Source organism: Adelges cooleyi, unplaced genomic scaffold (genome assembly GCF_023614345.1).
Source record: "Adelges cooleyi isolate 19-005CV unplaced genomic scaffold, UGA_ACOO_1.1 ACOO_flye_CR_arks_rails_tigmint_CR_PRNA_30, whole genome shotgun sequence".
Classification (NCBI taxonomy): Eukaryota; Metazoa; Arthropoda; class Insecta; order Hemiptera; family Adelgidae; genus Adelges; species Adelges cooleyi.
In genome coordinates this window covers 18,252,784-18,396,962 of record NW_026095971.1, presented here as the reverse complement: position 1 = coordinate 18,396,962, position 144,179 = coordinate 18,252,784, and the positions used below count along the sequence as shown (strand labels likewise).

General features: G+C 30.5%; 11 protein-coding genes and 1 long non-coding RNA gene across 19 annotated transcripts in view; 5 read left to right on the top strand and 7 right to left on the bottom strand.

The window, feature by feature from the left end:
• Nucleotides 1–2,334, bottom strand: part of LOC126838437 (uncharacterized) — a 3,131-nt gene extending 797 nt beyond the window's left edge. Inside the window, exon 1 of the long non-coding RNA XR_007685697.1 lies at nt 2,116–2,334. This is a non-coding gene — a long non-coding RNA (uncharacterized LOC126838437). The remainder of the gene's footprint in view (nt 1–2,115) is intronic.
• A 10,049-nt stretch (nt 2,335–12,383) lies between these two features.
• LOC126838667 (dynein light chain roadblock-type 2-like) lies at nt 12,384–13,701 on the bottom strand. The gene is made up of 3 exons (XM_050573272.1): nt 13,342–13,701; nt 13,050–13,217; nt 12,384–12,506 (listed from the first exon to the last, which is right to left on the bottom strand). The coding sequence occupies exons 1-3, from the start codon at nt 13,421–13,423 to the stop codon at nt 12,454–12,456; spliced, it is 303 nt and encodes a 100-aa protein (XP_050429229.1). The 5' UTR covers nt 13,424–13,701; the 3' UTR covers nt 12,384–12,453.
• A 15,227-nt stretch (nt 13,702–28,928) lies between these two features.
• LOC126838593 (cell cycle checkpoint control protein RAD9A) lies at nt 28,929–32,124 on the bottom strand. The gene is made up of 6 exons (XM_050573127.1): nt 31,841–32,124; nt 31,497–31,708; nt 30,962–31,123; nt 30,069–30,222; nt 29,824–29,995; nt 28,929–29,750 (listed from the first exon to the last, which is right to left on the bottom strand). Exons 1-6 carry the CDS (start codon nt 31,872–31,874, stop codon nt 29,186–29,188), a joined length of 1,299 nt encoding a protein of 432 aa, XP_050429084.1. The 5' UTR covers nt 31,875–32,124; the 3' UTR covers nt 28,929–29,185.
• Nucleotides 32,125–32,445: 321 nt separating this feature from the next.
• Nucleotides 32,446–34,624, top strand: LOC126838596 (ER membrane protein complex subunit 2-like). Its single transcript, XM_050573131.1, has 8 exons — nt 32,446–32,614; nt 32,679–32,792; nt 32,975–33,125; nt 33,196–33,339; nt 33,408–33,564; nt 33,856–33,951; nt 34,138–34,241; nt 34,300–34,624. The coding sequence occupies exons 1-8, from the start codon at nt 32,599–32,601 to the stop codon at nt 34,379–34,381; spliced, it is 864 nt and encodes a 287-aa protein (XP_050429088.1). The 5' UTR covers nt 32,446–32,598; the 3' UTR covers nt 34,382–34,624.
• On the bottom strand, nt 34,345–41,888 carry LOC126838599 (protein N-lysine methyltransferase METTL21D-like). Of its 4 annotated transcripts, none has more exons than XM_050573133.1 (4): nt 41,172–41,876; nt 39,944–41,074; nt 38,359–38,539; nt 34,345–34,656 (listed from the first exon to the last, which is right to left on the bottom strand). In XM_050573133.1, exons 2-4 carry the CDS (start codon nt 40,234–40,236, stop codon nt 34,429–34,431), a joined length of 702 nt encoding a protein of 233 aa, XP_050429090.1. In that variant the 5' UTR covers nt 40,237–41,074; nt 41,172–41,876; the 3' UTR covers nt 34,345–34,428. The 4 variants fall into 4 exon arrangements, with proteins under 4 accessions (XP_050429090.1, XP_050429091.1, XP_050429093.1 ...); XM_050573135.1 differs by lacking the exon at nt 34,345–34,656 and adding an exon at nt 37,978–38,282 and having other exon boundaries at nt 41,172–41,888; XM_050573134.1 differs by lacking the exons at nt 38,359–38,539; nt 41,172–41,876 and adding an exon at nt 34,725–34,902 and having other exon boundaries at nt 34,354–34,656; nt 39,944–40,991.
• A 2,654-nt stretch (nt 41,889–44,542) lies between these two features.
• LOC126838591 (fragile X messenger ribonucleoprotein 1 homolog) lies at nt 44,543–54,342 on the top strand. Of its 3 annotated transcripts, none has more exons than XM_050573122.1 (11): nt 44,543–45,268; nt 47,596–47,648; nt 48,603–48,923; nt 48,983–49,370; nt 49,448–49,585; nt 49,661–49,804; nt 49,879–50,003; nt 50,723–50,850; nt 50,923–51,183; nt 53,061–53,144; nt 53,784–54,342. In XM_050573122.1, exons 1-11 carry the CDS (start codon nt 45,218–45,220, stop codon nt 54,032–54,034), a joined length of 1,944 nt encoding a protein of 647 aa, XP_050429079.1. In that variant the 5' UTR covers nt 44,543–45,217; the 3' UTR covers nt 54,035–54,342. The 3 variants fall into 3 exon arrangements, with proteins under 3 accessions (XP_050429079.1, XP_050429080.1, XP_050429082.1); XM_050573125.1 differs by having other exon boundaries at nt 45,215–45,268; nt 53,061–53,201; XM_050573123.1 differs by lacking the exon at nt 53,061–53,144 and having other exon boundaries at nt 53,784–54,341.
• A 13,296-nt stretch (nt 54,343–67,638) lies between these two features.
• On the top strand, nt 67,639–71,890 carry LOC126838595 (uncharacterized). The gene is made up of 9 exons (XM_050573130.1): nt 67,639–68,081; nt 68,159–68,191; nt 69,395–69,578; nt 69,645–69,712; nt 70,288–70,441; nt 70,504–70,568; nt 70,991–71,144; nt 71,208–71,384; nt 71,734–71,890. The coding sequence occupies exons 1-9, from the start codon at nt 67,863–67,865 to the stop codon at nt 71,757–71,759; spliced, it is 1,080 nt and encodes a 359-aa protein (XP_050429087.1). The 5' UTR covers nt 67,639–67,862; the 3' UTR covers nt 71,760–71,890.
• A 5,807-nt stretch (nt 71,891–77,697) lies between these two features.
• On the top strand, nt 77,698–84,127 carry LOC126838594 (uncharacterized). 2 transcript variants are annotated; one of them, XM_050573129.1, is made up of 9 exons: nt 77,698–78,011; nt 78,076–78,108; nt 78,800–78,986; nt 79,056–79,120; nt 82,370–82,523; nt 82,585–82,649; nt 83,073–83,223; nt 83,287–83,463; nt 83,877–84,127. In XM_050573129.1, exons 1-9 carry the CDS (start codon nt 77,796–77,798, stop codon nt 83,933–83,935), a joined length of 1,107 nt encoding a protein of 368 aa, XP_050429086.1. In that variant the 5' UTR covers nt 77,698–77,795; the 3' UTR covers nt 83,936–84,127. The 2 variants fall into 2 exon arrangements, with proteins under 2 accessions (XP_050429086.1, XP_050429085.1); XM_050573128.1 differs by having other exon boundaries at nt 77,699–78,011; nt 79,053–79,120.
• Nucleotides 84,128–89,026: 4,899 nt separating this feature from the next.
• Nucleotides 89,027–97,701, bottom strand: LOC126838592 (uncharacterized). The gene is made up of 4 exons (XM_050573126.1): nt 97,415–97,701; nt 92,577–92,643; nt 90,678–91,601; nt 89,027–90,461 (listed from the first exon to the last, which is right to left on the bottom strand). Exons 2-4 carry the CDS (start codon nt 92,622–92,624, stop codon nt 89,610–89,612), a joined length of 1,824 nt encoding a protein of 607 aa, XP_050429083.1. The 5' UTR covers nt 92,625–92,643; nt 97,415–97,701; the 3' UTR covers nt 89,027–89,609.
• Nucleotides 97,702–103,767: 6,066 nt separating this feature from the next.
• Nucleotides 103,768–112,561, bottom strand: LOC126838597 (uncharacterized). The gene is made up of 3 exons (XM_050573132.1): nt 112,291–112,561; nt 106,604–106,832; nt 103,768–105,341 (listed from the first exon to the last, which is right to left on the bottom strand). The coding sequence occupies exons 1-3, from the start codon at nt 112,429–112,431 to the stop codon at nt 105,004–105,006; spliced, it is 708 nt and encodes a 235-aa protein (XP_050429089.1). The 5' UTR covers nt 112,432–112,561; the 3' UTR covers nt 103,768–105,003.
• A 6,288-nt stretch (nt 112,562–118,849) lies between these two features.
• LOC126838968 (anosmin-1) lies at nt 118,850–131,783 on the bottom strand. Of its 2 annotated transcripts, none has more exons than XM_050573797.1 (7): nt 131,564–131,783; nt 128,556–128,751; nt 127,694–128,008; nt 125,852–126,042; nt 121,308–121,437; nt 120,145–120,350; nt 118,850–119,186 (listed from the first exon to the last, which is right to left on the bottom strand). In XM_050573797.1, the coding sequence occupies exons 1-7, from the start codon at nt 131,726–131,728 to the stop codon at nt 119,070–119,072; spliced, it is 1,320 nt and encodes a 439-aa protein (XP_050429754.1). In that variant the 5' UTR covers nt 131,729–131,783; the 3' UTR covers nt 118,850–119,069. The 2 variants fall into 2 exon arrangements, with proteins under 2 accessions (XP_050429754.1, XP_050429755.1); XM_050573798.1 differs by having other exon boundaries at nt 127,700–128,008.
• LOC126838970 (prothoracicotropic hormone-like) lies at nt 122,142–125,379 on the top strand. The gene is made up of 2 exons (XM_050573799.1): nt 122,142–122,190; nt 124,791–125,379. The coding sequence occupies exons 1-2, from the start codon at nt 122,146–122,148 to the stop codon at nt 125,202–125,204; spliced, it is 459 nt and encodes a 152-aa protein (XP_050429756.1). The 5' UTR covers nt 122,142–122,145; the 3' UTR covers nt 125,205–125,379.
• Nucleotides 131,784–144,179: the final 12,396 nt, after the last annotated feature.

Sequence of the window (144,179 nt, the reverse complement as noted above, 5' to 3'; positions counted from 1 at the left end):
TTTTTTGAAAAGTTACAGTCATTTAAAAATGTTAAAATAGTCGTTATTTCTAAACTACGTATTGAGCGTTATACTTAGAATAATGAAAACAACGCAACATCTTGCCTTCCGGAACATTGTTTTCCTTTAATTTTATAATGGGTGCTTTTACTCTAAAACCAAAATTAAGCGAGTTATTTTCAGTCTGCTTAAACATGTAGAGATGAAAAAACATTTTTAAATCGCTTTCAAGTATGCTGTGGTAGTCCAAAAAATAAATTAACTACCAAAATAGAGTCCTAGTTATTGAACTAATAATCACACATTACAGTTTAACCTTTAAATTAAGATTTTGTAAAATATTGCCTATACTTTACTCCTTAAAAATGGGCGGTGTGACGCCTTCTTAAGAAAAAAGAGGTTTTAATGAATTTTAATCGTGTCAACCGTTTTTACCGGTTAATTTGTATAAGCTTCCAGGTATTATTTTTAATATAAATAATTGTTTCTACGAGTAAAAGCCATTTTGGTTTATTTTACACCTAAAAGTCAGACAAAATTTCGACTGTATATGATGGTCCAATTTCAATTTTGTAAAAAGATTCGAATTCTTCGGCTAATTTACTGTGTTATGTAGGGAGATTTTTTCAATTTTAAAACCTAATTTTTTTACATAAAAAAAGCAAAAAATCAAAAATCTGTTTCTTTCCTAACCTAGTCAATTTTTCAAAGAACTCGTATATCTTTAGAGAACTGAAATCGGACCATCCTAAGTAGTCGACATTTTGTCCGGATTTTTTATAAATCTTAAATAATTTATTATTTGATATTTTATATTGATAAATAACTTTATACTTGAATATTTCATAGTTTTAAAAGCCACATTGTCTGTGACTTTATGGCTGGCTACGTTAGGTTTTTACGGGTAACAGCAAAACTTACTTTTGTAAGTTAAATATTTTATATGAGAGTCCTAACTAGTAAAAATATCGGCAATATAAGGGTCACATAGGTACCAAAAAAATGATCATACCTTAAAAAAAACAGATTTTTCACAAATTTACCCACAAAAATGTTAATAAAAAAAACGGTTTTTTGTGCTATTTTATAATAATTAAAAAATGCTTGTTTTTTAGTCATTTAATTTCCAAGCAGGCACTTGTCTTGGAAAATAATTTTTATTTATTCCACGTAGTAAATTATTTTCATAAGTATCTTTTGGTTTTTACTTGCACAATTAGATTCAATGAAGTATTCATTTCGACGTTTATATTCTACAATAGTTTTTACGGGATATAAAGATTACTAATATTTTTTCTATCAAGCCGTGTTAACATATTATTTTATTTTTATAACTAATGTATGAATCAAGTGTCTAAATTAAATAATTAGAATGTTGTTAACCACGTTTTAATACTATTAATGACAAAAAAATTAAATCAAAGAGACATTAAACATTAATTTTCTCTCAGTTACTTTTAACTTACACTTGATCACTTTTTACATGACAGTGGTGACGTTTATTTATTTATGTAATTGATAATTGTATATCTACAATGTACTCTACAAAATGGTACTTCATTTATTTTATTATTTAAAAAAATAATAACCAACATTTCCACATTAATTCAAAAACTCGTTTTTCATATAATGTAAAACTTCTAGAATATCGATAAAAAATGTTTTCAAATAAATCTTCTAAACTTTATCTGTTGTCACCGAATTTAAAATTGAATTAGTAAATATGATAAATTAAGTAACAGCTGTACCTATATTTAATAATTTTTGATTAAATTATAAGTAACCCTAAAAAATTATAGTATTCTGTGAAACGATTCATTACATTTTGAACACCAAATCACACAAGAACTACACATGTATGTATATAATTTACTATAATATTGCTGTAAGCTATTTCATAAGGTAAAATAAATATAGCAAGCATATGAAATCTATCACACTTGGAAAACTAAATAAATTATAAAACCGTTTATTAATTAAACAATTTAATATTATCTGTTGTTAGGAGGTAACAAAAACATAATAATTCAGCAAATATTCGATACTTATCTTCAAAACCACTCAAGCATATTATCTCTGAAAATATGCTATTTATTTTAACAATGAAATACTCACAGCGCAACGGTGCATTCATTTTGATAAGTACGTGGTCGTCGGTAATTGACAAAAGTATTAAACAACTAACAATTAAAAAAAAAAAATCAAAACTAAGAGGCTTAAACGATATTCAGGACTTGGCAGCTACTGCGTTGTGTAACATCATTGTACGCGTACCAAACAGCTGTATACCTCATAACACCATTGCACTGCTGCGTTGTATACATACATGTACAAGTATACTGTGTATATTATAATATAATAATGCGTCTAACGTGTAAAAACAGCTGGTGGTCGCTGGTCGGTTGCAACAATGTCAAGGCCGGCTTTGTCGTGGATGTCTTGGCATGAACGTTCGTTGTCAGCTGCTACTGATAATTGTACAATATTATTGTATCCTAAATCCTAATGCATTCGACTACCCGTTAAACCGCTCTTATTCCCGTAGAGATCAAGTAAAAAAAATGTTAAGCCTATTGTGCTCATTTAGACTACCTACACATCCTTTAGCTACCCGTCAATAGCTACATTGATTCAGTTTTGCCTTTTGCTCTTTGCTTCTATACTTTCTACCACTTGTTTACAGACTTCAGCCTAAACCAATTTATAACCACATATTTTGTTATTAACGTTTTATTTACCAAAACTAATATATTTTAACCAACCGCATGTCGAGTTATTACAACTATAAATAATAACAAATGTTTAACGGACTATCAATTGGTATATATTGATATTAATTGGTATAATTGGTATCTGTTTAACGCTATAACCGAAGAAATTATTCATAATATTACATTGTACTGTATTGTGGACACTAAAATTAAATTACTCAAAATACCTACTTTATTACATTGTTTTATAAATTGTACCTCCAAAACCGAATATCGAACTCAACTATGTGCCTGGGACTGGTTGTTATGTTATCATAATATTGAAACTAAAAAAAAAAAACTAGTATTTGTCCGCCCGTGTATTTTTTTAGTATTTAAATTTAATTACAGAAATTTAAATGTCTAAAAATACATTATTTCTCGTCCGATCACTAAAGTCAAACCACATTTGGTATAGTTGGACCTGAATAGGTTACTCTTGTGACCGCTTAGGAAAACTATGTGCCGTTGGCATTTTTTTTTTACTTACTTTTAATTGTTGCACATAGTAATGTACACATCTAACTAGATTATAAAGCATTATTTTTGAATTGTTAGCTGACTTTTTGATTTTTATCTTTCTTCGGTATTATCAATTTTAAGTATTATTGGTAAATAATTATCAGTAACAATATCCAATCCTGACATCCGTGTTGCAAAAAAAAAAAATAATAATAACATTTATTTTTTGTTACAAATATTAAAACTGATAATAGTTTATCAAATTGTTTTTTTAAACATTTTTATACGGTATAATTCTATTGTATACCTGCGTAAAAATATTGAACAATGAACATACGTCCAGAATATAAATGCAATTATTTTCTTACACTTTAATCTAGTTTCTTATACTCTCTAGAATTTTTTTTTTTTATGTATATGGCTTTAATGCATTTCTTTTTAGACGAATCGTTATAATATTAATATGTTTATCTATAGTAGCAAAAGATGCGAACGATCAATTTCAAAAACACAGTGGTAGGTATGAGAGCCGGCCGGTTGTGTGAAAACGGTTTAATATGATATTCTCGCCGTCTGCCAAAACGTACACCGAAAAGGGACAAAATAAAAAAAAAAAGGAAAAAATAATCCTGGTGTTTTATTTTCTTTCTTACACACCCGCCCCTTCGGAGGGGAAACAAAATAATACCTCAAGTTATATAAGCAATGTGTTGTGCAAACGTGACGTCCGTGAAAAAAACCGGTGCCAACTTTTTATCAAGATCCGAGCACGTTTTTTTTTTCTTTCACCTCACTTTCTTGTTCTTATATTTTTTATCCCCCCCCTCCACATACACCCCTCCCTAATGTAGACGCCTGATAGCAACATTCAAATATTGTCAACCATTCCCCCCCATCCTTTTTTGGCGCCTTTCACTCACCTTCCCCTTCCCCCCCGGACGGTAACTCCCGGGATAAACCCCGAAATTCCGTGTACTGATTCACAATGGGCCGTAGACACACCAGACAAAATTTCACCGGTTGATTATCATTATGTATATATTTTCTTAACGCACACCTTGTCACATAACGACTTGCAGATTTGCATTTAAACGCCAGCAGTTTGAAGAAGAGACTTTATTTTCCGCTTGTTTGTCAAAATGCGTTTTCTTCCTGGAATTTTCTTTTTTCGGAAGCTACATCACCGTCGCGGCGTATGCTAAAATATAAATACAACTTGCCACGCACATTTTTTGTACATATACTATCGTAAGTGCGTCTACAAGATGATCCATCGGATCTAAGACATTCGTTTTCTCGAAAAGTATGAACGTTTGACACAAAGTATGACACATTTTACCATATTTTTCAATACTGAGAAAATGTTTACTTTCATCCCTATATTTGTGGAATTACAAACATATGTTTCCATTTGAAAAAAAACATGTCCACACTTGTTTAAGGGGTATAAGGGGCGAAGATAAACATTTTCTAAGTATTGAAAAATAAAGTAAAATAACATGTATAAGAAAAAAATTATTTTCAAAATACTCATATTTTCCAAGAAAATGAGTGTCTTACATCAGACGATAGTATAATGCTTTGCGGCACAATATGAAAATATTCTTAAATAATAATCCTTGTATCGGCAGAAAGACCATACAAATGTATTATAGTTACTGGTTATACAGTTCGCTTTATACTTAAGAAGTTAATGGTGAGCTAATGTGGCATATTAGAAGCATATTAGGGCGAGGTGGACCACAGGTCTATATGAATGAATACAACTAAAAGTGATAGAATCACTTTCAGTTTTCAAACAAACGCTCGTGCGAGTCTGAAATCTGTAAAAATACAAAGAACGATCAAATTGCTTAAAAATGTATTTTTAGTATTGGGGTGAATACGATTAAGGGTTAATCGTCTGTCTAAAATAATTTATTGCCATGGTTACCCATTTATCGTAATAACAATATAATGCAAATATATTCAAATACCTGTTGATTCACTCACACATAGCTACCTAGAAATTGACTAAGGTCAAAGTGTAATTATTTTCTTTGTTTTTTTTTTGGGGGGGGGAGTCCTTAATAAAAAAAAAGTTTGAATATAGATTTTTGAGAAAATTGTATGTGTTATAAAAAAAAGTGGCAAAATATTAATAACTTAAACCTTTAATTCTATTATATTTTTTGTTCGAAATATTTATATGATGATAGTGTAAAAACTGATAAAGTATACACTTGGTAAAAATGTATGCTACAAGAAATGTGAAAAAACAGATCAAGTACACACTTGGTAGTGTCGGCAGTCCCAGTTCAAGCAGCCTTAGGCAGCTAATTCAAATTAAAATAAGGCACTTAGCGAGGAATCCTTCTCCCTAATCACCGTCAATCCGGCTTTATAATAGTTTATATATTTTTTTACCGTACACCGTTTGTGTGTGTGTGTTTTACGTGTAGCACAATCTAAATCATACGTCCACTTCGGTAAGATTTATTTTTTTATTTTTAAACAGCCGGCGATAATATATTATAGTTTCGAACTGCAAGTGTGTCCTTTGGCGCAGCGTTGCTCTCAATGTCCAAAAATGTATATAATATGAATTATAATAACGTAGAACTCAAAAGCAAGCGATAGAGAGTGTATAATATATATGTTTTACCTTTTGACCCTTCTGTGGGTTTTATGGGGGGGGGGGGGTGGAAACCGTAAACCGTATAGTTGCCGCTCTACACGGCGAACATTCCATTAATCCGTCAAAAAGCTGCAAAATGTGCGCGCTCACGGTTTAAAGTACCCACAGCTGCCACCCTCTTCCGGCCATGCAATATGGCCACACGTATATAGAACACCAAAACGCATCAAGTACGAGTATGTGCGTGTAATAATAATTATTATTATTATTATCGGTCATACAAACGGACGGTTATATGATAACACACTGGCCGGCTGACATCTGCATTGCAATCATCATGTCAAAGGACGAGCTTTGACTTTACACCATGTTTATATACGAATGCACTATCCGTGCAGTAATGTACACAATACACATGTTTGAATAATAGAATAGGTATACTATTATGTGTATTAAAAGTTACAACACATAAATTACAATTTGTTTTTTACATAATATTTAAACACTGTTGACAATATGTCATTGACCGTCGCGTCATGTTTACCGCGATTGAATTCAAAGTTGTAATTTTATTTTTTAAATGTTAAAATACTTTTTCTTTTTTTTTATTATTATAAATTATTTCTAAAAAGACGTGGGCCTCTTGACATTAATCCAATACACAACAGTTGTACTGTTTATACTGTCTACCGTCGTTGCCCGTATAAATATTATCTAAAATATGTTCTTATAACAGTTTATTAAAAGTAAACCTATTGTAAGCTTAGAGAGTCGTAGACCGTATCTCGATCACGATGATAACTGAATACTTACTTTAATACTACTGTAACTGACTAAAATAACTCATTATCATTTTTAAGTCTAATTTACAATCATGTTAAATTTACTATGAGAAACCCGTTCTAATGCGTAATGTAAGTAATTTAATTCCAAAACCTATGACAACATCGATTGTAAAATTACACTGATATTGATGCCTAAATAACTATGTTGTACATAGTCAGCAAAATAATAATCCTACTAAAGGATAATCATAACCAGCAAAATTTTATTATAGAAGATTTACGGTTATATCTAACAGCGTATAAAATGCATGCACGAATAAACGAGGGATAATTATTTTTTCGCTATGACTTTATCCGATACGCTTTGGAAAAATATAATATTGATAATACATATACGTACTCACTGTGGGAGATTAACAATGTATGCAATTATTATAGATGCAATTTGATTAAAAAAAAAAATTAATTAATTTGGCTTAACGGTTTTTTTTTTCGTTTGAATAATCGTACATATTATAGTAACACATTTTCAAAACAATAGTTGTAAATAAATATGTATAGTTGAAGACAAAATTGTATTGTATCCTGCTTATGAACTCATACTTTTTAGATAATTTCAGAGGTAAACTGGTCAATACTACAGTGAGAGAGCTTTGATATGGATCCATTGTTACAGTAATTATCAGTCCATAGATTAATTTGCAGCTCGTTTCTCCACTCGTCTCGGTCGACAGCTTTCCTTATTATTTACACATATAAATTACATTCTTGGTCATTTTTATTTTGTTGAATGTATTCCAAAGAAGATTTTTCTCCTTAGTACTACCCTTCCTCCAGTAATCAGTTTTAATATGTCCTTGTATCTAATTACATGGCCTATCCACTCATTAAGTGTTTTTAGCAAACTCTTCCATACTAGTCTTCCTTTTTAAACAATATTCTCTTTGGTACTGCCATTATTTGTTACTCCCTCCATTTAGCTTATCTTTAGCATCATAGACGTACCTAGGGGGATGCTACGGGGACTTAAGCATCCCCAAAAATTCAAACCCTAATTGTTGATATGTGCGCATACAAATTTAATAATGTACATACTCTGTTCAAAATGTATATTTTAGAATATTTTTGTTTTCAAATATATTATTTTATATCTAATGGTTTGAAGATAATAATTAGGTTTGGCACCCCCTAAATAGTAGGTCTAGTTGTGCGCCTATGTGTATTATCATTATTCTATAACACCATACTTCAAACGCTTCTCATATTTGTTTTTCATTCCTCTGTTGTCACCTCTTCGGTCTCATATAACACTTTACCACAGACCATATGTCTGTTTTCATTAAGTTTTTTCTGATTTTTAGACGGTAAAAGCTATCTTTGCTTGACACATACGTTTCATTGCTTTTCTCTTACTTATTATATCTTATTATTATCTTTTCTAATAACAATACCTAAATATGTGCTCGTTTTATTATTAGATTTCCTTACTCATATTTTGGTATTGTTTTCTTTTCTACGTACAAATGTTTCCGTTTTTTTTTGTACGTTCATTCTTATTGTCTGTAATTCCTGCTATTTCGCAGGCAAAATGAAGCTTATCTATTTTTTGTATGTTCTCTTATTGTATTTATAGCTTTTTGAATATATACGTTGATTATGACTGAGGAAAGCGTTTTCACGATGTTGTTAACTATTTTTTTAAATTTGAGTTGAGTGGCATAAGGTATAAAACAAAAGGCTTGTCGTCAGTAATTACTCAAGTTAGCTGTTAAAAATAATTAATTGATAATCTGGTAAATGCGTTGTTGTAAATTACGATGAATAATAACTTAATAGCTAATTGTTCATTAATATACACTTTAAGTGGTAACATTTTCTCGTTAAAAACATTAGAAAAAATATAAATGTTCCCTTTCGAGAATATTGTGTACAAGTAGGACTTTACTTAATAGATTAACACGTGTTTACATTTTTAATTCAAGTATGGATACTGATAAATTTACTACTCAAAACTAAACCTACTTTTAGATATGCTATTAGAAGCTATCAAAACACACACAACTCTGTATACATAATATATTATAATTACCTAGATTACATTAGATGATTGGTTTAATAATAATAGTACATAACTCAGTTGTGTTCGCATGCGGAAATGTATATAAAACAAAGAAAAAACAATATATTATACTTTGTTACTTTGAACCTTTAAGGGGTTTGTAAGAAAGTTTTTGACTACAGGCTTATGCCTAGTTTACTAAGGGTAAATCAAAAACCCTGCTTAACTCGTGGCAGAAATCGGTCGGAATTCAATTAAAAAGTACTAAAGATTAACGTCAAAGTTGGGAATTTCATTTGAACAGTGAGCATCCAATAAAAACGGAATTTAACATCGAAAAAAATAGTGTCTCGACTGTACTCAAATCAATATGATGAATATGAAACTTGTATCCTATACGGGGGGGGGGGGTTGAATTTGTACATAGGTTATACTGTATTTGTTATTTATTAGAAAGGGTGTTCTTTTATTATCAAAATAATATTTGCTTTTTTCTCTCTGTTTTTGCTGTTATATTTGTTTATTATTGTATATTATATGTAAATAATATTAGTAAAATGTAATTAAATCTCCATAATATCTCTCTGCCTCTCACTCAAGCTTTGCTTACAGGAGGTAGATAAACCATAATAATATGTATGATTGTATGATTGTAAATAGTAAAAAATGGTTATTTAAATAAATAAAATAATGAACAATTTGAATCTTAACCAAAAGCATTTTAGCTTCCACCCGAAAGTCTCTCACATTATTTCTAATATTTGTGATATTCAAATGTAAATCAAGGTTCAATACCGTGCAATATCATGTTACCTAAAACTTGACTTCTCTCTCCTAACTAAAAATATAAACAATAATATTTGTTCAGTGTGTATACATACTTTTTATATCTCATGTCTTCGATAAAAAAACATGAAACTTTACTTTAATGCGCCTATCCGAGACGTTTTGTGTATGTATTTATTACTACAAATTCCTACATGACCTTAGAACAGCAGAAAGAATGAAAAACCTAGCAACCCAGGTTTTTATTAACGAAAATGGGTGTATTATTTCAAACATGTATGTTTACATATATTTATTTTTTTATGAAAAATAAAAATTGAAATCCGTCCAATAGAAACGCCAGAAAACGACTTCTACCAAAGTAGTTTTTTATCAAACTTTTGACATAACTCGGTGAAAAATAACTTTAAAAGTATTATAACTAGAAAAACTTAATATTTTTTCACCTTAAAATTATTCGGCATATTAAAAATGGCTACTGGGTCAATTTTTGTCATATATTGCCTATCCTTTGTCCCTTAATAAATAGCGCTTTCTGTTATCCCGTAACGTAACAAAATGTACAAAATATAATAATAATCTTTTAAAATGAACTATTTTTTTATATTCGACTGATATGTTATTGTTTTTAAGCAAGCATCATAATCGTCATTATTATGTCAATAGTAAACTCAAAGCTGGTAAATAACAATTTTTTCCCTAATTTTTGATAGGTACATATTATGCTATTGAAAAATTATACTTAACTATCGACAACATAAAACAATGTTTAAATTGCGTATTATACCGTGCAATCGACACGGGAAAAGATTTGTATTCATTTTATAGAAATTCTCGAATAGATCGTTAATTTTGATCATACTTATACTTATACTTAACCGTCCCGGGATACGGTTTTAGTAGTTATTAGGCATTCGTCCAATATTTAAATGAAATCCAACATTGTATACTCTATGTGTGTGTGTGTGTGTGTATGTGCTTGGAAACCTTTTAGCGAAACCCTTAATTTTGTTTAAAAACGACCCATAGTCGCTGCAGTGATAAGGTGAAATAGAGGGCTTATGTAGAGGGAGAGAAGGCGAGCGAAGACAGAGAGAAAAGATAACGACTCGACACTTGTCAACAATAATTCACCTCCACCGACTCGCCGCGGATATTGTTTCTTTCTGCGTTTCCAACGGCCGTTATACCCGATAAATTATCGACAAAGTCCCGGGGTGCTCGATCGTCTTGGAATTTTTTTTCCCGCCCTTACCCGGCTGCTTTCTTTCCTTTTTTTTTTTCCTTTTCTTTTCGCCTTCAAAATAACAGCGAGGGGGGGAGTGAGAACTTTTTTGGGCGAGAGGGAAAAAATATATAAATAAAAGTTAAGCCGCTTCGATCGGTACCTTAAACTTCCACACGCGGAATTTGACGAAATTATTTCTCACTCAGCGCACTACTGTGTACTCGGTATACTTACGCCGTTGAAATAATGAAAGTCCCATTTTGTCGTCACCTCGCCCAAAACCTATTTCCCTATTCTTTCGACCCACCCGGTCCCCGTCGTGTACACACTACATGGGTACATATATACACACACTTAAGACCCTTATCTCGGTACATTAGGTTTTCTTTTCTCTTTCTCACTCTTTCACTCTCCAAAGCGGACGGACCCTTCGTCGAGCCAGCCTTTAGTAGCCCCCGGAAACTTTGGCATTAGTTACTTCGATTTAGCGCACAAACACCACACCTCCATTGTCCAACGTCAGTACAGCCCGGCAACACAATGACATGATGTTTATGTATATATATATTGTAGTTTATTATATTAAGAATATATTATATTACACGGGTTTACCGACTTGAGCTAATTTACAGCGATACGCGGTCAGGGGACGGTTTAAATTCACTGAAAAACTAATATACTTACATGTATGTGTCGTTAAAGATATCGAAAATATGAGAAGTTAACCTCTCGATTGAATTAACTCAATAAGTCATCTATTCTGAATAATAGATTCCTCCCATTATTGTTTAAACTAACGGCGTTAACTAAACGATAAAGCACGATAAATTGATTAGAGACAATTACATTATGCACATTGTATTATGAACAACAAAGATTTTCATTAATTAAATTGCTTTTTTTTTTTTGGCGTACTCTTTGTTCTCCTTCTTCTATCCTTCTTTTTACTGGCTCGCCATCCGACGATTATATTTTTCTTCAAGTAATTATGGCGTCGATGCAAAGGAGCTAAGAAGGTATTTAAGTACATTAAATATCCGTGATTCAATACAACTTTAAATTCAAATGTAATCATTATTTGCTTATCTCTCATTTCGCTCAAATTATACTCTACCTTCGCGTTAATTTTAATAACATTAAAAAAAAAAATAATCCACATTATACAAGATTGTTTTTTATTGGTGGCGCTAAAAGCATGGCATCCTCGTCCTATCCAATAAAATCGCCTTTAATTGTCTTTATAGGATGTAATAACATGTTGTATGAACTATATAGTCGTTTATTTACATACATAATTAAACCAATATATTAGGCCAACAAGCTGACATGATTATTTCCATAATAAAAATGTAACTGTTTCATGAGTAAATATGTATATTGTTTTGAGAGTAAACACTAATATATTTAACTTAAAAAAAAACTATAGAAGAATTTATAAAATGCTAAATAAATAATAAAACAAATTATTTTCCCAGTATCATTGTACTAGATATCGAATGTATGCTTAATTATAGAAAAGTTTTTTTTTTTATAAGTATAATTTTGAAAAATGTATGTAAGTATTATTTATTGTTTTACATATTTTTTTAATTAAAGAAATACGATATAACATAATACACATGTATTGTAATTTATGTTAACAGATATTATACATTCAGCTAATAATGTTAAAAAGAAAATTCTAATTAAAGTTAATGTGTATTTAATATTTTTTAAATTAAAATATTCCTTATTATTTCTTTAATATATTACATTAATATAATTATTTATTGTTGAGCTTCAGTTGGATTTTGTATCACAATCATTATAAAATCTTTGTCTGAAACAACATGGATAAGACATACGCTTATTATTTATTTATGCATTTTTATGTTACTATCCAAGAACTTACAAGAAGTTTTATTATTTATAAACATGAACTTCCAGGTTTTTTTTAACCATACAACTCTTGTATAATATTTGGTAGTTGGTTGTATTTTTATATAAATGTGAAAACTGGAAATCACACGCAGTGTATTACCTTAACTAGACTCCTTAGGTATACCTACCATCATAAATCGGAAAATATTTTTATTGGAACGTAGCTAATTTTCTTTGCATTTGAATGGGAATTGTATTTAAAGTCAACTCTGTCGTAACAAAAATTCGATAATTATGTTATCGCGAGGTACTATTACTATTCAATTGTCACTGCGTTGCGAAACAGATACATCCACTAGCCCATATCTTACTTGGAGTTAGAAAAAAAGGAAAAAATAAGTACGTATAATAATATGTAATATAAGAATAAATGCTTATGTGAACGCTTAACAGACCTGTGTTGATAGAAATTTGAAAAATTACAGTTAAATAAAATACTTACCTGGTGCTACCATGATTTCGTGTTTTTTCGTACGCATGCGCAGGAACATCAAATCGTTGGACGGATCTAAATCTCTTACAACGCTTCTCGCTTTGTCGGCCAACTGCTGAATTAAACCTGCGTATTGGACCGACGTCGTATTGTCCAATGTCGATTTTATAGGAATACCTAAAACAACAAAAATACAAATACATCACTTATTCAAAAAAAAAATATCAATTATAAAATTATTTGTTTTATTTTGAAGTATCCAATTCCATATTATTGTAGGTCGCGTTTGAAAGATACAAACCGTCGCCGTTCACAACTATTGTGCCGATTACTCCACGGTGAGATTGAATGCGTTTCAGGGTGTCTTCTACTTCGCTGGTCATTATTAAAATTATCGCGTTGTACGATACGGTTTAACGGAATATTATCACTTATCAGTAATCATATACTATAAAGTTACTACACTATAGTGTCTGCACCGAATAAAAACGTCAGATGTCGAACGGCTTATTCAAAGCGATAGCTCGTCTAATATTGGAATGATTAATGACCAACTCAACCCTTTATTGTTGAGTTCACTCAGCCCTGTTGTTTTATTATTATTATTTTTTTTTTAAGCTATCATTTACATAAAATTTAAACTCCTGGTAACGCCTAACCCGTCCCGGTAATCTAGCAAACGTTCGACTGATTAATTTCTACGGTTCTGCCGTTGCGTTAGTTGCAACGGAGGCCAATGCACTTATTTTCATTACACTTACCATATTGATCAAACCTTTGTATACAAAATACGGTAAAACTATTAAACAATAACGGCCGAGCAATAATCGAGTAACCATAGTGACCGAATGAAATTAAGTTAGTACACTATTAAGAATAATACCAAAAAACATTAGTCGATAATCAACTCTAAGTAGGTATTCGACTATATTTTTGTCCTAGTGTATGGGCGCTATTTGAATGTAACAGCAAATTATGATATCCTCAGTGGTCATATTTTAAACCAAAACATAGTTTTCTACATCAATAAAATCCCAAAGTTGAATACCAAAATTGTGTTTTATTTCAAAATATTACATCATTAAATAGAAGTAACAATTAAGTAACATCAATTAAATAGAAAATAGACAAATTTAACAGTTGATCATTAACTATTGGGCTGCTTTTTAGCGCAAGCAAACCGTAAACGTTCGACATGAAGTATTAAAAAAAAATTTTGTTTTTTTCATTTCACGAATTGGTCCGTTTTTAAGTCTGGGAAATGAGCACGAGCAAAGAATTTCGGTCACAATTATCATTAACCCCGTGTAGCAAGAAGAAACTATAAAACAAATTCCATTTCTGACGTCGACCAAATCCCGTTAGATCTGACCGCACGGCCGGCAGGCAATGTCCTATTAATCATCGTGACGTTCAAAATGAAACAATAGCCACCCCCAAGTATCCGGGTTGAATTTATCAAGTTTTATTTCGTTTAAGGGATATATAATATAGCACACAACAATACTGCCTGTCCTGCGTGAATCGCCTTGAATTGCGATTGCACTGTCCGTTATAAGCATATCAGATTACACCTTTCCCACCTTCTCCCCTCTTTCCTTTATCACTCACCTATATATATATATATATATATTATATACTAATAATTTATGATTATTTTTTATACCCGTCATAGTATTTACATCAAGACCTATAGGGTCACACGACGACTGGACTAATTGGTTGGGCTGTGACTAATCGTTCGCCGCCGGATCATTGATAGTGGATGAAAAATAATATTATGCAAGACCGTTTTCGATAATAATAATTAACCGATGACGGATTACATATTATAATATACAACCGATAGAGTACATAATGCAGAAGAACCGAACGAGTCCGGTATTATGCACTTAAACCCACGACGGGGCAAGTATATAAAAAAAAAAACATTTTTTTAATTTTTTTTGTACCGATCCCGACCTTTGCGCGCATTGAAAAGCGTTTTCATTAATTTCTCTCGCCAAAGGATTAAAGGAAAATTGGAGAAGGTCGTTGCCGGCGATATTCTTTTAGGATATACAAATACAGTATGCGTGCGGTGGGGGGAGGAAAGGGCGAAAAAATATAATGCTTTAACCCCGGTCGGCAAGGGCGGAAGCGAGGGACAAAAAAATATGAAAAGGAAACCGATGACGGGATTATGACACCATGATTAATTAAGCGCGATGCTTACCGTCTAAAAAATAAAAAATAAACCTGACGAAGTCGGTGTGTACAATATAATAATAATAATATATAATCACTTTTTTCCGAAGAACTTCATTTGGTTCCCCCCCCCCACACATACATATTATATACATTCCACAACCCTATATATTACCACAGCTCTACCGCCGGGGGTTTAAGAGAGAACGGTAATTAAGGCTTTTCATGATAATGGACTCTGAGGTCACGGTTTGGGATGCAAAAGAAAAATTATCATCTTGGCGCAGATAGCCCTATGTGAAGCAATTTTGATTATATACACGAGTGTACGACATTCGAAGATCAAAGAGAAATGAGAACCTTGAAAATAAAGACATACAGTGTTATAGTATTATGGTTTGTTTTAAACATCATACATTATTGTGTACATGCAGATAACGTTTTCATTTGAAAGGTACAGGGAAAAAACCAGAAAAGTCACTTTTTTCTAATCTAAGAAAAATATGTTTAAAAAATTCTAAAATATGTTTGAAAATAATGTTTGTTTATAATCGTGCTTAAAAGTAAAGAACAGATTCGTTTTGTATCAAAACGAATTTTATAACAAAAAATTGCCATTTTTAAAAAGTGACTTTGCTGGTTTTTTCCTTGTACCCTTCATTTGCTCCTAAGCCACATAATTAATTTATTCTGTGTCTAAACTTTCGGTGTACAAATCGGTTGGTTGATTTCAAAAGATTTTTGGGATTCAGGTGACAATTTTAGAAAGCAAGTAAATGTTTGTTTGTGTATAAAAATCAAATAATCCGCTATTATAAAAGTTTTGATTATATTGTGTGGCACGACCTTAACATAAATCAGAAGAAAAACTAAAAAGTTTAAGGGAAGTTTCATCGTGTAAGTTTTTGATAGCTGTAGCTATTGTTGTCCGTTAGCAGATGCTCCATCGACAGTGTATTAATCAATGATGAATAAAAATGAAAAAAAACTTTTTTTTTTGTTAAAATATCAAATCATACATAATATTTTTTCTCATTAAGCTCATTGTTTTTGTATACAAAACAGTTTCGAAATTTATAATTGTACTATTCTAAGATTATTACGGTAAACAAGTCAAAATTAAGACAAACAAGGGGATAGGTATCCGAACTTAAGTAAACGACTTGTTTTTCACTGATAATTTTATCGGATTCTCTCCTTACACTATATTATATTTGTGTAATCGACAAAATATAAAACTCTCGAACCAATTAGGCCGCCATTGTCTAACGTATACCATAGTACCTTATCTGCCAAAAGTTAAAACCTTGTAAATATCAAAAACGTGTATTCATTGCTCTTAAGGTACAAGTCACACTAGACAGTAGTCAGTAGGTGCTGTCAGTAATAAAATATGTGATTCGAATTTGTGTGTTCAGAATTAAATTTAATATACACAATTCCACTCCCAACGCCACTGAAAATATCATTAAAATAAGTGGTTGCAGCTTTGTTAATAATAAATTGTATGCTAAGTTTTTTAACAGACAGTTTGGTTATATTATGTATTGTGACTTGTGTACCTAATTCGTAACGGTGTCATGTTATTTATTATTTATTGTACAAGTTCAATGTAGAACGATAATAAATAAATAACTCCAAAAGAATATTTTCTGTGTTCAAAAAAATAGTACCTATAAACGCAATCCTTATTGCTACAGAGAAACTACAAGATGGAACGACGAGCCAACATTACATCACATTTAGTGCGGCAATGTTTTTTTTATATAAATCCCTTAATAAATAAATCTTAAGGACACTCACCTGCTATATTGTGTTTGTCACGAAACTAATCTAATTAATAGCTCCAATATAGAATACTGTATGTTATCGATAAACCGATAAATTGACAATATTTTCAAAGTTTAGTCCTAAAAAGCTATTTCAGTACAATTTATGTGCGATTTTATCCCACCGCAGCAGCGTTATAGCAGACTTCTTTACACAGTGCCATAAAATAAAGTAATATTTAAAATAAAGTTTTATGTCCAATTTGCTATCGAACGACTTAAAATTTCCTCCATCGTTGATTTATACCGGAATAATTAAAAGAAAAAAAAACAGATAATGTAAACTCTATGAAAACTAATTATGTAGATAAAATAATTCCAAAGAAAACAAGTTAACAATTTTTTTTTGTACTCTGAAAATAATAAAACAATTTTTATGAATTTTAGCATATATGTACATATTACTATATACTGTGATTAATGAAAAGTTTACTCGAGAATTTAATAAGAAAAGTGGTGGGAACCAAATTCGAGGCCTTTTTATTTACCACAGTAAGCATAATTATATATATATATATTTTGAGATGGTTATGAAGAAATGCCTAAACTATTTCAACCAACGCTAGCTCACTATTTTTACTATTAGTTTATCTCTTAGCTATGTCTGATAAATATTATGTTGTGGTTTTAGATTTGTACATTTTTTTAATTATAATATAACAGTTGTTCGGTCTTCTTATTATGATGTTAAATTTCCTTATAAGGGCCGAAAAAATGTGTTAATTGTTGACATTTTTTACAATTTGTTTTTTCATCTTTTTAGTCACAATACATGGTACATGGTATATGTACATGGTACTCATCTTCGTGTTGCTAATGACTTAATTTCATCTCTTGCTGTACAATATATTAATATCATTCGTGCTAAAATGTTTAACTCTTAACGTTTTTGTTTTTTTTAAATCTAACAGAAAATTACATACCCAGGACAAATACAAGGATTAATACTGACTTAACAAAAGAACGTTATGAAACGATTACTTTAGGAACTGCTTCAAAAAAGCCAATCTGATAATTCGAATTGGATAATAAAATATATTATGTTTCAATCAACTGAGTCCAGTAAACGTAATTTTAGTGTAAATATTCCAATAAAAATAATACTAAATTATAGTAATGCGCGTTCGTCATCATCCACAATGGTAGTGTTAAATTCAAAAGTGTTTTTTTTAATCAAAACTAGTTTGTATTATTTCTTATTTTTATTTGTATGTGTACTACATAATTGTCTTGAAAATAATAATCTCCTAAAATAATTGCAATTTTATAGTTTTTCTTTTGTTATTGTTACATTTTGTTTTTTGTTATTTTACAATATTATACAATTACTAAATATTTATCTTTTTTTGTTAATTGTATTTTTCATAAACATAAGCTAAAGTATTTCCATAAAGAAACTACATAATTGCAATTGTTTTAATACAAAATGATTGTCTTGTCCTTAATGAATCACTCTGTACTCTCTGCCCTCGTGAGCGTTTGAAATGTGAATAATTAAATATGATTTTTTTTGTCATCCAATTTTATGCAAAAAACAATATACCTTCCAAAACGATCAGAATTAGTTACACAGCACCGAATTAAAGACAATTCTCCTCCCATCACTTGGTCGTTTTGTCGATGAAAAGAAAAATGGTTCCTTCGCATCTTTCATACGGATCTTTTTCCTGAATTCCGTTCACGTGTACGCGCCTTTGAAATACGACCACGTGTGTGTAATCTGACCGCAGTTTCTTAAGACCGATCGCCACTCATGGGAATATCACGTTGTAGACATAAACGGACTCGGAAACAATAACGGCAAAAATATATAGAATGAAGCCCGTGTCGGGAAATTAGAACACTACTACAGGGATTACAGAGTATCACTATTATAGCTAAAAACGATTTTTTTCTCCTTTTTCTCTAGCCATTTCGTCTCTGTTTCAATTAATGCTTTTATCATCTAACCTAGTCCGCAAGGCAGTGCTAAACGCTATGAAATAATCAATACAGATTTCTGGTTGGCCGATATCGAATATTGACACAGTGATGTGCTTTTAATTATTTATTTATTTATTTTGTATAATAACGCGAAAACTCAAGAACCTAATACACAATACAATATAACTTAAAGATTCAAATAAGAATTAACATTCTCGCGAGACACGATCCTTCTTAAAGGGTCATCCTAATTAAGATAAATATCCGTATAATTTGTTTACCAGCTTCCGATGGTTATATAATATATATATATATATATTTTATATTTAAAATATTCAGAAAATCTATGGTAGTGACCATGACCCAGTTGAGTGCATACCAATTCTGAGCTTTAGTATATACAGGTAAACCCCAATTATTGTAATAACACTTTATCAGAAGTTTTCATCTACTTAACACAAAATGCATTTCTAACATTTGCTTTTATTAATTATACATTAGGGAAATATTTGTTCTAATTGTGTTAACTTTGTTTTACCATATTCGACTTAAAAGTAATATGACGAAAACAAGTTATAAAAAAAAAAATTGTTTAATCACATAGAGCCAGTAAAAGATAAACCTGAATATATAGTAATTTTTAATAATTAATTTTACACAAAAGCTGTCCAAATATTTTTTGAATACTTTTAAACGTAGTGATAAAACTTTTAAAAAATAAAACATAATTGTAATTTTTTAATCACAAATTACAAGAAAAAAAGTTCTGCCATTTAATACACAAAATTACATTTTTTGTTGGTTTTGGTTGTTGTTTTGTTGGTTGAGGCTCTTCTGGCGCCTCAATTATGCTCAATGAAAAACATGTTAAAACTAGAAAAGAAAACAATACAAATAATGCAAAGTTGATAAGTTACAAAACCAATTATTTAAAAAAAAATAACAATCACCACACAGGCAATGATCAATTTGTACCTACTTAACCACTGGCCGTAGTCTATTAAATGTTATAAAACAAGATGATGTAATATATATTATATTATAATATGGAAATGTAAAACCGAATTAAAGTCTACCATAAAATCCAACATAAATATCGACTGAGTATCCGTTTCACGTGCATGTTATTTTATGACAACACACATACGTTTATTAATTAGAGATGACTGTATAGGGCTGTATAATCATAATATATTTACAAGCAAATATTTTATAATATATGTAAGGGGTCTGTAGTGAACATAGGCCAATAAGTACTAAATATTTATTTATGACAATTAAAACAGTACTAAAAATATGATAAATTAATTAATTGCCTATTGCACTAGCTATACCCATGAGCCATGAGATCATTACATCCTATACGGTTACGGTCTACATAAACAATAAACATAAGTTTATCCTATAAACAAATTAAGTACCAACGAATTTCTGAATATTTCCAATAACAATGCTTAAGATTACACCGTTGATTGTCGGTTAAAGTACTTTTTTTGTTTGACAAACTCTTAAACCCAATTTTTGTTAAAATGTATTCAAACGAAAATTTACATTATTAGTTATAACTATAACAATATATTCTATAACAAGAGACTAAATTGTAAGATCTTGACCCTTTAAGTGGGACTTCCCAATCATCACATCTAGGAAGTATCCACACAGTTCACCAGTTCCCTTTATATAACTCGATTATTAACTAGTGTTTTGGTCCAGTGTGTTTTATTTTTCTGTTATTTGGCAAAATGTGCAAAACATCTAGTGTTTTTAAGAAAGAGACGCGATGTCAAGTGATCAATCAATCTTGGAAAGAAATTATTTTATCATATAATATCTGTTGAAGCCGTTTTTAATCATTTTATTCTTGGTAAAAAATACTTTAGTTAACGAATATGAGACGACGCGTTTATTGAATAGAATATTTCACTAGAAAATACTTTGACTTAACGACGACCATATTATTATCTAATCTTGACATCCATTGATTTTTTTATCTGTTCGCTCCTTTTTGTACTTGTGTCTTTGGTAACTGCAAACCACTGAATACAATTTGTACTATTCATTATATTTTGCTGTTGACCAGATAAAACAAAATATACATTAACTTAATTAAATTCCGTTTCATCTCTATCTGAATAAAGATTATTTGTAATCAGAAATTGTTACCTACTATATTACTACCAATGTGTTGAATATAATACATCTATAATAATAACATACTTATGTTTGAGGAATGTGTTCAATACTGTTCTTTCTATTGCAGCTAAATTTAATATATTATTACCTATTTTCATAAAAAAAGTTGTTATTATCTGTTGTATCGTATATCCAGTAAAAATACTAAAATTCTTTAATTGGTTAATATAGTACCTAATATTATATCTAACATAATAATACTCATAAAACATAAGTAGTACTTTTTTTTCGTTTTTTTTTTAAATACTACACAGTGAATCTTCCATTTCTGTTAATTAAATGTATGCCTTTTTTATGGTACACATGATTTCTGAACCACTTGTATAACGAATTGCGTATATCCTGATAATAATTCCAATAATTCAAACATGCATAAATCTCCTACGATATGAATCTAAAAGATCCCAAGGCCAGTTATGAACCCACCAGTCGTTATATTATTATTGTATATACCGTACAAGCTACAATCTAAAAGGTTAGCTGATACAATCAAAAAGGGTTTCTCAGTTATTTATAACCCAAGTATATGTATTATTAAGTATATTTTTTTGGGGGAAACGACAAATAAATATTGTTATTACGTGACAGCGTTTTATTTTGGGAAGTATAAATATTATTTTGTCAGTTTTCGGTTAGCAAAAAGAAGTACATTTATAAGCCGGAGGATATTTTCAATATTTTGTACTTTAATATTAGACAGGCCAAGTTGAGTATTTTTTAAATGATTTTTTTTTTTGTGTATTTCTTATTAATTAGTTTAAATTTTTACTCGATCGATAATAACTTTAAGAAATCACTGTTTTGTTTTTTTGCAAAATACTCATTTTTATAGCACACATTCTGTTTTTTACAAGACAAGTTTGATATCTTTACCGTATTCTGTTAGCCAATGGGGGGTTAAGTTACAGTTACATTATTATTTGACTAATTGTTTACAGGAAACATAACGTGGTTTGGCGATTGATTGTGGCGTTTGTTTTTGTGCCATGGTCGAATCTCATAAATTGTAGACCGGCCAATCCAAAAGATGAACCAATTGACAGAGAGTATATAAATGCAATGCATACAAAAGTTTTCATTCCTATCAATATGGTACAGTTACATAATTAATAAATAGCAGTACATTTACAATTAAATAGTAACAGTTATAATATTGCAAATTATCACTTCCTAAGTCCTAACCCAATATAATACAGATCTGGTTAAGTGCCTGGCAATCATGTTTACCTTGTAATTTCATCTCCGTAAAAAAAAAATCACTTGCACAACTTTCTTTTGATGGATGAATAATGATCACATTACGATCCCATCAATTTAATAAATTACATTCCCGAAGTTATGAGTTCTTATAACTATTGACTATTAAAATATAACACTTGGGCCTTGGCACTTCAGTGAGAGTCAATGAGAATGCCTATGCCTCCTTTCCAACACCCTCTCTTGATTTGCCTATTTTTATTTGATAAATTATAATGAGAAGAACTTACTTTAAATTGTATTCATTCAATTCGTTTTTCTTAATTTTAATAGTCAAGTAAATCCTTTTATTTTTAAAAAACAAAGTTGATACTGTATTTCATAAAAATATCTCGACTATGTTCAAACATAAATAAACTCGCTTCGATGCGGAGCTGTGAAGAAGTATTGGTTTTATAATGATGTATTTTTTCTTTTTGTTTCTGAAGACACAGTAACTTTTTTTCCTGTGGAATTATTCACTCAAGTGGGGTGTCTATCGATCCAAAATCGTATGCAATTTGCACTAGATAGGTCAAAAGTTTAAAAAGTCAACTTCTCACCACCAAGACCAAAAAAAACGATCCAAACGACATGTAAATTTTTGGAAACATAAATAAACACAATAATCAAAATAGTTGAAATAATTTTCTGTAAAAAAAGATAATTTTCTGCTTTTTCGACTGTTCTATAAATTTTCACTCTTTTTTTTTTTTTAATAAGCATTTTTTATGGGAAACCAAGTTTGAAATTTACACATTTTGTGCAAAATTTTCTCAGCTTTCTGAAAAAAATATTAGAAAAATTCTCAACACGAAAAAATCAACTTTTTAGATTATAAATACAACTTTTAATGACTTTTTGTTGCTCAAAAAAAAAATCAATATTATATTCAGAATGCTGAAATTTTTTTTACCGATTAGTAACCGAATTTTAATACATTTTTTTGATGAAACTAAACATACTTTATACGACCACGGCTAAAATAATCGAAACAAATTTGAGGACATTCTATTTATCGAAACAGACGCGTAGGGTAAGTTCCACGGAGAGGGGAGGGGGTGCTCCAAAAGTTAGTCGGTATTTGGAGTTTTGACCCATATTTATACAACATAACAACGCCCCTAACCGCCGAAAAACTAATGTCTGCCGGCAGGATAAATTGATTTTAATTAAAAAAATTATTGCAATATTGATGTAACGGACGGCAAATGATGTTGGCGTCAAGACGGCCGTCTTTAGAGTAATTATTATTTTTATCATCGCCGACAAATCTCACCTGTCACGGCCAGCAATGAAAAACCTCGCCACCGTCAATCCGGTCGGGAGACATTATATTTTATTAAAAACTTTCTTTCGAAACGGGACAGTAATAATTTTTCGCTCAAGTCTCAACCCTGGCTTATACGTAGGTATTATACACTGTATATATATATATAAATTGAGAACGTATAATACATATATACACGTCTACTACTCTGTCTTGTCTTTGGTATACGAAAAATTAATTTCTTCTGTTCGTTTTTATTCCAGAGCGTTTGGTTGGCCGCCCTCGTCTGTGCCCTACGGGAAATGACGAGCCCGTTAATCCGAGAGAGAGAAAAAAGTTCGGCCATAAATAATCATTAAAAGAGGGTTTATAAAAGGTAAAAGGGATTAAACATTTTTCACTTAATACGCGCGGCATTAGGGCGATTCATTCGCAGACGGCGGTGGGTCTTCGAGAAGGCGCACCACCCGTTTATTGGTTTCGATTATCTTTAATTTTATATAAATATATATATATGTGTGTGTGTGTGTGTCTAAAGCCACAACTAAGTCGGTCATATCGGCTTAGCGCGAGCTTTAATAACAAGTGAAAACTTTTCTTGCTGTCGAACAACTTAAGAGAAAAACGAGCGATCAATCGGTAGCCGAGGGTAATGCTGCCGGTTAAAGTTTTCCAAAAGCAACCGCCGGGCAAAATGCCAAACGACAATCGATCAAACACCGTTCCCATTGATCGTTCTATACAGATCATCCAAAATAACTTACTATTGTCGGTAGATACATTATTTGCGGCCTATTACAACCATAGGTAATAGTTTTTAACTTAACTCGTCAAACTCGAATACTTACAAACGATAAGAAATAATATAATAACATTACTCGATTCAGTCGTCCACTATTCTCGACAAAGAACATAATATTATGTTATATTTAATGAAGGATGCGCTTAACTGGAAACCAGGAGGTAAGAGACCATTGGGCAGCCCGAAGAAAAGGTGGATAGACGAGCCCAACCAGAATTTCAGGATATTTAGGGTTGATAACCCGAAAGAATTAGCAAATGATAGAGAGGAATGGAGGCGGCTGTGTGGAGCAGTGATGGGCCTTAATGATCTATAAAAGCTGAAGAAGAAGAAGATTATGTTATATTTATGTGATATTATAAAGATTTAAAATTCTAAACTAATACACAGAAGTAGTAAAATTGCCTACTCAAAGTGCCGTTCGAACACGTTATTGTTGCCTACATAAGAATTCATCGTAAACCTCTTATTAGTATTACTCTAATAATTTTGATAGATATCAGGTCAGATGTAATACACTATTGACATCAGGCCAGGTGTTTAGTTGCTAGCCTTTAGTTGTTATAAATACATGTTTAACAACTTAGGTAGTCTGCTTGTTCTTTAACTTTAACATGTTCGATTACACTTTTGTGTAAGTAGCTTAAGTTCAAGTAGCTTAACTTATTTTGATTTTAAATAGTTCTTTCGGGGGTTTTTTTTTTTAGTTGTTGTCGCTTAAAATAAAAGTGGAAACTGCAATTTAACTTAGATACCTATTAAACACTTTCTTCGAGAGGAGATAACATAGAAGTCATGTTGATACTGAAGCATAGCTTTAGATATAAAGCTAAACACACTTAACAATGTTTATAATACCATTTAAAATCCATTGATAATTTCTTTAGGCAACACATCTCGTATTTTAATGGCTTGTAAACTATTTTAACAAGTGGTAATGACTCTCAATATTTTAAGGACCAAACGTATGTACAACCTGCTATAAGATGTAGTATAAGTACAATATTAATTACAAACTAAATGATGGACTTACTGTATTACCTGGACTATATTTATACGCACTAACAGCGGGAACGTCATTTATTGGTTATAACTGGTAATTTTTTGTCGATTTATTGGGTTAACTTAAGTAATTACTAGTCAGACTCGAGGGACCCGGGGAGTGCCTAGTATACAGAATTTACTACCAGAAACGGCGACGGCAGCCTTACTACTAGAAAACAATCTCTTGGGAAACGAAGCTTTACAAACACTCCGCATTTACTTCAGAAACAACAGAGGCACGAATTTAAGTTAGAAATCATTTCTATATTTTTTAAATCCCACAGGACACGAATATTTTTTAAGAGTAGTTCGTATCAAATGTTAATTAGTAAAATAGGCTCTGTATAATATATTTTATTCGACACTTGTACTGAGGCGTACACAAACGCTTTAACTATGACAGTGCCAAACTAATACATTTGATTTTTTGTTCATTAAGATGTTCTTCTTTGACAAACAACAAAATTTAATAACAAACTAACTTTATAGGCTTATTATTATTATTACCGAATAATAAAATAAATATACATACCTACATTCAACGTGTTAATGTATAATTATTACACAATTATACATTATTTATATTTCTCGTAATTATCTTGATCTTTGCTGAGTGGAACGAAACGCATGTTTAAGCACGAGGCCGCCTATTTGAATAGCATAGGCCAAAATGTCAAAAATATGTCAATGAACTATAGCCGGGTAGTAGGTAGGTTTTAATGTCGGTGTTAATTAATGTAAAACGTTAAATTTAACACGTATAAGTAATGACGAAAGGTATTTAAATAATATTTTATGGTTATTGAATAATTACTATACAAGGCGTACAAAATGCCAACGTTAAAGGAATTTCAAATCATTTTCTTTGTTATATCTTTAACCTATTAGAATATTTTCCGTTGCCATTACTAGCAATAATGGATAATAATAGTTAATAGAAAGGTTAGAAATGGACGAAATGGCAATGACATAATGAAAAACATATTTTGAGATAGATGAAAATTCTTTTTGAGTTTTATTTTTTACCAAACTGGTGTACTGGTGGGCTTTGTTATACCATTGACCATTTTAGAACATTCTTAAATCAATGATTATATTATGTTTATCGTTGGGTCACATCGGTATTCTTTTGCTGTGTGTCGTGAACGGTCTACAAAGAATGCTTTGTACATTCATATGTATTATGTAATGTAATATTGTACAAGACTAACCAGAGACGAATATACAAATGCACGCTAATTCTTATGATATCTGGTCTGTGTCTTTGTGAGATTCGGAAAGTAATCGAATATCCAATAAACTTTGACTCGCACCCGGGAAGCACTGGGCTGTATAATTTGCAATATACCTTGAAAGAACATTCATGAAAACAAAATAAAGAACTCGGCGATATTAAAAAAGAGACGACAACGTCTTGCCTTGTATTCAATTATAATTCAAAAAAAAAAAAACGTTAGCTATAACTGATATTCTGTATTATGTTATCGATCACTTTAGGTTTCCACTTGTCATATTATTTTAATTTCTGTATATATCCATTATGCTATCAAACTATAATGTTCGGTTGAGTATCTATTATATTTACATATCGTACAATAGGGACTTGGTAAACCCTCGGTGGCCACCCTGTGGACGCATTTGTGCCCGCTAACCAACATGTGTGTTTAGGTTCGGCAATTTTTTCTTCTGATTACAAAACTGTCATTATTTATTCATATGATATATATTTACTGAAATACGAACTCCATTTTCAATAATTACCTCATATATGATATTGTAAAAATATTACATATAGGTGCTGTATCTGTGTAAAAAAATGTTTTTGTTATGCCTCCAATCAATAATAGCCTATTTAAATAAGAATTCTCTAAAATTTCAGATTACTTGATCTTGCTCAACTCTTAGTACTTCCTAAAGATTTTTTTTTTCATTTGAATAACATGATAAATTTTAATCTCACATTAAAATATTTTAACTTGAAAATTAATCAAAATTTTTTTCGTTCTGATAAAAATACTTTTTATGACACTTTTCTAATTTCTCACTTGACATTTCTTCTAAATCTTTCTTTTGATATTTCGCAATACAATTTTTTTTAGCAAGTTATTAAGTTAATCGGTTTTATTAGTTTCAACGGGCTGTAAGTTGTAACTTAATAAAACCAATTTTAATCGTGGAATCGGAATACCAAGAGATTGATTTTAAAAAGTTTAATACTTCAGTTTTAAAAATATTTTTGTAAATTGCAAGAATGTTAGTTTTCAAGTTAGAATTTTTAAATGAAAAACAAATATCTCATTTAATTCTCGAATTGAACAAATTTTAGAATTTATTATCAGGATCCAGGGGTTGTAAACGTTTTTTATTGATTTCCTCAAATTGTTGCGAAATAATATATGTACCTAATTAAAAACGTTTTAGCCGTATCAAACGGCTAGGAACGGAAACGATAAAATTTTAGTTGTTCCGTTTGTTCAGTTTGTACGTTTATTCATTAACGTTATTATTAATAATTGCGGAACAATATATAGGCAGTTAAAAACAATGAAAATAAATAAGAAATATATTCTATTTGTTCCTTGGAGAATAACTCGGTTATAATTTTATCTATTTATAAAAAACATAATTCGTTTTGAAAACAATTTTTTTTTTAGTTAGAGAGTGAAATTTGTTGTTTGCTCCGATCTTTTTTCGGACCTTTGATAGGACAATATAGCCTATAGGAAATGGTATTGATAATATTTTGCCGGAAAGTCACAATATTAATAACTGAAACCTACTGCTAAAAAAAATCGGAGCGTTTCAAAAAAAACATAAAAACAATAATGATAATTAATGTAACAATCAACTGATGTAAGGACGAATATTTTTTCTAAGATAACTTGCGCAATAGTAGCATAATATAATACAGGACCATTGATTATAAATACTATTAATATTTATGATCAATGATAGGACTTACATTCCTATTTAATAATTGTATCAATATAATAGTATTTAACATTTATACCCGTTGTAACATTGCACTTCTCAAATGGTTTTTTTTTTTACAATAAAATATTTGAATATAATTTCACATTTTTTGGTCTTAGCTGTTCAAGTTATGTTAGCTGAGTTAATCGTCAGATTTAAATAATATTCTCTATTTCTTTTAAACAAAATTATTAAACTACAAGAGAAATATTTGGGTGGATTGGAGTACAAAATAATGTTTTAAAACAATATAACAATGACATTTTCAATACCAATAACGTTATTGTTATTACGATAATTACAATATTTCTTGATATTGTCATTCTCATTCTTAAAACAAAAAATATATTAACCTTAAATCAATTTTTGAAATTTTCACAACTAATTAATTACATAAAAATTCATAATTTATTCTTTACAATACACAGTCTTTACAAGTTTCAACACAATAATTTCAAATAGTTTATAATTTAACATTGACTTTTTACTTATAAAAATAAAGTAATTTAAACATCAAACAATATACAATTTAAGCATAGCGTTATACTATTTTTTTTCTTTACAAAAATATCATTATTACATACAAGAGGAACAAAAAACTTTTTTGTATAAGTAACCAAAGAATAACAAAGAATTGTTTAACATACTAAATAAATTTTTATTTAAATTATAATACACTTAAAATACTTTACTCAGAATCACTTACAAGTCCATCCGAATCATAAACTATTACTTTTCCTTTTTTCGGCGATTTTTGCACTGGTAATGTTAAGCACCTTGCAAATACATGGCCTGTATCGGACAGACCAAGAGTCAGATTTTCTTCATTTATACCAGTCGTGCTAGGTACATCATTTGTCGGAAAATCAACGACTTGAGATAAAATATCATCGTCTTCCATGCAACAATCTTGTCTAAATTGTTCAATTACAGACGTTGAACTTTGGTTGAATTTTTTTGAAGGTTGTTCACTACTGGATTGAATTCGACGCTTCCTCGATATACTATCTGGGTACTCTACTTGGACTCGCATTGGTGTGCGTAAGCACGAGTTAGCCGACGCCGTTTGGGGATTGTTGTGCACATTGTTTCCGTGACGTCCATCGCTACTCTGAGTGTTTTCAATTGTGTTTATGTTCAATCGTAAAGGTAATGATTCGGCATTTCCGGAGAGCGCATTGTTATCAGTCATTGTTGATAAAATATATTGACCTTCAAATGTTAATCCATTTTTAAGTCCAAATACCATTGGCCTGAAATGAAATGTAGCAAAGTGATGCCAGTTAATTTTCAATCAAAATTTTAAAACAATCAAATACAACTCACATTCCTGGAGAACTGAAACGAATAGACATTGGCAAAGAAATGTGTTCAGCAAAAGCTAATAATGGTCGTACTTCTTTCAGGCAAAATGTCACACAGTTTCCATCGCCAACGTCGTAAATTTCAAATTCTGAAGATTGTAAGCTTAATTCAGTCCTCAACATTTTTCTAAGATCTGAAATTAAAAACAAAAGCATAGATAAATGTTTAATTTGAAATGCACTGTTAGCTTTAGATTCAATTATTACCTCTGCAAGATTCTGGGTGGCTTCTCAACAATACTTTTTCAGAAGTTACTTCCATTGTAATGTCAGTTTCATTATTTTGAAAATGTTTAACAGCAGCTGATAGCACTTTAGAATCTATGCATAACATGTAAGATGATTCAACATTTTGGTTAACCTGTAAAATACTCATTTTATAAGAAAAGTTACGGCTAATAACACGACACAGACTTATCATTAATAACATCTATACATCTATAAATATAAATATTAAATATTAGGATCAACGCCAACTTTTTTAACTATATTTTTAATTTAATAGTATGGTATTTTCTAATAAATCTAACGAATTTTCAGATAGCTAAATAAAAAATTAGCCTTTTAGCCCTTATAGAGAAAATAGTAAGCTTCACATAAAAATTTTTTTAAATTATTCCGTCCAATAGATACACCGGAAAATGATTTCAACGGAAGTTATTTTTTTATCAAACTTTCACCATAACTTGGAGAAAAATTAGTTTAAATTTTATAACTAGAACAACTTAATATTTATTTTCATCAAAAAAAAAAAAATTGTCTATTGAAGATACACATTTTATCATTGTAATACTTTCGATTAAATGTTTAAAATTTACCCCTTTAACAAAGAAATTCAACTGCCGTTCAAACAAATAGGAAAGTTTGAATTTCTGAATTTTTTAACCATTTAATTCATGTGATATTTCTAAAGACCTTCTCGAAATAAAATGTTGAATACAAGTTTTGAAGGAACCTGTCAAGAAGCCCTTTAATTTTTAAAACAAAACACACGCACACATTATTGTGAAACCAACCCTTTGATTATCCATCCAAAAAAAAAAATACATACAAGTATATTATTTAGTAATACATAATACAATTATTATAATATAACTTGCTTGTAATGCTGAGTATTCTAGTACTGGAATTAAATGTGTTTTGATACAAAAATTAGAATAACGTAGCTGTATGGTTATATTATCCGCATTGCTATTGATTTCCATATGGCATGATTCCAAGCAACGAGCAAGATGAGGAGATTTAAATATTGTAATACAGGACTAAAAATAAAAAGCTTATATAGTTATATTTTATGTAATTTTACATTTTACATTAGTTATTAATCCCCTATGAATTGACTAGTTCTAAAAATAGGTAGGTCCAATCTTAATTGAAACTAATTTTTTCATTAGGTAGCTTAACATATCTTAAAAGCCCAATGCTGCCATCATTAGATAGTTTCTTGAGGAATTTGGTTCAAAGACGAATGGCGGTTCTTTTCACTAGACGGTAGTAAACTGGACCTCCTGACCAAGTGTCAAACTGACGACAGTGAGAGCTGTCTAATGAACCTTTCTAATCTTATACCAATATTTTATTGTTACTCATCCAGACATACTGTATTATACAACTAATCGACTCATATGTTGTTACCTTGAGTGATATTTTGCATTTTAAAGAACTTTCACTGTTTTGCTCGTCCTCCTGAGTAAAATAGTAACTGGAGAAAAATGTTGAATCAAATGTGAACCATGCATAAACCGTATGCCAACTATTGGTCGTATGAAATATTAGTTGAGTTGAATTTGGCTCTATATATAAATCTTCACCAATACGGCACATTGTATTCAAGGCCCGTGATAAGACTGAAATAAAAACATTTTTAAATCATATGATGGCATAAATCACTGCTAAAATATTATAAATAAATTAGGTCTAAAATCAACAATACTTCTACAAATAAAAATGCTTAATGACATTTTTTAAATTGCTCATACTTTTTAAATTTTGTTTTGGTATAACACACTTCATTGCAACTGTTAATGCAACATCAGCAATACATTCTAGTTAAAAGTCGGAATAACGTTTGATTTGTCTTCTTGGCATTTTGTTACTAATTTGTACGTTAAATACACATCTGTGTAACAATAACAGACGAAAAAAGTACTTTTTTTTTAGTATATTTTATTAAAATATTAGTGATTTTTTGGTTATTACTTTCATATTAACAATCGACAGAAAAATTTAAAATATATGAAACATCTGCCGTTTATCTTGAAGTTTGAACCAATTCCCAAATACACTTTTAAAAAATGTACTATCACAGCTCTTATCACAAAAATAACGTGATAAGACTACAGTAACAAGTTTCATGATTGAAATTAAATTTATTACGTACTTATATTGGAGCCTATGTTCTAAATAGAAAATTATCAATATTGTACTAGATTAATTATACAATTTAAACTGTAAAATATATAATATGTAAAATAACCGGGAAAGTGCAACTTAAGGATAAAAGAAATTAAAATATATTGTCATATAGACACACTGTACTCTTATCAATTAATCACGTAACCAGCAAAACACAGAATTATCAATTATCATTCCCTATTTTCTGGTCGACTGTCGAAAAATTTTAATTTGTTAACTTTTTCCAATTATTACAACGATATTCTTAATTAATTGAGGTTTGTTTTTCTCTAGTCTTTTATATAATTTTATATTTTGTTACATTCCTCGTGTGTTAATCACCATGGTTAATCTTAGTGGTGAGTTATTACTAACACTACCTTAAATATTGAACTGTCAATTTAGGAAATATTTTATTTGTAGAAGCTCAAGAGAAACTTAAAAAATATCGCGAAGACAATGAACGTAAGAGTAAAGAAGTATTGGATATTTGGGACTCGTCACTAAAACACAAAATTAAACACCTAGGAAATGATCGTAAGTTATTTTTCAAGTATTGAGGCACACCCTAAGTCCTAACTATCGTGTAACCGGTTTACAGATAAAGTTGTGATAATAAAATAAAAAAGTGACTAGGAAGACATTTTATTTAGTTTATAAGAAATAAAGCAAACCTTTATAATCATAAACAAGTAAATTTTTTTTTTCTTCAATTGTAGGTTACCTAATTTTGGAACAAGTTTTAATTGCTGCATGTGACTGTAATCGTATCGATGTTGCCAAATCATGTTTGCAAATGCTATTAAAAAAGTTTCCTGACAGCCATAGAGTACGTAGATTGGCTGTAACCATTCTGCAAGCTGAGGAAAAGTAATCATATTGTGTTGATAAAATAGTATAACTGTATAGAGTAGGTATAATAAATATATTTACCATATAGGTACGATGAAGCATTAGAAGCCCTTGATAAATTAATTAAAGCTGATGAGACCAATGCTCAGACTAGGAAACATAAAGTTGCCGTATTAAAAGCAAAATGTCAAATTAGTGAAGCCATCAAAGAACTTGTCGATTATTTAAAAAAGTAAGAATTTATTCTAAAATAATTAAATTAACAAACTATTGTGTAGTAATTAACATAAAATATTATAGATTTATGGTTGATCAAGAAGGTTGGCAAGAATTAAGTAATTTGTATCTTTTAGAAGGGGAATATGCAAAATCAGCGTACTGTATGGAAGAAATGATTTTACACAATTCTCAGAATCATTTATATCATCAACGTCATGCTGATATTCGTTACACACATGTATGCATTACATAAATATATTTTTTTTTTTTATGCGACACATTATATTATATTCAGTGCTAAGAAAGAATACACGTACCAAACAAATTTTCTGTTAAAAAAGTTACATAAGAATATTTAGATATAACTGTTCTGTATTATGACAATAGAAGATTTAGAATGTATTATAATTTGCGTCCACAAATATTGGTTATATAAAATAGTTTATTGTTTATAATATCTCTGTTTGCATCCAATACTTTATGCACGTATTATCATCAAAATTTTCTATTCACATTATTCATGTTTCAGGGAGGCGTTGACAATTTAGAGCTAGCTCGTGCTCATTATTCATATGCAATTCTTCTCAATCCAAATAACATCAGAGCATTATATGGCTTATATTTAGTAAGTGTTAACTACAAATTATTTAAATTAAAAGCTTGTGTAGAAGACGTCAAAGTAAAATTATAATTTTGTTTTTTTTATCAAAACCGTCCTTGAATACTGATGATTTTCTTAGATACTTCTATTTTGTACTGATGCTAATAATATTATAAGTAGTAAGAGTATCACACATTTTTTTGTTTTTAGACTGCGCGTAGTTTAATTGGTTTTCAAAAGACCACTCAGTCAAAGAAAACTACATTAAAAAAAGTTGCAACACTATCGTTAAAACGAATAGAACATATGTACAGGTAATAATGAGTTACTGATTGCATTTTTTAATGACTAACAGTATTTTTTTTTTTTTAGTGAAAAAAAACAATTGAACAAAAAAAACCAATTGTATGTGCTAGAAACATTAATGGGATCATTGCATTTAAGTTTAAACTAAATATTATTTAATAGGTTATGGTTATTATCTTTATTTATATTTGTATTTCACAAACATTTTTTCTTTGCATTTATTAAAAGTATGTCGGAACTTCTATAAATGGGATGTTGTTCATCTTCTGGTATGTATGATATTGTAAAATATTTAATCAATGTGTTAGTAAACATTTCCCAACTTGTTTTTTGTTTGTCCGTATCTCTAATCTCTTGACTAATTAAAATTAAAGTTTCCGGTGTTGTCGAATCTACCATTGTTTTCACTAAATCTTCTATAACCTACATAAATATGCATTCAAAAAAACATTATAATTTTAATAAATTAATTTGTGTTATATACTATTTACTTCAATATAGTATATACAATCAGCCATTAACAAAATATCAAAAGGTTCTGCTTGTAACTTATTGCCCCATTTTAATGCATCTGCTTTTGCATTGCCTTTAATATGAAGTTTATTTTCATCAATATTACACTGTAGTTGTTGTAAGTTTTGTGATAAATCTGTTAAAATAACATCTCCCCTGTAAAAATTACATGTGGATTTATTTAGTGTCGGTTGTTATAAAATTAAATTTCCACAAATTATCAAACACCATAATTGTCTATTTTCATGTTGATATTTACCAAATTAAAGTAAATATATAAAAGACAACAATAGCGTATATTATCAAAATTATGTTATTAAAATAAGTAAATAATAAAAATAATTGAGAAATAAACAAAATGATTTATTGCAATTTGCAAATTATTTTCCTTTTACCGTTGCTTACATTTACCCTTCTAATATACACAATTGAGCAAACTTGAAAGTTGTATAAGGCATAAACTTTACTTTTTCAAGCTAGAAGAATCACTCAAAGGGCAAATTTTTAATCAATTCCAAATTTTGAATTTAATTTGCTAACATCTATTAATACTACTACTATAATTGTAGGATATGATAGCAATTTAATACTAATATTTATTGTTTATTAAGTATGCTACTTATGGCTAAGAAAGTTAATGTACAAGAAAATACTTGAAAAATGGATTTTATTTGTTTATGAATTAACAACTTTCAGGGGTTATAACCCATTTCAAAATTGGTTAACCTTTACAAAATCTAAATCCAAACTAATACCGAATCTAAAAAATATTATTATCCGTATTGAAAGTTGAAACACAATAATAAAGAATGTAAAAACAATATATTAAATAAAAACAAAGATGAATAACACTTTTTATAAAAAAAGAATTGATAATAGATTCAATCGAAATATATAGTCAATACTATCACACATTGAGTTATTTTAATAGGATGAAGAGTGTTATCTCTTATTGGTTTCTATTATTTTGTTATTGCATGTGAAAATATTATTTGAATACACGAGATGGATGATTTTTTATGTTAAACTACAACTTGGACTTCTTCCCAGTTCTTTTATTTTACCATTAATAGTCTGTAAAAAATTTTTATAAAATAATTTTTTACTCATAATAATTATGTTGATAACATTTTTTAATAATAAATACGGAAAATTTTGTTTTAAATTGTAAGTTGAAATAATATCATGCCTAAGGTTAATTTCAAGACTACCCTGTGTTCCACCAGGTATAATTTGCCTTTTTTAATACTAATTCCTAAATTCTTCTAATTTATATATGAAACTTACCATCTGCACCAATCTTTTGATGCAGGCGCTTAACCTATACGGATGTTTTATTTTTCTAAATGATATATTGCTAAGAGTTAACAATTGGGTTTATCATAAAATTATTTTAAATAAAAATAATGTTATTTTATAATAGCTCTTGATTAACACATAGGTACTTAAATTATATGAGTATAATAACTTGCGATTTCATTTACCCAAAACACGCAGCTGTAATCCCGACACATCCTAATCCTGCTCCTAGCTCTAAGACTCGCTTAGAGACAAAAAATGTATATTGTTTGACGTACAATGTTTCTAAATACTTGGCGAGCACTAAAGCCGCATCCCATACCACACAATTGACATCACCATATTCTTGCTGTCGAAACTTTAAAGTGATATCCATCGATTCCAAATCAAAATCCCTAAAATACTCTAATGAGCACATAATTAAAACTATTACATGTAGTTTGAACTATAAGAAAATTAATTGCAAAATGGATACGACTCGACCAAACACAAAAGTAATAATGATGAGTGATGAGTTATGACCCAGTAAAAATTTAAAACGACAGTAATAATAATGATAACACTATAACGGTATTCAATACGAGCTGTTATCAATTATTAATATGATAATGAACATACAAACATTGATTATAAATACAATAGATGGTCCACTGGGCTATTTTTCGATGGCCAATTAATTGTCGGGAATCGTTAGTTAGCGTCATTGTTGAAATATACAGGTTCTACTTTACTATTACTATATTTTGTACTGTTAACTTATATACTTGATTTTGATAGGGTAGACAACACTGACATATTTGTTTTTATCATCCAATATTTTATGAAGAAGGGGTGGTATATGTGCAATAACCTTGTATATTTCAATCAAGGGTAGCACTACGGTTATATTTTTAAGTACAGTAGAGAAATATTTTGCCTTTTTGATTCTATCTAATGCTTCATTTTTTACCCAAAAGTTTCCGTTGTGTTTTACTGGTATGGAGTAGTCATCAACAGCGATATTGCAATTATACGAGTCCGAATGGCTAGATATGGTAAATTGTTTACCACAAAATCAAGGCATTTTAATATTGTGCAATAGATTGAACCAAGACTCGTTGGAAATTATGTTCTCGTTATTGAGACAAAAAAAATGGTTACACGAGAAATCCCACAGCAGGGATGTTTCGCAGTAGTTTTACTGGGTGTATAGTATTAGTTAATTTTCTTTAATAAGAGCTTCAAAAGAATACTACTGTAAATCCGATAAATATAAATTCTTGAACATCGATGTATTAGAAGATAAGCTAAATGAAAAAAAAATACAACCGCGGTAACACTCGGTGCTGATATCTCTAAAAATATACAATTGTCAGATAACTTATTTCTTTTCAGACCATTACCAAGCTTATACAAATTCTGTATTGATAGAATCACCTGTTTGGGGAAAATCAGACATCGTCTTTGAAAAGGTGTTCCATCATTTACTTTTCAAGATACCTAGTGTGATAAATGCAGAAAAACATTATTAACAACGCCAAACGGACCAGTTAAATGAATCGAACACATAACTCTTAATTATTAAAACATTTGAACAGTGCCCAAACAGTGGTAGACTAAAATATATCGATCGTTCAATCGTTGCGTATGCGTCGCGTCTCCCAGACGAGATGTACACCATGCGTTGAAATTAAAGGGATTGCATGCGGTTTGTTTTTTTTTTTACGTTTTAGACCAAAAACCCAGACAAAATTTCGACTCATTACATAACTGAAATCGGACCAAGTACCAACATATTTCTATGACTTTTTCAACTTTTTCGTTATTACGAATTGAACATATGTACAGATAATAAAAACTTTCCAAATGCATTTTTAATAGATAACAATATTTTATTTTATTTTAACGAGAAAAAACAATTGAACAAAAAAAAAAACAATGTATTTGCTAGAAAAATTAATGGGATCATTGCATTTAAGTTTATACTAAGTATTATTTTATAGGTTATGGTTATTATCATTATGTATATTTGTATTTCACAAACTTATTTTCTTTGGATTTACTATAAGTATGTCGAAACTTCTATAAAGGGGATGTTGTTCATCTTCTGGTATGTATGATAGTGTAAAATATTTACTCAATTTGTTTATAAATATTACCCAACTATTTTTGTCCGTATCTCTAATCTCTTGACTAATTAAAATTAAAGTTTCTGGTGTTGTCGAATCCACTATTGTTTTCACTAAATCATCTAAACCCTACATAAATAGGCATTCAAACAAACATCATGTATAAATAGATTTAATAAATAAATGTACTTAATATATTATTTACGTCAGTATAATAAATACAATCGGCCATTAACAAAATATCAAAAGGTTCCGCTTGTAATTTAGTGCCCCATTCTAAAGCTTCTGCTTTTGCACTGCCTTTAATAATATGAAGTTCATTTTGTACAATACTATATTGTAATAGTGGTAAGTTTTGTGGTAAATCTGTTAAAATAACATCTCCCCTGTAAAAATTACATGTGGATTTATTCAGTGTCAGTTGTTATAAAATTTAATGTCCACAAAACATCAAACACAATAATAATCTATTTTCAAGTTCATATTTACCAAATTAAAGTAAACATAGAGAAAACACTTTTGTATATTTTTGTATATTATCAATATTGTGTTATTTAAAAAATGTAGATAATAAAAATCATTGATAAATAAATAAAAAACGATTTATTGCAATTTGCAACTTATTTTACCGTTTCTTACATTTACCCTTCTATTCAAGAGCCATCTTGAAGGTTATCCAAACTTCGCTTTTTCAGAGGCTATAGAGCTTTAAGTTAGAATATTCAATCAAAAGGCAAATTTATAATCAATTCTAAATTTTGAAATTCATTTGTAAATATCTATCAAAAAATATATCATAACCTACCAGAATTGTAGGATATGATAGTAATTATTAATATTTATTATTTATTAAGTATGCTACATATGCCTGAGAATGTTAATGTAGAACGTACATAAAATATGAACGTAATTTGTTTATATTACACAACTATCTAGGGCCTAAAACCGATTTCCCAATCGGATAACCATTACTAAATCAAAATCCAAACTACTACCGATCAAAAAAACATTATCAGTATTTTAAATTAACACAAAAAATAAAGAATGTAAGACAGTATTTAGCTCTGGCACATAACCGAAAAATGTCAAAAAGTGTTACCAAAAAAAGCGTTACGCTGTTATCTGATAAGAGATAACAGGTAACAAGATAGGGGTGAGTGATAGGGGATGGGAGCTAGTGGGTTGGGGATAGGGAAAGATATAAGAGATAAAAGAAATGTTGTACGTTCAACGTTTAAATTAGAACTAAATAAAAAATTCAAACAGTTTAAGGGCCCAAATTCTCTATGAATTGTTTTAAGCCAAATATTAAACACAACAATATTAGCCAGTAACTTGATGTTTTAATATACTAGCTTGTTACTGCTTCGTAATATACTATATCATAATTTATAATTCCACCACTACTCTAAATTTATCTCGGTACTTCAACGAGACATGTAAATGATCTTTCGTGGTTGCAGATTCGGCTGAAAAACTTTATTTTTTTATTGTATTTTTAGTTAAAGTAACATGAGGTTTTTTAAAGACTACTTTTTGTTCGGCTAGTTATTAATTTGCCTTTTTTAATCCTAATTCCAGAATTATTCTAATTTATACGTGAAACTTGCGAATCTTTTGATACAGGCACTTAACCAATAAGGATGTTTTATTTCTGAATGATTAAGTTATGTACCTTTTACTGCAAATTGGGTTTATCACATAAAAATAAAATATTATTTCATGATAGCTTTTGATTAACACATAGGTATTTAAATTATATTAGTATAATAACGTGCGATTTCATTTACCCAAAACACGCAGCTGTAATCCCGACACATCCTAATCCTGCTCCTAGCTCTAAGACTCGCTTAGAGGCAAAAATTGTATTTTGTTTTTCGTACAATATTTCTAAATACTTGGCGAGCACTAAAGCCGCATCCCATACCACACAATTGACTTCACACTCACCTACGTTCTGTTCAAACTTTAGAGTGACATTTATCGATTCCAAATCAAAACTCCTTAAAAAAGCTAAAGAGCACGTCATATTTAAAAATATTACATAATATAGTCTAAAGTTTTCAAATAGCTGATATGCCATAATTTAAATAACATTTACATAGGTTAAGGGGAACGGAAAGCGTAATTTTTCTTACATATTAAAACTAAAACGCGGAGTCACTTTCTGAAGTGTTATATCTTCTCTATGGAGGCTAAAATGCCGATTTTTAATTTTCATATCATAAACATTTATAAGCATTTTTATTTTTATTTTTTTAAAGTTTTTTCTATTACATCCAACTACTTTTTTAATCGCTAAATCAAAAATCGGCCTTTTAGCCACCATTGAAAAAATAGTAAGCTAAAAAAAAACTTGAAATCTATCCAATAGATACTCCAGAAAATGATTTCTATGAGTGGTTTTTTATCAAACTTTCGTCATAACTCGGAGAAAAATAACTTTAAAAGTATTATAATTAGAATATTGTAATATGTGTTCGCCTTGAAATTAGTAGACATATGAAACATGGCTATTAGATCAATTTTTGTCAAAAAGGATTGCCTATCCTTTGCCCCTTAATAAATAGTGCTTCCGTTCCCCTTAAATATTTGAAAAGGTATTATATACATCAGGATAACATTAAATTACAATTATTTTGGTGATGTTTTGAAATTTAAAAGAACAATGACAAATATTTTAGAAATTTTGATCTTAATATTGAGTTCAGTGCTCATATTCGTAAACACAATAAAGGTTAATAATAAAATGAAACGTTTGTATTAATATTTTACTTACAACATGCAATTAAATCTAGAAATAATAATTATAGGCAAATATATGCTCAAAAATATCAAATATGCAGATACATATATATTTTTTCTAATCAATAACTAAATTTTACGTAATTACTAATTCCCAAGATAAATGTTTACCAGACCTGAAAAATAAACGTTTATTTTCAATGTATAAATTACACACTAAAAACATTTTTTATGCATATATCAAACCAGAAGTAATAGAAAAATCATACTTACGAAGGATACGCTGCTAGACTAAGTAAAAGAACAATCTTGATATTCATCATATCTAATAGCATACAGGAATATTCAACTGTTATAATAATATTCTGTTTAACTCGACTGTTATTATTATGCTGTGGGTTACTACCGTATGTTTAAGTCAAAATGTACTTATTTTTCTACAATTTTTTGACACGAGTCATTTCAAATTTGTTTGCATAAACGACATATCGAAATAATTAATACTAATTTGTGGTGTACCTAGTCAAAATATGTTATTGTGAACAGTTTTTTTAAATTACTGGTTTTAAATCATTTTCAACTTGGTACAATATTTCACTAAAATTTGGTGTTTTTTTTGTGTTTGTGTAAGTGCTTCTTATAATAGCTTAGAAAATCGATGGTTATACTACGAAGGTTAACACACAAGTTGACGGTATTCTCGAATCAGATACACTTTTTTAGGATTTGTATACACAGATGTGTCAATATGTGATTGTATGATAAAAACCAAAAAAAGTTCACATAAGTCGTTTTTTCATGAACCTAATACCTAATACGGGAGATACCTAGCGATAGGTCACAAGAGTGAATATAAAAATATTCGAAACCATTATGCATTGGTTATGAAGTGTACAAATTATCGCCTTTTAATAAACAATACTGGCCGCACAACATACATGAATAATAACCGTACATTTTATATAAATATTGTACACGTTGGTACCCCTTCGAGTTGCTGTTTGTCGAGTGACTGTGAGGTGTAACCAGCTTAAGTCTGGCTCTCAGCCACGGTTGGAATATTATACAGGTTATTGCACATCGTCTCGAATTATTATCTTCAGAAACAAAATGGCAGCGTAAGGGGATATCAGTTTTACTATAATATACTTTACTATTACCATTGATAATAAATAAATAATATTCAATGATACAAAGTAACCAACAACTGTTTATAATAACATATAAGCAAACACAATCTTCAGTCCTCTAAAATTCTAAAATTACTCATAGCTTTAATAGAAATAATAATGAACGATTTTACACCATCATGTTTGTTAGGAAAACCTCTACAAATATCATTATAAAAACTCTTATAATATGGTAAAAACTGTCAGTACCTATTGGATTTTGTTCTCTTTATAGACTTGATATTATCTTATTTGGAATAAAGCACACAGCACTTGGTATTTTTAATTGTTTTTCTTAGCATCAATAAAAAGCCATTCAATTAATTTATTAAATAAGTAACATTAATTGTCTAGCTAGTACAATAGTTTTGTTTATTTCCTTGTTCACGCCGAGGACAGAAGTATTAAATTATTATTAATAGTCTAAATCATACATTTTATTATATTGGTAGAAAGATATGACATGTACTATTTCTAAATGAAATATATCTACTATCTGCGATTTACTGGCAACGCTTATGCCTGCCTTAGCAGTCGAAAGTCGAGGCAATTTTTAATTAGCAATAAATCTCAGTAATATGATATAGAAAAATTTAGTGCAACTTGCAAAAGCATCATTTCATTTTTTTTTTTTGGCGTTCAACAATTTAATAAGACCACATAACTTATTATACCACCCTTAATTATTTGTATTAATAGTTTTTTGAAATTATTTCTTTAATAGTTTTATATAATTTTTAATGTTGCTGTAATTTTCTAGCGAATATTTTGGGTAGGTCTTCAGCCTACCTAAAATTGTAAAATTATTATTAGTTTATTGTGCCACTAATACGTTACCTATATAAATTACTCCAGTCGTGTGTATTATGCGCAGTACACAATAATCTAGATCTACGTTCGGTTTAATTTTCAGACTTTGAGCTCTGAAAATTCAGCTTAATTTCAGTTGCAAGCAAAATACTATTAATTTTAACATGTCTAAAGAGTTCAAAAAATGTATTTAAATGAGAACATTGATTAAAATAATTAAGATTAAATGAAAGAAAAACGGAAGAAGTTAAGACAATAGCACATTATTATAGTCACTAAAGCGTTGACAAAACTCATTCAAAAATCTAAAACAAAAATTAAAAGGATTGATAAGAGTTAAGACACTAATGCGCTTAAAATTGCATTTTACTAAGATAGCCTATTGCTATTAAGTATTAGATACGATTAGCAGTATTAAGTTTTGTTTTATAATCGTTGCATACCTAGTACACATATTTTTAAGAAAATTTAACAAGTTGTTGTTATAACTTGATAACGGCCTTAAAACCGAAAATGTCAACAGCCCTGTGGACATTTACTCGCCCGCTCCAAGACCTACCCCTACCACAAGTCACGAGTAGGTATGTTAGAAGAAAGAAAAGTAGTGCTACTGGTTTAGACTTTAGGTGCATAGCCATAGGTATCTACTATGAATTATAATCAATAATAAGAATATTACAATAAAATCGCATAATATTTGCAAACGTAGGTCCAAAAGTTAAACAATTCAAGCCAATAACAAAAGAAAAACGGCAAAGAGTAAACACCGATAGACAACCAAACGGAGTAGCGTACCTATGCTGAAAAATTAAACCTTATGTGTGTAGCGCAGACTAACAGCTGTCTCTCTCGCACGTTAATGTTATGATTTATTGTTTGCACATATCTATAGCTAAAGTCGATGAACTTGACACATGCGTCAATTTTGATTCTCCGAGCGCAGTCGGCGGAGGGGATATACCCGCGAGCGACCAGATTAAAAAAAAATACATCAGTAACAATAATAATTATTATCGTTTGTCAGTTTTCACCGTTAATTCGATAAAATTTACAATATCGTTATAAGTTCAAAAATTATTTATGTTCGAGTGACAAACCGCAAACTCCGTTTTACGATTTTTTATAGAAATGTTTATTATTTTTTTTAAGCAGTTTCTCGGTATTTACCAAATTATATTTTTAATTATCGTCCACCAACATAATCATATTATATCAGCACGTTGTGTGTGCTAACAAAACCACTTTAATGACACTGCGATCGTTTATATATTATTATGGGAAAAGCACGTGTGATAGCATGTAGGACGGCCAGTGATAGGCGCCGGACGCGTTGTTTTCAAGTTTCGAATTTCGCTGGAATGGCGCCAAACTGGTCGCGTTCGCCGGCCGGCGTGGCCGTTGACGGGTCGGATACACGACATGGTTGTTGGTGCCGGATGCCGTACTTTGATTAGCGTGTGGAAGGGGCGGAGGGAAAAAAAACCAAACGAGAGGAGATTTTCGCGGAGAACGGGACAACATAAAAGAGAAAAGGACACGCGGTTAGAACCGGTGTGGTAGGACGGGCCGCGGGGGGAAACGCTGTGCCGGTTGGGAATTCGCGGCCGGCGGTACGGGCAACACTGCGGAGCCGCGCGCGATGCCATTGGCCGAACGCGTCCGCACCGTCTAAGCCCTAAAACGCAACACACACGAATCACGATTGTTATTATTTTTTTTATTTTCATCTCTTGCCTTTTTTAAATTTAATTTCATTTTATACATTATATTATTACGTTTTCTTCGCGAATATTTTTTTTCCAAACGCACACGGTGCACGCTCCGCGTTCCATCAACGTCGACGCAACACTTGCCCCGACAGCCGCAGTCAACTGGCACGCGCAGACGGCTTCATCGTCATACGGTATCATCATCAGGCATCAGCGGCTACCCGTGTTTCCTCTGCTCGTACCTACACCTCTAACGATAATAAAATATTTTTAATAACGTCCAGCTCCGTCACATTTCGGCGTACCTTCTTCACGGCCAATCCCACCGAACGCCGCCGTCCGTCCGTCGTACGTCACGTTCGCGGCACAGTCTTCCTACAACACGAGATCTCTTAAAAAAACTTCTACCCGTGCAGTTGTGCCGTAATAATAAATAAATATTTGTCAATATCACACACACACGCATTAAGCCGACGACCGCCGCGGTATCATTTCTTTACCACCACCGCTGTGTGCGCGCGCGTGTGATCAGTAACCGACCGACGGCATCGAAACGGTGTGACGAGACGACCGAGGAGAAAAACCCCTCGTTAACATCATCGCCATCATCAGTAGCGGTCGCAGTCTCGCAATGGACGATCTGAAAGTCGAGGTGCTCTTCGAAAACGGCGCTTATTATGAGGTGAGTCGCGCACGCATGCATACATGCACACACGTTACGGCAAATAAGGTTATGCGTTTTTGTGCGGACGCGGTGTCGCCGACGGGTTTCCCGTGGTAGCCAAAAACGCCCATGTGCCGTTCAGCGGCCACCGACTGTCGGCCACACGGCGTACCCTCAAGTCCAAAATCACTTTGAGGTTAACACCGGCGGCTCACTTGCATACACAGTCTCGATTAATTTTTGGCTTCTCCCAACTCCATTCCAACTTCCAACTCCATACTGTCATGTCCATTCCGGTTAGTGATTACGCTGGTCGATTGATTGCACCGATGAACAAAAATAATATTATGTTTTGGGTACGGTACAAACCGGGTGCAACAAAATGTTATTTCTTAAAAGGGGTACAAAGTTTATCGACTGTTACTTTCATGTTTGTCAACACTGGCCAAAGTTTTCAAGTTTAACGTCATAAAGCTAATAATAATATTATACTACCTATACTTTGTTCTTATTCAAAACAGAGTACAGTAATACTTTGATGGGTTGCGCCAAAAAATAACTAGGTGTTCAGTATTCCGTTCAAATTAAATAGACCAACCACAGGACACCCGATGTTTGGGGGATCACAATTATTAACTTAACACTTAATGTCCACACAGCCGAGTACATGATTTTTCCTTAAGTAAAAAGATATACATATACATGTATATTAAATATATACACACACATTTTATAGTTAAACCTTAATTTATGTTAAAGCCTGTAGGTATTTAATTAGCAGTATGTAACAAGAAAACAGCAGTAACACGTCTATTATTCATATATTTTTATCTATCTATACTATTAATTCCAAGCAAAATGTGCAGGGATGTACTATATTAAATATTTACAAAACATAATTAACAATAACAAATTTGACAAAAAAAAAAATATTCAGTGAGAAAGTTTAAAATTTAAACGTATTAAATCATTTACTAATGAAACAAAATAATGACTGATAAGGCAAACTATTAGTGTGTTGGTTACAAAAGTAGTAATTAGCTAATGCCAATCATCATTTATAACAATTCAAATATTGCTTTAATTATACCATTCCGTGTAAAACGGAACAGAAAAGTATTAAAGTTTTTCACTCTGTTTTTCCTTTTGACACATTTATTTATAGTACTTTCCGCATTAAAGTGATTTAAAAATGGCTATTTTCTACTATGTTTTTGCAAGACAAAACCATTCCTATTCATTATCAGATAGTACACTATACAGTAGCACATTTCGGCCAAAATTTACTAACAACCTTTTTTAATTATGCTAACGGTATCCACTATGATCTTTTACTAATTAAGTCATTCTCATTAAGGCAATAGACTTATCATATAATGTTCCTATTTCTTAACGTTTTATATATAATAAGGTTGTGACTGTATGTTAATTACATAACACATATGGGTTAGTTCATTGTTAAGCAAACTACAGTGTATAGACTTACAGGAAATAACATAGTCAGTTAGATATCGATGCATAATTCACAAAAATGTGTTTCCAACAAACTATCGTAATGAGTAAACATTTTTAACCCTAGCAAAGTCAATGAAATGTATTTTTATATAAATACCTTTCATTGTCGTGTGGTAAACGCTCACTTGATTTATATTTTAGCCACTACTTGTTCAATTATAATATACTTAACCCTCGATATAACTTATACCACCTCATGCCAACATCCAGTAGTGGATCTATTTTGTTGAAATAACATTTCATTAAATTTTTTCAGTTCTGATGAAATATGTGAATTTGTTTTTATATTTTTTTTTGTCTCAGAATGTCTGTTATATTTTTTTCTGAAACATTCCTTGATGTGTTAGCATAATTTATAAGTGATAAGTGAGGATTTGAAAATATAAATAATCAAGTGATGGCTAAAATAGAAAACAAATGCTCACCGTGCATCATTTGACAGAATGGTTATTATACCAAAAACCAATTATTTTGCTTAAATTTCATTATTGTTATGTAATTTTCAATTATGGTTCAATATATCATTTTAAATAGAAAAATTCAACAGGAAAGCGTCGTACTCGCACGTTCCCAATAGTTAAGGTTTAAATAGCGGGTTCTTCCCAACACTGTTACACATTAAATTTCAACTTTCTACTCAATATCAAAATATTTCAATTTGTTACATTGACATTGAACGAACATGGCTGAAAGAGTTAAAATTTAAATATTAACATATTAAAGATAAAATGTTGTTAATATCCAATGTGATAGTAACCAGTACTAGCTTTTCAATTTATCAAAAGTTATGCAGTTATTATCCTAATTTAATGTTTTATTTTTATTTTTAGGGTGTCGTCATGGGTGTTATGGATAGTGAAGTCTTAGTTTCTTTCCCAAATGAGTAAGTATTTTTATTATTATGTTATAAGTTAAAACTGTAATAATAATAAGCAGCTACATTTTTTCTCCATAAAAGTTCGTTAACAAAATTAGGTGTATCAAATTGGGTGTATGAATATAATTTTGACAATTCAATCTCATTTAAATTAGGAATTTGATGTGAAAAATGTATTCAAATTGTTTAAAAGTCAAAATTAGTATTTTTCATAATTAAAATTATCCCTTTTACTGCTGAATTAATTTTTTGCTATTGTATGCTACTCTGCTGGGATAATATGTACCTATGGGTTAAGAATTTGGACATCAATTTTTTTTTTTTAGTCAGTATTTTAGAATATATTGGGTATTTAAGTTAGCAATTGTTTCCTAAAAAATTGAGGTAAAAATATAAATATGCAAATTAAAAAATTAAATTATATAAACATTCGTCTATAGAAAAGCAATTGTGTAAAGCTATGAGCACGTGTATAACTATTCATATTTGCATATGCGTCTGATCATTTTATAGACAATGATAGTGCTTTATAAAATATGATTAAGATTTAGGAACCCTAGCATAACAAATATTTTATTTTACTTATAGCTTCTTTGATATTTTTCAGTTTTTATTTTTTATTATTTCATAGGATTTGTCTTGTAATCTACCATATGTTTGTGTTATCACATTAATGATTATAGTTTTTGTTGATTTTTAAAGTGTATAAGCATTCATAGCACCACACAGTTGCTTATCTATGGACGCGTTTACGCGTCTATAGCAGTGAGCGGGTTAAGTAGGTTGTAGGTAACACTGTATTGCTGCTCCTTTATTACATTAATAAATATAAATCAAAATTATTTATTAATTAGCAGTTACATATAATATATTAAATGTTGTAACACTTCCATACAATTTAAAATTATAAGTTACTATAAATTAAAAAATATATATTTTAATTACTTAATTTATTTTTAGCTGGTATCCCGAAACTAAATTCAATTGTGGCAATGTACGTCTTCCTTTGGCTGATAGTCAGTGTAGCACCGATTTCACAGACAACCAAGAGGTAGAAGTAAAAACCACCAGAGAGCCTCATCCATGTTTAGGATGGATTAAAGCAGTAATAAAAATTATCAGTGGAAATCCTCCTACCCAATTTGCTGTCCAGCATCTCGATAGTACGTACACAGAGATAGTAACACCAGATCGTCTGAGGTGCAGGAACACAAACCCACACATTAATGCCAACACTTTTTTTAAGTTTGACATTGATGTGCCTGAAGATGTTAGGGAATGGTGTGTATTTCATTTTAGTTTGTAATTTACAATAGTTTTAACTGTTATTTTATTTTCAGTGCTAAGATAGATGGTATCCATAAAGATCTACAAAAAGCAATTGGTGCGTCGTTGGTCATCTATAATGCTGACCAATGTGTACTAAGCGTAATATCTCGTTCTCCCTTGACCAGTAAGCGAGCGCTGATGCTAGCGGACATGCATTTTAGGAACCTTAATCAAAAGGTGATGTTGCTAAAAAAGACTGAGGAGTTGGCTAGGCAACTAGAAAGCTCCAAGCAACAAATTACATCATCATCTTATACGGACGAGTTTAAGGTACGAGATGATTTAATGGGATTAGCTATTGGTGCCCACGGTACTAACATACAGCAAGCACGCAGGGTCGACGGAATTACGAATATTGAACTAGACGAACACACGGGCATCTTTAAAATTTACGGAGAGGTAATGTTTTTTAATAAATGATTAAATTTTAACTAATATATTTACTATTTTAAATAATATAATATATTTGTTTTAAGAATAAAGAAGCTGTTGTGAAAGCACGGGGGATTTTGGAATACAAAGAAGAATTCTTACAAGTTCCAAGAGACTTTATAGGAAAAGTTATTGGTAAAAACGGTCGTAACATACAGGATATTGTGGACAAAAGTGGAGTTGTAAGTCAAAATAAGAACGAATTTTATATCCGTATTGTTAAAAATTATTTAAAAAAAAAATTCTATTGACCTTAGATCAGAGTAAAAATTGAAGGTGACAATGAACCTCAACCTACTATTCCCCGTGAAGAGGGCCAAGTTCCTTTTGTCTTTGTTGGCACAGTTGAAAGCATATCAAATGCTAAAGTTTTGCTTGAATACCACCTAGAACACCTTAAAGTAATTATATTTTGATATTTTATTATTGTAATTGACCTTATTTTTTTAATGTGTTTTGTTTTTTATAATTTAAGGAACTTGAACAAATTAGGCAAGAAAAAATGGGGATGGAACAAGAATTACGTAGCATTCACAGTACTGGTCCATCTTACCCTCATCAAATGATACCAAACTATACCATGCAAAGGCGAAACGATCGGTAAATTCTTTCGGAACAAAATTTCCATTCCAGTTTAAAATAAAATATGTATAAAATATAAATTTTGCCTATCACTTTATCTAGCTGCTTTAAGTGTTAAAATTAAGTTGTTTTTTAATTTTTTTTAGTGTAAAATGTTATTAGGTGTTTCTTTACTTACTAACACTTAACCTTTGATAATTTTAATTTTTATTTATGTGAAGTATTTAAAAAAAAAAATATTTTCACTGTGTTAATAAATGAATTACCATAAATCAAGTTCTCGCTTAAGATTAAAAAAAAAACTGGATTTACATAGGATTTCACATAGTTTCTTGTATCTAGTTTCAACTAGAGGTCCTTATTACACGTGTATTCGATTACACGTGAAACACGTGTAATTAACATACACGTGTATTCAAAAAAATTTATTTTTGTTATTAATTTTAGTTTTATGTTTAATATCACGTCTATTTAATTATACGAACTCAAACACAAGTATATTTGTGTAAATACGTTAACTCAAACTAAAATTTTTAACAAAATAAATTTTTTTAAATACACGTGTATTTATAATTACACGGGGTTCGTGTACACGTGTATTTAAATTACACGTTTAAAATCACAGGCACTAGTTTTAACACTAATAAATTTATTTTTAGGTTAGGGTACCTATGCTGTACCCAAACCTGGGTATATTTGCATTAGAATGATTATTATTGTTTATTTTTTCTGTTTAGAAACTTTAATAATGATACTGAAAGTATGAATAACGGAATGGGAGGTAATTCAATGGGCAGAGGAAGTGGACGACCTAGAGGAACAACTAATCGTGGTCGAGGCACAAGGCATGACTTCTATAACAACAGTAAGTTATAGAAAATTCATAATTATACTATGGATGGCTTGTAATGGTGTTATTTTAATCACAAATATACAGGTAACAACAGAAACCAAAATCAGGACGGAGTTGACGATAGACTACCGCCTACATCACAGCGATCCAACCAATATCAGTATAATCGTCAAGGAGGTCAAGGTAACAACATGGCTAGAGAACGTCGTGGTGGAGGTGCTGGTAACGGTAACTCTGCTCCTAGAGGTAATAGAGGAGGTGGTACCAGACGAATGGAAGATAGAAGAAGGACAGCTGATGATGAACACACTGTACTTGACAGCGCTCAAGACAGTGGTGATAGAGGTAAAAAATCTCAAGTTAATGTACCTTAAACATTTTTGTTTGTGCTTTTGTTTTGTTTTTGGAATGTTGTTTTTCATGAGTTATGCCCTAGAATGAGTTAATCAATTAAAAAAGTTTCTATTTATTCATTTTTGTTGGAATAGTTTGATATTAGCTTAGTTAAAAAAAATCATTTATAATTATTGTAACACAAACATTACTCAAATATAAATTAATGTGCAGATAAAAGAAAATAATATTTAAATTGTGTACCATTAGGGTCATCGTATTAAATAAATAAATAATAATTATTATAGAAAAAAACTAGGTATTAGTGTTTTAAAAAATAACTTTCTAACGTTATAATAAAACTCACATAGAATTATATACTACGCAAATCTAAAAATTTTAATTGCATTTTGTGGTGTAACATACATTTTTGTATGGATGGCTTTAATTAGTTATTTTTCTATATCATGCTATTTGATAATGTAGACGTTTGGCCAAATAGACTATGTTGCTGTTAACTGATTTTGGTACTGGAGCAAAAAAAAGTAAAAACATCCATCTATACTGCCTCGCTAGCAAAGAAAGCATACTGCTTGGCATATACTATGCCATGTTGTATTTATTTAAGAAAACATTTTTTTTTCTAAATTTGTTAGTAATAGTTGTGAATTTGATAAAATTTACTAAATAATTAATGCATCTTATATAATTCTTTACGCAGAATCAAATAAAATACTTGAAATAGATAAATAACATCAGAGTTCACTAAAAACAACGTATATGTTGTTTTTGCTTAGTAATTTATGAATGGATATATAATTTTTTCCTTAAGAAAGGAACAGTATGTTCTAATACGTTGTTCTTGCAAGTCATAATTGATAACAGCCCATTGGTATCAACCCATTTAGGTAATAAAACTCAAGTTAGAAGTAATAAAATTAGTATCATCATTTTTACAAAACATTTAATATGAATTGATGTGTGTTCATTATAAATAAATATGTTGTATCTACGTTGTAGATAATTTATCTACATTGTGATTGTAGTCTACTGCTAAAAAATGCATAAGCTTCTTAGCAAGAAAAATGTAAGTGCACTGTACATAGCAAAAAGGCCATAATATGTTCTGATCATATATTGCTTTCTTGCTTGAATCATGGCACATACTGCTTTCCCCCCCCCCATAAAAACATGTTTTTATTTTTTTAAATACATTTATATAACATACTACGATTTACAATGAATCTATTGTAAAATCCTGGGAAAAAATGGTAACATTTTGCTAAGGACATAAAAATTGCACGTTTAAATACTGAGTATTCCTTCATAAAATTTTCATTTTTCTATGTTTGGCATATACTGCCTTCTTTGCTAGCAGGGCAATATACTTGAGCATGTAAATGGGAATTTATCTTCATCTGAAAAGCACCATCACTATGTCCAGCGAGAGAATGTACCTTTGCAGAAATCAAAGTACCCTACTGCCCAGACTGTGCTACCAGGAGTAGCATGTTTAATTTCTGTGTAGTCGCGTTCACTCGCTGGACAGAGTATGGAGATTTTTTGGGGAATCACTCTTTGTAATCTATAAATAATACTATATAAAAACCATTGTTTGTTTTTTCAATATGGCCAAATACTTAATTTTAATTTTAATATTGTGATACAGTCAATACCAGAAGCCAAGTATTCATAAAAAAAATAACATTCTATTACATTTTTATTAACATTCTATTACATTTTTATTAACATTGTGCTTAAAAAATGAAAAAAAAAAACAGTATTAATAGTGCACAACACAATATTTCATTATTTGTTCTTTTTAAAAAACATTTTCAAGTATTTTATTTGTATGTTTTTTTCTATTATTTTTATTTTATTTGCGCTAGAGTCTGTATCTAGTGTGGACGCGCAAGCACCAAAGTCCAAAAGCAGCCAAAAACGGAGAAATCGCGCCATAGCTGCTGCTCAAGGTGAATGCCCAGCTAGTTCTAAAGGCAGTGGTAGTATTAGTAATGATGTTAACGAATGTAAGTAAAGCAATACTAACAAGAAACAGTTTTATTATGTGCCACAGATAAAAAGAGTTTTGTGTTGCAAGAAAAATAGGTCATCTAATGAAAGATTGAATGTTGAAAACAAATATATTGAGTAATTCATTCAGTTATAAATATTTCTAAATGAGTTCCATGTACATTATTCATGATATAATAAAACTTCCTGCTTTTAAAGATTTTACTTTATTGTAGAATGCTCGTATTGATATTTAGACGTATACAAATTTTTAGTTACTGCATGACATGTATAGAAAGTATATTATTGTAATACAACAGATAGGAATGAACTACTAAGTAGTTAAAACCATAAAATTTGAAAGATATCTCGTACTACTTTATATAAACAAAAGCACTAGTGATTACTGCACCAAGTTAAAAAATAAAAATACAGCTACGACTTGTTACATGAAGTGTAGATTGATAGTAATGTGTATTTTAATATAGAATCAACTAACAAATAGCTAATGTAATTGAGCTATAGTAATTATGTAAAAATTTATTTTAAAAGACTAAATCGAAATTATTTTTATTCAATTTAGTTTTGTTTTCTTATAGGGGCCTATGATTTCAATAACGACAGTAGTGCAACCAATACATCACAAACTAATGCAACAAACAATGGAAACACTAACAATAATAGCACAAATAACGGAAACAGCAAACAGTCGAAAAACCAAAGGTCAAAAGGTCAACAGAATAAGTCTCCGTCAAAGAACAAGTCTAATAATGCAACTCCGGCTGCTAACGGACAACAGGTGATTGCAGTTAACGGATCATCAACAATACCTGATGCCGATTCGACTTAAAACCTCTTTAAATTTTATGTATTATAAGTTAAAAACCATCTAACAGAAACGTTTATTCAAACATGTTGTTTCTAAAAAAAAAAAAAAAAATTATAATTATTCTTGTGGTATAAGATATCAAACCATTATTAATATTTCTTTTGAAATGTTTCTAAAAGAACTTTAATTAACAACAACAAAAGCGTCTTTATAATGTGTGGAAAAATTTAATTGTAATAGAATTATTTTCTGCACTCTTGATTTTTATATTTTTATTTTTCAATTTTGCCATGTAATATATTAAAAGATTTATTTGAAATTCTACCTTCTTGCAATGCATGACAAAAAAAAAGTATATGTATATTTATATATATATATAGTAAGGGAAATATATATATTATATATATATAAATATATATGTATAAATAATTGGATTTTTTTTTAAATTCCTCTATTGAATTTAAAGTGCTAGAAAAAACGAAAATAAAACTACAGTGTTTGATACCATGTTAATGGTCTTTAAAAATACTTTCTAACGAGTAAATTTAAATAAATATATTAATTTAATAAACATTTATTTATTTATATTTTTCTATTAACAGTGTGTTGGTTCATTTTTTTATTTGGAATTTTCATTTCAAAAATAATTATACCCTAAATTTGATTTTTGTTAGGATATTCATTATTATCCGCTTACTACGCCTATGCATTTAACATTAAAATTTTCTTATAGCCTAAAGGTAAAAATTGAAAAATAAATAAATATATATGTATATGATGTAATACATTTTTTTGTGTAAAAGTAATTACACATATTGATAATGATGTAAAATAATAATATTAATAATACTCTTTTTTTTGATAACGATTTACTTATATTTAAAAAAAAGAATATAGCAAATAATATTTAAATGGCATCAATTGGTTTATAACAGTTATGTACGCAAAATATAACATTAAGTAAAATATAAAAAAATACTAGCAATCAGTTCATTTACCGATTATTATATTTTATGTATACTGTATAACCTATTTTGCGTGCTCATTAGAACAAAACATTTTATCCAGTTTTGTTTATAATTATAAATATTTATTTATTTTCTTTTTAAAACTAATATTAGTAGCTGTATAATGATTTAACTAATAATTATGTTAATATCGGCCTTTTAATGTATGAATTATTACGGATGTGAAGTTAAAGAAGATGGTTATGCGCTACCTACATTGATTTTATAAAGTAAATAAAAAAATATATTATCTTATGTTTATATTTATTTATTATATAATTTTATTGTAGGATAAGACGATGTACTAAATTTTGTCAAGCATATAATGGAAAGGAAATTTTTTTTGTGATTGTGTCTAAATTGTAAAACTTATCTGCGAGTAGAAGATCACTCATTATGTCTAAATGTCTAATTATTATGTCTCACTATGTGAATGATTTGAGTAATTTTGGCACCTTGTTTAGTGGAATTTGCTGAGGTCGTCCAGCATAATAAATATATAATTATAATAATAATAATAATGTATGTGACTTTAAATTATGTATACAGCATATATTTAGCGACCATTATAAAATATACATACCTATTTCTTATGTACATGTATAACTCAGATTCATATATATATATAATATATTTATATGAAAATAGTTTATTTAAGATCAATGAGTAATATACATCAATATTATACTATTAGTTATATAGTATGATAATAAATATAATGAATACATTATAATAATTTTGCATAATAAAGAAATTGTACATTTTTTTTTTTGGAAATTGGTATTTATTTTTCTCTGTTTATTGTCATCCAGTTCTGAATGTTTATAATAATATAGCTATATTATATCATATAAAAGAGAGCGGGGCGGTTTAAAAAAAATATATATATCATAGACAAAACTTACTGTATATTATACTTGAGTATAGATAATATACAGGGGATAGCCCCCATTCATATAAATAACAGTCCTCTTACAAAACTTATTTAAAGCCACTTACTTGACTCGCGCCTAGGGGTGGATTAAAATGGGTGTTAGGATTCTCTACCAGCTCATATAGACCGCGTTGACATTTATATATTGAGATCTATGATACAGTATATACTATATTAATAAGAGAAAAAAATGAAAACCCCTATAAAAATGATTTAGATCCACCACAGCATGAGTCCTTGTTAGCATCACATCTTTTCTTTTTGAAGTTAATTTAAAGGTCTTACTGTTAAACGTAAAAAAAATGAAATAGTTTTTATGGCAATGAATTCATCAAAAGAATAAGACTTCTTATTACCAAATTATAGATTAGACACTGTGTCTACAAATATGTTTTTTCCCTCCCCTCTACCTAATCGATAGTAGCCCATTCAAATAAGAAATTCCTTAAAGAATCGGATCTTTATCTTAACCCTAATCCTCGTGAATTGTTTGCATTTGATTAACATAGGAAATTTTATGTTTAAGGTGATTGCATGCGGTTGGTTATTAAAGAGTTTTGTATAGGCAATATTTAGGAAAAAAGTAGTTTTAATAAATTTTGATCATGTCAATTAATTTACCGGTTAATTTGTATAAGCTTCATGGTATTATTTTTAATTTAAATTATCTTGTTTATGAGTAAAAACCATTTTAGTTAATATAGCATACATTTTTTGTTCCATCGCACAGGCTGAACCAGTGATCCAATAAATAATCTGAAAACGGATTTTAATTTGTCATGAAGTTTACTTATGATCGGTCAGGGTACTTTTTTGATATCTTATTCCTACTATGTATAAAATACGTTTGAACATTATTTAAAATTTTAAATTTTTAAATCATTTGGAAAGGGTTAAAATTAAAAATTGAAAAAAGTACCCTAACCGATCATAAGTAAACTTCATGGCAAATTCAAATCTGTTTTTAGATTGCTTTTCGGATCACTGGTTCGGTTTGTGCAATGGAATAAAAATGATGTGTATTGACTGAAAAAACCGACCGCATGCAATCCCCTTAAACAATTTTAACCAGTGACAATATGGATAGAACCGAAAATGACCTATCTATTAGATATTAGAATCCATCTAAAGTTAGTATAGTCTGTATAATTATACCAACTTCAAAAAAAGATTCTCACCCAAAAATTAAAAAAATACCTTCGTTCAAAATCAAACTTTGATTTAGAGAAATTGAAATTAATTTAAAGTACATCCAAATTTGTATACTTTGTTTATCTATTTATTTCTCACAGCACCAATTTCTTCTAGTACACGGGACGGGATGCCAGAAAAGTAAACATTTGGCTACGTATATTTGTTTACTTAAAATCGGCCAATACGTTGGTTGCTGGGAGATGTGTTTTTACTAAAACGTTAATATGAGTATAGGTAAGAATAGTATATATGCGATTAATTTGTAGCCATGCGAAATCAAATTACGGGTTTAAAAGCATTTAATACAAATTCTGGCAAATTTCAAATTATAGGTACATCAATTGTGATTCATTCGGTTGATTTCAGATTGTCGCACATTTCTAGCCCCCCCCCCCCAGACTACATCATGTGTACAGGTATGCATTTATCGCCGGAAATATCGTAAAAGCACATCACGCGAATACCTTAGGCTATTGGAGATCACGGTATACTCCATTGTACTTGTAGGTGCAATGAGTAAACATAGAGATAGGTTGGTACAACCTATACTCTTTGGAAGCCAAGGAACGTCACCAAAAAATACCCTAAAAAACAAGATAAAAATCAGCGAAATGATTGTAAAAAATATATATATGATTGAACTATACGCTCTAAAGGTGCATTTAGTTGACTATATTTTTATGTAATCATCACTTCTAACAAACGCCAAAAAATAAAATGAAGTATATATTTATATATATATTATATGTGATTATCCTCTTTAACCCCCCCCCCCCTTAACCTAGGGGTTCAGTTAGGCCGATTGGCCTTAACAAAAGTGGTCAATATACTAACCACCGTGTCTCAAAGAGTTAATTACTTGTGGGTGGCTTTGATCTCAGTTTTTGTTTTATAGCCAGGGTTATTATTATTATTTTTTTATTTTGTATATCATTACACATTATATTTATACGTTTATTTGTATGTGTCATGTGTGTGTATACCCCACGAAAGCAGCTGACAAGGTAGCGGGTGCGCTAAATCTAATTTCTCCACCGACGACTTTCAAATGGCCGGACGGACATTCCTTATTCGTAGACGTCGATCATCAATCATCTCGATCCGGAGTGTAACCAAAGATGCCATTTACGTATTTCATACATTTATAACTCGGCTCTATTAGGTATTTGTTTGCTATAAGATGATTCAAAACTTTGATATTGAAAATCATGTCTTACAGTCTAATACAATTGCAAGCGATAAAATGAACCAAAAAACTCTCAACTCTCTTAACCGTAAAAATATATTGTATACTTATTTGACTTAAAAAAAACGTACCAAAAATGATAATTAATTGTCAATAATTTGTTACCGGTTCGTCTGAAATACTTAAATAACTACTTAGGTATAACTTTATCGTTTTGCACTCGGCTGATTCAGTATGTACCCCTTTAACAGTGTTTTGGTTTAAGTCCTGTTTCTTTTTTTAATTTTCTACTATTGATTAAAAGTGAAAATACAATATTACTATGATACTATCAGAATGTAATTTTTTTTTATTATTTTTGAATAAAAAACCATGGTTAGCAAAGGCCATTGGGTTACATTAGATTAGTCATTAGATTAACGTATGACGTACACTATGTACAATATACTTTTCATTTGGAAACATTAAATACATAACAGTTCGTTTCTATACTAATTACTATTTGTATATAAATAATTACTCATTATATAAATCAGATCAGTTTAAAAAATGTATGAGGTAGGTTATAGCTAAATCTATAAAATATGTTTTATTAATTCTTATATTTCAACCCAATACCCGGAGTTGAAAAGTTATAATTGAATACTTCAAATTCTATATCTTGGAGTTGTCTTCAATAACTTTTCAAATATGTAATACAAATTTAATTACGTATAAAGAATTTACGATTAATATACAAAATATAAGTTATATATTGAACGTAAATTATTAAAATAATAAATTTCTAATTTAAAAATTACAATTTTTAATTCTTCAAGTATTTCTATTTATTTTATTAACACATTAAGTAAATAACCTAATACAGTCGGCATGTACATCTAGTTAATCATGTTTATTGAAATAAACAACTATAAAAAAATCACTAAAATAAATGCCTCAATGCGATGACAATCTGTAGATAAAAAAAACTAATAATTACAAATATAAATAATTTTATGGACACTAAAATGTGAATAAATTTAATACCTCATTAGTTCAGTGAAAATGGTCGTTAAGTAAAAACAAAATAGAAGAGTATCAAAAAATACTTTAAAATATGTAATATAAAACGGGAACTAAGTATTAAATGTAATCTAAATAATAATAACCATTGCTAACAAACAAAACTAAATGTAAAAAAAACCTGTCATGTAAAAATCAAAATTTAGTGTACATAGCCGGATTTAAAAAAAAAAATTGAATTTATGTATTTATTGGGCTTACTATATTATTATTATTATGTAGGTACATATTGCATTATAACTACTAATTAGTAGTTACTTGTATTAAAATTAAAATTACACTTCACTGTTTTAGTTTACAAAACATAAAGGTAAGTAAATAGTAATGCCTTCGACTATGTAAGTACTAAAAAAAGCCCAATTTGTGCGATGAACGTGTGATGGAAACGGAGGTCTAGTGATGTCTATAAATTATAATTATATACTTTTTCTACTTGTTAACGGTCTTGAGTGTCACTACTAACTGGTATAGTACCAAGACTCTTTATGGCTTATACTACTGTGCCACACACGTTGTTCCTTTTTTGAGTTTTTTAAATATTCAAAATACCTTTACATAAAGAAAATTCAACAACACACCTATTGTTTGTGGCCTGCGCGTTTGTACAGAAATTATTTTTGACTTAACTATTTTCATGAAGTTATAATAATACGTTGTATTTAATATTTTTCCTGTAGACAGTCTATCAGCTAAATCCTACAAGGGCTAAATTACGGTTTATGTAAATATAGATGCATGGAATAATTTGATATTTTTCGGCATTCGTTTTGTGAGAAATGTGTTAACTATGAGTGTAATATTTAAAATAGAAAAAAAAGCATCTATTATCATTGAAACAATGAAAGTGTAAAAATTAATTAACCAAGACAGAACAATGTTTTACACTCGTTGTATATTTGTATATATAGTAATGAAATATTAATTATGCAAAATATAATGGTGGGGCTGCGATTGGACTACTTATATGAGGTTGAAAAGTAAAGTTCCAGAGGCATTGCGGGAATTATAATGGTAGCATATGAGCTGGGAAATGTGTTTTTTCATCCAAACCGCGAGGCATTATGATGTCTTAAATGTGAGAATTAGAACTGTTGATGTTCCACAGATAAACGGCTATTACTTTCGAACGTTTACCGGAGTGAACCAAAACTGGAGTGGTGTGAAATCGCGGTTTCCTGGTGATACTCTCAAAGTAAACCGTTTGCTTTATACTAGATGTGTTATTGCTATTTGTACATATTATTATTATTATTATACGAGCTGTTAATTACACACCAACATACCTATTACCTACTGTGTAAATATTTATATGTGTATACTTATTCGTTTAAATCGTACATTCGATTGGTAGCCTTGAATAATTTCAATTGTTTATCCGTTTTTTAAGGGCAAAGTCAATCGATAAAAAATATTAACGTTCAATCGTCAATTTATTCCAGAAAATAACTTTATAAATAGTTTAATTACTTCTAGTAATAATAAAAATAGAGGCTTTATTGTAAAACACGGTCAGAGTTACTTTATATTAGGTGTGTAATTGGTTTTACTCACTTGTGTATTATAATATTAAATTCAATATTAACGTGATTGCTGATTTGAAATCTAAGATTTGTATTGCATTTACACGTGTCATGTGATCACAGTTATCTTAATAAAAAAAATGCATTTTGCATTTTTTAAATCTCGGGGTGGAAACTAGAAATAAAATAAGGAAGGGGGCTAGAAAAAAAAGTCACTTTGAATTATATATAAGCTATAATCATTAGGTTGTAAGTTTACTCAGTAAAACAAATATATAAATGTATTTTATAAAATAAAAACACTTTGAATGCAAACGATTTAAGAACATAAGAAATGAGCTTCAGTCTCCATAACCCCCTCCCCATGTATCCACCATGAATGTCATGCTAGCTATCATGGAATCATATCTTACTTTAGTACAAATTCTACACGTTCCTTACAAATATTAGGTATTAGAGTAACTCTGAGTGTTGTTTTGTAAAAAAAAAAAAGAAATACCAAACTATCATTATCTCCAAAAGAATAAAAATGTAAATAATTTAAATAAGAACTAGTATGTTTGATGTGGTATTAGGCTTTAAATTAAAATGAAAGCCGGTACGTAGTTTAAAACCCCTTAGGGCTGTATTTTCTAGTTATTACAAATAAAAAAAAACTGTTTCGTGGAGTATAATAATTATTAGGATTAAATAAAAAATGGATGTTATGGTACGATATGATAAAGTATAAACAGCTGTACATCATATTACGTTATGTTCATAAAAATTATAATATTTTTTTTATCTTTAAATGAGTAAGTATATCCTACATGTTGAATACTCATCAAAACGAACAAACAGTGAATATTGTTTACATACAACGAGTCTGTGGTTTCCGAGGACCGTATTCAATGTACATATATATATATATATATATATATATGAATAGATATATATGAATAGATATTGAAATAATAACCCGTTTAGGAGAGATTTTTGTTAAAAGAAATAATAAAACGATGATACCAGAAGAAAATTTAAACAGTTAACGGTGTATATGTCTATCCGTGGCGACTTCTCGGGTTTTATATTAACCTTTTCTGTCGTTATAACGACCACGACCACAAGAATGTCCGAACTGTGTAGGACCGATTCTCAATCTTAATGCTTTACCTAATATTGTCACCGCTAGATCACAAGATTCGTCGAATCGAGTTTCTTATCCATTTGTCCGTTCAGCTATGGTCGCGTGCCAACCAGTTGGTATTAGTTGTGTTTATAATCATATCCGTGTAAAGCTCTACACCGTTAAACACTAATAATATTGCTGTCGGGTGCCAAGTACTTGGAAGTTCTTCCTCTCTTAGAGATCCGTCCCTAGCTTAGGTCGATTCGATTTTCACTTAGGAGTCGACAAGCGAGTAAAACATACAAATTTGGAAAAAATATATTATGTTCCGAATTAAACACATTGTCAGCTGCCTAAAATGGCGAATTTGCCCAAATTTGTTTACCCGTGACTTAAGAATTTTGCATTTGGCTTAAAAATTTGTTTGACTATAGTTTTAGATTCCTTTTACATGCAATACATAGTTTAGCTGTTTGACGACGGATCCGTACATCTGTCGAATTGAACAATAATTACGTTATAAAAGCACTCTAGACTCTAAAAAAAGAGTTAATGATGTTTGAATGGTATTTTACTAGTGATCCTTCTACGGTATATTTGAATAGGTATGTAATAACAACAATACATATTCTAAACTATTTCAATGGAGACAAGACAAAACACTAGAAAAATATAATTCACAATGCATTCAATTGAGAATTATTATTAGTGTGTCTCCTTAAAGGTAAAACGTTTTTAGGTGAATTCAAGCGGTCAAGTTACAAGAAAGTCACGCGTGCTGTTTCCATATTAGCAGAACATGGTATAAGAAAAAAATAATAATTTGCCGTTTGTGTGTCCATCGAGTAGTCGCACTTGAACTTCTGTTATGTTCACATGAAGACATTGAAATAAAAATTCTTATTTGCTTGTATAGCAATGTAAAATGATGACCAAAAAATGTAGGTTATTACTTTGTCTAAACAAAAATTACCTGCTGTTAAATATTTTCAATAATTTTATTAAATAATTTTTAGTGTAAAGTTGTTACATTACAACCTTGTAACAATGTTTTTTGGAAAATCTCAAAACAAACGGTGATTTATCAACTGAACAGTTAACAATCATTTTTATCGTATTTATTAAAATAGGATAATTCAATTTACAAATTACTTCGGGTAATTTATAGAAGGCTCGGTTCCTGTAGAATTCATTAATCTATTTCTACTGACCGTTTCTTCAGCCTAGCTTAACCTAGCCAACACGTTAAACGCCATTGTGGATGCACTTAACAATTTTAATAAGAAATGTAAAAACAGAATCGTGAAGGCAAAAAAGGAAAGTCCCTCGTTCGTTAGGTTATGTTTGTAAAACGCTTCACATAGAATTATTTTTAGACTTTTTAAACGATGAATGCGTTTTTAATAATTCTACTAGCAAAAAAAAAAACTATATTTGGCCAGCATAGATAAAATATAAAATCGTATGTATATGACTATACCAGTCAACACGCATTCGTCCTGTTCAGCCCATTCGTTAACAGACTGTTGTATATCATTATAATGTTTTCTAATTGAAAATGTTCATTACTCAGACGAATTTAGCACGTCTTGTATGTTTTTGCTATAAATCAGTTGGCAGTTTTTTTTTATCCACGATTTAGATTCCATCGCATATTGCGAAGGGCACACGTCGATATTTTGCATACCGTTGTGGCTACTTTCTAATTGTATATTATACACTTTTATGCGCACTCGGTATCTACTTACGTTGCACCGCGATGGCTTAAACGTTAAAGTAAAATTAATATTTGAGAAAGAGGGAAATGTACTAATTCCCTTTCTAGGATCGGCCAACCGGAAACCGTTAACGATGGGAACTTCCGAGAACCCAAGACGGCCAGACCGGCGGTCGTGTTGTGTTCTTTGAAATGTTGAAAATTTCTTGAAAATCCTTCGATTTCACCCCAACTGGCCGCTTCATCCCCGGAAAACTAGTGGCTCGATTTAATTAAACAACAATTATTACAATGTACATCCGGATATTTCTTTTTTTTTTCTTCCACTGTATGGTCAACGACATTAATAATAATCGGTCGCTTCGGCAAACCGGTTTTGCCAAATTATCGTTCTGATCCCATGGCACGACACAAGTGTTTATAGATTTGCCGCAGCAATAGGTTTGAGGTCAATACCGTCGTTATTGTAAGAAAAAAAAGAAAAAGATTTTTAATAATCTACAATTTTATTATATTAGCTTGTAAGTTGTAGTAGTAGGTATACGTATACCTTTGGTTTTCACTGCAAACACGGTGCCGGTGCAAAATTCCCCGTCTACTGTAGTACTTGAAAATCCATTAGCCAATCTTACATTGTCTAGATAATCATTTTATGATTGGGCAAAAAAAAAATACAAATTTTAACAAAGCATATATATATAAAAAATGATTAGAATATGAAATTTTCATATAGATATGATCTCGTTGTTGCTATTGTCGTACAATGTTGTATACAGTGAAATAATACAGTATGTGCTTTATGGTAATTATTACTAAACGATGATGGGTTTAACTTGAATATTTTTTTTGTTATTTCAGAAAAAAAACGTTATTGTACTTATAGGTTGTGTACCCGTGTACCTATGCGTGTACTGTTAAAACCGTTTCGCCGGCATCGTTTCGATCTCTCCGCGTATCATTCCTCTTATTTTCAATTAAGGCCAAACAACAATCCTAGTATATATTCTTATATATCCTAGTAAGTAATATATATATATATATATATATATTCTTCTCTTGTGTTGTACACATCAGACCGACCGGCCGGCTGGCCCAGCTACCAACTTATATGGTAAAATAAACCAAAAGGTCATATTATTATTATTACGTGCTTTTCTTATAGAGACCCCAGCATGGTACGTTTGATCTTGTAATCCAAATCCAAGTATATAAAAAAATAAATAAATAACAAGAGTCCTCGGCTATTATCTCTGTATAGGATCTTCCCCGAAACATTTAGGGCATATTTCCTCCGGGCCATAGCCGTCACGTGGATGTACATGATGTATCTACGAGATAATAACATGTTATCTTCTTCTTTTAATAAAATATTTCAAGCCGCCCGTGAGGTATGGAAAGAAGGCCGAGATGGAAACGATTAAAAAATTCTACTCGTGTGTAGATCCGTTTGCCCGCCACAGCTGTAATAATAGTACAATTTTTTTTTTTTTTTACAAAAAAACTTGTCTTTAAATCAAAACTGAGACGGCCGACATCGATAATCGAAAATACACCTATTTCCCAAATCTATTTCTTTGTGAAAACCGGTTACCATGTATGATATTATTATACATACTCTATATACTTGACCATCTAGATAATATATTATTGTTTATATGGATTCGTGACGAGTAAGGTAAATATTTGTCAATATTTCTTAAGGTTCAATACACCTTTAATTTTTTAAAGACATTTTTGCATAAAGTTAACGTGTAAAAAGATTTCCCCCTCCATTAAATTAAACCTATGAACCGGGAAGCTTAACGACTTTGTTAAGAAAAAAATGTTTTATAAAAAATAATGCTCAAGTTGATTAGTTATTTTCCAAGTTAAAAACATTTTAAAGTTTAGATAAGAGGCAGAGAGATAAAAGGAGGATTATTCAAGATATAACTTGAAAAATAACTACTGAAAATGGGTTATCGATTTTATTGTAACGACATTGTCTAAGTTATCATAAAAAAAACATAAATTGATGTCAATATTCCACAAAAAAAAAAAATGAAAAATTGATAGAATCTTAAGCGATTTTGGCTCGGCCGTGCTACACACCTAGTACGTTAATGGCTTTATTATCAGCTTATATAGATTTTGTGGTGTGCGTGTGTATGTATACTATGATTTTAGCAATTTATCCGTGACAGGTGTCTGCGCGAGTAGGTAAGTATGTTTTTAGTTTTCGGGATGGGCTGTTGGACGTCGGCAAACAGCGTGTTAGCGTCTCAGATGTCTCAGAGAGCGAAATGTGTGTAAAACAGAGTGTAAAATAATTTAAGACCTATGGAGTAGAGACACTTAAAGAATTTGCTGATACATGTTTGACACGCACAGTAAGGTTTAGTTTATTTGCGTTTTCTAGCTTTGACCGGATTTGGGAGTTGTTAGATGTTTTTTTTTTTTTTTATATCCTCCACCTTTTATGTGAAATAAAGCCGAGCGTGTTTCATGTGCTCTGCAAAAATAAAAGAAAATTGTGTTGTTAATTTTATTTTTCGATACATTTATAAAGACCAAATATATAGCTGATGGCGGCTAAAACTCTTGAAAGTCCATTCTGGCCCTGCAACAAATTATTTTTTTTAATTGGTAAAGTTGAATGCGTTTTTAACATAGTTATCAATGCTATATTATGCTTAATCGACCAAAGTCGGGTGTTAAGTTATTGCAATGTAGTAGCGAATTTATTGAGTTTATCCTAACTTTAAATCTTGAAGAATTACGCCCTATCCTTTTCTAAAAATATTTTGATATTCGAAGAGTTTGGAATTAGGTATATTCAGAACTTTATAAGTAACTCTTAGGTTTTGGATTTTTAAGTTTCGGAACTATAAAATTAATAGTCCCACATGTTCGGTTTTCACCTTTTACACTCGACTTGGCAGTTGAGCGTTATAAAATTGCATTAGATTTCAAAAATTGTATAATATTTAAACGATAAAACAAAATACAGAGATTTAAGCCTAAGCCATCAGAATATTATACACATCTGTTTTTTTTAAACCTATGTATTTGTATATGGTTTAAAATATATTTTTGGTGTTGAGTAAAAACACGTTTATTTGTTAGTGTCCTATCGAGAAGCATTTGTATAGTATTTTAAATCAGATAATTTGATATCGCTTTCATAAAATGTGTGCCAGTAACATAATGTCTGTTGCTTTTGGTTTTTTTCAAACATTAATTCGTACATAGGTAACCTTCCATTAAAATTTTTTAATTTAATCTGAAGACATGTTGTTATTTGAACAAAATTTCTCTGCTTATTTTTTACAACATAGATTGTACTTAGGCAGAAATTCCTTCGTCCCCACTGAACTGGCTTTTTTACATTCTAGGCATGAATTATAAAAACAAATTTTGTTATTTTCATAATATCTTATTTCTTAGTTTAGAAACCAGGAGGTATATACTATTTAAAATACTCAGTTGTTTTTGTTAGTTCATATATTTTTTATGATACATTATATTGGAAATTAGTCTGAATATGGATCTAACATATACCTACAACACGCATAAAAAAAAATCTAAAGTCAAAATTTGTTTTCATAAAAAAATGTAACAAAATTATTTACCCACACTGAGGAGACGATGAGCAAAAAGTAAATAATATTATGTGTACATTCGCTATGACTCATTTTCTCATGTTTCAAATAAACACTTGTTCTTTTTCCATTTTGGTTGAATCTTCTGTTTACACAAATGCTAACCATACATTTATTATTACGTTATGAACACAAAAGTAAAAAATGTGGTAACTTAACGACAAGAAGCGACAAAGATGCTGTTTTCTTGTAGGCTTTTTGCTAATAGCTGTGTTCTATATATTTTAGGGTAATTTATATATGTTTTTCACGAGTGTTGTGCATACTTTAAACTAGATCACAAACACAAAACTTGGTACAAAAAACACTGTTGTAGAATATGTCTTCAAAGATAATTTATGATATTGTTGTTCACAATTTTTGTTTTTAATCGAAATACTTGAGAAATATACAGCTACAAAACGAAACGCAAAATAACAAAAAGCAAAATTGTATTTTCTAGTGGGTCTCGTACAAGCCCAGTACATATTTTGAATTACAATGTTTTCAAAAAATATTATAGTACTTTTGTGTGTCGTGTGTTTTATAGAGAAAAGTAGTACCAAAGGTAGTAAAGAGATAACAGAAGAGACCAAAAATAAAATAAAATATAGACCAACAGCGGTAGTAGAAGAAAAACTAGACGATGATTCAGCCGAAATATCAGAAGAGACATCAGATGAATTAGTACAACCAGCAGTGAAATCGTCTAAGAATGGGGTATAGATGTAACTTAAATTATAAAAATCATTAAAAGTTTGATTATACAAAATAATTTTTTTACAATTTATTATTAGCTGGCCGAGGATGAAGCTTCTTCAGGTACTGCGGTATGTATCTAAAATTCAGTAATTTTTAAAAGCTTATAGTATACATGACCAAAATAACACAAAGACTTATTGCTTCAAAATATAGACGGTAACATATTTTCGATAGAGATTGTTAAGACTATTGTAAACAGAGTTGTGCAAATTATTATTCGAATGAAATGTTATTCAAATAATTATTTTACATATTATATTCGAAGAAAAAGTAATTTAAATCAAAAAATGTCTTCCTATACAATATATACTGGTTTTATATATGCTCTAAATGTGGAGTATATTGATTTTATATAAAATTATGTTTTAATATATAATTACTTGCATAATATTTTTTTAAATAATTCGAACGATTATTTTGAAAATTATTTAAATTATTTTTGAGATTATTTCTAAAATTATTTAAATCATTTTTGAGATTATTTCTAAAATTATTAGAATAATTATTTTTATAGATATTTCGAATGATTGATGATTATTTAGCTAACATTCTATTCCAATGATACATAACTCTGACCGTAAGTTAGGTATACAAAATTGTATTTTATTTTCATCAATAATAACGAATTATGATAATAATTTTATTTGTTAAACCAATAATGATGAATTATTTATGAAATTCATATAAATATATTTACTATTTACTATTTTTAATATATTTACTATTTCATACTCTTAGAATCGTATCGAATAAAAGCTTTTAAGAATAAGTAGAATAAGAGCTTTCAATTTCTGTTTTTCTAATGTTTTTCGTATTTCATATTTATAGGATTTTCAGCAATGAGTGTAAGACAAAAGCACAAAATCATATCAAATAATTCTAATGTAAAAAAAAAACACTTTTTGTATTTTTCCCATTTTTTTTTAGCTGAACTCCGATTTTCGCGTTTTCCAACATTTTTTTTACACGTCATAACTCATACTATTTCTTTAATTATGCGATTTAAAAAAAATGCATTTCATGTAACATACTAGGATGTAAACGATGTATGACAAGTGAAATTTAACAAGTACGACGGGAATATGGATGTTTAAAATTCCCCCAGGAAATAAACAAATAAACAAGTACCAAAAAATTAGAGGAAAAGTATATAAGAAGTTTCTAAGTTTTCGCATTTTTCAGATGATTTTAAAACTTATAACTTTTCAACTCGACTTATTAATTTCATGATAAAACAATTCGCATAAAATGATTTTTATATAATATTCTAGTTTTCAAATCCAAAATTGGATAACATGCAAACCGTGCAATGGGAAGAGATGTTTAAGAAGTATGACACCAAAGGAAAAGGTTCTATATCCCCAGAGGAATTACAGAAACTTATATACGATGAGTTCAAGGGATTCATCACCATTCGCCATTTAGAGACATACATAAAGATACTTGATTTAAAGAGTAGTATTAAAAATAAAACAATGCACTACGAATAAATCATTCTACAATTGTCATAATTATTTTCAGAACAATTTAAAATAAACGCGGAACGGTTGGAAAAAATGAAACAGATAATAGCTGTTGTGTCAAAAAAGGTATTTGTTCAGTTTTATTAATGTTACCATAGAGGGTGATTCATTTAGTTTCATGATTTTTTTAGTTTTTCCGTTTGACAAAATAAAATTATATACATATAAGAAAATATATATTTTATGTTGTGATCATTGACGATTTAATACTTAAAAAATGTCATTTTTATTATTTACGGGGAATAGCCTTTAAAAATCTGAAGTATTAATTTTATGTAGTAAATTAAGAGAAGGATAGATGAGGTTAAAGATGTTAAAGTATTCCAACTTTTGTAACTATCCAATACTAGTTATTAACCAGGCATAATGTTCATCAAATTATTCCCAATTAAAAAAGTTAACTAAGTATAAAATTCGACATTTAAGTTTCAAAAAGTGATAGATTTAAAAAAAAACAAATTTGAGTGCTGTCTAATATTGTAAAATAACATAAACTCTAAATGAGTGTCAAATAGAAAAAACTACAAAATTGATGTGAATTATCCTTAATGAATCATCCTGTAAATATTTTTTGTATATAAACCTTACCAAAAAATGTCATTATGAAATTAACATATTATGCGCTTCTTATATTATTTTAGGAAAATAGGTCAGAGAAGGATAAAAACACCAACACAAATGCCACTATTACGGAAGCTAAATTCACACAGGAAATAAATGAAAGTGCTAAACTTGAGCATCTGTTTGAGACTCCCCTAGAACGATTAGAAATATTCAACCTTATTAGTCCAAAAGGTAGTAGTAAAATTAATTACCTGTTGAATATTGTTTTTAAATTATCCACAAACTGTTTACAGTAAATTTTCCAATTGAAGCGTCGATGTTCGAGGAAATAATGGAAATGTTTGAGGCTTCGGCAGTGGTTAGTAGTTAACATTTTAATATAATTTTTACTTTATCAGTATGAACGATCATACTACCCGTGAAAAGATTATATTCAAGTTTTGTCCTTAAAAAATGTACAACAAAAATCGTTTAACATATTATTTATATAAAATGTTCTTGTAAGATAATAAAAAAGATAATTTTTCAAATTTTATTTCTTATAATTATCGATTAATTAATAATTCTGTACCTATATATGACGTCATGTTTTTCATTCACTAGTAAATTGTACTTTTAATATTTACTTTTTAATTTGATGACCTGACTGAACGTATTAATATTAAAGTATGTAGTATTCTATATAGACGATTCGCGTATAAAAATTAAATCTTATCGAATAATGAATACTCAATTTGTGTTATAATACATATAACATAATGTGTTTCTTAAAACTTTTAGGCGGAAGAAATGCTCCAGTCGTTTCTTGATATGGATAAGGACAAAAATTTCTTTTTGAACCGTGATGAGCTGTTTGATATTTTCAAAGCCATAGAACCATACACGACCACTAAGCAGAGTGTCGAAAGAATGTTCAAGCACCGAGATTTAAACGGTTAATACTTAAGATCGACATTGTAGTGGAAATTGTTATTATTTAGAACTTAAAATTTTCCAGGTGACAATCGCATTGATTTCGGTGAATATATGATAATGATGGTTGAACCCGATACTACGATACGCATAACTCCAAAAAGATTCGCGAGACTTATGACTGCAATGCAAGGTCTTAAATTTAAAAAGAAAGACATGCTTGCGATAAATCCCACAGGAAAAGATATATTAACTCTTAAAGGTATAATATTATTTTGCCGATTCTATGCAATTTTTTTAATCTTATTTATTTTATTTTTACCATTTACAATTGATTTTTTTAAATTTAAGGTGGCTAAATTCAAATTAAATAAGATAAATGGAATATAGTTCGTAAATAAACCTAAAAAATTATTTCTTATTTTCAATATTTAAATGGAAAGGGGAGATCTTAAACGAAAAGTTAGGTTTGAAACTACTGTATGACAAAATGCATGAGGAAATAACTAAAAAATATAAAAGTTTTGATTACTAACAAATTTGTAAAGTTTTTAGTAACTATTTCTTATTGAAAGACAAAAACATATTTTAAAAATGTATATTTGTTTCAGATATTGCACAACGTAGAAAAATATAAAAAAAATAAGAAAAGATTAAGGAATACACTTCGTACAAAAATATAAATTAAATTTGTTGAAAATTTCATAGATACATTTCAATAGAAATAAATGGTTGTCAATAATCAATAGATTATTTAATTAATTTGTATAACTGCTGAAGATTTAATAATTAATATAACACATGTAATGAAATATTTGTTTGTATATTTTTAAATATTTCCAATCTACTTTGATGCATACTTTTTTGATTAATCTTTTTTTTTAATAAATCCTTTTCGTTACCTTATCACCTTATATTATACTAATAATTTAAAAAGTTTATAATCAAACATAAAATTAAATTAATATAAGATTTAAAGATGGAACCTTCTGATCTCTATACATGTCCAGCCCATCTTAATTTACTGCTCCTAAGCACAAGACATTTGATCTAGTACTCCTTCAGGGGGTCTATTCTTGAAAATTTTCTACTACCATTTCGTATACGAAATGTGACTTTCTACTGGTTTTTTAAAACTGTATTCTTGAAATTGCGTTTTCTATTACTCTTTCTATTCTACTACGCATTCGTATACGAATTACGTTATATTACCTGAATTATTATATTATCTAGCTTTATATATTATATTACAATATTATTTTATATTATGTAATCTTTAATTAATTACAAAATTGTTAATATACATATATTTTGTAAAATAAAAAATTGATGAGTGATAACCAAATTCGGTTCCAATGATATTATCATTTATCTGTGTTGTTTTATACCCGGTATAAAAAAAATAAAAATTCGATATTTTTATAGGTTATCGATACTAAAATATCGATTTATCGACATTTCAACAAAAATATCGATATTATCGATGTTTCGATATTGTCGTTATATTTTGCGCATCCCTTAACTCATCATAACTACTCTAGCAGTGGTCAAACACACACCTCAGAATATACTCTCTAATTTTATCGACATGTCAAAACCAAAAAAATCTCACGTTACGGGAGAGCAAAAAAGTGCACTTATAGATTACATGGAAAGTCATCCCGAACTAATGAGAGGGAAGTTTACGTCCTCTTTTACTATAAACTCTGCCAAGAGGTTATGGGAGGAATGCCGAGATGTTTTAAATAACATTCGTGGACCTCAAAAAGAATGGTCCGAATGGCTCAAAGTAAGTACCTATAAAAATAATATTATATTTTTCGAATGGTTTCAAGAATAGACCCCCAGAATAATTACCATAAGAAATTTGTTTTATCTCTTCTCCCATTTGGACATCTCGTGGAAAACCCTAATCTGATTGCATACTGTCCCTCTATGATAACTAGCAGTTTTACTATTTATTTTTCTTTCTTTTTTTTATTATACTATCTTTGGCGTTAGGGGTTTTTTCTGTAAGTTATTTGGACATCCCAAAATATGTACCATACGAAATTATACAATAAAATATAATTCTGTTAAATTATCCCAATGTAAACATTTCAAATTATTACTTAATATTATACATTTAATTTGATTGTATAGAAAAAAAATGTACTATTAATAGAGTTATATAGAGATATAATAGAATTATTTTTAGCTGTGACATAGTTTTAGTTTTAGTTAGTTAACGGGTGGGCCTAGAATGGGCCAATGCACTCAGACCTACAGGTCCATTGTGCACACCCTAGGTGTGACATATATAAATATTATATAAATATAATATATTATAACAATGGGTCATTCTACGTGAAACCACGTAATGGGTGTGCGTCTATACTTCAAAAATGTTTGAAATTTTTATCATACATTGTTTATAGGTCCTTCATAACAAACAAATTAAAACTCTTATAATTTTAAAAATAGTCATCCGAAACTGGTTATCGACCAGTCAAAATGTTTAGTACATTATTCTCAATATAAAAGTTAATAAAATATATACGTTACCATTTAAGTTTCAAAAGTTGCTTTCAAAAAAACTAAGTTGGGAGGGGAATAAAAACAAAAAAAATTGCGAAAAATTGAGATCACATTGTATAAAAACAATATGAAAAAACAATTTTAATTTCTTATTAAACCCTATGAGATATTGAGGGGTTTATGATAAAAGAATCACCCTGTATAACATATGTATTATTATAAATTAAAAATGTATAAACAAAAAAAATGAAATGGTCATAATTAAGTAAAACATAATTATACAAATAAATAAAAAACAAAAAAATTATATATAAAACACTACCAACAAAACTTATATAGCTTATCAGTCATGATTGTTTTTAAATGGTTTTTTATCAACTTAAGAACATGAAAATGGAGTTTTCTTCACTTTTAAGCCACCCCCTCCCCCACAAAAAAAAAAATTACAAGTTTTTCATCTTTAAATTTTATTTGTTACAAATTCGTGAAAAATAGTCTGATCGAGCTTCTAAATTTAACATAATATGAGCCTATATTTTTAATACAGATACCTTAGTTTTTTTCCTAAAGCCTAACAATGGCGTTTACTGTGGGTGTATAAGTAATATTATTGTAATTTATTTATTTATTTTAATTTTGGATTTTCAAACTATTCTAAAGCTAAGTTGAATTGGTTAAATATCTTAAATACCTATTATCCTTTTGACTTTTCTAGTACATAGATAGTAACGGATACAGTATTATAATACTGTGTTAAGTGAAAGATTTGTCGTCAATAAATTGGATTACTGACTAAAGTTGTTTTTTAATTCAACCCGAATCAGAAGTTAAATTCATGTTTATACCTTTTACGTCAAGTAGCATTATTTCGATATTTGTTTAAAATCAATTATTTAACGGTGTTCAGCGATGCAGATTACATAATTTATATAGTAAAACATCTTGAGCAATTATAAATAGGTTAAAAAGCGTCACACAATTCGTCGCGCAAGACATCTGAATCATCTAATAGAGTATTTAATAGACGCATGCCAAAAGGGGGCAGGCATAACTTATGGAAGGTTAATGTCTCTGGTGAACGCTTTTGTAAAAGAAAGAAATATTATATTTAATATTTTTACTCCAAAACGTATCTAACTGGATATTATTTAAAATCAATTTATTCGTTATTTAAAACTTATAATGAAAATAATGGATTTTATGGATCTAATGTAAATTTTTTTTTGTATATAAAAATATTAACATTGTTTTAAAAATGGAAATAAAGTCCTCTCTTAATATTAAATAAATTACTTAATACAAATTTTTATTTCTTTTCAAAATTTTAAATATTTTTCCCGTGTAATCTTTTTGTTTTGCATAATTATATTATCGCTCAGTTTAGAACTTATATACGTTTTAAGTAAAATATTCAGTTGTTTTTTGTTCGTTATTGGTTTTTTTATATCACATAGGCTTTAGCTGTTTAAAATATTATTTTCCGAAGAACTTGTTATTGTAGTAGAGTCACAGCAGTTGTTATTTTCAACTTTAATTCCATACTTTAGTTGTGTACTTTGTTCTTGTAATTTTATTATTTGTAGGCCATAGCTGTGCATATATACACAGCTATAAAACCTAGAAAAAAACTTAAGCAGCTTATGGTTATATGTAATAAAATAATATTAAAAACCCTTAACCATAAAAATTATATTCTCTCCTCGTATACGACGTATTTCGCGTACGTATATACGCGGAGAGTAAATAATTTTTATGGTTAAGGGTTTTTAATATTATTTTATCAGCTATAAAAGTTATGGAAAATTGTTTTTTGATATGTTCAATACATTTTGTAAAAACCTTGATTGTTTATTGAATTTGATCAAAATTTGTTAAGCCGTAATTAACCGTATCCTGAAAAAAAAATCCTGGCTATACCAATTGTTTTAAGTCAGGTGAAATAAATCCAAGTGTCACTGGGCTTCTAGATTATACCAACAGATAGTTTTACATCATCATTTTCAATCGAGTGTTTATACATACACTCGTGTAAACTAAGTATATTGATAATATAACAGGTTATTAAAATGATACGCGCAAAATAATATATCTGCACACATGGTATATAATAAAGTAGATTACAAAATTAATCTAAAAATAACGTTTTTATGCGCCTTAAAAAGTATAAAATAACCCTCCGGGGGTCTTGATAACCAAATAAAACAAATGAATTAGAAAAACGTGGGGCGCATGTTTCTACTTAGATATTAAAACCTAAACTTTCATGCTAATGCATTAAGTTGTCTCCCATAATGCTGTCTCTCTAACCGAATGGACCAGAAAGTGATAGTATGACTTTTTATCGGAAATGAAATTTAATGGATTTCCGTGCCACTTGCCTTAAATTTGATTGCAAATTGAAAAGACTTAATTGCTATTCTCTTCAAAGTTTGTTTTATGTAGGTTGCTTCAATTTTTTTGTTAACTACCTACTTGCTTAACATTTAAAGTAATGTGGTGGTCAATTTTACATGACATGTCATTAAGTATTATTTTATTTAGAAGAGAAAAGATGATTGTGCATGAATTATGAGTTAAGGTTATTAATGAGTTACTAATGAGAAGAGAATGTTATTATATATTCAGACGTGTGAAGTAGTAAAGATGCACCCAACGTTTTTCCAGTTCACCTGTCCTATTTGGTTATCAAGACCCCGGAGGGTTATTTTATACTTTTTAAGACGCATAAAAACGTTATTTTTAAATTAATTTTTTAATATACTTCAGTTATTTTGTCCTTTTTTGTTTTCGTATGTAGGTATCTATATATTTAAATGTACAATGTTATAAAAAGTTTATAACATGTTATAGAAAAGGCTGCATGGTCAGAAGGATTATCATAAGAATTAGTAATCAATTTAAAAGCTTATAATTTTAGATTTATTACTGTATAAATTATCATAAAAGTTGAAATTAAGTTGTAATTACTATATAAATTATCATAAAAGTTGTAAGTAAATGCAAAAAAGTGTAATGATGGGAACGGGTTTGAATCTGGTACCGCTATATCTGAGCACCGTTCACGCCCAAACGCACCACGCATAATTTTTGCGGGGGGATGAGAAATAAGTCTTTTTGAATTGCAAGATTCCAACCGGAACGACGGACAAGAAATCGAGCCCATTTTATCCCCCTTAGAGGTGGAATTTTCAACCTCTTGTTGATTAATAATGCATTGTCATCGAATTGTGAACTACCCTGAAAGTTTCAGCCGGATAGCTAATCGGGAAGTGCTCGAAATTTGAGTTGCAAGATTCCACCCGGAACGACAAACAAAATTGTGAGTTCATAAAAACGTTATAAAAAAAAAAAAATACGTTATTGCAATTACTCATCCACACTGAGACAAGGTACAAAAAGTCACTATGACTCGTCTTTTACCGTTTTTTGTTAATCGAATATTTGTTTTTAGTATTTTATTTTGTTGTTTGCATAGGTTCCCGTTTGAATGTTTGAACTATTTTATTTTATGACCCTGGTGTTCAAATATTCATACACCGAATAACTATTTTGTTCATTAAGATACAGTATTATTCTATTAAATTGTCCTAATGTAAACATTTAAAATAATTATGACTTAATATTATACATTTAATTTCATCGTATAGAAAATGTATAACAATAGTATATTTTTAACAATATGAATTTTTACTTATTCATAATAATTTATTGACATTTTTTATTTAGCGTCGTATTTGAAAAACAATTAAAAATGTTAACTCTTTGTCAGGAGGCGCCAAGTTGTGGGTTCGCCCAGCCGGCTAGTACGAGAAGCCACAGCTTTGCTTAATAATATATTTTACCCGCCATCCGTATAAGGACATATGTAATTAATATAATTTTTATAGTCAAGAATGGGTTCTTAAAATTTGTCGTTACCATGTAAGTACTTATATTTTAAATAAATATAAATTCCCTTTAAGAATTGTATCATGTTGATACAATTTGTACAAATAATAATGTTAATATTTTCCAATGACGTATGTAAATAAATAGATCCAAAGCACAAATGTATGTGAATCATTATAAAGCTACAAACCGAAACGAAAAATTACAAAAAACAAATTTTTATTTTCTAGCGGGTCTCGTACAAGCCACGTACATATTTTGAACTACAATGTTTTCAAAAAATATCATAGTACTTGTGTGTGTTGTGTGTTTTATAGAAAAAAGTAGTACTGCAGGTAAAGAAGAGATAATAGAAGATACCAGTGATATAATAGCAGACAGACCAGTAGAGGTACCAGGAGAAAGACTTGAAGATGATTCAGAAGAAATGGAAGAGACATCTGATGAGTTAACACAACCAGTAGTGGAATCTTCTCTGAGTATGGTATGTAACTTAATATTTAAATGTATGAAGTATAAAAAATATTTTTTTTACAATTTATTATTAGCTGGCAGAGGATGAAGCTTCTTCGAGTACTGCGGTATGTATCTAAAATTCAGAAATATTTAAAAGCTTATAATATACATGAACAAAATAACACAAAAAACGAATACAATAAAATATAGACGGTAACATATTTTCGATGGAGATTGTTAAGACTATTTTAAGCAGAGTTTTGCAAATTTTCATACGAATAAAACGTTATTCGAATAATTATTTTACAATTTATACTCGAATAAAAAGTTATTTGAATAAAAAAATGTCTTCATATAATATAATATACTGTTTTTTTATGTGTTCTAAATGTAGTGTATACAATTTTTAAACGAAATAATGTTTTAAAATATAATTAATTGAAAAAAAACTTAAAAACTATTTAAATAATATTTTTTAAATAATTCGAACAATTATTTTGAAAATCATTTAAAATATTTTTGAGATTATTCAAATAATTTTTTCTACAATTACTCGAATATTTATTTTTATAAATATTTTGAATAATCAGAGATCATAGATGAAACACAACGCTGATTCAAATATCTTAATATATGAAATTGTATTTTATTTTAATCAGTAATAAATAATAGTTAGCAGCTAGAAGAAGTTTCTAGTGCAAAATATAATGTTTTCGGATTTTTCAAATGATTTTAAAGTATAAAACTTTTCAACTCGACATATTTCCTTTCTTGATAAAACAATTCCTATAAATTTATTTGTACATAATTTTCTAGTTTCCAAATCCAAAATTGGATAATATGCAAACCAATTTGCAATGGGAACAGATGTTTAACAACTACGACAACGGAGAAAAAGGTTTTTTGTCTCCAGAGGAACTACAGAAACTTATATACGAAGAGTTCAGGGGATTTATCACCATTCGCAATTTAAAGACATACTTACATTTAATTAATTTGAAGAGTAATATTGAAAATAAAACTATTTTCAACGAAAAAATCATTCAAAATTTGCCGTAATTATTTTCAGAAGAACGAGAAATAAGAGTGGAACATTTAATAAAAATGTCACCGATAATAGCTGTTGTGTCAAAAAAGGTATTTGTTCAGTTTTATTAATGTTACCATAGAGGGTGATTCATTTTTGATTTTTGTAGTTTTTCCTTTTGACGCCAAAAAATTGTATATATATTACTGTGTAAATACCCAATGTGTACAAGTCCCTGGAAGGTCTACGGACTTTTTAAAGATAACGTAAATATCTAACTAACATTTTAAGTTGAGAATAATTAGCTCAAAATATTTAATGGTCGGTTCACTGACACATAGCATTCTAGAATTTTCAGTCGGTCAATGTGTAATTTTTCGCTTTTGCTTCCTCAGAGTGGAAGCTACGGCTCCCTGAAAACAATTATTATTTCGAATATCGCCTTAAGACTAAGACCATATTTTGTGTTTTAATAAAAAATGAAACAACTTGGCATTCTGTCCGTTGATGTGTGGGTCAGTTCTGGTGAAATCTCCTAATGTGTGACTATAGTAAAAAAATGTTTGAATTTTTTTATTTATTCTATATAGATCATTTATTTACAAAAAATATTTTTAAAATACTTTTTTTGGGAAAAAAACATTTGAAAAAAAGAATTTTGCTTATATTAAATTTAAGTTTTGTCTTATGGTCCATATCATCTTTGAACCAAATTTTTTTAATATTCATTTATGGTTTCAAAAAACATGGGCGGTTTACTGAAATCTGCCTACTGTAATGACCCACAACACAAATGTGCCTAAACGAATATGTGCAGACTCACACTGTTTTGGATTTGTTTAAATATTTTATTGTTTTATAATACTTAACCACATTGTTGCACAGTTTTTCTAGATCTATAATATAGTATTTTAATGCAGATTTTCTAAGGAATTAATTGAACAGTTGTGTAAACTGTGTATATTTCCAATAAATATAAGTGTTGCACAAATTTGGAAAATTTTTGTTCAGGCGCATATGTGTTGTGAGTCATTAAAGTTGGCAGTTTTCAGTAGAGCTGAGACCTCGAATCGAATTTTTCTATTATTCGAATAATACTATTCGTATGAAAATAATTCAAATATTCGAATTGTAATGAAATAATTCGGATATTCGAATTTTCGAATATTTTGTCAAATTTATGTTTTTTTTTGTAATTATACATCTATATAAATTGTTAAAATTATATTTGTTGTAATAAGTAATAATATTTATTTTGTCAAAAGAATAATTCGTTATAATTATATTTATTTTGTTAAAAAATTATTTAAAATAGATCAAGGACACCTTAGTTGTCTCTTAATTATTATTTTTTTTAATCTAATTAATCTGCAAAGAAAATAAAGTATTCGAATATTCGAAAAATCGGAACAAATATTCGAATAATCCATCGAATATTCATAGATATATCCATAAATATAAAATTAGACAAAAAAACGGAAAAGAATGGAACCAATTCCGCGAAAGCTGAATTTTGGTACACAAACAGCCCATACCATATTGATCAACATACTAAAAGTCCCCAAGCCTACCTCTTATGCCTAGCCCTCCATCCCTTAAAAAGGGATGGCACGACTCCTTTTCCGTTTCTTTTTATAACTCGATAACCGCTAGACTGACGGTTAAAGTGTAAAGTATAAAAATTAAAGGCCGTTAAATCTACCATAGGAATATGCTAAGTTTTAGACTTTATATATCACCAAATAGCCGTAAGTACAACTTTTTGAAGAAAAAAAAATTTAATTAAAAACAATTTTTTTTAAATTTTATTTTTTAGCTAAAACTGTTGGTTATACGTAAAATTGACCCATTATAAAAATTAAAGACCTTATACAGTTTTACATAGGATACAGGTTTTTTAATTATGTATACATTACTGTAAGCCCCAGCGTTGTTGATAACTGCGGCGGCACTATAACTGTACATCTAATATCAAAAACTAATTATCAGAACTAATTAGTTTCATTCTTTTTCCTAATTTTACTGGACTACCTATTAAGAATGTATAATAAAAAATATCAAACATTTTTTAGCTATGGTATTCGTTTGTGCCAATCCCATATTAATAGCGAAGATGCGTATTCAATTTTTTCTCAAAAACATTATCATTGTGTTCTTTTGGTTATCTAGACGAACTGATTACATTTTGGTAGTGATTCAGATTCATTATGAATTAATTTTTTATTTATTGAACGTAGATACCTCAAATGTACACAGTTTATGTAAATGACTGAACTCGACATGTTTTAATAATCCTGGCTCTTTATTTCCATTATTATAAAAGTTATGACTAAATTTACTGTTTTCAGTCGAATTCACCTTAATCTTGTTAGACCATGATAACTGATACGTCCCGTAAGTGCCAACATATTTTCCGTTTACCAATATATCTAAAAATGGCAACTTGTGATCATTGACGATTTTATATTTGAACGAATGCCATTTTTATTATTAACGGGGAATAGCCTTTAAAAAACTTAAGTATCATTTTTATGTAGTACATTTTTTTTTTTTTTTTTTATTATATATTTTTTTTAATTGTTTCAACATAATCTTGTTTTTACAATATATTAATTAAGTTACATAATTAGGTAGGCATAATAGAGTAATAAAATAATTTATAATTATTTTAATTTAGCAAATTGTACATAAATTATGAGTTGTTTTAATTAGGTCATTAATCTGATGATACCGATGATGAAGATGACGATGATGATTCTGGAGGTAGTAAGATATCTTGTGGGAGACGTGGCTTTAGTCGGCGGTTTTTGGTTCTTTTCCCAATTTTGAAGTGAAGGGCTCCTTCTATTGTGTTTAGTTTCGAATGAAATTTTTTAAATTGTTCATTTATCCATGTGGTTAGGTATGGTATTCCAGTGTCGTTGTGGAGTTGTGTGTTTCGCATATACCATGGGGCTTTGAGAGCTATTCTGAGAAATTTGTTTTGTATCGATGTAGTAAATTAAGAGAAGGAAAGATAAGGATAAAGAAATTTAAAGCATTACAACTCTTGTAACTATCCAATACTAGTTATTAACCAGGCATAATGTTCCTAAAATTATTCCTAATTAAAAAAATTAACTAAGTATAAAATTCGACATTTAAGTTTCAAAAAGTGATAGATTTAAAAAAAAACAAATTTGAGTGCTGTCTAATATTGTAAAATACATAAACTCTAAATGAGTGTCAAATAGAAAAAACTACAAAATTGATGTGAATTATCCTTAATGAATCATCCTGTAAATATTTTTTGTATATAAGACTTATCAAAAAATGTCATTATTAAATTAACATAATATGCGCTTCTAATATTGATTTAGAAAGATAATTCAGAGAGGGAAGAAAACTTCAATACAAATGCGCCTATTTCGAAAACTACATACCTAGAGAAAATAGCGAAAAATGCTCAACTTGGGTATCTGTTCAATATTGAGGCAGAACGTTTTGAAATATTTAATCTCATTAGTCCAGAAGGTAATAGAAAAATTAATTACCTGTTGAATTTTGTTTTTAAATTATCACAAACTGTTTACAGTAAATTTTCCAATTGAAGAGACTTTATTCGTGGAAATAGAAGAAATGTTTGAGGCCTCGGCAGAGGTTAGTAGTTATAATTTTTACTTTACCAGTATGATTAATCATAACAACAGGTGGGAAGATTATATTCAAGTCCTTGAAAAATTTGCAACAAAAATCTTTTAAAATATTATTAATTATATAAAATGTTCTTGTAAGATAATAAAAAAGATAATTTTTCAAATTTTATTCCGTATTAATATCGATTAATTAATAATTTTTAGAAAATGTTTCATTTATATACGACGTCAAGTTTTTCATTCACTTGATGAATTGTGCTTTTAATATTTTATTTATAATTGTATAACCTGACTGAATATTTTAACACTTAAGTATGTAGTATTATATATAGTAGATTCGCGTAAAAATTAAATTTAATAGAATAATGAATACCCATTTTGTGTTTTAATACATATTATAACATAATGTGTTACTTTAAACTTTTAGGCGGACGATATGCTCGAGTCGTTTCTTGCAATAGATAGGAACAAAGATGGCGTTATTACCCGTGATGAGCTGTATACGTTTTTCAAGGAGATAGAACCATCCACGACTAAGGCTTCTACCGACAATATGTTCACGCCACGAGATTTAAACGGCAAATAATTAAGAACAACATTGTAGTGGAAATTGTTATTGATTAGCATTTAATTTTTTTCAGGTGACAATCTCATTGATTTCGGTGAATATATGACAATGTGCATTGAACCCATCTCTATGTTACGCATTAAACCAACAAAACTCGCGAGAATTACTAAAGTATTGCAAGGCCTGAATCTTAAAAAGAAACACATGCGTGAGATAAATCCTACAGGGAAACCTCTATTAAATTTTAAAGGTATATTATTATTTTGCCAATTCTATGTAATTTTTTATTTTTTTGTTTGTACATTTTATTTATATTATGTCTTTGTCGTTTTTACCTTTAGTATATATATTTTTATTTAATATAAGGTGGCTAAATTCAAATTAAATAAACTTAATGGAATATAGCTAGTAAAAAAACCTAAAGAATGATTTTTTATTTTCAATATTTAAATAGAAGGGGGAGATTTCAAACGAAAAAGATTTAGGTTTAAAACCAATGTACGACATAATGGATGAAGACATAATTATAACAATTAAATAGTAATTAATCATATTTCATTAAAAATATAAACGTTTTGAATACCAACTAATTTGTATAGTTTTTAATAATTATTTGTTGTTTGAAAAACGAAAACATATTTTAAATATGTATATTTGTTTCAGATTTTACAGTACCAAGAAAAAACCCAAATAATATACGAAAATGGTTACGAAAATATTAATTACATATGAAGATAATTTAATAGATACATTTCAATAGAAATAAACAGTTGTCAATAATCAATAGATTGTTTAATAAATTTGTATAACTGCTAAAGATTTAATAATTAATGTAACGCACATGTCATAAAATATATGTTTGTATATTTTTCTATTTTTCCATGATACACTAATAAATCTATTTTGTTACCTTATCGCCTAAAATTAAACTAATATAAAAGTTACCTGAAAAAGCTACAAATTTTTAACTTTAATATCCTACTATTTAGGTTTAGATTAGTACCCGTACACATCTATGCATACTAATTAATCCTTTCCTTCGCCTTATTACCTTATATTATATAAATAATTCAAAAAGTTTATAATGACACCTAAAATAAAGTTATTATTATTATTTTTATTATTAGGTTCATTGCTGCAACTACCAAATTCCTCAACCCTTACCTATTATTTACCAATTGTAATTCGCCGTCTACTTCCTACAGTAACAAATGTTTTGGTGACCCTATCACAAAATAGATTTAAGCATGTACATCGTTGTCAGGGCCGTCTTTTTGGCCGTTTTTTGTCCAATTTTCATCTTGTAGCCAACCCAATGGGACCTTCTGACCCCCATACATGCCAAAGCCCATCTTAGTTCACTGCCCCTAAGACAAGACATCTGATCTAGTACTCCTTCAGAATAATTACCATAAGAAACTTGTTATATCTCTTCTTCCATTTGGACATCTCGTGGAAAACCCTAATCTGATTGCATACTATTCCTCTGTGATAACTAGCAGTATTGCTATTTCTTTTTTTTTCTTTTTTTCATTATACTATATTAGGTTAGGTAGAGGTTTTTTCTGTAAGTTTTTGTCTTTTACAAAGTTGCTTTAACATTGGGTATACAGTTCAAACGATTCGCACGTGATTTTGACCTCTATAAAAAGGTCCCGATTTTTACTACGCAGCCTTATTTTTATATAGTTTTATGCAATAGATTTTGTTAAAAATAAACTCGTGTAAACCAAGTATCAACTAAATTCGTCATATATGTTTATGAAAATGTTACGCACAAAATAATATAACTGTACACGTACAGTATTTAAAATGTAATATTACAAACATTTAATAGAATTACTTATCCCAAGGTACAAAAATTACATAATATGTGTACATTCAAATAGACATTTGTATTTTTTCAATATTTTAGTTGAATCTTCTGTTTACACAAAATGACATTTCACACGGACTCTGATGATTTTCGGCAAGGCGTGAGTACTTTGATAAGCTGTTTCACGTTTAGCCAACAACACGAAAGAACACATTTTTAACATGTTTACCGAGATCGTGATATCCTATCCAGATCAGATTGCTGTTTGGAATTATTATAGTTTAAGTGCTGCACAGAGTGTATGCAAACCATGTCTTTTCACGGCAAGCACCGGCAGCAGGCCCTCGAATATATAGGTCCCGGTCGTCTATTACCATCGCTTCATAAACATAATATTAATATGACTCCGGTGATGTTATAACTCTCTGTTTACTCTTGATAAATATAGATCATCATTACTGTTGTTATTATCGTGGAGAAGCGCTCTACACTGTACAAGATATTTTAGAGAAACGTTGACCTGATTTAATAAAAATAAAAAATGTGAGTTTTATCATTATAATATGCAAGTATTCGTATTATTATTGAGACATTATTTCCTACGGGAATCGATATTATATTATATTTACTGTATTAATCGATGGGTAACGCGGCCAAGATGGGAAGCGTGCAATTTTTAAAAACTATAAATTAAAACTTTCTAAATATAATAATAACTATGAACGGACGAATCGTAAAGAAGCGCACTAGACAAATTATAATAATAATATATTGCTGTTATTGCTAAAATCTTTGGCTGCCGAACATCTCCAGAACGGGTTTACATGCGACATAATATTAGCAGGGTACTGTTTTTTATAACAACAATAATGTAACAAATAATGCAAATAAAAGCGAGTTCTGGGTACAAGAAAAACAATAATGCAGATTGAAAATTGTAATTTTAGATCTACCTTCAGTTAGTACCTTCAGATCTCGAGTCCTAGAATTACGGTCGAATCGGTGAAATAAAACAAAAGAAGCTTCCGAAAAATGTTATATCTCGTTTTAAGCTGAAAAATATATGTTTTTCTCATCAAACAAATTTTATTTAATCACAGGTTAATGTAACAAAAACGATCAATTAAGTTGAAAAATTCAAATTAAATTAATTTTGTGACCCAACTTGAACTCACAAGTCACAGCCTTGCTATGTAAATGCGCCCTCGCTTGTGAGATGTTATCTAAGACTTACTATTTTTTTTTAAATTAATATTCTGTTCAAAGTAGAACTATTAGTTTTGTTAATGCGATATTATGTGTATTTTAAATTTAATAACCACTTTAACAAGCTTTGGCCGCAGATGACAAATAATTAGGTATTGAATATATTATATATATATATATATATATATATATAATATTATTATTACGAATAATAATACACGCATTGCCGTCAAAACAAGTCATTTCATTCATTTGCATACAGAATACGATCATTGGTTTATATATTATAAATTATAATACATTTTTAGTTGTAAATTTCATCAAAGGTGAACGACTTTATAATAAATAAAACAACGATTATGTTTGCAGTAGACGGAAAATAATAATTATTGCCGGTCATCGCATAAAAAGAAACGGGATTTATTCCTGTGTATAAATAAATTGGCCAACAACCTTTTTAGGAAAAAATAAATTACTTACACGGGCGGTAAGTGAAAGTGGTTTTTCGCGTTTGCCGTAGAATATTTTCAAAAGAAAATCGTTTCACCACCGGTCGTGGTTTATAGCTTTTTCCAAAGATATTCGGTCCGTTCACATGTGTTTATACGACTTGTGTGTGTGTGATGTGTCTTTCGATACAATAGAAACCTATCTACGTTATTAAGATGATCGTACAACGGGCATTGCGGCGGGGCCAATAGTGAAAACCGTTTTAAACTCATTTTAACGTATACTATATTAATATAATCTGCAATAATTCCAAACATCTTACGGGTAAAATGGCAATCTTTGAGGAGATATTGTGTCGTCGAACCGAACGTTTGGAGTTTTCAAGTGACTTAAACAGTGAACTTTCATCGAGTTCTCTGCTCATCCGCATTAATTTATTCATAACAACCATAAGTATTACAATAAGTGCACGAGTATTAACCGAGAAACATAATTGTATTTCAGCGTTTCTGTGGACCAGCCGGACCGTGGCCTTCTGCGGTAACCTAGCCAGTTAGACATTATACTTGTCCCCTAAACGACTTGCGTATCTTCCAGGTTCCTATTATAATTTTAATACATCTCGTACGTGTACTAATATTGTTTATTATTATAATTATCATCATCATCATCAACGTGATCATCGTGATCAACATGATCATCCGACACATGTGAGTAGTGCGCTGTAGTGTTTCACTTATCCGCCAAAGTATGCCATTCACCTACTTCCCGGGACTGGTTTAGCCGGTGGCCGATCGACCCGTTGGTATTTTATACATGTGTGTTATAGCTGCCAGGTAAATATTATTATACACATACACACATACACAACATAATAATAATAATAATAATAATAATAATAATATACTTTTTATTGGAATCGACGTCGTCCGCATTGGAACCGCGGACCTAACCGTGATTTACTACGGACCGGATGAACAACGTTTGCCCGTTTATATGTTAACTTAGGCAGGAGGTAAGACATGGGTATATTGACATTAAAAACGATAACGACACATTGTTTTGTTCGGACTACCGAGTGCCCGGTAGTTATGGTACCGTGTAAACCGTCGACGGATGACCAATTAAAAAAACGATTGTTGTTTTTTTTTTTACAACCTTATTTAATTCAGTTCTAAATCATATTTTGTTGTCGAAACGAACAAAACACACAGATACGCATTATAAATAATAATAATAATAATATTACCACGTATAGCTAACAATAAATACTTAAAACTATTATACATTTAAAAAAAAAATTAACGTTTTGAATACAATATAAAAGTTCGAATTAAAATATTTAATTAATAATAATAATATATTACGGGTAAAACAAAAAAAAAATATATATTATTTGATAATAAAAATCACATTTTATATACTTAAAAAAATAGTACAAACCAAAATGATAAACCTTAAAATAAGATTTATATAAATATAAAGAAAATAAATAAGTCAACAACTAATGTGCATGTGCCGATTTCATTGGTACTACAAACGAGGTAGTAATAATTAATAATGTTACAGAAAAGTGACAAGGTAACTCATAAGTGGGTGTAAAATCATAGTAATATTTTGGTTTAAGCGTAAACGCGCGTTGATTGTTAAATTCGGTTAAATTTATTATAATAATTATTATTTCATATTATATTTGAATGATATATTATGTAATGTAAACGGCAAACGCACAAAAGTTGTTGAAGTTAAAATAAATGTCTTTTTAGAAAAAATTACTAATTAGACATTCCTTCGCGCAATAATAATACTATATAATCTAAATACTAAAAAAATAAATATAAGTATGGCGTTTTCAAAAACAAAAAAATTAATTGTTCCGATGTATAATATAATAAATAATAATTATGATACGGTTCATTGACTATAGCGCTCGATATATATAGATATTATAGTATAATGTCTTATTATAATTTGTTGGCTATAAAACAAAAATAATAAATCAACAAAACTGTACAATGTACGTCACGCTAGTCGTTGGCCAATGAACAGCGTGAGTTCGAAACAGTGAGCAATTATATTGGCGTGGGTTTTCTTTAAAGAAATGCTTTGTCCAAAAAAACACAAGACATAAGGACAGGACAGAACCGGGCAGAGCAGGGGAGGTTAGCCTAAATTAAATTTAAGACAATAAATAAATAAATTGAGCGTTGGCGCTCGGTGGGTATTACAACGACTATATTGAAATAATATCTAATAATATGTTGTTTGCAATCCGATCGAATTTCATTCAATTAACTGCATAACGTTTTCGTTAATATTCATAATAATACAACAAATATAATTTATTCTAAGATTGGGTAAACGTGTGAATGGCTCGCGGTTTTTTTTTTTGGCACATAAAATTCGAATAAAATATGATAATAGATAAAGTCGTAAAGACCGAGACGAGACGTTGTAGAGGCCGGGATGGATTTTATATGGTGGCCGTCAAATATGTCCACGGTGCAATAAACGAGAGAGGTGAGTTAGGATGATATATATATATATATATAATATATATGAAAAAAATGGAGATTATATTAATATTATATAGGGACAATTATGTTAACGACAGAAGAGTGCCGGTTCGTTGAATAGCTTTTTTAAGCGCTAAATATCGAATAATAAAAATAGTATTAAAAATAAATTGGAATTAGAAACGCCTAATGTTTCTCGTTTAAACGGGTAAGTACGGATTTTATTATTATGTGTTTTGTAAAAAAACGGTTAATTTTAACTCGGTGTATAACACCGTTTAATCGTCATCGCACATATGTGACGTTTTCTGGTAGGGACATAATAAGGCTTTGGTTTAATGCGGGCGCGTGTACCTCTTTTTATATAATAACTGTCGGTGTTTACCGGTAAACGGTGTTGATCGGCACTCACGTGAACACCTGGTGCATGGCCTTCGTTTTATGGACGGCCTGCAGAGTGGGATTGGTGCGGGCGACCTGAGCGTTTTTCCGTCTCTGCGGCAGTGACCTGATGCGCAGGCACAGGTAGGCGGACACCAGACAGGACACCAACAGAATGCCGAGCAGCACGACCAGCGTGGCCGAGAAGCCCACCGTGGTCATGCATATCATGGAAGACGGGTCGACAGTCCGCGTGGGGAACACCATTGTGGTAGAGTTGTTGGAGTCTTCCAGGGCGAACGTCAAGTCGCCGGTGGACACCACTTTGATGATGCGGTTGACGCCGACCTCTTCTTCATCGGTGACCGCCCTCCGGTGTCGTTGTCTGAATCTGCGTTCGTCGCGCGGGTGGGCCGCGGAACCGACGCGGGCGTACACGTCCAACGGAGGCGAAGGCGGTCCGTATTCAGGCACGGCCGGATGATGCGCGGACAACAGGTTGCCGTGCTGAGCGTTTAGTATGGCGTTTGAGTCGGAACACTGGTCCGGGCACTGGTACCGGCAGATCTGAATGGTACACTGGAAGTGCACTTCCATCGAGTCGGGGAATTTGAAAGCCTGGAAGTGTGCGTACGACAGCACAGAAGCGCTGGCGCCGAAATTCTTGATCTTGGTGAACCGGGACATGAGTTTTCCGCGGGTCACGCATCCCTTCTGGTCGACCAATTGGATGGGTGCCCTCTTGCCATCGTGAGCCATACAGTTGCGGACGAGCATGTCGAATTTCGAGTCGTCGTCCTTGATCGCTAACACCATGGTCATTGTCTGACCTATCTTGACTAGCCCAGAAACTTCGGATGCCCAAGGTCCTTTACCCACCTGTAATATCGAGCAAAAATTTTGTAAAAACTTGTGAAAAAATTAATATTCCTAACGTAGCAGTGGAATAAATTGGAATATAATTAATATTAGCAGCTAGCTTGATATATTTTGCTTACAAGCAACGCCCTTCCTCAGTGAAATATTAATTATTTTTATTAATAACACCTACTGCTTAATTGAAGTGTAAACAATTGATTATGCTAATGAAATTACTTGTATTTGCATCCAACAGCCGACGTTGTCTCCGGCGAAATCGGCGCGAACCACGTCCAACATGTCCACCGGGAACGGTCTAAAGGTTACCGACTTTTCGTATTGGTCGTGCCACGTGCACCGGAGCTTTCGCGCTTGATCCCAGACTTCTTGGACTTGTGGATCGTACTGGACGACGACGATGTTCTCGAAGTACGTGCCAGACCCAGAGTCGGCGCCGTAGCCGTACAAACCGTTTTCGGTGTTGCCGGTTGTGCCACACGCGTGTATACTGATCTCGAAGTTGACAGAAGTGCGGCCCAGGCCGGCGGGTAGGTGCACGCAATTGCCGTTGCTGTAATGACCCTTGCTGAACACGATGCCGAAGAACGGTTTGTCGAAGCCCAGGAACACTTTCATCGAGTTCTTCTCACACTTGACGTCCAGCGACACGATCTTGGGCATGTCGGCGGACGCGCTTGTCGGCCACGGATCGCCTAGCGCGTTGCCAACGGGACCGGCCGAGTACACCTTGTCCATGGCTTCGGACTGTGGCTGTTGCTGTTGTTGCGGCTGAGGCGCGTGTTGAACCTGAGGCGGGGGAGGTGGCTGCGGACCGTGGTACGATACGCTGTGGTGGTACTTGCCGGACGGTGGCGGCGGCTGCGGCGGCAGCTGCGACGGACCGCGACTTAATGACGGGTGGCCGCGGGACGGAGCCGCTTGCGGCTTCAGGAAGTTGTGCTTGGCAATAGATCCGGAAGTGTCCTGGTCGCCGATGTCGCCCGTTTCCAGAGCCAATTGGTCCGGATTATGCGTCTCCACGTCTTCCCGGTTTTGAGCCGAAGCCGCTGCCGGTTGGTGTTGTTGGTCGGCTTGTAAGAGTTCATCGATGGCTTGTTGTGTGCCCGAAACCGCTTCGACCACGTCAACTTCTTCGGCCATCTAAAATATTCAAAATGTTTTTTTTTATTACATTTAATTATGCAACTATTATGTTTTATTTGTAAGCTTCCAAATGTGTTTTTAATCTCACAAGTAACGTTTTTTTTATATAATTAATGAGATTTTATTTTTAGATTACATAAACCGAATAGACTAGATAACGATAACTATAAACTAGACACTGATAAGCCGGTAGGGCGTATGTAAATTACTTGTAGGTTCGTTAACATATCAGCCGACAACGGATAGGGTCTTTTATTTAACGATCTACGAATCATAATACCGGCTATCCAGTTATTACTTATTTACATTATAATTTTCTTTTTTTTTAAAACAATTTCAATCAAGAACGGAATAAAAACATTACTGATTACTAGAGAGCTCTTTATTTCATGTCCAATTCAAAAGTGAAGCAAGCCTACTTATTGCTGTATTAAATTATCAATAAAATCTATAAATAGAGTTATTGCCGTCTTGAACTGGATGGTCGATAAACTCTGCAACGTTATGAAGTCCTCGGAAATGCATGTCTATAATATATGTATACTTTGACCTTTTCCTCGCAAAAAACACAAAACGTAAAATACCACAAAGAAAACAGTATCGGTGAATTTGAAGGAAATATCGGATTTTCGGAAAACACCATATAATAGAAATGATATGAAACGTTCATCGTCGAACCGTGTAAGCGATACGGCGCGATAACGGTATAGACCCGACGGTGACAACTTAACCATAACAAGCCCACAAACCCAGTGACCATAGGTATGCATTATTATGGTGCGTGAGCTGCAAGTCAGTGAGACTTGCAGTAGGACATGTCATATACGGTATCGCGTTAGCCGTTGTTAACTAGATCAACGGCGCGCAGCTTGTGCTGTACTATAATAAAATTATCCTGTATATAGTGTAACGGCGGAGACTTGAACGCTTGAACCCTTAATGTAATGATATAGTTGTATTTTTGTTACTTACGTTGCACGCCAGCACTGCACACGATACAAGCAATAGTCTCAGTATCATTGTGTTGTCTTTCGGTAGTCTGTAAAAATACAAATACATTTTCATTAATTTTTAATCAGTATTATACACAAGTTATTATTAGTTTAGAGCCAAACATCTTCGAAAACAAAGATAGATTGGATAGAGACAAAGCAGTTTATGGTTGTGTTACCGAACATTGAACTGGACCTAAGTGTACCGGATCATGATCGATATCAATCGAAGAAAATGATCACCGTGTCGTTTCATTCTCGGTTATGTACATATATTATGTTTGTTTTGGACCAAAATTATTGAATGGCCGAGTAAACTCGGATGGTACTCGTGGAGGTAAACTTTTTAGCCACCTTCGACCTTCGGGGAAGAGAGTAATATTGTGTTTATTTTAGATTAATATGACTTGTCCAGTTTTATGGGTTTTTGTACATACGGGTCTGTTTGGTTCCGAGGTTAAGAAAACATTTAGAATTTACTGTCGAAAAACACCTCACATCGTAGAAAGTGAACGAAACTGGTTAAGATATAGATATTATTTTTTATAGGTCCACTGCCGGACGTACGGCCGTTTAAGAGTCGTTTACATGATCATTACAGTTGTGACTATAGCTTAACACTTGAGAGCAAGTATATTATTATATTGTTTATTGTATATTATTTTAGTAAGTGGACCGTCTAGTGGGTCGTTTGACCGCTCCGGAATAAAAAAGAAATATAACATATTATAAACCATCTCGACTGCATAGTTGTATGCGCCGTTCGTCTTCCGCAGATAGATATATCACATGTATGTATATAATAATACTTATATTGATATAAGTAATAGGAAATGGTCGGACGGATGATTCCGGTTTTCGCGTCGATTCGTCTCCGCGTTCCACTTGTTCTGCAGTAGGTATATAATATATATATATTTTTTTTTTTATATCCTGTCTACCCTAAGGAATAAACAAACACATACTCACTATGATACTAGTGACACACTGTCAGACTTGTGTAAATTATTGGCCTTTTTTAAGCGATACATATATATATATTTTTTATTAGGATCGTTATAAAGCAACAATGCCGGTTCGCGGTCTTTGCCGGTAAAGCACGTCATGGCCCAAGGCGGCGGCGCGTTAGATTTTTTTTTTAACGACTTTATTTATTATTATTATACTGCAGCTGTGTACAATGGTCCCGTAAGTACGCTGTCGTTAAACTTTCACACTATACAATATTGTGTGTGTGCGTGTGTGTGTGTGTACAAGCTGTGTGTGATGTATAGCTTTTCGGGCTGATTTGGACCATTCGAAACGATCGGCCGCCGCGTAATTCGATAATAATGATTTTTTATCCATTTTTTTTTTACTACCGCATAGCGCTGCCGGTCCGTGGAGCCGCCGGCCAAGGAACTTAAAAAGAAATCCGGTTTTGACCGATGCTGAGTGGGTCAGCAGCGACGTTCGTCTTGTGAAAAATGTACAAGGAAAAAAAAATAGAAATGAGTCGAAGTATCAGCTTTTTCTTCTCTCTCTCCGGCACTCCGTCTTACCCGTCCGGGAGTACTAGGTTACTGTGTTGCACTTGCGCTATATGACAACTACTGCTATTAACTACACTTACTCTACTATAGCGTTAATATGAAAAGAAAAAAAACGTACAACAGTTTTTGCAGTTGTCTATAGGGGAGGCCCGCGAGCAGGATTTTACCAGAGGGGGAGGGGAGTTTACTAAATATTATGTTTCTTGTATAATATATTATGATCTCGAAATCTCTACCACGTTTATGGTTTTATTAATATTTCAAATAACGTTGATCATTTTTTTATAATTAATATTACTTATTAGTATAGCTCACATTGCAATATTGATTGAAACTATCGGAGGGGTTAACCCCCCCCCCCCTCAAACCTCCCCTCGTGTGCGCGGGCCTTGTATTTGGGTATGTGTGTGGGACGTTTTTTATGTGTGCGGTAAATTGTAAAATTATGTTCAAACGCCTCGACTTGATCGAGCAACCGTGATCGATCCATTGATCATTGATCGCCATTTCCGCCGATCGGTTTTTGTTATAATAAATAAATAAATATATATATATAAATATATATTAGTAGACACGGGTGGCTTAAATGCGGCTTGTACGTTATAATCACCATCGGACGATTATTATAATATATTATTATAAGCCCGGCGGTGGTCCGGGCGAATTATCGGATTATTCGACCACCTCCGGATTTTCTAGGCCAAATTTCTTCTTCGATCGATTTTTACTGCACTTGCCGGCATCGCCGCGGCAATATAAGTAGAGAGGAAGATAATAATATTATATACCGCCGTAGTGGTCGGTCATGACGCCGCCGCCGCCGTGACCTACAAAAAACACACATCTGAAAGTTTGATTCGGCGGCCGATAGTAATTATCTGCAAACGCGGATTATCGCTTTGACGTTGAAAAAATCAAAATCAAACGATATAATAATAATTGAAAACAGCTAATATCCGACCGATGATAACTCATTACCCAACGCGGTTGTGTAAGTACATAGTATTCTGTTCAAACGTGTACTGATCAATGACAGTCCAATCGTCGATGGTCCATTCAAACCGACCGCGGACCGATTTGAGTGTAATAATGATTAAACGCAGCATAAAGTTTCCCCAGAGACAACCGGAATCATATGAGTGTCACGAGTAGGTACGGTTTTTGTTGGGTTTCTCAGCAAATACAATATTTACACAATAGCGACACCTAGTGCGCCGTCGACTTAATCTTATGAAACGAGACCGTCTCGCCTATTGTCCGTCCCGTACAATACAACAGAATATTTATACTATATTTTCGCTGCATACACATAGGTACACACGCACTCATTTTCTCTGTGCGTCTGTTTCTCTCCGGTTTACGTGCCTGTGCATGTGTAATGCCGTTGAGATTAGAATTATTATTAATACCGTCGATATTTGTTTTTAAACAGCTTTCTTTTTCCTCGTTGGTCTCATTGTCGCAGCCTCAAAGTTCAACGTGCCGCCGCGTGCGTTTTCACTTTTGACCGAAGAATAACGGACGTCCACAAAAGTCGACAAAGTCCTCGAAAAAGTCTTTTTAACCGTCGAGTAATATCCGTATTGTAAGGTTAAATTGGATTATTATACCTATACTAATTATCATCACGACAGTATAACGGACGGTGTCGATTAGTTTTTTCTTAACGCGTGTCGTTGAGGTCTTAAACGCCTTCACTCGTGCGCTATATCCCAAGCAATCGTTTACACCGTCATTAGACAAAAAGCACCATAATAATCATTATAATTTACCACGATACACACCATGAGTAACTACTCAGTTATACACATTACACCCTTAGAGAGTTTGATAGTAAAAAAAAAAGATAAATATATATGTGTGTGTGTAGCACGAAAAAAATTAACAGAAAAATATCTAAACCGGTTTTTTTTTGGAAACCGAACCATGGAAAAAATTCAGTTTAAAACGCCTTAACACATGTGTATAGGTACTTTCACAATAATGTATTATCTTTTCATCCGAAATTGTTAATCGCCAATAAATACCGTCAATTCGCCCTATGGCATACACTGTTGCCTCGTTTGGTCTTTTCAAATTTGTCGAACACAGACTTATCACAATATAATGCTGGATTTTCGCACAAACTACTAATATACCTATATAAATGTGTATGATGCATACATACTATATTATACCTACGCCATAATCGACGACCATGTCAAGTAAACATAATATGTCTGTAGTTGTAATTTCAACCCGTTACTGGCGGCGTATGCACACAAACATCAGCGTTGAGCAATAAAAAAAAATACCATCATAAACGTCTTCTACTAATGCACACGAGTGTAGATATTATAATTTTGTTAAATTTTCACATTTAAGATTAATACACATGTACCAATTTTTTACTATTTGTCGCTTCTATTAACTCGGCTGGATCATTATCACTTGTGACGGTTCGTTAACGCTTTTCGGTCGGTTCAAACGATCATTAACAAACGTGCTTATCATAATAATCAAAATAATAATATATTAGTATCGTTAAAAATGGTATCGCAAACCAGTTTTATACATTTTTTTTTATCGTACACTTAAACAAATACAACAATCATTCGTTCCGACGAAATCCATTCAAATGTTTTTTAGTGGCTCGTTGTAACTGCAAACGGTACAGTCGGGGGTCATACACATGATAATAAGATGAAGGTAACTGACGTTGATTGAGTTTTGGCTAAAAGAAACGTGGGCCCAGTTGGCTTCACCAAAATATTCAAATGTCAATAAACGATATTATGACCTAACCGGTCCATGGTTGAAATATACAGGTTGCACGTGGTCTCGAATTGTTATCTCCGAAAATTAATTGGCGGTGTAAGGGCATATCAATTTTGCTATTACTGTGTACATATATATATATACTTGATTTTGGATCCCGTTACGCTGACATATGTGTGTTCATCAATGTTAGGTAACTGTCGACCAAAAACCAAATACTAGTACTAACAGAAATCATGTCCGAACGGACGGCGATATTGTTGCATAAGTTCAATACGAAATTACTTTACAATAATTTACCAAACACTTATGTTTTAAATCGTTAAACTTAGAAACCAACCAAAGGTAAGTGCGCTCTAACCATGTGACGTTAAGCAAAACAAAACGCTCTTGGAAACTTTTTAGAATTAGTGTGCTTACACTATACTTAGCAATATATATAAATATCGATATCCGCGGTTATTTTCGAACGGATAATGCGCTGAACTAGACCCGAGTAATGCAGCTAAACGGTTACAAAATATCTTACCTTCAAGAGATTACAAGCTTGACGCGCTGAGAGCCGTACACCGTTTTTTAGTAGACAATAAAGCCGCACTCGTTTAATGTTAAGGATATAACAAGCTGAAAACAATTTGGACTGATGCAGGAGCTTTGAAAAAACAAAAAAAAAACAAATGCACAAAATCTTTACAACGAACTTGGCCGAACTAGTTGACGCGACGGTTTCAAGACGATTAGTGATTGAGAACTCGTGGCCGGCAACAAGAAAAGATCAATGAGATCCATCCATCTCTTAGACTCCGGTGGCTTTGCAGGGGCCGATGATGATATTGAAACGGCGACAACGTGTTTCCGTGCCCCTCTCCTTTCCCCGGGCTCTCGGCAGCCACTTGGTCATGACCTAGACCTCAACAGGAACAAGTCGGACGGTCTGGTTTCATCAAAGCCCGCATATCAATTAGTCTGCTTGCGAGCATTCCCCTCCTTTCACTGCTCTCTCTCTCACTCTTTCTCTCTCTCTCTCTCTCTCTCTCTCTCTCTCACTCTCTTATTCTATCGATTACACTGTTTCTATACACAAATGTTGTACTCCACATGTATCGAAAATCATTTACACAGATATGGGCCGATAACGCGCTTGGGGTACTCTAAGACGTGGAACGCTCAAGCGAAAGTAGTGAATATTTTGTAAAAAAATAAATTCTATTAACGACTAATTATATGCGATTGTGTAAAGTAGGATTCTAGAAGCTTTTAGGTTGAGAAAACACAAAAATCACAAGAACCACATCTTGTCCGCGACGAATTGGTGTCGACAATTTTTAAACAAAATTACCTACTTAGTTAGGTAAATTGAATTTCTTTTTCACAACTTGTGCGCCAGAAATGCAATTTTTTATTATTATTTGTAAACCTATTAACGGTAATGAAACGCATAGTTGCTTAAAGTAAAAACAGTGCACACAACAATCCATTCTCCGTCTATTGCTTGACTATTGCTATCACTCTGTTTATACTTAATACTTTTTTACAAATATGTTACAATAATGTATGTTAAATTGCTTAAACATATAAAGTTAGCTTAAACATTTTACTACCCCGGCCATCTTCAGCTAATCTCTTCCATGTCTTTCATCTCTTCCTAATTGCATCCATCCACGTACCCTTAATTTATTTCAATATCTCGTCTCCTTAAACACAGTCCATATTCTGAATAACAAACAAACAAATCCTGGAGTTCAAATTTAGACTTCCCTCAAAAGTATATCTGTAATCTTTTCCTTAAATTAGTAAAAAAATACGTATAATTTAGACATTCATTAATAGTTCAGTTATGCTGGTGAAAATTAACGACTTAATATAATTTTAAATGGAAACAAGGGATACATGAAATAAATGTATTAAATAGTATTATATTTAATAACATATTATATTGTATTATATGGTATTATATTTCATAACATTTATTTATGTCGCTTTTCAGTGTTTTTTTAAAAATGTTATTTGCTTATGATTTAAAAACACAATAGTTCAACAATTATACAGACTGACATATTACTAGGTATCTTAAGTAATAAATGTTAACGTTATAAAATTAATTTAAGCATATAGAACCTATATATACTTTTGGGTGGTCCTTAGCTATGTACTAAAAAAATTTGGCTAAGTTTGAATGTTAAAGGGACTAAAATTGTTTGAATAGCCTAAAATTATAATTATTTATATATAACTTCTAAAATTTCATATTCATAGTCAAAATTAATAGAATAATTTTTTTGGATCATTTGATTTCCTTAATAAAAGTTAATTTTGATAATATATTGTAAAATTTGATCACGATTGTGATGGTGAAGGTGCAGTAGTTGAGTACTTGACTTTTTTAAGAGATTTGTAACAAATTCTCAACACCTAACTAGTACAGTAAATAATAACTAAATCAGAATTAAAATTAATTAATTTTTAACAATACAAATTATATTTAAATAAGTACTTATTGAATAGGCCTTTCAAATTCAACCTTAAGGGAATCTTTTAGGGTTATAAAATAGCTGTACAAAAATCGTCAATAAATTAAACAATAAACTTAAATAGAATTGATTATTTTTTAATTTATAGAAGCATAAGTAGTTGATATTATTAACAAAAATACATTATTATAAAATCGTTCGCCATTGGTGTTTACTTGTCTGAAAGTTATTCTAGCCCGAGTCTTTTGCATACGAAGAAATAAAACTAGATATTGTAGGAACCCTCTTGCTATAAACCACTCAGAATTAACTAGGAAATGCTTAACTATAAATGTATACCACGAGTATGTTACTGTTATATATAAATGCATGTTTCAATTAATTGATTACAAACAGTATGATAAGAATTAATAATTATAATATATTGAGTACAATAAAAACTATCTTGTACAATTATGAGATATATAAGAGAAATAAATCAAAGACCAATGTAGGACAGATATTGTCGTTACAGTAAGTTGTTCTGATCTAAATAGTAATATTTATGAAAAGCAGTTGTAAAACATAATATACAATATAAGTTTATTGTTTAACAGTTATATGTTGTACATAATTTCATTTAGACATATGTAAATATGATATGTAATTATAATTCATTTAGTTTTGGTAAGGTTAGGTTAGGTAACTAAAACTAACCTAATTTAAAACTTATTGACTACCTGAGGTCAATGAGTTTTAAATTATCAACATAATATTGAAGCTGTATTTCGTTAAATTAAGTAGCACATGTAAATCCTGACAGGAAATACAGAGCATAAATTAAAAAAAACTCGAAGTTACTTTGGCCGGAAATTTATTTCTATAGAAAAGGTCAGTAGTAAATTTCGCTTGTGATATTCATGTAATCGATAGTAATAATTTTTATTATTGTAGTTTCGGCTTTCATCTTCACTCCACTTTCTATGTACCTTCGATATGTACTGTAGTACTCGTCGAGTAGGTCATTGACATGGAGGCTAAGACAATTAAGCGCCCGAAATCTTGTATTTATATAATTATATACTAATGTCTAATAAACTTATATTTATATATAAACATTTTTTTTTATATAAACTTAATGAATTAAAACACTTTTTTATAAGCTATAACCCAAGAGAGACAATTTACAATACTTTTATGTACTTATGCAATTCACGCAATATTATGAATAAAGGTACGACAAATTTTTTAAGTTGTTCCAATTACTATTACAGCGTTTTTGTATGATTTTTTGCCTCTCCCATTGGATTTAACACATATTTAGTATTCATTTAGAAAGATATGCAAATGCATCTAAATTACCTATGATTAAGCTGCTATGAGATATAAAGCGTAAGCAAATAATCGAGTCTAGGAAAAAATAAAATCATCTCAGTTTCAGTAAAGTTGCGATTAATTTTAATATGTATTATTAACATACATTTTGCATAATTCTTTAAATTTAATTTAATTTGGGATTCATAAATCCGTCAACAATATATTCTTATACTAAAAATATTATCTTATAATACTATTAAAAATATTATATATTTTATAACATACTAGTTTTGTGATTAAATAAATAAATACTTGTTGAAACATACGTATTATTTATTGCAATTAATAAAATACCATAAAAATATAATATATTATATACTATTAATGTATTCAAATTATTCTTAGCTGTAATTTTTCACTTTTGTTTGATTACACACAATCGCAGTCACTGTACTTTAATTTTATGAAAGTCAATACCTATTGAGTGCCTATATTATGTAAATACATTTTACTTTGCATTCAATACCCTAGCTATAAATACTGTATTCATCTACGTTATTGCTTAGCATTGTGTTCAGTGTTGTATTATTATTACCTTTTGATTGATCGTTTTAGATTTGAAAAAAAAGATTTCACTTACTCTTCTATTCTTTGCATAATATTATATTTGTTATACATATCAGAAACAATATGTACATAATATACATTATACTCACACAATATACATAAAACATCTTTATGGACAATCGAAATGTACATAAAATTGAATTTCGGGACTTTTATTTTTCTTAAAGGCTGCTGAATTGTAATTCACATTTACATTATTAAGGCGCCATCCGCCAGTATCTTTGTTGCGCAGTTCAATATATTATACACGCATATCTAAATTTATATATATATATATATATATATATATATATATATATATTAGATTTACTTATGAAAAAAACTAGTAGAATAATGTGATCAAATAATAAAAATCATGTAAAATAACTTTTAGATTTACTTGCAATAAGCTTTATGTATGATAATTTTTATTGTATCTTTCCCGATAAATTATTGTCCTTTTGGTGATGAAAATGGTCTTATGGAAGTCCTATTTTGGCGATAATTTTTTTTTATTTGAAAATAAAAGTTCAATACGCCCTGCAGGACTTTTGATTACATACCTACCTAAGTACAATAAAAAGCGGTTTGTAATATTATTCAAAATCACAAAAGTTCAATGCGCTCTGTACAAGCCACAGCGAGTCTCTTTAATCAAGTCAAGATGTGTTAACTCAAAACCAGTTATTAATCAATCGTTACTATTTTTACATCATTGTTTTTTATTAATAGAATATTAACTTAAATCGCTGTTTGGCCTTAAACAGTTACCTCCTAAAATTTCCTTAAAAATAATATTTTAAATTGTATTCACTATTTTTGTTCATTCTAAAAAAAAAAATGTTTTATTTTGAACTTTTTTACATAAAATAAATATTTCTAATTTAAATTATACAAAAACTGGACAACTTTTGATGAAATAATTAATTATTTTTATAAAGATTAAAATGTAAGAATTCAAACCAGCTATTGCAGTTTTTTTATTAAATTATAAATTAAAATTAAATATAAAAATGATTTTCATCGGTATCGATTATTAATATATCTGTAGTAGGGTTTGGTAAGTCGGTAATATAGGTTTTTTTAGTAAAAGCTTTGGGGGTAGATTCTCTAGCTATTTATATTTTTATTTTCTAAAAACTCCACTGGTTAGATTAGTTGGTTTTGCTCACGTTCCCAGATGGTTTTTAAAATATAATATAACAACAACAGCAGCAATTCTTATAATACAAATGTATTGTCAATATTTCCACTGTAGTAGTAGGCCGGGTTGAGCATAACCCGATGTGTGTCGGTCTCGCGTTAGATCGGTGGCGGCGACGGCACACGTTCTTTCTCTCGTTCGGTAACCGACTCTCGGTTAATGTATTGCTGCAGTTCCGGTCAGGGCCGGGCGGCGGCGGAGATGAAAAATGAAAGGGACAAGACGTTTAAGTATAACATTAAAAATATTATACACATATACAGCGTTAAAGCGCGATTTTGGCAACGGCCTGCCAACCGATGTTTCCCACGCGTGCCCCTCCCCCCTTCCCCGTGAGTTCAGCCTCCGGGGAAGGGGAACCGTCCGAACCGCGTGTATACATGTTATATGGTCACGGGTGCGAGGGAAAGCACCTTGGGCGGGAGGGGTGGTCAGTCTGCATTCCACCGAGTTGGTCGGCCCGGTAACCCACTTTTAACGTCGTCTCTTCATCTTCTTCTGTGTATGCCCTCACACATACACACACACACTCACACATATGGCTTACACGACAAAACTTCGGGCAAGGAATTGCAACTGCTCTTAGAACTTTCTTGAGACTAGGAAGCGGCACGAAGCCCGTTCTCGAGGCTCGACCAAACCCTTTTGTTATTTATTAAAATGCGCGGTTTAATAAAAATATTGTTAAAATGTTCCGGCAAGATAAATATATACACCTATACATTTATACGATTTTGTTAATGATCCATTGATATCATTCACAATAACATAACATCATAATCGAGACCACACACGATGGTGCGGTTTGCGGCCGTCTGGTTATTAGTACTCTATTGATTAACAGCAGCAGCAGCAGCTGTAAGTACGGTATATTCACAAACCTCGGCATCGTGTCAAAACCGACTAACAAGATCACACACACCCATATCCGCGTGTTACAGTTTTACCGTCTCTAAATACATCATGTATACATGTGTATGTTAGGTTTTTAACGAAGAAATCGTCAGATTAAATACTATAATATAATATTTGGACACGAAAATATTATCTATCCGAATTTCCTAGTACACTTTGACAGATCACAGTGTTTAGGACATAATTTCTCGATTTTTTTAAAAAAATTTTGATTTGTATATGTTTTTTTACATATACAAATCAAGGCTACTAACACCCTGGTGATATATTAGTATAAGCGCTGGATTTACGTTTAAAAACTATGTGGATATTGAAAGTATACGAAGAGAACTTGAGTGACTAAGTTTTATTCATCACAAACGTAACATGGAATAATAAAATTAAAGTTTAGTATAATCGTTTAGCTTTATAACTTAACAAGTACCTGTTTTGAGATAAATAAATGAGTTTTATTTTTTCCTGAATTAAGCATATTATCACAAATAAGTGTAATTAAAATTACTGCAATGCTCGTAATACCTAGGTACTTATAACTCGAACTCAAACCACAGAACATTGCGCTCCTTATTAATACTTGACACTTTAGTTAAGTGCTATTGAGTATAACTCACGATGGTTAGACAATTTTTTTATAGGTAGTGCAAAACAAAGTACATTTTACCTAAATCTGTTTTACAGTTATTAATATCAACCCGTTGTTATTGTCATCATGTTGAAAGTATACAACTACATATTACCCATTTTTATGAACACACCTGAGTATGTTCATACTCATGGATTCGTATTTAAGTATTTTTCCATATGTATATATTTACCTTCGTATTATATTCAGATGCCACTGAGCCATAAACGTTTATAAATTAAGCTTTAAAATGTTTTTTTTTTTGCAAAAAATTGTCTACACCGATTGTTGAAATAAATAGGATGTTGCGCTCTCTTGAAATAACAGTATTGCATCTGTTTGGGAATGAGAGGCTTCGGGGAACGTTTGTTGATGGGCATCCCAGATCCCTTGAATATTTGAGAATTCAAGAATATGAAGAACATTATACAGCATGTAAAAATATAAAAGGTAATTTCGATCATTGGTGCAAACAACAACATTATTGTTTTTTTTATGCCGTTTATGACGCTCACACAACCCAAACTATTTCAAGTTATTTAATAAAAACACTATGCATAATTTGTTATAATCGCGTACAAAATATGATTACATATACAATGGACGTGTCGTTATTGAATTATCGTTTGTGTATTAATGTATGGGTATTTAATCAAATCATTCGTCGTTTGTCCACAATTTAAAATACCTATTATTTCAAAAACGTAGCATATCGACTTTTGCTGTTTTATCACTGGTTTAAAAAATTAAAAAAACTACTTTCACCAAAAACGCGTCGATGTGAATTTGTGTGTTCGAATTATAACGAAATACTCTGCGCCGGATAAATTTCTTTTCGACAGGCCCAATCCAAAAAGTGTGTGCGTTTAGGTCGAATGGGTGTACAGGCAACAATACAGGCTCTCGGTCAACACATACATATATAATAATAATATACACTATACAGGTGCACTCTAGTCGGTGACATTAGTGACGTTCGGCATAGGGCCGGGCGGCCAAATCATTTAAATGCGCGTATCCGTTTCGCCGGCGTTGTGCACGTGCGACATCGGGTTCTTGACCTTCTTTGCGGCCGACGTTTTATTATTGGGCGTCCCGTAGTACAGCGGATTCACGGCCGGGCTGCAATCGTCCTGGACCATGGGAAACGTGTACTCGAGCTGCACGCCGTACTTGGGCAATTTCCCTCGCACGTAACTGCGCACGTTCACCGGCACCGCCTTGTCCCTGGACAGCAGTATGGTGGACAGGTACCGCGGACTGGACGGCTTTTCCGCGCAATGGAGCAACACCGCCCACGTGTCCTTACAGTCCAGCACGTACGTGTTGTAAACGCCTTCGTCTGTGCTCGACAAACAACAACAACAACAACAACAATGGTTAGAGTAACAATAGTAATAGTAAAAAAGTGGAAAAAAACACAATATGTGTAACAACGTGGGTCCTAAGGTCGACGCGAGTCAGACGAGTGCACTTAAAGACATTGTTCAATATTTAAAATATTATGCGTTATGGTTTACAGTGGGAAACAGCTCTAATCTTATCTCGGTCCGTTTATTTTGTTTCAAAATTAATTACTATAAGTTTCATTCAAATCAGTGGCATCATTTTGGGAGGGGGGCAGGCAGGGGCATTTGGCCAACCCTTGATTTTTACGGGCTGGTCAAATTTTCGGTACGTAAGGCCGTAAATTATCTGTTTTTTATGCAACTACCTGCCTTTACTAATAATGAATCGTCTGAACTGACTACCAAGTATAATAGGTATGAAGGTTTATAATATTTGTGTTATTACTATTTTGTTTCTAAGTGGTTTGGAAAAAATATTTATATTTGTAAATGACATTGGGCCGATAAAAATTTTGCCCCACCCTAAGAAAAACCGAAATGTCGCCCCTGATTCAAATCCGTTATTCGCTGAATATTACCTCATTTCGCAATGCATTTATCGACTAATTATAGACATTTTTTTTTGGCGGAAAAAAGAAGTGAAGGAAACGTACGAAGGTTTAACTGGTTTAGTCTCCAATTTCAATGTTGCTTATGAAATTTAATTAGTCGTGTTATTTAATTAGTATTTTTATTACTATAGGCCCAAATAAAGCCTTATTAAATGTTACAACTATTAGGTATTAAGCGGCTAACCCGTTCGCAATAGTGTCACATATTGAAAATAAAATTGTTTGTTTTAGATAAAATTAGAGCGTATATTTTAACACAATGCTTAAATGCCAATTAAATAGCTTACATGACGATAAAGTAATGTCAATGAATTTGATAATTTCACTTTAAAATTCCGGGCACGAAAAACACAAATATTGTAAAAAGTGTGTCAAGTAGGGTCCAGTTGACGTGATGCAATATTTTAACCATTTTCCTCACTTGGCATTTAACATTTTTTTTAATGAATTGAATTCTACTATGTTTATTTTTATTGGCGATAGACGAACGCGCTCTTCCTAATATGCGATTCCGCGTATTGATCTTCACGCTCTTATTTTTTGTTTTCTTAATTTAATTCTACGTAATAGCGGTGGAAACATATTTTATTTTATAGGTATTCAGTGTAAGTGTGTTATCAAATGAAACGTTGGCGAGGTCTTACACGGGGTCTCCATGTGTATCCAGTGACCGGGTTGACTCATGTCCGGTATGTTCCAAGTGATGTTACCGGACAGCTGCTCGTTGTCCGGGTCATCCACATAGCTGTACGTAAAGTCCATGGATATTTCCGGAACGTCCGGTGACAAGTTAAACGTGGATCTCATGCATCTGTAGATCTGCGCTTCTTCCGAACTGGCATAGTAGTCGATTACGTTCCACGTTCCTTTTATCTATAAGCCATCATGAAATCAAAATGTCATCGATTATTGTTATAATCTAACCGTGTGTAACCGTATTGGTTACTATGATTTATAAAAAAATAATATTATGTTGTGTTATTAGATAGCTGCACAGTGCACTAGTAAAACATGGACCTAGCCCAATCAGTGGCTCGGAGGAGATTGAAAAGTTGCCAGTAGGAAACAAATTCTACAGTGGAAGATCTAAACACGAATTATTTCTTATAAACAGTGGATAGCCATTGTATAGCCTCCGGGTGGGCTACGGAATTATTTTTTGTTGTATTCAATATCTTCTCTATGGGGTCTAAAAGGCCGATTATGTATTTTTGTTTTTTAAATTTACTATAAGCGTTTATTATATTCTTACTTTTTTTATTGGTTTTTTTTTTTTTAGAAATCTTTCTAATTTTCTAATCGTTAAATCAAAAATTGGCCTTGAGTCCCACACAGAAAATAGTAAGCTTCGCAGAAAAAAAATTCAGAACTTCTACGAAAGTGATTTTTTACCAAACTTGTATAAACCTAAAAATACTTAATATTTTTCACCTTAAAATTGGTAGGCATGCTTAAAATGGCTACTAGATCAATTTATGACAAATATTGCCTATCCTTTTGCCCCTTAATTAATAGCTTAAATAGATAAATTAGATTACTATTTAATTTAAAAAATGTTATTAATGATCCGTTTTGGATTTCGAGAAAAAACAGATTGTATTCACGTGTAATAATATTTTAAGTACTAATAAATCTATTTAAAATAATACTGTAAATACATTTACTTACCAAGATAAGTGTAAAATATACCAATTAAAACATAAAATATAAAATCACACAATTTGTTGAAATATAAGTGTGACCTATAAAACATACCTAATTTATAAATATTTATTTTTTATCAAAATTGGGCATTCGTTTTGATAAGTAAAAACTGAGACAACTAGTTAGTAAGACACGGCAGACTGCTCTCGGACTAGCTTAATTAACAATTCTGATTGTACGGTTTGCTCTAAGTCAATATCCTCTATCAACAAAATAGTAGCTATTTTATTAATACTTTTAACTTAGAAATATTTTACCAGAATGTAAGTACCAGGCTTCAAAATTATCATAGAGATAATTTTGTCCACTTACAAACACAATACGTTATTTTGTGTGGAGATCTTGCCTCGTGTAATTTGGTAGTGTGAAGAGTTGGGGCTCACTACCTTTAGTTTCTTAACTCCTCTCTCGTTCTCTATTGCTGTCTATTTCTCCTGTCTTAATTTATTTTAACTTCATTTCATTTTCAAAGATCATGATAGTATTTTTGACCTTGTTTTTTCTGATTCTAACAAACTACCCATGTGGATAGATGCCTCTCTTGTGGTCAGCCTACACTCCTATCACCTTATCCTGATCATATTAAGTTACCTCTTCAAGCTGATCATGACATAGTCAAAACTAACGTTTATTTAGATTTTAAAGTAGAACTACCTACTTTAAAGTAGGTGATTTCGTTGCCATATCCTAATCCTTTAATTTATTCAATTGGGAGCTTTCTCTCAAGATTCTGTTACTGACACTGCTTCTGTATTTTATGATGCCCTTCTTCACTCTATCAATATGTTTATCCCTAAAAATATGTTTAAGCCACTTAAATTTCCCCGCTGGGTTTCCTCTCCTCTTTAAAACTTGATTATCCAGAAAACGTGCACACATTGCTTTTAAACCCTTCGACTATCGTAAAACTATCATGTTTTATCTTAACTCAGAGTTCAATTTAAGAGTTTAGCAAAGTCTGGCTACAAAGCCTTAATTAATGTTACTGGGCGCATACTCTTTCAACCTTTCCTCTTTCTGAAAATTTGCCAAAGAATTAAGCCATCAATCCTCTAATTTTTTTTCTGTAGATCTCAACAACAGAGTGTAGATTCTCCTTTAGATTTAGCAGTTCTGCTAACTAAAAAAATACGCCTTTGTATGTAAAATTCCTTTGTTTTATATAGAATACATATCCTTCTCTTGTTTCTAACTATAGACCTATCTATCCATCTTATCCCCATCTTTCGTCACCTAGCCAAATTATATTTTGAATCTATTGTTTATTCTTGCACCAAGAGGATCCTCAACCACACCATAGTAACTGGCCCACATGCCTTTTTTTTGGGAATCCGCTGTTACCAGCAGCATTGCCTTCACATTCAACATCATTGGCGTAATTATCATGGTATCTCGTGGAATAGAGTATAAATAAAATCATAACATACTTTACAAAAAGGATTTTTAAGATTTTAATAAGACTTTGGCAAACAAGTTGTTATTAATTATTGCAACAATCGAAAAAAATGCTAAAGAAGACTAAAAAACAATAATTATATTCAATGTCAAGGTAATACAGTGTGCTACACATTAAATTAAATTATCTGTTTTTATTTTTAATACTAAAAATATTGTTATGTTTAAAGTTTCGACTTTGATCAATTTGTTCAGCTTTTCACATTAAATAACCTGATAAACAACTAATGATGGTAAATTATATTATGATATGTCGCTAGACAAAATGTACACATTAGTTATTAAATAAATAACCATAAGTCGTATTCTCTTTAGGCTCTAAACATACACTATTCAGGTATAACGTGTTTTTTATTTGTTTTTAATCATATGTTGTGATGATCTCTGGCCAGTAGTCTGTAGTTCACGGAACAAGTGGAACCATTAATGTTTAACTACTAATTGGTAATTACAACATATTTTATTGAAATCTGATTTATGTTATTTTGTTATTATATGTAACATACCTAATTCGAATACAATATAAATTAGCTGGATACCAAAAGTAAATAAAAGAGAAATAAATAAAAAGTTTCCACCTCTTCTAGGGGTTTATGATTTTATTTTTTTGGTTTGTCAACGTTTATCGATAGTACTTTATCTTAATAATATTCTATACAATTTAGGACCCAATTCGACTATTTAAAAAAATGTATAAATCATCATTATTTGACTTAAAATACTGTAGCTTATTTAAAAATGTTAGTAACCCGTTATTTAAGAAAACTATTCACAAAAATTATATAAATAATTAATAAGAAAAAGTATAATGTTACAATTGTAGGCTACATTTCTGAAGATTTGGTTCGAGAAGTAAAATGCCCGAAAATCTAAACTCTTGGGGCCAGAACTAATAGAGCTTTTGCTTGGGGACTCAAAGTTCAATTTGAGCTCGCAAGTGGGACAGATGAATACACCTGTGCTATAAAATATAATACATTAAATAAAACTAAACCATTTATCACAAATCAAGCAAAAGTTAATTATTTACTAATGTTTGCCTTGATAACAGACAATCAAAAATAATTTTATTATTTTTTTAATACGACTTAATATTATGTTTTATATAAAAACATTACTTAGTTGGACATTTAACATTTGCCATTGATTACCTATCTATATAAAGTCTATAACGCAAGTCCAACTCATATTCTTAAAAAATATTTTTATTACTGTGCAAATTAACATTATTCAATTTAATTTAACGATCTCAAATGCCGCAATGGTCTTGACATAAAATCTTTGATTAATGATCGCTATAAAAATGTACAGCTATAACAACAATTGTGGAGAAGGTCGGGGTGTTTTTTATTTACATTAACCCACATATCATTATGGAACCAAAAGAATAACGATTAAGAACAATAACACAACTGTAGTTAGTGACCCTTCGCATTAATTATATCTTATTACAGTTTTAAAAATTAAGTAGTATTTTAATTAGATTTAAGCTATTTTAGTAATGAGAATATTTTAAAATATCCAATATGTAAAAAAAAAAAAATTGTTTTATAATTATAATGTAGAGTTTCCATTTACTGATGTAATAAACTCCCAGGTGCAATCACAAATTTAATACTCACAATAAAAATATCTGGTGGCCCATTTATTTAATTTTCCTGAATAAAAATTGTTTAATTCGCGGTTAATTAGGTAGCCGTCTTTTTAAAATATAACATTATGAATAGGGTACATTTTTATAGTTTTTGGACATTGCTCATTATTTACTAAGACAAATTTTTAATATACCGTTTATAAATATTCGAAAGAAAAAAAAAGTATTAACATTTTTATTAACTGTCAAAACCCCAATGTACTTATTAATTAATTGTAATACTAATATTTAAACTTGTAGGCTGGAGGAATGTTTATAAATAAATGTTCGCTTTTATACTTTCAACTACGATTAGATTTTGTTTTATCTCAAATAATGAAAAGGTTGTATGTATAAATAAATTCGAACATTAAACCATACTAGGTATAGATATAGTCTGAATACATACAGGATCCTTGGTTAAATAATAGAATATTGATCATAGCGGTGGTCTTAAATAAAACGCGAAAGAAGAACGAAAAACGTCGTGGGTAGCACACAAACCCTCGCAAGTTCGCTGTATTATAAAATTAGACTTAAGTTAAAAATACCCACTAAGAAATCTTAAATCCAACCAATATTTATATATAATATAGCCGTACTTATGTCATTGATTAAATATACATTTTGCATGTTATCTGTCAGATTTTTTCTATTGTACACTTTTTCCCAATGGCCAGTTACTTATCAAATATTTTTAACTTAACTTTAAACCAGCAACTTTATTCTAGCTATCGTTATTTGGATAGAGGACCCCCAGTTGATCCATTGACCATTAGGACACAGAAAACAAGCTTAAAAAATGTCCTGTTATCTGATATGTCTTTTCTTATTAGATTAATTGGAAAATATTTCTATCAAGAAGAAATTGCTTCAATATAATGTCTAGGAGTCAGTTTGGCTAGTTTATTCATATTTTATTTCAATACAACAGAACCCGTTTTTTTAAAAATATATTTTTGAATGGTTTTCCTAGCAGGTATTTGGGGAGGTTGTTTGGTGATAATGACTTTCGTGTATGAGGGCGGATGAACTGCCTCTTAATCATGGACCCCCCCTTGTCTAACCACTTTTCATTTTCTAGGAATACCTGTTCAGAATGTTTTCTCACAACCGTGTTTGTAGTATATCCTCAAGGCTCTCAAAACATCATCTGTGACAATTGATTCAGAATGTTATTATCTTTGAATAAATTTGCATTAATAACATTTTAAGGTACCTAACCTTGACCAGCCTATACTGCGTGTATGTAATTTGTTATATTAGGGGTTTGGCTCGGAGTGGTGAATGTCGCAATACCGATCCACCGAAATTTAATATGGATGTACATATAATAATATTAAATTCCGTTCTCGAATTGAAGAATAGAATACCTGGAACTAGCCTATCTTTAGTCTGTTTCATCTGTCTGTTTTAACTCTTAGCTTTGGCTTGGGAATTAATCGTTGCTAAATTTTAATCTATTTTTAACCCCCTTTCCTCCTATAAATACTAGCCATGTATTTGTGTCAGTTGGACGGTGAAAAAACGCATGCTTACGGCGTCCAAGTCGCAATTACTTCTAGCTCGGACTTCCGGACACTTTTCGTCGTTCTTTGCCAGCCTGGCGACCGATGGCAGCAAGCGACCACAACCGACGGCCAAGTAAACGGCAACGACAACCGAATAGTACACGGTCATTACTATATTATTATTATGTGTGTTTTTGTTGTATAATTTTTCTGGTGCTAAAACAAACGACACTCGATTAAAATTTAATATCTCTATACCAAAACTGGTCCGGCCACAGACAAGTGCACTAACACTGAACGTGTCGCCGAACGTTTGACTGTGGCCCTCTCGGTTTTATCAGTCCATATCCGGTATAGAAATGCGCACACGGGACAACAGAACAATAATCAAATATAATCTGGAAGCTGATAAAAAATAATAAAAAATACACATTAATTATTATATATTTTTATAATACGCATACGACACACAAAGCATCAAATTTATCACCGCATCCTCTTCATATTTAAATTTGACATTTTTAAAAAACCGATCAACTATTTTTTTTCCTTAATAACACCGATAATGTGCCATAATAATAATTATCAACAGTTTCCAGAGTTATAATAACGCGGGTTGACCCACTTTTTCCTCCTCTCTTGACCGTCGTACCATCGCGGTGCAGCGCATACGAGAACTGGAAACAAACAGGATGAAATTAATGGTATTTGTCTATGAATATCGGTATGTGTGTGTGTGTTATTTTTCGGGAGGCCTCTTTGAAAGAAAAAAACTGGTTCCACTTGCATTGACCATTAATTGGAATACTCGTTTAAAACACTCGCACACGAATAATGTCGGCTCAAACAAACATACACACACACCCCACTCGGTCGTATAATGTTTTGTCTTTTTTCTAATCAGCTACAATGTACCCGTGTGTACTTAAAAACAATAAAACATTAGATGGGTCCTGAGATTTAACCACGCAGAAGAGGATGAGCTAGATATGGAAGAGCAAATCCGCTAATTCTAATACTTAGGGCCTTTTGTAAAATTTAAAGAAATCGAAATTTCGCTAAAAGTAACTAATTGTAAGTACGAACATTTACTTATTGTGATTATAATTATTAGGGAAAATATTTGTCTATCGGTGAAAACGTCTGGTACCACCACAGCTGCTGTAAACACTCATCTCAATAGATTACATATGTGATAAAAAGCCAATATGTCCCCTTCGGAGTAATGCATATAAAAGGAAAATACTTCAAGTGTAATAACTTAGTAATTTGTTTAGCTAAAGAGATGTTCCAGCTCTTGTATTGTTCAAACATCAATCAAGATTTAGAAAATAGCATTACCTCAATTATTGAAATGCCGAAAAGAGGCCCCCCCCTTTCGCTTAATTAAATTTATCTCAATATTTACAGACTCTAGTCCACAGACTTACAGGTGTGTACTACGTCTCACGGTTTTTAACGGGTAATAAAAACCCACGGGTTAAAATCCGGGTAGGTTTAATACCCTTGTATTAGTTACATCTAGTTTGTGCTGTACCGTGACATAAGATAAATGTACAGTTTGCATGTCTGCTAATATATTATTACAATGCTCTAACGACTCTTACGAAGGATTTCGCGTGACAAATATGTTAGACAAAATAAAGAAGGATCGTTTGAACAATCAGTAAATCACATATGCATGACGTTTGGTTTGAGTAAATATGTTTAAACAATTGGCAACAATATAATACAAAAAGATTATTTTTAATTTAGACAAATGCTTATTGTCTGTTATATTTAAATAAGTATAATAAAAACTGTCCACTTTAATTTACCTTTATATATATAATATATATACATACGTTATGAACTCGATAAATAAATACAAAATATACAATATCTCTATGGGATAACTGAAATATTGTAAGTACAATTTATAAAAAAAAAGTTGTAAAACTTATTTGCAAAATACAAAATTACCCCTCAGACACTTATTTTTTTAAAATTTTAATCGTTAATTAAAATACAACTATAAACAAATGAAGGGCTGCGGGGAAAAAAGATTAATGTCAATTTTTGTTTATTCTGAGAAAATCATGTTTTTAATTTCAAAACGTAATACATTTTGCCTGTATGCCTAAACTTTCGGCGGTCGTTACTCTCGACTAATCTGTTTTTTCCTGGTTCGAGCACACAATACGTCAATACAAATAATTTGATACCAAAATCTCATTTTCAAAAAAAGTTGACAATGGTCTTTTTTCCCCGCAGCCCTTCAAATACATTTAATAACCTTATATGTTTAAACAAATCTATAACAGTGCGTTGTGTCTGAAGATATTTAGAGCTGTTTGTGAAACAGCTAATAGAACCCTAAGGCACCAGTTTTAATACTTCAAGATGTTTCTGGGAAAAGTGAATTCCAGTTAGAACACCTTGATTATTATAGAGGCGTAGGTACAACCTATTTGTACTTGTGAATACGACGACACTCATTTGTAGGTAACATCTCAGCCGTTTTTTTAAATTCATTATTATTGTTTAAACTTTAAATGCTGCTAATTTAATAATATCAATTAGTAATAAAACGATTATTATAGTAGTGTATCCAATATTATAATAGAATGAAAAAAAATTAAACGTTCACCTTTAATGGAGAATACAATTCTTCTACTTACACTTTAACTAGGAATAACGTCTTATATTACTTCTAAGTAATCACTTTATACATATTTTATTTATTTTAAAGATAACTCCAATTACAGAAATGTGTATAATTATAAAATAGTAATATATTACTTAGAAAAATTTGATATTAAATCATAAAACTTTATGTATTTAATAAACGATGGAATAAATATAGTTAAATATTTGTATAGAAATTAGGTTATATACTTGTTATAAAAATATCAAATTTGAATACATAAGTGCACTAGTAACTTGTTAGTATTATATTCGTTATAATATGGTGATGTAGTCTATTCGCATATTGAATGTGTATGATAATTAGATGATGAATTAATAATACCGCTTTGCCTTTACTTTAGTTTTGCGGTTACTGGATAATAGGTCTAGTCTATGGACAATGCCACAAATAATTAAATTTTATAATCATCTTGATAACAATGACTTATTCTAATCATTTGAAAATAAAACATATAGGTAAAACTGCGACTTTAAGCTATGCTGCGTATATGTAGTGATATAGTATAGTTAATAATAATATTCTAATCCCCACTACATCTGTCCACTTATCAAAACCGTTTGATGTCTGACATGCGCAGTGTATTTCGACTCACAGATTTCAATTATAAATATAATATATTAAGTTAGTAATACAAATATTTCTATATTTCATTATATTCTTACTAAATTGTCAAATAACAAGTGAATTTTTTGTGTCATTACTACTTTTATACAAAAGTAACTACTGATATCCGAACAAAACCCTATCCCTAGCTCATTGTAAAAGGTTGTTTAGTATAAAGAGTGCATAAGTGTTTTAACATAATCATTAAAAGATGTGATATTATAATATGTGGGAATTAAGTAAATACCATAACATAAGTTTCTGTTTTCCCAGCTAGGTAATATAGTTTTCCTATTACCGACCTAGTAAACTAAATAAAAATATTTACATGACCGTTTTGATATGTACATATTTACTGGTAAATTTATTTACACAAATTTGATTTGTTGGCAACAGTGTAAACTATTTATATTATTGTAGTATTTATTTACTCAGTTCCCATATTATATCTTTAATATTAAGACACTTTTGTTTTGTTTTTTAACTTATCGACCATTAAACGAAATGATTTATTGGGATACATATGTATGAATAGACTAATAACTCCCTTAAAAACGTCTCTAATACCATTTTTAAACCTTACATTTTATAAATAATTATTATAATTTGTATAGTACGTAGATTTAAATTTTAGTTGTAATATAAGAGGGTTATACAAAAGGAGACTATCCCTCGAGATGTAAAATATCAAAATAAAAAAGGAATTTTGTCAAAACCTTATAATAAATTACTGTTTGGTAGTTTTATAAAAAATATAGAATGTAAAAAAGTAGTATTGTTTGTCTGTGTGTTTTTAAAATGTTCTGAATGGTTTTTGCATTTTTAAAAATAAGATAGTGAAGAAAAATAATTGAAGGACTCTATTTTAGTAGATAATGTATTTTTGAGACTATCACAACAGCATACCAGATAGCGTTTAAAAAAAAAATAATCTTCTAAACAAAGCTAGGCATGTTCTATATTATTGACTAAAGAATAGCCGTAGTTTTTTTTGTTATACTAATCACCAAACATTCACCACTTATATATTAATATTAGCAGTTTTTTACTATTTTAGTATTTGTATTTAAGGTAAAATTTAAGTTTTCTAAAAAAAACCGTCGATAGAACCTAGTTATAGTTCTTCTCTTTTTTTAACGGTATGAATACTGTTTTTCTATGACCATCTGTTTGACTTTTCCATAAACTCGCTTTTACGATTATTTTTAGAGGGTATGACGAGAGGGTTCCTCTTAAGTAGAACATTGAAAATAGTAAGCTCAATATTTTAGTGTATAATGCATTCTGATAGCAAATAATTAAGCTTGTTGCAAAAATTAAATACTTTAAAGTGGATTACATTTCTTTTTAAAATCAGAACCAAAACACAGTTCGTGTTGCTCCCTATTGATATAATAATAAACTACTTTACTAACGCACATTGGGATCGCTAGATAGCACCAATAATAGCATTATTGTCTTAGCACTGCACTCCCTCACCAGAATACTTGAAGGTATTACACCATGGCATACATATTGTCTATTGTCTAATATATACTTAATGCTAATACATATGATTATACGTATGATTATAAATATTAGTATTTATAATAAATGCTAATACCTAATTTTTAACATATATTACATGAAGATATTTTTTTTTTGGAAAATTACTAGTAATTTTCAATTTTTAGTATGCATTGATCGTCTGTTCTTAAACACATATTAAATTTAAATGAATTGGTTTAGTAGAATTTAATTAAAAATAATTTAAGTATAAACATGTTATTTAGCAATTACTAAGTATTACAATTTAAGTGTTTTTTAAAAAAAGACAAGGAAGTAAATACTTAAAAATTAAAAGTTATTAATTTGTTGATAACTTTTAACTTGACGCATTACATTTTGAAAACCTTAAAAAGCTTTCCAAGGGGTTCAATGCAAAAGCACTTCTTTCATTTTCAAGATTTTCAGTAGAGCAAATTTTAAATGACTTTAAAATTAAATAGATGTCAGCAGTTTATAAGGAAAATTTGATTACAAGAATAATTTCGATTAAAATTAAAAAAACCTTGATTTTAACTAAAAGAAGTTTTTCCGAAAAAAGTATGTTTTAAATAAAATGTGATAGCACTTAAATTTAATATGCTGTTTTTATTTTATTACCAATCTAACCTTTTGTTTAGTAAAAAAAATAGACGGTTTGAATACAATTTAAAGTAATTGACAAAAGTTGATCATATTTTGATATCCCTTTAAATCTATGTCTGTTTGTTTGTCCTTTATGCTAAAGCTTTACAATATACAGCCCGGATTACTGATTTTTTTTAATCTTATTTGTAATTATTTTACTCAGCCCTGGCAAACTAAATCCCGGACAACCGCGGTTCGGGACAGCTTGTTTACAATAAAAAACAATGTAAAATTATTCCTTTTTGCATTGAATGTCCTTAATTTAATAGTAGTGCGTTTTGTATTTAAAATTTAATTTTCATTCCCGATATACTTATATTTTAAATAAATTACTTACTTTTAAACATATGTTAAGTTTTTTTTTATTTAAGGAACTTTTTATTCAATAATGTTATTTATTTCATACTTTTGAAGTAACTTTAAACTAAAATTTCTCCAACTTTTTTAATAGTAGAGTAATTTGAATTAATAATAAATTATTTAGTATTATATGAAGCCTCGTTTTTAAAAAAATCATGTTTTATAAACCGATTTCATAATGCACCTTGTGTAGAATTATTAAAATCCAGATATTTATTATGATATGAAATTATAATTTTTAAATCTCGTTCCTGTAAAAATCTGAATAATACACTTAAAACACTAAGTGCACTATGTCATTAATACTCTTGTATATCTAATAAAGTAATAAGTACTGTACTATTATAGCAAGCTTCCTAATTTTTTGTAGGTTTTTTTTTTATTTATGAATTACTTTAAAAATAATTGTATTAAATAAATAAATTGTTAATTTCATTATTATATAGGGTCTTAAAAAATAGATGTTCTATTATTATCTAAATATCCATGGAAACTTATGACCTATGACTTTTGTCTTTTGATGAATTGATTGTTGTATAATCGCTATACATCCAGCAACGTCCGGGTGTATTATGATTATTTACTGATTTATTAGTTAAATAAAACTACACGGTGAGATTATAATATTATAAACCAAGCGGCTGAAATAATGTTGATATTATTTTAGTGGCATTAACTGAAACATCGTTTTATGTGAACACATAGATTGTTTATACTTAGATTAAAAGGCTCGAACAGTTAAATAAATAACCAGTCTGTTAACTTTTTATTAAAAAAACTTTATTCACTTATAGTAATATTGTATATGTTAAAAAACTATTAGCTTACACTCTAGTACACAATTTGCCGTTCTGTAAAACCTTGTCGTTGTTTCTACTCCAACTATCGAGTTAAATATTTTAAAACGACTATAATACTATTATAATGTAGGATACCTAAGTACAATCACCCACTAACGATGTTCAAAAATGTACAAACACTAGTTATGTAAGTATTCCAATCTTAAGGGACGCCATGTATTTGGATCCGTTGTACCCGGTCGTTACAACAATTAGATACTTGCACAACCCATTCAGCGAAAACATGTCGAAGTACGCCAACTAAAACGCAGATAAATATTTATATTAACACAATTGCTAAATTATGGAATGATAATAATATAGTAAAGTTATGTATCCATAACATAATGGTATCTTATGACATTTTTGGCGATAGGACAAAAGATCTGAAGTAAATTTATAAAAAAATATATTTTTTTCAATAGTAAAAAGCTAATTTTAGAAACATTTTTCTTCTAAAAAAATATCGAGCCTGGGTACCAAATACTTATGTATTGCTAATCCAAACGGCGGGTGGCTATAAAGCCTAATGTAACCTGACCCATGAACATTATAGACTAAACTATTTTACATAATACTGTTTTCATAAGGATATTTAACTGCAGGACTGAGGGTGTGGAAACTGGGAGTATAATATTATACATAAATAGTTTTGATAGGCAGGTCGGTCTTGCAACAAGCAGTTTCCTTTCATCGCACTAACGTTAAATAACGTCGTAATTTTTGTAACTTGAAATATAATATTGTCCATATCTTATCGCGCAAACAAATCTCTTTAGTACGGTGGCCGGCGATCTCGTGTACATTTGTTAATTGTATAATGCGTAATCTTGAGGAGTGTCACAAAGAGGTTACAAGTGCCCCTTCTCTCATCTCCGGAAATCAATATGAGATCAACTAATATTGCATGTACCGATTCAAGAGTTGTACCTATATATTTTTTGTAAATAGATTTGAAGCTTGCCCTGTAGGAGAGATCATACCACAAGTATTTGTAATTAAAATAGCGAATTAGGAACTCCAATTATGAGAACAGGGTCTAAATTACGCCACTGGTCTTAGAAAGTTATCTAATCTTAATGGTATTGAACAAAATACATAATTTATTCAAGACCAAACGAGTGGGAGAAAGAGGAATTTGACAATGAGGTAGGTTTTTTCGGTAGGTTTAAACAGTGCTGACTTTTAGGCATACCTAAGTGTAATAATATTGTCTTACTCTGGTTTTCGTATTGAACGCCTTGCTGTCTAAAGGGCAGTTGTCTGGTATACACGAAAAAGTGTACACAGTCTGATTGGATATCATATTGACCCCGACCGGTCGCCAAGATATCCTCACGTTGAACGTATCGCCACCAGTGCTGTTGATAAACTTGACGATTTTCAATCCGTTAAGTTTTTTCGTATTTTTCGACAATTTCTTGCCTAAAAATACAATCAATGGGTTAAGTACTCTTACTACATGTATTTGTGTACTCATACAATGTACATACACAAATATCATATGTTACTAAATGAGTGGGTGTAGTGTAAAATATTCGATCACGCGATATAATAAATAAATTCTTTGATAAAATAATACAAATAGCAACTGACAATATCATAGCAATGTGATAAACCATGCTCGTTTTTTTGTGTAAGCGATACTAAGCGAAAAATATTATTACTCATTTGTCCAACGGTTATCGATACGTAAACGAATAAAAAACAATTGCAAACATGTGTCAAAAGAATATAAAATGTTTAACAAATATTCAAATTATTATTATTATTTGTAACAAAAAAAATTGATAAGGATTTCGTACATCCAGTTTTTGCATCGGTAAACAGTATTTTTTTAATTGAGTCACTTTAAAATACCGAAAACGAAAACATACCAATTTAATCTCCAAATTCTTTGAAAATACACTTTTATAATAGAAGAATACATTTTTTTTTGTTAAAACTGTACACACATTTATAAAAGATTTAATACACTTATATTAAGAAACATAATAATTTGTCGATGGTATTTTAAATATTTTCTTGTTCCTATGCGTACTTCAAAATATAATCAAAGGTTTTGTCAAAATTTGTGGGGCAAAATTCTAACAATATAATAAAAACTCCTGTTTGAATAAACTAATAATATACATTATAATTATATTAAAATAATATATACTACGTAAGGCTATATTATAGATACTGTAATATAGTAATATTAACTTATTCTGAAAGTAATAATTCTGTGAAATTAACATTAATCTGTGTACTTGTTTTACAATTTTAGGTATTTTTATTACATCAAGCAGTATTAAGTTAAACCGTAACATATCCATATATATATAACACTATACCTATTCACCATAGCACATTATGTATTATAGTTTTATTTTCATTCACCTTCAGTTTTCAATGTCACCGAAGCCTTTTGACCGGCCAGCCTCTTTCTTCCGAATTCGCTGATGGCTTGCACTTGAAGAAAATATTCGGAATTTGCGTTCAGCTTTCTGATGGGAAACCTCAGTGTATCCTGATAGGAGGGAGGAAAGAATTGTCAGAATAATAATAATAATATATAATGTGTTTTAACCCAGATAAATGACGTCATCGTACAACAAAATAATAGTCGCGGATCACCTATCTTGTTACGTGGTCCATTAGGAAAAGTCGAGGGTAGTTCTATTGTTATAGAAAATACAATAAGGTTCTAAAAATAGTGAAGGGTGGAAAAAGAGACAACTTATCGTTGAGTTCATTCAAACGATGCACGTTGTCTTGAGAGGTATCACAATCTGGGCATTATACGTGAGTACATATTTTTTGGAAAATTGCATTTTTATTTTTTAACTCAAACATGATTAACTATTAAATAGTCGTTAATTCAAAGAAAACGTACAGTCATTCGTTGTTGTTTTATATTTGAAGGATACAGGAAAAAAACAGGCAAGTCACTTTTTAAAAATGGACCTTTTTTTCGTTATAAATCAGTTTTCATACGAAACGAATCTGTTCTTTATTTTTAAACAAGATTGAAAACAAATATTGAACATTTTTTAAAAGTTTATAAGTATTTTTTTAACATTTTTTAGCATTATTTAAGTATGTTTTTCATTAATTCAAAAAAGTGACTTACCTATTATTTCCATGTACCCTTCATTTAGTATAATATCAGTTAGATTTCATTAAAGTTCATCGTTTAGATTTTACATATTATTTTTTCGTTGGTCGCAAAATGTCAATGATGTCGTTGGGGTCAGCCTACACGGCCTACTTGATATTCTATGTAATTTGAATATTTTTATTTTTATACCCGATAAAGCCAGTCTGTAGTCTAAGTCATTAAGATAGATTTTAATAAATATCATATTATCCGTTTGAGTGAGGAAAATGGCCATACGCGCAAATCTTAAGAGTGTTATGAGCACTTCCAAATATATATTTATATTATTTGTCCACATACATTTAAAATTTTTAATCACCCACGAGAATAAAGGTTAATTTGCGATTAAGAACCGACTTTTCAGTTGAACAGTCAACATCAAATCATGATAATGGGTAATATTATTCTAACGGTATTTTTCATAGTTTAATTTTAATCTTATTAAAATAATTATATCATATGTTCACAAATTCAACGGATATATAATATATATCAAATTGTATACGTTTTAAGTTAATATAGCTTTAATGTATCGAAAATGTAATTATTGGTTACACATGTTTTGGCCTTACACTTTAAGTCCAAATGTATATGCTTTAAAATTACCGAAATATGCATGCATTTATAAGCTACAATTACCTAGGTGTTAACCCTATATGTGCAATACTAAAAGCCCCAATATGCACTTAAAAAATGTTTTCTTTTTTTTTTTAATAACATTTTTTAGTTTTTACGTTTTTATTACATTAAGATTAATTTAAACTACAAGTCTTCATAAAACAAATTTAGTATACAATATTTATTAATAAATTATAAAAAATTTAATTAAAAGTACTTTTTAAAAAAAATACACTAATGAAACAAAAACATGGAATTCATAAACTTTCGGTCCCAAGTAATATCCATTCGGAAGTGTGATTTCGATAAAAGGAAGTAGAGAGCCTTAATATTTTCAATCCTTAAGGATTGGCAATATTACTTAAAATAGCGACCTCCACACAACATTAGGTATAAAACGCAAACAACTTTGGAGTGTTAATTACAAAACAAAGGGTGGTCTATGTAAGAAATGTTCACATAGCGCGGATAACAAATTTCGAATGTGTTCATCTTAAATTATTAACAATATATCTTGTAAGTATTTTATACAAGCTACGATATTTTATAAATACCTATGAAATTGAATACATTCATTTGAAAATATATCCCAAATCAGTGTAGTATGTTTTACTCAAATACTCAGCATTAGCACTTATAGTTAATATACTATGAATATAATATTGTAGTTACATACATCATACATTTTAAGTTTTTTAGGCACTGAAGATAATTATTAAAATTTCAATGACAAAATTAATTATGTGCTGCTATCTAGCGAATAATAATTTTGAGGGTTGGGGCGTTGGGCCAGTTTGGCACTGGTAGAAAATACAATTCTGTTACATATTTTCAAATAAAACACAATTTCATTTTTTGTGGGTTGGGCCAATATGGTTCTAGATGCCTCAAATATAAAAATAACACATCACTCAAATATATTAAATTTTTTTTGAAAAAATTCAATGTAAAATGTCTCTAATACAACATAAAAATGTTTTACTTGAATACTTATTTATATTTGTATTTTTTATGTTTTCGAAAGACTAAAATATAGTTTTTTGAGAAAATCCGGATTTTCGAATTCTCATTGCTAATTTAAAATACTAACCGGTCTTAAAAACTAGTTTATTCTTTATTTGTTTAACACTTAAAATATATGAATTAGTAAACACGGAATAACTAATTTTTTACTGTTCTGGATTTTTACACTATTTCAAAATTTGGACCGAAACATTTGAAACCGATTATTTCACTATAATAACTGCCTCGTATAACTTTTTTCAATACTGGCTATGCTATGTTTAGAATATTTTTTGCTGAATTTTTTAATGTTCAAGGTTCCTACTATGTTAGCTTACTAAATTATTATTGGCCATACAGTGCTAGATTTATGCCATGTTGGTTTAGTTAAATATTTATTGTCCTTGACGTTTCAAAGTTAAAATAAATGATGTTTTATTAATTTTAAGTGGGACGGAGTTAGCATTCTTAATTTATTTATATCCTGTAATACTTTTTGTAAACGATTAACGATTGATATGCTTGTCTAATGTATCGCTCCAGACACCGATGGTTTCAAAGTTACAAAGAAAACTGATACAGTTTTCATACCATTTTCATCTTAATTACTTTGGTTTTTCATATTCAATTTCCAACAACCACCATTATTGCTGGGCTCGTATTCTTTTTGTCACCCTAAAAGACACATTTTAAACACAAAACACGTTTGTGTCATCTTTGCAAGCAGAAAGATCAAGTTCAAGTTAAAGTCATCCGACCACACTTTTTCTACTCTAAGGACGCCCGTACCCCTTCTCCTCAATCAAACAGATATTGTATACAGCTGGGACGGACATCTTCTGTTTCACAGTACTGCAAAAATCGGATCCAAAACGTTTATGATTTAGTAACAAACCTGACACCTTATATCGTTTCACTACGCCAAAAATGTTTACTAGACTTGTCGGAGGAGTGTGGTTATCGCGAATTTGTTATTGTTACTATAAGCTTTCGAAATTGGTAACATGCAACTAATAATAATTAGATATATTTTATAGTTATTTCCCAACCCCTGATTATTAGTTATTAATAATGAATTGTAATTTTGTTTTCAATCCACGCAGGCGTTAGCATCGTGTGTGTCATTCGCATGTCTATCGACAGCCGACAGGATAAAATGGAAGTGGGAGTTCGACCAAGGGTCGTACGATTTGCTTGAATCGTTTGGCAGTCAACCGAGAAAACGTTATCCAGAAATGGTGGCAGTACAGTCTAATGGGGTGTGTAATTGCAATACCAAACATGAAATAAGACAGCTGGAGGCCGATCACTACCCCCCCGTGCTTCCGATGGTCACATGCCACGGCAACCAGTGGTGCCGGCCAATATTTTACCCAGTCCCAGTACTTGTCAAGAAATATGGCAATGGAATGTCGTATGACGATGGTCAAAAAGACATGCTACCCAACTTCTTGAAAGAAAAATGGCAGTTCATCGAAATCAACCTGACGGTGGCCTGCACTTGTCCGAGTTACTAACACCTTCAGCATACGCCTACTGTTCTTTTTTTAAAATTTAAAATTTCTCAACTATATAAATACAACTAAAATTTACAAAGTGATACACTTTTAAACGCTTCCGGCGTCTTTAACCCTTATCAATAATTATTGAATTAAAATAAATCGTTATGTACGCTCATTTCCATTAAATAGATAGTCGAGTTGATAAAATCAATTTCAATAGATTTGTGAAAAATATACGAATATTATATCTGGACCGTTTATTTTCATTTATTTATTATGTTAATGTGTGTAGAAATCCCGTCATAGTGAAAATTAAAAACATTGAAATTTGTAAATTTTTACACAACTTTTAATCACTGGCTTAGATGTTACACTGAATATTTGGATAAATACCGAATACATTTTCCCTAAAACAAATTTTAATAAAATAACATTTATAACAAAACACTTAATTTAACTTTAAGTGTACATTCGTTGTGTAAAATATAAGGCTCTAGGTTTTTACTGTACCCTCTAATTTTTTAAACATAAGGGATCTAATAATTTACATATCATGATTTCTAAATTAAAACATGTACACAATACAAATTTGTTTAGAAAATATGTAGAGAACGCTAAACAAAATAGAGCTGGCTGTATAGAGCCGGTTCTGTAATACTTACTGCTGGTAAAACATGCCGCTTGTGATATAGATGGGATCCGTCTTGTTCGCTTATGAACACTTTGTACTTGCGTACGGGCAGCATGGCTTTGACGGGAGGCGTCCACGATAGCACGCATTGTTGATACCCTTTATCCGTCCATTTCAACGAAGTCACCTTGAGGTTCTCAGGCGGCCCCGGTGGATCGATATCTAAGCAAAAATTAAAAAAAAAAAAAACACAGACATTATTGTAGATTTAATACCTTCTCAGGTCCGCATCGTAGCTAATACATGATGATGCTAAGCGGCCTCTAGTATACTATACAATGTAGATTACAGCGATACTTTAAAAAATAACTAAATACAGTGGGAAATGTTAAAATTGGTTTTTGTTGAATATTAAATTAATGTATTTATAATTATATTATTAATAGAGTTAACTGGACTAATTGAAAACAAAAGACATTTTTAATTCAACAATTTTAGTGAATTTATTTATTTATTATAACACGTCAACGTCTTAATATTGAAAATACTTTATTTTAATTAAAACAAATCGCGTTTAACTTGCCTCGTTTGTTTACCCCATTATCTCATTTGGTTCTAATTCATAACTATCAATAACAAACATAATTTTTATAATCAACATACTAGACTTGGACGGCGAGAGGGCAAAGATCAGAAAGCCTATACGTACCCGAAAATTGTATAAAATATTATACTGAAACCACTAATTCAAAAAATTATACTTGTAAGAAAATTTTAGTGAACATATTATGGAACAATATGGTTTTGTTTATATTATTAATTTTTATTTGATGAGAAATAAATACAAACGTTGTATCATTAACGCTATTTATAGAGTTAGGCAAATAATATACGACTCATATACATTGATACACTCGTTGTCAAATACTTGAGCAATTCAAAACAGTTTATCTATTAAATAACTTATAATTAGTTATACAATATAACATAATCAGTGCCAATTATAATAGTTTATTATTTGATACTATAAATGAAGCCAGCCTTTGATCCGTAAAATAGGTGGTTAGTTAGATAAATAAAATATTAATTTTTTTATAATAGCAACTAACATATATATTGGGTTGGTTATTAATTTAACTAACACAAGACACTCATTTTCTCTATAAAAAAAAAAAATTTGTATTTTTCCCTATTGCAAACATATTTATTTTAATTATTTTACATTATTTATTATATAAGGTGTCCCAAAAATAGCGCAACTTTTAACATAATTGCGCTATTTTTGAGACACCTCTATAATGATTTATATTCATTATAATATCCAAACACGTATATTTATTAGTATTTTTTCCAGAACTCTAAGATTGGCAATGTACATATTTTTATATATTTTTAAATCGAGATTAATCTTTATAAAATGTCGAGTGGTCAAAAACCAGTTTTGTTAAGTTATTATTATAATATGTAAGAACTTAAACAATTTTTTTACAGAAACTGTAGTCAAAACTTTTTTTGGAAAACCAAGAAAAAAAGGGAAAATTACGATTTCATTATATTGTCAATTACGATGTATAGATTACAAAAATAAAAAACACATAGGTCGCCATTAGAAATTTAAAACATAATACCGTCAAAAAAAAAAATCAAAAATAGTTAAACTTTTAAAAATTGTAAAATAATGTAAATTAAAGCATAAAAAAAGTGTAAATATGATTTGTGTTGCGGATTTGAGGCAGTTATGCGTGAGTGTTTTGGCAGTGGGCTTTTTTTTAAAGTTGTATTATACTTAAACGAACTTAACTTAAAAAAAAAAATACATTACAATATATTATAGCTGATAAAATATATTAATAGAATTGATGTTCATATTTACTCGGACCGGGATTAACGAAAAATGGCCGACACGGTTTTGAATATCCTCTTGTGCCGTTTTCATTGACAGCGGCCAAACGGAACTGAAACCATCTTCCGGCCGTTGGTATTTTCTTTAATACTTCCCGGGTCTTGTCTGTTCTGGCTACGGTCACCCAAGGAGTCATTCGTTCGGGCACATACTTAACGCCCACGTGGTGCCGTTCTTGCAGCAAGTATGTCACATGATGATTACCACGGTTCATCAACGTCCATTCAACTTGCAGCGTTTTACCATAATCAGATACCGCCACTATAGTCGGCTCGTCTGGGAGACCTTGGTTAGACATCATTCGATTATTACATTTACATTATTTATTAGTAATAGTATATTAACTACCCCCCCCCCACCCATTACTACCTATTAGCAGCTCTTGTTTTCATGTTTCTAACATTTTACCAAAATCCCAACAATTCATATACAAAAAAAAAATACCCCCTAACCGTTGTAAACCGTTACCTTGTAAGCTTCCCGTCGAAGCTGAAAATCGGTTAAATACATATTAATACGTTTACTTTTAACCTTCTAAATGTCGCCTCTAATAGTTTTTCTATTTTCTCGAGAAACGATTAGGTACACAATTAGTTAACTAGTTAAAAATAATTCTTGCAATCATAATCATAAGGGCTTCTCCCTTTACTCAAATTCCACCCACCACGTGTACCATCGAAAGGCACATGACTGATATTCTTCATTCGCACTCACTGTTTCCTTCGACCTTCGATTGCTAACCAAACGTCAACACTATATGTCTGCGGTTTTTATTTTCTACTCCACAAAAACATCCCCTACAGTTTATACTTTAATTACAACACAATCATACCGGGATAGTCGCTGAGGCCGACTGGCGGTTGGCACGTGATACCACAACTATGCCGACAGCACTTATAAACGCCTTGGCAAAAGTCGTCGGCGTCGCATTGCTCCAGACACGGACGGTCCAGAGAAACATCATCAAGGTCGGCGACCGGACACCCGCCCGGCTTAATCCACGGCTCGTTCCAACATCCACTGTAACACTATGAAGTCACAAGAAAAAAACCATTATTCCGTAGCCGACACGTTAAGTATTATATTTTAATGGTCTGTGTACTGCGCGGCGGCGTGGTCGCATCGTAAAATCGGTGACCATTAGCAGCCGACATGCGACTGTAGCGGATTGCATTACAGCTCTACAGCGGTCGGTAGACAAGGCGCCTGCAAGTTTGTGTTTATTATGATTTTTCTTAGTACAGTATTTGAATGCATTGCGCATAAGTCGGTATGTATTGCCCAAGAAGAAACGTTTAATCACAAATGTTTTTTTAGTTCTCTAAATAAAAAATTAAAAAATAAGATAAAAATGGAAGGTACTTGATATTTTGTTACTAGCTTGAACATAATATGACTTTGGAATATTCACCGTTTTCCAACTTACGGATTAGAGACAATAAAAGGGTTCCGTAAACAGTTATTTATAAAGGAGACGCATATAGGCAATATTTGACAAAATTGTGTTTTTGCTACACTTTGAATATTATGACCTTTGGTAATATAATCAAAAAATCCAATACGCCCTATAAGAAGTCTCTTTTTTCAAACAAACATTAATTATCAAAATCGGACCACGCCACGAATCGAAAAGAGGGTAGTCCAAGATTAAGACAGAATAAAGTAAAAGTAACGAAAAGTGGTACTTGGATAGATCCAACAACCTTTTTAAAGACCTCAAAATAATCGAATAATTAATTAATTTTTTACGAAAAATTATTTACACCAATGTGTTTATGTAATTATTATTATTATTCATATTCAGTTATTATGGGACGTCATCCTTGTTTAGAATACTATGTGTTGTACATGGTTTTGGCAAGAAAAAATCATGCAGTGTAGGATGTAAGATTGCCCCTGCCCTTCGAAAAATAACTAGATGACCGCCTGCTGGTTATCGTTAGTTAAACATTGTAGTTAAAAAAAACACATGACCACTTAAAGTAAACCCATAAAATATACGGAATATAATTTTGTTTCAACAGCAAATGGTTTATTTTTTTAATGGTTCATTTTTGGTATACCGAAAAAATGTGCCCGACACCTTTGTTTTATTTTATTACAAACCATAAGAATGTAAAATTATATAGCACCGAATATTATACTTTACATGACGTTTATACGATGTACTTAAAATATAGTAGCTTATACTATTTCACTAGGTCATGACTATGGACCAAGTTTCATCTGAAACAATCGTTTAAATGTTACAATTTTCCATAAAACACACTATATAATATTTTTTATCGAACGCCAATTTTCTGTTTTCAAGAACAAAATTTTTTACAGATAGAATTTTTAGGGCGTATATGTGTTGTATAGTATTGTGTTAAACAAAACTGGTTCTTTTCTATTGTAATTTCTAGATCCATTGTCATTCGAACTTTGTGATTTTTTTTTTAAATAAAATTATAATAAATATGTTTGCTACAATACCGATATCGGTTTACAAAAAGGAGACTTAACAACAAACGGTAGGCACCCACATGAGTTTCTAACCAATATCATATTTTTTAAATCATTCAATTTACATACAAATAAAATCCAACAAAAAAAATTGTCGACCAACAATTCCTTTAAATATGATTTAGAGTCAAGCATGAGTTTAACAATTTTTTTTAAAATTATAATTAGCTGTACACATACATTTACCTACAGTATTTTATTTTAATATGTACGATATAATACAAATAATTATATCTAAATTACTACAGTATTTTTAATAAGCAATGCTTTTATTTTTTATGTGAGATGTACTTGTTATGGAATTTATAAACCATGTACAAAGCAAAACTGTAAAAACATAAAAGTAGGGATTAAACATTTTCACAAATTTACACGAAGAACGAAATCATTTTTGTTTTATTTCTGAGTACTTATGACAACGTTGTAAATCTCCAGTTTAGTTCATTTGACTATCATTATTGAAACCTCTACAAAGAGGCTGAAACAAAGGCGCCTTTGAGTGAGGAAAAGACTAAGCGAGTAGTCATCGTAGCTTTTACAAATCTAAATTCTACGTTCTAGCAATAACTTATTAAGGTCTTAAGACATTTCGGTCTTAAAGATTAAGCGCCAAAACTTGCACGAATAAATCTAGAGCACATTTTTACCCAAAAATATTGTGTAACAGTTATTTTAATTTGTAGAAACTTTAAGTAATTTTCCTATTTTTTGTTTATTACCAAACATTACATTAGAATATCGTTGATAATACCAAAACTATTGATACCAGAACAAATATAATAAATTATACAATTTCCCCATCTAAAGTACAGCTTTCTACTTGAAATAAAAATCACTGGTAATTCAATATACCCAAGTCCTAAACTAGTAACCGAACGAAATTAAGTGAGGGAGAATAATAATTGAATTATAAAAAAAAATATTTTGGTGGGAGGGGGGACAAACTTTTTCCTTTATTTGCGCCATTAACGTAAACGTAGTCCCGACATGGAATTCTATAGTTGTACGTTCGCCACATCCCTTAAAATTGATTTAAAGGCTCTCCCCTTTGATCGGAGGAGAGCATACTAGCAACAATAAAAGGACTCTACCAAAGAGCTCTGAGAACAGAGCCCGAGACTAAGACTGAATGGGCACTGATTACAATTATTGTTCTGCTTGTTTCATAACGGTTGGAAAACATTATTGTTTCGCGTCAAATGTCTAAAGTGAACTTTTTAATTGAATTTGTTGTCTTTAAAAAAAAAATAGTATTTTCAACAAGTTAATCCTTCTTGTAAACATTTAATAGACGCTATTCGCACCTCTGCTGCGTACACAAAAAGTCGTACCTACTTTGGGTTGTTCTGGCGCCGGCTGATGGTAACACTTGGCGATACAACGCGCTTCCCGTACCGAATCGCCTGGCAAGGCCGACGCGATACTATAGTCGGCGGTGGCGATCGCGGTCGATATGAAAAACAACACGACGGACAACGACCGTAAGGGTAACCCGTGCATGATGTGGTGCAACTGTGCGTGTTGTATATGTACTAAATGTGTCCCGGCGGCGGCGACGGTGCATACACAATAAGCGGCCAACGACGGACGCGTTGAGTCGGGTTTCCAGACACCACCGCCGCCGCCGCCGATCATCCCACTCACCCGTTTGTATAAACGAATATATTATATGAGTGTAATATACGGGTGGCCATCGCCAATGCAGTTATTACAGTTTACGCACGTGGATAAATTATTATTATTATTATTATGTATGAATATTATATTGTTATTTTTAATTAATAGTGTATTATAACTAAGTATTGTCTGCTAAGTTAATAGAACTTACTTACAAAATTAATAGTGTATTATTGAATGTTGTCGACGTTTGTTTTTGTTTACACTAATACCGTTTTTCGTTCATAACGCGCAAAGGATTTTAAAAAAAAAGCTATCTCTCTCTCTAGTCCTTGGCCTTTGCTATCTATATTTATATACATATAATTTATGTTTTTCCTTATATTTTTTTTTATATATTATATACATAATAAGGCTATAACTCAACGACACGACACCGGTCGCATTTAAATACCTATTCGCTTATACACAACCCGTTTCGAGTCGGATTGCACACAAATCCGTTAGAAAGTACAACAACCCTCGACGGGAATGTCAAAACGTGTTTTGCATGATTGCAGAGTTTTATATGTTTATATAAATAAAAGTGTCATGTAAAACGAATCTTGATTACCAGCTTAAACTAACGCGAGTAAATAAAAAAATTAAAGCCAAAAAATAAAAATAAAAAAGAGTCGAACACTCGATACTGGATACTGAACAGTCTAATACTGTATACTTTGATAATGTGATTTATGATTCATAACGGATTTTCATTATACGTATTGCCTAATTTACATGCACCATTACAAATTTGTAACAAGCCATTGCCCATTAAAATTACAGTATTCTAAGATAAACGATGGCGCTTCACAGTGCCACTAAATTTATAATAACTTTCTTAATAATTTGTATAATTTTATCGAAAATGTAATAATACATGGAATGAAAATAAAAACAATCCATTTTATTATATATATTTTTTAATATTTACGCACTTATAACTAGCTAGGAAGAGACTCCTCAAAGGGCAAAGTCTCCCAAAAACTACTAAATCTCCTAAGTTTTCAATGATTTTATGATTTAAAAATGAAAAACTTAAATGGATAAATTTAGTCGTTAGTTAATTTAAACAAAATATTATCTTAAGTTTCATTACTTTTGATATCTATTATTATTTTGTAAGATTTATTTATAAGTATTATTAATATTAAAATAGTTATACCAATTTCTACTAAAGATGCATTTAACGGAGATGAGTTCAATCAGGTTGACTTATAACCGAGTTAGACAGTGTAAACAGTTAGTACCATAAAAAACTTAAAAAATAAAGTGGAAAATTTAAACAACCACTTACTTCAGTGTAAACAAATATAATAATTTTAAAAAAAAAATTGGTTATTATTGTTAACACATTTTTTTTACACATCATATTGTATGAGGCGTGAAACCGACCAACCTAGGTATATCATAGAGGTATTAGTAAATATTAATAATACTAATTATATAAATATATATATATATATATATATATATATATATAACGGACTAAACCAGTTCAACACATTATTTAGTTACAAGTGTTGATTAAAATATGTTAATACTTGAATAATTGTTTTTACGAGGACTATGTTTGATCAGTGTACTGTCATTATTGATGTACGTTTGAAGAAACACTCTTAAATATTTATAACCAGTACCAGTACCGTTAACTAATAAGGGTTTAATAAACGAATAATTTCTGAAAAATGGCTTTTATTTGTTATTTTACTTAATACATCATATAATAGATTTCAAAATCCAAGCTCTCATGAGTTAAATACTCATTAAAATATTGACTCTTTTAATTATTGCCATTCTACGTACAAAATATAAATAATATACGTTGTCTCTCTAATGTTAAATAATTAATAATATATTAGAATTGGAATACAGATTACTCAGTGTTCTTGTGTCTATTTACCTACATCGAACTCAGTATTAGGCGTAGCTTACTTGTATTTTTTAGCTCCGATGCGATAGCTGAGAAGGTACTGGTTTTGATGACCTGTTATATAATCACTAAAAAAGTATACTCTAATAAAAAAAAATAGCACTACTGTCAATTTATTTTTATTGGTTTTCAAAACTAAACATTAGATTTAAACTAATAATAAAATAATTTTTTTTTTTTGTAATTAGTTTAATATAATATTTAATATGTTTTATAAACATAAATAAATAGTGGCACTGTCTCAGTGTAAGACAATTGATGAATAAATGTAAATAGTTATAAAGCAATTGTATTTTAATTTTATTTAAAAGTATTAAAATTTAAATACAATAATATTATAACTTGCAAATTTAGACTACGTCATCTATCACTAAATCATTGCATTAATGAACGATGAAGATACTATTTTATATTTTATGTAATACAATTAACATGATGCAAATCAAACATAGTTAATTAAAAAATGAATTATTAGTACTGTTGCCTTTTTTTACGAGTACAGTAGATGAATTGTAAAATTGAAATAAAGATATATATTTTAAACATTTATCATTAACGACTAAATAATCTCAAAAATAACATTATGTATTCTGATTTCGAAGATATTCAGTAAGTCCATAAAAATAGTTGTACTTGATTTAAAATTAAATATTTATTTTATAAATAGGATAGGATTTCTAAAGGACTTAAGAAGTAGTTTTAACAAAAGTATCGTTTACATTGAAACATGAACATAATATTTGTATTCAAGTATTTTATAATCATTAGAAGTTTCCATATAGACGGTCTAAATTCTGCGATTAAGAGGGCCTCGCATTGCCTAAGGAGTAAAGTATAGGCATTTTTTCACAAAATCTTAATTTAAAGGTTAAACTGTGATGTGTAATTATTAGTTCAATAACTAGGACACTATTTTGGTAGTTAATTTATTTTTCGGACTATCACAGCATCCTTGAAAGCGATTTAAAAATGTTTTTTCATCTCTACATGTTTAAGCAGACTGAAAATAACTCGCTTAGTTTTGGTTTTAGAGTAAAAGCAGCCATTACATTAAGAAAGCAATATTCCAGAGGGCAAGACGGTGCGTTTTTTTCATTATTCCAATTATAACGCTCAATACATAGTTTAGAAATAACTATTTTAACATTTTTAAATGACTGTAACTTTTCAAAAAAATAATTTTTTTTAAAAAAACGCACCGTCTTGCCCTTTGGAATATTGTTCTCTTTTAATTTTATAATGGGTGCTTTTACTCTAAAACCAAAATTAAGCGAGTTATTTTCAGTTTGCGTAAACATGTTTTTACCACTGAAAATCACCGGTGCGACGCCCTCTTAAAAAACAACTTTTAAAACATGGCTTATTACACTTTTAGGATTCAGAAACCTCGAATTACTTACGTTATAATCACTGATAAACTTCAAATACGATTAAAGTAATTTAAATTCCAATTTCTAATTTTTTATTTGAATAAAAATGATCATCTATTATCTTATTATATGATTTATTTTCTTCAGGAATTCCCGACTGATTTGAAACCACATAAATTTAAATGTGTCAATATACATAAAATTAACTTTTCCAAACTGGAGTAATCCTCACAACCCGACGTAAATAGGATACTGTAACAAAATCCGTTTTTTTTCGATTTAATATGTTCCAAATGTGTTTGTTCATGAGGTGAGGTGCTTATCTTTTAAATCTTTTTTGAAACTCTTTATATATTTTTCGTCGATTGAGTTTTCCACATAATATGTTTCAGTGATCTTCGTGTTCATAAAACTTGTAAGGTCTTTTACCAAGATGGCCTTTTGGATATGATTAATAACAATTTTATTAACAATTAATTAATTACGTGGACCTGACTAAAATATTACATGATGTTTGAAATAGAAAATTAGACGTTAATGCGTTCTAAAATTCTGTTTTTTTATTGAATTTATTTGCATGAACTACAATTTTGTTCGAAGTATCTGTTGAGTGCAGTAAGAACAAAACACTTTTTTCGGTTAAGTGCCAGAGCTAAGACATGAAAATATCAATATACTTTTTTATTAATTATCTTTTATCTAATTATTAAATGAACTCCTTAAAAAAATTATAATACTACTTCATATGCGTTGATATTTATGTTGTATATATCTACATAAAGTCAGGCGCAACGCGTTATTGATAAATATATTGTGTCGTTGTAAATATTGTTTTCTTTAATCTGAAATACATGTTTTTAAATTAAAAAACAACAGTGTAGACACAGGCTACGAGTCTTAAAACGAATAAAAACGAAAGTTTATCTAGTTAACATTTAAATAAAACTAAAAATTTGAATAATAGTCATTTCATTGTAAAATTATAATATAATATGTAATAATATGTATACATTTTGATTTTGGCAGGAAATTTAATTATAAAAAGACAAATTATTTTAAATAATATTTCTTAGATAATGTTAATTTAAATTAAAAAAAGACAGTACAATGAGGTAGGGTCATGTAGGGACGTGAATGTCGGATATCACAGGTCTTCAGAAATTATTAAAACTAAAAATGATACAAGTATACAACATCTTTCACATAAACACTTTGATAGGAAACATCGCTGATTTACAATAATTAATGCGTTTGTTAATTGGTGTACTTGATTTTTTATGTTTAAACTTGTTTTATTTTAATTATGAGTTCAGAATAATCTCTTGGACAATTAGAATAGATTAAATATATTGGGAAATTCACTTTACATAATAATAATATTCTAACATCATATAAAAAATTGTAATTTCAATACTAGGGTAGATACGGTTAGGGTTGATAGTTGGTCTTTTCTAATAATTCGTTGCCATGGTGTTGTCGTAATCAACACATTGTTTCATTTTATTGTTGACAACAATATAATAATGATACAATTATTCAAGTACCTTTTGATAGTTGATTCATTCTCACACAGCAACATGGGAATTTAATAGAACCAAAGTGTAAATTCCTTTTCTCTTAGTTTTTCATTAAAAAAATTTATTCAAGACAAAAAATATTCTGACTACAGATTTTTGACACAATAAAGTATCTTAAAGGTACGATACCCAGTCTAAAGATTTGCTACACAAAAAAATCGGTGCTGTGGTTTGAAAATTATCGCGAGTCTAGATACAAAAGAAGAAGATAAATAATAAAAACACTTCATTGTACGAACATACGTTGTCAGCTCCGAATCTAAGCTAAAATTGTATAAAACAACAACCAAACATCAAACAAACTTTGTCATTTTAAGTGTAATATTATAATTTTATAATATTATACTATATATATTTATAACATAAACATATATAAATATAAAAAAATTGAGTAATTTGAAATTTCTGTGTGGGTTAAACTAAAAGTCAAAAGGCCTCAATTGTTTCCCTGTGCTATTATTGTACTGTCCAAATTAGAATCTTATGGGGACAATAACTAACTTATCACAGTTATTACAATTAACTTACTATTAATACATCTATAAAAAATCACAGTTCCTAAACATCTCGAACAACATACTTGATAAATGTAAGATATTTTTTCCATTAATTTAGTTGACACAAAACTTGTTTTCAATTCGGTCTGGTCAAAACCAGATGTTTTTTGATCGATGTGTTTATACGCCCGAAAAAAATATTTGTACTCGTTTTCGTAAATATCATATAATATAATTGCGACTAGTTATGTTTGAAGTGGATTTCAGAGGTAAGTTAGGTTATTTATAACTATTCTAATTTGTGATCTATAAAAATTAAAAATACTTAAATAATCATATCGATACCTTAAAGTACAGAAGACGTACATGTCCATTTTTTTTTCAAAATCGTGATATTGGTATTGAACACCAATGATAATATGTATGAGTATAAATATAACGTACAATTACAAATTACCGTAAAATTCTATGTCCTTAAAACCTTTTCTTTTTTGCACTTATACTCAAAACTATATAATGGGGAGATGGCACCTGTGTGCTTTTGTTATCGATATAATATCTGACTGTATGGGTGTGCTATCCAAAAAATCGCTCAGAGAAACCAAAGCGAGTGAAACTTTTGTAGAACCTTTTGAAAAAACGACAGAAACATTGTACTGTAAAAATATAGGTAGTGCATAAAAATAAGATAAATCAAAAATATTATTTTTTAAATCATTAGTCATTACTGTGATTGTATCAAATTATTTCAATCCGGGGTTGATAACGCCATCAAGTCTACTTTTTATGCTAACTAAATCTAAGGGCCGTCTATTTTAAGGTGAGGGTTGAAATTCCATGTCATACCCTGAATAAGAAATATATAAGACATCGATTTTTTTAGGGACGGGGTAGGGGCGTTTTGAAAATAATGCCCCGGGTTGGAAAATGTAACGACCATTTACGACTCTGCCCATAATTACATCCAAACCGCCATAATTTAGTTAAGTACGTTCGACCTAGTTGTACCAAAAAACCGGCTTTGACTACTTACGCGTGATATGCCGGCCGAGTGGCAAAATAAACTGTGGGTTTTTTATACGTTTATATTATATTTTTATGTATACTAAAATAGTTCACGTAATTGTAATACGTTCAATATGACAATAAGAAAAAAACAATTTTTTTACCAAATTTAAAACGAAACAAAACAAACTTTTGTTTTCTTCGATCATACTATCTGTCTGCACACAGATAACAATCACTAGACCGCCTTACTCAACTTATACTCGCTAGTTAAGGTAATGGTCGTGTAATTGACACGTTATTCGGCAGGTTATGTTCAAGTAGCGGTTAAACGTACCTACTACATATTTTTAGCATGTACAGTTTGTTGATTCGTTAATAATAACACTGGATATGACATAGTATCACGGACGTTTAACCACGAAATAAGAATAAACTTTAGCCTCGAAAGATTAAGATAATGCCAGTTCAACACACTCGCTTGTTAGACGTGCAATGACTAAACGGAATTTTCTCTTTTTTCTTCCTTTAGATTCCATTTTTTATAGCCACAAAATGACGTCATTGGTACTGAAAAGCAAAAACAAATATTTTGGTATCATAGCATTAGTTTACAACAAACCTGCATGCCGTAGTATAATATAATTACCCGTTAATACCTTACTTCCTTCTTTGAAATGTATTTTTTATCGTTCATATTGACAACAAAAAGTAGATGGATGAGTCTGGTCGACCATCATATCATTTTCATTGACTGTGTTAGTTACGGGAAAATCGTATTAACATGAATCATAACATTTTGGATAGGTAAACCTATGTATGTACAATTTTATTACAGTTTAAATTGTTTCCCTACAATAATAATTTTAGTTATAAAATTAAAAATTCCACTTTAGATTACTCCTTCACTCGAATCCATTAAAATAGTAAGCCAGCACACAGCTACTATCCCGGACAACCCCCCCGCCGTCTTAAAAGACGTTGGTGTCGTGACCTCTTAAATTGCAATGCTACCGTTTGATTTCTAGCCGAAACCTGTCATATGCGTCTTATCACTGGATAGCTTCCCTACTCATAGTCTACAAGTCAATTATTACATTATTAGCATATTTTCTTATTGGATATTTTTTTACGTACATATTGTAAATGTTATTTTAAAATTAAAATTAAATAAAAAGTTATAAAATTGTCTTTTGTAATCAAAATATTATTTTTTATTATGATGATATCGAGTAAGATAAATAAAAATTTGGCACAATATAAAACTAGTACACAAATAAATACACAGAAATTTAGAGATTTACTTTTTTCCTTTATTGTGTGTTAATGAAATTAAAGCGGTGTTTAGCGGGCGGTTTTTGAGGAGTTCTGACGCTAAACTTCTAATGATGGGTCAATATTATAATGTATTTTTGATTTTTTTACATAAAAAAACCAAAAAATCCGTTTCCAACATATATTTGAGCTCGTATATTTGTACAGAACTGAATTCGGGCAATCACAATATGTAGTCAACAATTAATCGAGCTCTTTGGTCTGAAACGCCAAAAAAACAGACCGATTTCATTTCCCTTAAGCGGTAGGTACTTTAAACGATTAATGTGTTAATCATTGCAATTTGGTTAACTGCGTTAGTTTAAAACAAAAAATATCGAACTCCGAAAACCCAATTACAATATTATAATATTAGATGCTTAACACTTTCCCTACTCTGAATCAAAGCAAAAATACATATTATGATCTACAGTTTGGTTTTTGGTCAAGTCATACTTAATTTTATATTAGTGATGTGTGTATTTTTTTTAATTTAATTTTATCACAACTTATCCTAAGTTATATCAATGACCAAGCAATAAGGTAGGAAATTTGTAAAAGTTAACAGCGCAATTCGGAATACATTATCCAATAAAGTTGTTATTTTTGTTTTTTTTACCGTTATTTTAATTTTGTACTTCTTAATTCTATGCAATTGTTTTTTTTTTGTTTAATGCACGCATCTATATTTTACATGTGTTTTGACAATATTATTATACATATTTGTTGAATTACTTGCGATTTATAATGGTGTGTGTTTCGTTGTAGTCTTAGTTGTCATAACAGTGTACTTGGATTTACGTTCTTGTCTGCTAAAAATCCCACGGATGACGGTATTTGAGTACTCGACCTGACTCAATACTCACAAAACTGTTTTGTACACCAATTTGATCAAATTAGTATGTAATTTAGTTGAAAAATGTAATAAAAAACTAAGAGGTATGTAAAAAAAAAATAAAACCTGTCATCATGCCCATTGTCGTGTACAACTCGGTTAAAAATAATGGAACTACAAAATGGCAATACATTTCCTACGTTTGAAAAATCATCAGACTATAATTATAGAGACATCCGTTATGACCTGCTCAAGTTCTACTCCTCTATCCGTGTTTTTAAAAATTTCAAACTAACCCCTTTTGAACATGTTTAATTTTCTCGCTTTCTATTCTTTTTACTTTTACAAAAATTGCTCTACACGCTCTTCATCTCGGTTGTACTATACTATTACATTTGTGATCACATGTAAAGAGAATAACCATTATACTAAGTATGAAGTATTTTAGGTAACGAGTACTTATTATGCTTAATAAAAACTCATGACGCTCACTATATTAATAAAACACAATAGATGCCGCTTACAATGAATCAGCTATTTTTCTACTTCAAAAGGTTAAAATAATAATATTAAAATAAAAAATAAAATAATATTAAATGAAAATTGTATGAAATGAAAACACTTTTTGAAAATTTGTTAGGTAATAAGTAGTTTAAAAAAGTACATAGTTAACACCATTTTTTGTAACTATATTTGATTGATTTATACAAATTATAATACCGAGTGATTCTTTTAACGCCTTACACTAGTTTATTATCGAGCATAACTATAGGATTAGGAAACTGATAATTCGTTGAATATGTAGGATGGCGATAATCACAGGGGACAAGACAATCTGGAGCTTCGTCGTCAGACGCACAATTAGTATTAGAGAAAACTCTCGAGTCGAGAAGGGAGACAGAAAATTTGAAAATAGTACTGAACCTAAAAAGTGTCTACCGACAAAAACTGATCGCCAATCAAACGAGATTCATTATTATTATTATCGCCACTATCAATAAGGCTCTGTATAAAACATACCGAGATCATAATTGACGTTTCCCAAACATGGTCAACAGTTTTAACATTACTACTGTACAACGATAAATCAGCAGAGGGAGGCATAATATACACAACACTAAGAAAGGGCAGAAGGTTGCTTATGTACCGAAATGCGGACAAATAATAGTCCATTATTTAAAACACAAGTAGGCATAAATGTAGGCCGTATAGCATTCTTCACTGCAATCAAAGCCCCACCTCCGCGGGAGAAATTACTACACACGTCTATCACATGTTTAAATAATAAATCCAGAAAAATTGAGTTTAGCATTACTTGAACTCTTAATTCTGAACAAAATTGGTATGCGAGTCATACCATAAGTGTAGTCATACATATCACGTGATTTGATCTCGACTGTTTCCCTGGTAAAGAAAATCAACCAATTATTTTGTTCATTATATTGCCAAATAATAATCCAACACTTTCGAGTATGGCAGAAAAGCTCATTTTTCATGAACCCGCTCTATCCTAGAACCCTAGCGTCAAATGTCCACTAAGCCACGCCAATTTTAGGTTATGAGGCCGATCATTTGTATTATATTGGTGTCTTTGGGTCGATTCTATCGTTGATAAAATATCGATATTCTAAATGTTGTGGGCAGCCTTTCAAGTTTACTACTAGCCCGGGAGCTTATCCATTCCGTTCCTACACACGTGCCCCCCCCCCTATATAGACAAAAGTAACCCCAAAGTATTCAGAGGTAATTTTGAAAATTTGTTTTTTTTTTGTCCAAAGTTAAATAGCATCTCTATCGAATAGAATAAAAATTTGAATGTTGCCTTATATTGTAAAATAACTTAAATGAAAACGTCTACAAAAAGCAAACTATAAAAACGCAATTATTCTAAGAGAAAATATGTGTCTTATCCTTAATCAATCGCCTTGTGCATATAATTAACAAATCGAATAATTAACATTACTTTTAACTTATGTGCTAACGAATGTATGAAACCCATTTGAAAATTAAGACAGTAAGTCTTCTTAACTGGAAAGCCCGCGCGATTCCTGTGGGAAAGTCCTGTCGGTTTATACTATTATACATTTTTTAATCATTTACACTAGTATTGTGTGTGTGTGTCGTTTCAGTGACATTGGGCAAATATATATGTCACGTACCGTCGCCGAGACCGGAAATCGGACACACGGCTAATGTAGTACAAATGCATCGGGGATACCATAAAAGAACTATAATACCCACCGTGGTGATTATAAAAATATGACGATGGTCTCCGTTAAATGAATTCGGAATTCAGACGGGAAACGTTTAATTTATTACACGGATTGCTTGGCGTGCAGGTACACGAATACCGATACTGCGGATGATGCGTAATATCTGTGTTAAGAATGTCTGCTGAACATACCTGCGGCGGCCCGTCGATTAGCATCCCATTTGGGTTCAAAAGCTATATATTTTACCGGCCAAACGCGCGTCGCATAGCACAGCTCATATACATAATATTATCAGAGATAGGTATGTAAACGAATTCATCGGCCGACAAAATTCTGCCGGTCGGCAAACGCACAAAATAGTTTTTTATTTATTTAATTTTTTTCTTCAGCGCACACTCCGTACATTCCGATCGTCTGCCAGCGAGCCGTCCGTGGTGGTCAGATTAAAAAACTTATATGTTGCAGTGAAAATAAAAATAAAAATGTCCATACAACACAAAACTATAATTTCGCTGCGGGTTAGAGGTTAGTATCTGACATTAATTCTTGACAATCAACCGTAACAGAAACAAATATTAGATTAAAAATCAAATGAGAAGTGTATTTCGAGATTGATGTCAACTCTCCTAGAAGATTTACATTGCTATTCCGCAGAGGTAGCAAGCCTGTAGTTTTATACTGACAAAATATTATGTAGTACATAAAATTGAGTAAAAAGGTATTAATAAATAGACTGAAAGGTATTATTATTTGTTTTTTTTTTAATTTAAATCTATTGGAAAAGCTTGCTACCTAATTAAAAAGTTAGGTACCACGGTGCCTTTGTTCCTCCACTACGTGTTCAAAGATTACACATCTTACATTGAATTAACGATGTTTATAAAAAAACTAATGAAGAGTTATATATATATATATTAAAACTAAATTAGCTCGGAAAGTTCTGTTTTCGCTATAACCCCTTCACGTGGTATTAATCTTAAATAAAAACGTAAAACATAAATTTCAATACTCGACCTAATTTATAAATTATTATACCCGATAGGCGATAGTGATTCCAATTTATAATTTGTTTGTTAGCTTCTCATTGTCTATCTTTCACATAACTTGCATTTAATACACATCATCATAGAGCCACATTTTAAATGAATATATTTTATTACATTGGATTACAATAAGGGGCAATGAATTATGAACCTATTCCGAATAAAGTATATAACTGTTAATACCATTGAATTAGCAAACATACACTAGAAGAATATGATATATTGTTATAAAGTATAATTCTGGCTATTAAACGATTGCGCGTACAAGAACCCTGGAAGATCTATGATGGCTATTTAATTGTGTACGGCTTGCATAAGTCAAACTAAACTTACTAAACTCACTCTATGTACTATCTACGTTAATAATTATTAAAAAAAAAAAAAAAACGGTAGGATATCGCAGCCATCAGTTATAAGTAATAGTATAACGAGCCGACAAAATTATAGGGCCAAAACCGGTCGACGATAAAGTATATGTAGTACGAATTATTGTTTTGCAGTTTCGCAG

Excerpts from the sequence above, each read along its gene's own strand:
- LOC126838667 (XM_050573272.1), bottom strand. The coding sequence starts at position 13,423 with ATGACCAGCGAAGTAGAAGACACCCTGAAACGCATTCAATCTCACCGT. Across the intron at positions 13,218-13,341 it reads AATAGTTGTGAACGGCGACG|GTATTCCTATAAAATCGACA; the intron begins GTTTGTATCTTT and ends TTGTTGTTTTAG. Across the intron at positions 12,507-13,049 it reads CGAAATCATGGTAGCACCAG|ACAAAGATTTTATAATGATT; the intron begins GTAAGTATTTTA and ends ATGTTGTTTCAG.
- LOC126838593 (XM_050573127.1), bottom strand. The coding sequence starts at position 31,874 with ATGAAGTGTGTTATACCAAAACAAAATTTAAAAA. Across the intron at positions 30,223-30,961 it reads TAGAATACTCAGCATTACAA|GTTAACCAAAATGTTGAATC; the intron begins GCAAGTTATATT and ends AGTATTTTACAG. Across the intron at positions 29,996-30,068 it reads CCACCCAGAATCTTGCAGAG|ATCTTAGAAAAATGTTGAGG; the intron begins GTAATAATTGAA and ends TTTTAATTTCAG.
- LOC126838596 (XM_050573131.1), top strand. Across the intron at positions 33,952-34,137 it reads CATTATATGGCTTATATTTA|ACTGCGCGTAGTTTAATTGG; the intron begins GTAAGTGTTAAC and ends TTTTGTTTTTAG. Across the intron at positions 34,242-34,299 it reads CGAATAGAACATATGTACAG|TGAAAAAAAACAATTGAACA; the intron begins GTAATAATGAGT and ends TTTTTTTTTTAG.
- LOC126838599 (XM_050573133.1), bottom strand. The coding sequence starts at position 40,236 with ATGGCATATCAGCTATTTGAAAACTTTAGACTATATTATGTAATATTT. Across the intron at positions 38,540-39,943 it reads ATTACAGCTGCGTGTTTTGG|GGGAGATGTTATTTTAACAG; the intron begins GTAAATGAAATC and ends TAATTTTTACAG. Across the intron at positions 34,657-38,358 it reads ATTGTATTTATTATACTGAC|GTTATAGAAGATTTAGTGAA; the intron begins GTAAATAATATA and ends ATATTTATGTAG.
- LOC126838591 (XM_050573125.1), top strand. The coding sequence starts at position 45,218 with ATGGACGATCTGAAAGTCGAGGTGCTCTTCGAAAACGGCGCTTATTAT. Across the intron at positions 47,649-48,602 it reads TTAGTTTCTTTCCCAAATGA|CTGGTATCCCGAAACTAAAT; the intron begins GTAAGTATTTTT and ends ATTTATTTTTAG. Across the intron at positions 48,924-48,982 it reads CCTGAAGATGTTAGGGAATG|TGCTAAGATAGATGGTATCC; the intron begins GTGTGTATTTCA and ends TTTTATTTTCAG.
- LOC126838595 (XM_050573130.1), top strand. The coding sequence starts at position 67,863 with ATGTTTTCAAAAAATATTATAGTACTTTTGTGTGTCGTGTGTTTTATA. Across the intron at positions 69,713-70,287 it reads TAGCTGTTGTGTCAAAAAAG|GAAAATAGGTCAGAGAAGGA; the intron begins GTATTTGTTCAG and ends ATATTATTTTAG. Across the intron at positions 70,569-70,990 it reads TGTTTGAGGCTTCGGCAGTG|GCGGAAGAAATGCTCCAGTC; the intron begins GTTAGTAGTTAA and ends TAAAACTTTTAG.
- LOC126838594 (XM_050573128.1), top strand. The coding sequence starts at position 77,796 with ATGTTTTCAAAAAATATCATAGTACTTGTGTGTGTTGTGTGTTTTATA. Across the intron at positions 83,224-83,286 it reads CACGCCACGAGATTTAAACG|GTGACAATCTCATTGATTTC; the intron begins GCAAATAATTAA and ends AATTTTTTTCAG. Across the intron at positions 83,464-83,876 it reads ACCTCTATTAAATTTTAAAG|ATTTTACAGTACCAAGAAAA; the intron begins GTATATTATTAT and ends TATTTGTTTCAG.
- LOC126838592 (XM_050573126.1), bottom strand. The coding sequence starts at position 92,624 with ATGATACTGAGACTATTGCTTGTATCGTGTGCAGTGCTGGCGTGCAAC. Across the intron at positions 91,602-92,576 it reads GTGCAGTGCTGGCGTGCAAC|ATGGCCGAAGAAGTTGACGT; the intron begins GTAAGTAACAAA and ends TGAATATTTTAG. Across the intron at positions 90,462-90,677 it reads GCTGTTGGATGCAAATACAA|GTGGGTAAAGGACCTTGGGC; the intron begins GTAATTTCATTA and ends TCGATATTACAG.
- LOC126838597 (XM_050573132.1), bottom strand. The coding sequence starts at position 112,431 with ATGACCGTGTACTATTCGGTTGTCGTTGCCGTTTACTTGGCCGTCGGT. Across the intron at positions 106,833-112,290 it reads GTAATTGCGACTTGGACGCC|ATAAAAGGAACGTGGAACGT; the intron begins GTAAGCATGCGT and ends GATGGCTTATAG. Across the intron at positions 105,342-106,603 it reads GATACACATGGAGACCCCGT|ACGAAGGCGTTTACAACACG; the intron begins GTAAGACCTCGC and ends TGTCGAGCACAG.
- LOC126838970 (XM_050573799.1), top strand. The coding sequence starts at position 122,146 with ATGATGTCGTTGGGGTCAGCCTACACGGCCTACTTGATATTCTAT. Across the intron at positions 122,191-124,790 it reads CGGCCTACTTGATATTCTAT|GCGTTAGCATCGTGTGTGTC; the intron begins GTAATTTGAATA and ends CAATCCACGCAG.
- LOC126838968 (XM_050573797.1), bottom strand. The coding sequence starts at position 131,728 with ATGCACGGGTTACCCTTACGGTCGTTGTCCGTCGTGTTGTTTTTCATA. Across the intron at positions 126,043-127,693 it reads TTTCGTTAATCCCGGTCCGA|ATATCGATCCACCGGGGCCG; the intron begins GTAAATATGAAC and ends ATTTTTGCTTAG. Across the intron at positions 119,187-120,144 it reads CGTTCAATACGAAAACCAGA|TTGGCGTACTTCGACATGTT; the intron begins GTAAGACAATAT and ends TCTGCGTTTTAG.